This window comes from Esox lucius, chromosome 11 (assembly GCF_011004845.1).
Source record: "Esox lucius isolate fEsoLuc1 chromosome 11, fEsoLuc1.pri, whole genome shotgun sequence".
In the NCBI taxonomy this organism is placed as follows: Eukaryota; Metazoa; Chordata; class Actinopteri; order Esociformes; family Esocidae; genus Esox; species Esox lucius.
This window is the reverse complement of record NC_047579.1, coordinates 19,319,309-19,462,499: the sequence shown is the minus strand read 5'-3', so window position 1 is coordinate 19,462,499 and position 143,191 is coordinate 19,319,309. Positions and strand designations below refer to the sequence as shown.

Below are 143,191 nucleotides of genomic sequence, written 5' to 3'. Positions count from 1 at the left end.
TTGTTTTTGTGCCAACATACCTTTTGGAATTATTATAACCTTGGTTTCATCAAACCATCACACATTTTCCTACATGCTTTTTCAGCCGGGCTTGGATGTTTTCCTTTGTAAGAAAAGGCTTCTGTCTTGCCACCCCATTCCATAGCCCATTCATATGAAGAATACAGGAGATTGTTGTCACATGTAGTACACAGTCAGTACTTGCCAGAAATTCCTGCAGTTCCTTTAATGTTGCTGTAGGCCTCTTGACCAGTTTTCTTCTTGTCTTTTCATACATTTTGGAGGGACGTCCAGTTCTTGGTAATGTCTCTGTTGTGCCATATTTTCTCCACTTGATGATGACTGTCTTCACTGTGTTCCATGGTATATCTAATGCTTTGGAAATTATTTTGTACCCTTCTCCTGACTGATATATTTCAACAATGAGATCCCTCTGATGCTTTGGAAGCTGTCTGCGTACCATGGCTTTTGCTCTGAGATGCAACTAAGAAAATGTCAGGAAAATCCTACTAGAACAGCTTTATTTGTGATTAATCAGAGTCACTTTAAATGGTGGCAGGTATGTAATGACTTCTATTTAACATGAGTTTGAATGTGGTTGGTTAATTCTGAACACAGCCACATCCCCAGTTATAAGAGGGTATGCACACTTATGCAACCAGTTTATTGTAAGGTTCTTATTTTTCATTTTTCCCACTCAAAGATTTCAGTTTGAAAAAGTGGAAAAAGTTCTGACATGATTTCTCTTTGTCTCATTTTACATCACAAAGATCTGGCATTTTCAGAGGGGTGTGTAGACTTTTTATATCCACTGTAGTTCCAAGAAAGGCTTAAGCGCAGCTGAGATACTATTACTGCTGAGACACAATACTATTACTGCTGAGACACAATACCATTACTGCTGAGACACAATACTATTACTGCTGAGACACAATACTATTACTGCTGAGACACAATACCATTACTGCTGAGACACAATACTATTACTGCTGAGATACAATAATATTACTGCTGAGACACAATACTATTACTGCTGAGACACAATATTATTACTGCTGAGACACAATACTATTACTGCTGAGATACAATAATATTACTGCTGAGACACAATACTATTACTGCTGAGATATAATAATATTACTGCTGAGACACAATATTATTACTGCTGAGACACAATACTATTACGCAGTTGAGAGAAAATAGTACTTGAGCTCATGTCTGAATTTAATCTGGGCTAGTGGAGGACTGTCTTGTATCTTTCGATGTATCCCTCCTTTATTCCAACGTTAACCTTGGCCTCTCCGATTATCCATCATTGTATTTCCTGTTCCCCAACCGTAAGGAACCAGAGAATGGAAGGCCTGTAATGGAAACCATGTGAGGGTTTCGAAGTAAATCAAGTTTCCTTTGTGCAGGTATTGTCTCCTCACACCCTTGTTTAGAAGCTTGTGAGGTATTGGTTACCATACAACACACCTCCACCCATCTACCATGTCAGTACACTTGAAAAGGCTGTGTGTGTGTGTGTGTGTGCGTGCGTGTTTGGTTGTGTTTTTAAAGTGAAGGACGTAACATAAATGATAGAAGTAACTTTTATGTTCTATATCCTGATATGAACGTTCAATCGAAAACAGCTCGGGGCCACAACAGTATTTCATCTTCTTTGGATGTGACATTGTTTTAAAATCGTTAGATCATTAAAAAGTTAAAACGGGAGAAAGTAAAAGAGAAAAAACAGTGAGCGAGATAAAAGAGGTAAGAAAAAGACGGAGTGGATTACCAGAAGTAAGGGAGAGGCAGCGAGGACTGGTGAACGTGGGGAAATGACATTGTATTGTTCTGCACAACCAGTGCTTGTTTGGACAGTGAACGGACAGATATTTAGGAGGGAATCTCTGACATACAGTATCTAGCCATCCACATGGTGTGAACAAACCCCTTTCAGAGCTCAGTATTATGTGTGCTATGCTGAAGGCTTGGGTCATCTGCCATATGCCAAAATGGTACAGTGACCAAAAAAACCTGACCACCACCAGAATGAATGGTGTAGTAAAGACAAATATCTGCTGCTGTCTACCATGCTGTGCACATATTTGCCCCACGGAGAGAGGAAGAGGGAGGAAGAGAGAGGAAGAAAGAGAAAAAAAGAGCAAGAGATAGAGAGGAAACCCACTCAGTGTTGTGTCGGGCGCTTGCGTGCTAATTGTGGTTGTTAGCCATGGGGAGCATCTACTCCAAGCCCATCGGTCCTAGCTTACTTCCTGGTTGAGTGAGTGGCGTTGAGTGAGTGGCGTTGACAGACAACGGCACGTGAAAGGACGTGTGTGGGAGAACGGGTGTCCAGCGGTGTTGGCGTCAACTCTGGGACAATCAGTTGATTCAAAATGCTGTCCTTATTCAATGATTACTAATGAATGACAGAGAGACAGAGTAATAGTGAGACAGAGAGAGTACTTCATTAGAATAGTGAATAACGAAAAAATACAAGGGAATGAGAAGTTCAGTTTGTTAGCCAGAAACCCCAGCACAGAAACATTGTGCAGGAGACCATCAAAGACCTGATTTCAGATCAATTATTGGTTCCCTTCGGTTAACCTGGGGAAACCCCTAGCTGGGTGGGGAGGTTATTCTGTTGCAGTGGATCCAAGCCTGGGCATGAAAAAGGCACAGAGAGAGAAAGGTTAAAGAAGTAGAGGCTTTATCTTTCCCCACCTGGGACCAGACAGATGTTTTCCCAACTCCAGCTGTTCCAGATGTGTGTTTGCATGCGCGGGAGGGGGGCGACCACCTGTGCAGTGTGTATGTGCTTGTTTGGGAGCGTGTGTGCGTGCACTTGGAAATACTGTAGCCCACAGAACACTGTCCTCAGAACCAAGCCAGAACCTACCATAAAGAATGGAATGCAAGAAGAGAGAAGGAACCGTGTGAAATGACACAGTGCTATAGTTTGATCCATCCACAGTATCTGTAGACGTGACTGGTACAACCTTTACCAGGCCAGTTCTGAGAACGATAAAGGGGCCTAAAAACAAACCTTGTAGGTAGGCTGGGGGAGCGGCCGCAAAACAATGAAATATCTTAAGGTTGCAAACAACATGTTTGTTTTGTGTCATTTTGAATGCAAAGTGTCAAAATTGTCTGTGTTTACGACTAGAAATGGTGGGTTCAAGGACATTAGTGTTAACATGAAAGAAACATTTTCGATATCCATGCAACACTGGTATGTACAGCAATTCATTCATCAATGAACCCTCAACTTAAAAAGTATTAAGACCTGAATGCTTGGCGGTAAAATCATGTGTCACGTATTCTTCAGAAACCCTTTCGCAAAAGGGCTCTTGATGTACAGACACTTTGATCTAAAGTGAAACCAATTATTTACTGAGTATTTGAAGAAGATAGGCAGTGGCCCGATCTGCACGTCAAAGAAATAGTGAATGAGAAATCAATTTAAACTGAGGCAGTCCTAATATAGACATCCTATCAGTGGCTTGATGTAACCTCGGTAAGTCTTCTTTTATTCTTTGATGGCCTTCGTCCGACTGTTTTAAAAGTAATGGAAATCCTTCATTTATTTACCTCGGAGCAACAGCGGCGAGCGCTAAGCAGATATCGATTGAAAATAAAGCGAAGAAAGACATACTTAAAGTAAAGAAATTGGGCAGTAACATGTTTTATGTGAAACACATTATGAATAGGTGAAACCTGGGGAGACAATACAACTCTACACCGTGATGAGACCGCAGGACACGAGAGATTAAACGTCCCGCGGAAAAGGTTCAAGCCAACTTCAACAGGAGCTGCTGCACTGCTGTGCTCTACGTCAAGCAAAGGAAGAAAGGAGCGGACTTTATTCTCCAACCTTCCTGGGAGCGGGGCTAAAGCCCAGGCACAAAAGGGGGTGAAAAACAAGCCAATCAATTAATGCCCCCCTCCGTTGACATCCATTGACAAGGAGAAATGCTTTCAGGGCCTGTGTAGGTCTTAAAGCTCTGTGGGCTGCTGAGTGCTGTAGCGTCGAAGAGAGGAGTCAGGATCTACTCTCTGTCTCAGCGTGCGTGTGTGTGTGCGTGCGTGCGTGTGCGTGCATAGTGAAAACCTCGAAGTTGAATGAGCACATTCAAGGGAGCGTAGCACTCTTTAAATGCCAATGAAAATAAAGAGGGGGGAGATTGTAGGCACTCCGAAGTCACAGGGGAACAAACCAGCAGAGCGAGATAGAGGGAGCAAAAAACCCGCATTGCCAAGAGACTTAGTAAGGTTTAGCAGCCCTGCACTCCAATATATGGTGTCTGTAAATTCTCTTGTTACTTTTATTTGGGCTCCACTTTTATGGGTCGCGACAATGACAGAGACTGTTGTAAAAAAACGGGGGAAAAAAACGACTGTATGTTAATCAAAAAGACGAACTGGTAGCCAGTTTGGGAAATACATAGGGGAGACCGGGGATAGTTGTAACATTTTGGACATTTCTGTCTGTATCTTGACGCTCTTTGAAGCCAGTGCATTCAAAATTGTATACAAACTAGTTACATGTGTCTGCTATTAGATGGCGTAGCTTTTACATCTGTAGCACAAACAAAAAATGTGTGGTTTAGTCTCAAACACAATGAGTGAAATGTTACAATTCACCCCATAGCCTGTGTCAGTTGTAACATACCGTGGGGTGAAATGTAACATTATGATATACCCTGGGTTGAGTTGTAACATTCTTTTAAAAAATTATGAAAAAAAAATTATATTGAAAGGTTTTTATTTCAAAACTTTAATTACTTTTTAACATAATTGGTGTGTGTGTGAGAGTAAAGTATGTTAGTTACTGTCAGTCATAGTAGTAAGACATTTGAATATAATCCATTTGAACAAAATGAGAATTACTGAACATTAGTTTGTGTGTTTGTGCTTGTTTGTTACCGTCAGTCTAGGCATACTGAAATTCAAAGAAAACATATATATAGGCCTTTTTGCATAATTGTCGTTACAACTAACCCAGACTCTTGTTGTTACAACTAACCCAGACTCCTATAGTCATGAACTAGCTTACCTTACAGGTAACAGGTAAAACATTATCACTAACAACTTGTATGAAAGATATCTAGATAGACACACAATAAACATTATTTAGGTTTGATGAATTTAGTTACATAGCTGGCAATACTATCACAAAATTGAAGATTGAAGTAAAAAATGTATAAATCTTACCTCAAAATGTGTTTTTTCCTTTTAAAAACAAAATGGTTGTGTCTGCCACCAGGTGCCACACAGAAGATAGCAAGTCTTCCATTAGATGTAGTTGCAAGGAACTAATCTTGCAAAAGCTCCTTCTGCACCAGACAGATGCAAACTTGATGCGACCTGCATAGAGTACCAAGCCACAAGGGTTTCACAAGACAATCAAGCTTGGCTTCCCACATCAAATCGCATTGGCAGTCTCTGTGCAGTCTCTGTGCACCACAATACTTCGCTCATTTGTGGCTTGTCTAGAAAAACGTATCCAACCAAAACATTGATACCACGGACAACAGGAGTTTTTTTTCTCGTTCTCTTTTTTTACACAATGACTTCTCCCTCCCATTTGCTCCGTTCTCTATAGGACGGATGCCAGAAATACAATGGAGGTCATTTCTATAATGAGGTAATTGACATCCCGGCATGGTTGTCATTCACTTCATGTGAATCGTGTCATGTAAATGACTCGCTCATCAAATTAATCTGATGAAGTCCTCTTTACATCAGCAATTTATATATCTTGAACTCTCTGAGGACATTTCTTAGGAGGAGCAGCCATGAGAACACACGTCTTTGTTTACTTTGTTCAACCAGGCAAGGACCTCTTATTTTCTTTGCTCCTGTTTGGTGATTGCTCATCTGTAGTAGCATTTTCCACTTCACTGACCAGGTAATTTGTCTGGTGTAAACAGTCTACTGCTACCCGTCAACCCAAGGAAGGTCTCTTAAACAACCATTTTGCCCATAACAATAGCAGTTAATTTGGGGCTGCAGGGTAACCTAGCGGTTAGAGCATCTGGTAAAAAAAAATGGGTGAAAATGCGACTGTTCTGTCCCTGAGCTAGTCGTGAAATACTAATTGCTCCCAGGGTGTTGCTGGAAATCGAAAAATGCTCCAAGTCAACACAGTTGGTAAAATTAGATTTAATAAAAATGCTTTCCAAAATCTTCTGTCCAGAAGCCCATACCTTTACGGCCAATTCTTAGATTGCACTTTAAATCACAATATTCATTTGAATTCATGGACCTCAGACTGTGGTGAAGATCAATCTTGTAGCAAGAAAAACCCAATGCACACAGCCAAGGCTACGTTGAAGTGGGACGTCTGTGAATGTCCTATTGGCCCAGCCAAGCCCGAACTTGAAAACTGCAGATCTCAGATGCTCCCCATTGAATCTAACAGCACTTGAGAGCATTTACAAGATAAAAAAAAAAAAACATCCCTAATCCAGGTGTTCAAAACTGGTAGAGGTGATGCAAGGTTGTGATCACTGGCAATGGCAGTTCTACAAAGAACTGAATAATGGTAGGGAATAAATATGTACATTGAATATTGCAGGTTTTTTAAATGATTAATTAATTGAGTCTAAAATGTTTGGGATTTGTCATAGGGTGTGTGTGTAGATTGATGTGGAGAAAGCACAGAGATCTGAATACTTTCTGAAGGCACTGTGAGAACATTATTTTAAAGTTTTGGTTGGGTTGTGCATGATAGGAGGGTTTCTGATGTTCATGTTCAACATTGGCCTGCCTTGACTGTTTAACGGTCACTGCTGTTAGCTGCTTTTACAGCATTCCTCTCTTTACGTTCATCTGCAGGCTTCTTCAATGGCTGTTGTCATTGAGCTGTAAAACAAGCCAATGAATAGTCCCAGAGCTCTGCTGAACGCTCAAGGCTTTCTACCTGTTGAGATTGGGGCTTATAAGATCTGCCTCTCTTTTGGAAAGGTCAGCAGGGAGTCACAGTCTTTTAAGCTTGGCCTCGGTTTTTGTTTAAGTGTCAGGAAACAAAGGACCTTTACAGCATGGAAGAAAAAACAGAGAGAGGTGGGAGGAATGAACAAAAAAAGAAGGAAGGAAAGAATGGAATGAGGGAGGGAGGAGATTACACTTAGAATAGATTGCCCGGTCACCATTAGGGCCTTGGTTTTTCACTGACCAGGTCCTAGATGGAGCGTGTGGGGCTGAAACAACGGGGGGCCTTGAGTTATTACTATCAGACGTGTTTAATAACAACAGTGTGCTTCGGTAGCTTTCTCTAACGTTCACTGTTATTCAGACCTGGTTCTTCTTATAATGACCACCCTCTTTATGGTCTTCAGTAGCTTTCTCTAACGTTCACTGTTATTCAGACCTGGTTCTTCTTATAATGATCACCCTCTTTATGGTCTTCAGTAGCTTTCTCTAACATTCACTGTTATTCAGACCTGGTTCTTCTTATAATGATCACCCTCTTTATGGTCTTCAGTAGCTTTTTCTAACATTCACTGTTATTCAGACCTGGTTCTTCTTATAATGATCACCCTCTTTATGGTCTTCAGTAGCTTTCTCTAACATTCACTGTTATTCAGATCTGGTTCTTCTTATAATGACCACCCTCTTTATGGTCTTCAGTAGCTTTCTCTAACATTCACTGTTATTCAGACCTGGTTCTTCTTATAATGACCACCCTCTTTATGGTCTTCAACACCAACACCGTCCCATGGTAAAGTTGACTGATGATTGATCAGACCTTAAAATAATTATTGTAAAAAAATGTTTTTAAGGTCCACTGGGAAGGCATTGCTGTTTTTATCTCGTACTTTATCAGTCTAAAACATAAATGGAATGGGGATTTCACAGAAATTATAAATTGATCACATTTTATTGATAATGTGCAACTATATAATTGACTTTGGGTGTCAGAGACTAGCAAACTATATGAGTTTTTTCATTCAGAGTTAAGCTGTGTTGTTGCTAGGATATAGGAAACACTTGGTGAAGTCTTGACATTGACAGCCGTTGTTTCAAATGTGTCAACAAACACCCTGAAAAAGGTGAGCAGTCAAGTTTTCACATTGATGTTCGGAAGCCCAGTAGAACAATGTAAGGTTTGTCATAAAATTAGCTAAACATTTCACAAAAAGCATAAAATGTCAGCATTTCACTGATTTATGACATTGGTACTGCAATCAAATGGTTGTCTCTAAACATTGAACAGTTCAGTCTATGAACTGAAAACGTTGTAAAGCCTATAAAAGGTGACATTTGCAGGAAAATATAATTTCAGGGTTTAAATCGTATATTTATGATGGCTCACTGTACTTACTGTACAGGTCGGATTGATCCGGAATGTTTACGGCGTGGGCTGAATCGAACAGAAGTGAAGGGTTAAGCTGCAACACCGGAATGCATATGGGACTGGAGCATGTTTTATTAATTTGGTGATGAGCTCAGCTATTGATGGCGTTGGTGGCCCATGGGTTCAATTAAGATAATAAAGGAAGGGGAGAAGATTACGGGTGGCTACTAAAGTGAGGGCATATCTCTTTCTGACAGTTATGGTCCAAACGCAACAAATTGCAACTCGGTGCCAGGCACTATGGTCTCTTGCGGTGAGAGCCACCATATGACTCCACTCCCGATGAAACACGCCAGCGCGGCTGATCACCAGTTTGGCGGGAGAGACGACGGGAGGCGGCTGCAGCTTCAGTGGTCCTGCCGTCGTCGGTTGGACTAAGTGCTGTTACTATTTTCCCCATTCATCTAATAGGCCCCATTTAGAAAACAGCAGTCTATATGTTGCATGATGCTGTGAGTTGAGCTTCTAGCAAGCCACCGCTGAAGGCCCATGATGCCCCTGTATAAACCTCTACCATTTTCACATATAAACCTAAACTTTAGTTCTGCTTCCCTAAAAGAGGGACCCGCTCTCTAGGGGGAGGGATTTGATCCAGAATATTCACTAAACATTTAACTATATTGCACCAGAAACCTCTTACACACAGAGGATTGGGGAAACCGTTTGGATGAAGCTTTAACCAGTTCACAGTGAGACAAAGAAAGAAGGGCTGTCTGTTGAGTATGCTTTTTCTTCTCCATGGGGAGAACGAGGGAACTCTTTCTTCCAGCGAACCGGGGGTGAACGTTTATTGTGATTGATTAGCAGAGGGCCTTGACTGTTGGCTTTGCTGCACTAAGAAAACAGTGTACTGTAGATTGTCTCCACTGCACTTTCTGTGAAACTGAATAGGGAGAGCCCATAAAGTCACAGACACTGACCCAAGCACCATGAGATCCGCTGGTAACTGAGCTCTCTGATTCGCCGGTAGCATTACGATCAGCGACACAGACAGGAGTCTTTAGAAAGTGTGAGGGACTGTTTGCTTTCTTTACTTTGCTATCATGGTGGGACATGGTGGTTATGACTGCCTCGGTTGTCCACTTAGGCAGCATGTTAAGACCCCGGTCTGTGAGATATACTCAGTCCTTCTCTCATCATTCCCTTGTATAAACCAACAACCCAGGACATGGACTTCCTTACTGCAGCCTGCATGAGTCCCATCACTCAACATGATGGTTTCGGTGCTATTTGAGGGTGGGAGGCAAACCTGGTCTTAGGGCAATTTGTAGGATGTGGTATGTAAATGGGTCTTGAGTGCCTTACAATCTTAGGAAAAATAAGGTTCCAAAAATAATTATTTAGTTGTTCCCACAGGATAAACATTTTTGTTTCCATGTTGGATCCTTTTTAGGTCCAGATTAAATCATTTTGGTTCAGAACAATGAATGAGCTGCTGCATTTTGGATAAGAAACAAGGGTTTGATGGCACAAATGTGAGGTGACTTGGATTAGTAACAGTGCTGCTTCCTGTTTGAGACACGGCCGTACTGTTAAGAAGGGTGTTATTCCCCTACCAATAACAGGAAAGACCATGTACGAATACAGAAGAGCCAAGTGACTCAGGGGAAAAAGGGCCTAGAACCAAGTCCTGGTGGGAACCAGTTGCGAGGGCTTTAGATTTAATAAGGTAAAAGAGGTTAAAGACAATTCTGGTATGCACGGGATTCAATGGACTGACCGAAGAGGTGTGGAATTCATCTGTCTTTTCAAAGTGGTTGACAAAGTCATAAAAAGGCAAGATGGAGGGGGGAGGTAGAGTATTGAGCAGGTAATACTTTACTGGGGTAAGATTAAAAAAGTTGACATTGGAACGAGGAAGAAGCAAGGAGTGAGTGAACGGATGATCGTTGGAAGGTCAGTTTTTGTACTTTTCACTCTATTGCCCCGCAGTCCTGCTCTGTGAGCCTGTAGTGAGTCAGAAACCACCGAGCTGGCCTGGGAGGAAACTGGACAGTGAGTCAGTTACCACCGAGCTGGCCTGGGAGGAAACTGGACAGTGAGTCAGTTACCACCGAGCTGGCCTGGGAGGCAACTGGACAGTAAGTCAGTTACCACCGAGCTGGCCTGGGAGGAAACTGGACAGTAAGTCAGTTACCACCGAGCTGGCCTGGGAGGCAACTGGACAGTGAGTCAGTTACCACCGAGCTGGCCTGGGAGGCAACTGGACAGTGAGTCAGTTACCACCGAGCTGGCCTGGGAGGCAACTGGACAGTGAGTCAGTTACCACCGAGCTGGCCTGGGAGGCAACTGGACAGTGAGTCAGTTACCACCGAGCTGGCCTGGGAGGCAACTGGACAGTGAGTCAGTTACCACCGAGCTGGCCTGGGAGGCAGCTGGACAGTGACAGTCATAGGATGTGAAGGGGGAGGAGAGTAAGGTCGAAGAAGCAGAATCGGAAGACAAACAGGTTAATTAATTAGCGGATGAGAGAGATGATAAAATAGAAAATAAGAGACAAATAGCAGTGAGAGCAAAGATTGTGATGGTGCATGACCATCTGGGTAGCAGCTTAGTGGCTTAGATTGGAGAAGAAATAATAAAAAAGACAGAGCAGTCATCAAAGACCTGGGGGCGGGTGGGGGGGTTACACACTTCATATGACTTATATGTGCTCAGACACACAGGTGGTAGATGAGGTGTTTCCCCCATACTGTGTAAAGCTTTTTTTGAGTCCATCAGTTGTTAGAACGGAGCTATTTAAATCCAATTATCATTACCCCATCACCTTGCTCTGCTCTCTTATACCCTGCTATTATATTTCTCTGCACCCCATTCTCTTCCTGTTTTCAATCCCATGTCATAACCCAACGAGTCACCCAGAGCCAGCTCTAGCCTTTTGGGTCCCTAAGCAAAATATGACTTGGGGGCCCCCTGTCTAATGTTCCCTCCCGGTCAAGGGCCCCCCACCGGTCTGGGCCCTAAGCAACAGCTTACGTCGCATATGCCTAGAACCGGCCCTGGGGTCACTACTAACATGACTGTCTTAACTGTCATTCGTTTTTCGGGTGGGCAGAGGTGCAACAGACAGACAGGCTAAGGCTTTGATTTGTCGGTGGGTCTGAGTTGTATGTAGAAAAGCATTGTGTGCAATAGGGTGTGTGGGAGATCCAGCTCAATGGCGATTTCATGCCAGCCGACAGCAGCCCAATCATATTTTAACATGGTCCTGCTGCACAGAAGGAGAGAATGACAAGATGAATTTTGTCTTTCACCCTCAGTCTCCCTCAAGAATGCATTGGTGTTACCACAGATACCGCTGGCCACGATAAAAATAAAGCAATGTATGCACATCCATGGACCACAGAAGAAGGTCAGTTCATTTTAACTGCCTCCTTTGTCTCGCCATGACTGATACGAGCCATTCATCACAGACTCCCAGCTTCATGTCTCCTTTCTGTGTTGTCTGTGTTTGTCTGAATGTTTGCTCGTGTGTGTGTGAACAGTGATTTTAAGCAAATACATTTAGTCTATTCAGTGCATTCCTTTTTAGTGCATTAGAAAGCAAGACTTCTCTCCGAGTCATAGAGGTAAATCATTCAGACAGAAGTCTTTCTGATCACCGTAGGCTACTGTAAGTCTGTTTAATTCTCAGAGTCTGACACCATCTAGTGGTGATTAATATTAGTTCTCATAATCTGATGATTCGTTCTGTGTTCACAGTGAGCAAGTAAGGTGTATTTTAGAAATAACACTCAAACAATGACTCGAAGTAAAAACAGATTTATTTTTTACACATTTCCTTCTCTTTTTTTTCTCCTGTATTGTAGGTAGTTCATATTTTCATATTTATACACATACAATAAATGTAAGAAATTTAGAAGATACTCTTATTCAGTCGTTCACAGTAGAGTACATACATTTTTGCACCAGCCCCCCAGGTGGGAATCGAACCCCTAGTGTCATGATCCAAATACTATGCTACACAGTACAGCCCTTCTAATTCCCAACATTCTGTCACTTCAAGTCACTGAGGCGTCCCCTGCCCTGTCTCTTAGCAGCCATGAGACGCCTCATGACCACAGCGGGGGTAACTCGATATTGCTCAGTGATGGTGGACAGAATTACCACGATCGTAGCCACCCTGCTTGGGTATGGAGTCATGGTTGCACATTGTAGAACTGGGTCATGTTCATTGGGCATCAAACAGAAAAAAATATATTTTATCCGCCCCAACCTAGATGCAGGTCATACCTCATTAATGCTGTGCTCCCATGCATAGGGAGTCACTCACATTGGGAGTGAAAAGGGAAAGTGTATGTTACAGAGATCCGAGAGCTAGCTAACAAACTTACTATGCTGATATAATTTTTTTTTATATATATTTCTTTACATTGTCAAATAATAGTGAAGACATCGAAACTATGAACGAACAAACAGCCTGAAATCATGTAGCAACAAACATAACTGTTCAACAAAACAAAATACATCAATATTTTGAATTGTTCATTGTAGCCACACTTGGCTTTCTCAAAAGAATTATGATGCTGTTTAGTATCAAAAACTCCTGATTAAATACATTTTGATTACATGATGTGACAAAATATAGTGTGTACAAGTCCAAGGAGGTGAATACTTTTGAGTGCCATATGGAGAATCAGTGGCAGCCATGCATGCCCAAGCCAAAACTGGCCCACCATATTTAACAGACGCAGTGATATGCTGTTGACTTAGGTCCGTTTTATTCCCAAACTCTTGCTATCAGCTAAATGTAAATTAACCGTATTGTCTTTCCGCCTTACCAGTTGTTTGCACCTTGCAGCATAACCTATAGTTTGGATGGTAAGGCATGGTAGTGTGGATGGTAACGGAATGGTAGTGTGGATGGTAACGGATGGTAGTGTGGATGGTAACGGATGGTAACTCATGGTAGTGTGGATGGTAACGGATGGTAGCTCATGGTAGTGTGTATGGTAACGGATGGTATTGTGGATGGTAACGGATGGTAACGGATGGTAGTGTGGATGGTAACGGATGGTAGTGTGGATGGTAACGGATGGTAGTGTGGATGGTAATGTATGGTAGTGTGGATGGTAAAGGACGGTAGTGTGGATGGTAATGGACGAAAGTGTGGATAGTAACGGATGGTAGTGTGGATGGTAACGGATGGTAGTGTGGATGGTAATGCATGGTAGTGTGGATGGTAAAGGACGGTAGTGTGGATGGTAATGGACGGTAGTGTGGATGGTAACGGATGGTAGTGTGGATGGTAACGGGTGGTAGCCTAGATGGTAACAGATGGTAGTGTGGCTGGTAACGGGTGGTAGCCTAGATGGTAACAGATGGTAGTGTGGATGGTAACGGATGGTAGTGTGGATGGTAACGGATGGTAGTGTGGTTGGTAACGCATCATAATGTGGATGGTAATGGATGGTAGTGTGGATGGTAGCGGATGGAAGCCTAGATGGTAACAGATGGTAACGGATGGTAGTGTGGATGGTAACGCATGGTAGTGTGGATGGTAACGGATGGTAGTGTGGATGTTAACGGATGGTAGAGTGGATGGTAACGGATGGTAGTGTGGATGGTAACGCATGGTAGTGTGGATGGTAATGCATGGTAATGGATGGTAGTGTGGATGGTAACGGATGGTAGTGTGGATGGTAACACATGGTAGTGTGGATGGTAACGCATGGTAGTGTGGATGGTAACGGATGGTAGTGTGGATGATAACGGATGGTAGCCTAGATGGTAACAGATGGTAACAGATGGTAGTGTGGATGGTAAAGGACGGTAGTGTGGATGGTAATGGACGGTAGTGTGGATGGTAACGGATGGTAGTGTAGATGATAACAGGTGGTAGCCTAGATGGTAACAGATGGTAACAGATGGTAGTGTGGATGGTAACGGATGGTAGTGTGGATGATAACGGATGGTAGAGTGGATGGTAACGGATGGTAGTGTGGATGGTAACGGATGGTAGTGTGGATGGTAATGGACGGTAGTGTGGATAGTAACGGATGGTAGTGTGGATGGTAACGGATGGTAGTGTGGATGGTAATGCATGGTAGTGTGGATGGTAAAGGACGGTAGTGTGGATGGTAATGGACGGTAGTGTGGACGGTAACGGATGGTAGTGTGGATGGTAACGGGTGGTAGCCTAGATGGTAACAGATGGTAACGGATGGTAGTGTGGATGGTAACGCATGGTAGTGTGGATGGTAACGGATGGTAGTGTGGATGGTAACGCATGGTAGTGTGGATGGTAACGGATGGTAGTGTGGATGGTAACGGACGGTAGTGTGCATGGTAACGCATGGTAGTGTGGATGGTAACGGATGGTAGTGTGGATGGTAACGCATGGTAGTGTGGATGGTAACGGATGGTAGTGTGGATGGTAACGGACGGTAGTGTGCATGGTAATGGATGGTAGTGTGGTTGGTAACTCATGGTAGTGTGGATGGTAACGGATGGTAGCGTGGATGGTAACGGATGGTAATGCATGGTAGTGTGGATGGTAACGGATGGTAGCGTGGATGTTAACCCATGGTAGTGTGGATGGTAATGGATGGTAGTGTGGATGGTAACGGATGGTAACGCATGGTAGTGTGGATGGTAATGGATGGTAGTGTGAATGGTAGCGGATGGTTACGCATTGTAGTGTGGATGGTAACGGATGGTAGCGTGGATGGTAACGGATGGTAACGCATGGTAGTGTGGATGGTAACGGATGGTAGCGTGGATGTTAACGCATGGTAGTGTGGATGGTAATGGATGGTAGTGTGGATGGTAACGGATGGTAACGCATGGTAGTGTGGATGGTAACGGATGGTAGCGTGGATGATAACGCATGGTAGTGTGGATGGTAACGGATGGTAGTGTGGACGGTAACGCATGGTAGTGTGGATGGTAACGGATGGTAGTGTGGATGGTAATGCATGGTAGTTTGGATGGTAACAGACGGTAGTGTGGATGGTAACGGATGGTAGTGTGGATGGTAAAGGACGTTAGTGTGGATGGTAACCCATGGTAGCGTGGATGTTAACCCATGGTAGTGTGGATGGTAATGGATGGTAGTGTGGATGGTAACGGATGGTAATGCATGGTAGTGTGGATGGTAACGCATGGTAGTGTGGATGGTAAACGGATGGTAGTGTGGATGATAACGGATGGTAGAGTGGATGGTAACGGATGGTAGTGTGGATGGTAACGCATGGTAATGGATGGTAGTGTGGATGGTAACGGATGGTAGTGTGGATGGTAACGGGTGGTAGTGTGGATGTTAACGCATGGTAGTGTGCATGGTAACGGATGGTAGTGTGGTTGGTAACGCATGGTAGTGTGGGTGGTAATGTATGGTAGTGTGGATGGTAACGGATGGTAACGCATGGTAGTGTGGATGGTAACGGATGGTAGCGTGGATGTTAACCCATGGTAGTGTGGATGGTAATGGATGGTAGTGTGGATGGTAACGGATGGTAACGCATGGTAGTGTGGATGGTAACGGATGGTAGCGTGGATGTTAACCCATGGTAGTTTGGATGGTAACGGACGGTAGTGTGGATGGTAACGCATGGTAGTGTGAATGGTAACGGATGGTAACGCATTGTAGTGTGGATGGTAACGGATGGTAACGCATTGTAGTGTGGATGGTAACGGATGGTAGCGTGGATGATAACGCATGGTAGTGTGGATGGTAACGGATGGTAGTGTGGATGGTAACGCATGGTAGTTTGGATGGTAACGGACGGTAGTGTGGATGGTAAGGGATGGTAGTGTGGATGGTAATGGACGTTAGTGTGGATGGTAACGCATGGTATTGTGGATGGTAACAGATGGTTGTGTGGATGGTGACGGACGGTAGTGTGGATGGTAACGGATGGTAGTGTGGATGGTAATGGATGGTAGTGTGGATGGTAACACATGGTAGTGTGGATGATAACGCATGGTAGTGTGGATGGTAAACGGATGGTAGTGTGGATGATAACGGATGGTAGAGTGGATGGTAACGGATGGTAGTGTGGATGGTAACGCATGGTAATGGATGGTAGTGTGGATGGTAACGGATGGTAGTGTGGATGGTAACGGATGGTAGTGTGGATGGTAACGGGTGGTAGTGTGGATGTTAACGCATGGTAGTGTGCATGGTAACGGATGGTAGTGTGGTTGGTAACGCATGGTAACGCATGGTAGTGTGGATGGTAATGGATGGTAGCGTGGATGGTAAGGGACGGTAACGCATGGTAGTGTGGATGGTAACGGATGGTAGCGTGGATGTTAACGCATGGTAGTGTGGATGGTAATGGATGGTAGTGTGGATGGTAACGCATGGTAGTGTGGATGGTAACAGCTCACATCCACACCTACACATCCTGGTTTTTCTGATCCATTGGACGATTGTAGTTTTTTATTATGGTGAGCCATTATCAGTCCTTGTCGGGTAAAGTCGTTTGCATTTGCAGAGCTCCCCAGTGTTTTCCTTCTTTGGTAATGATGTACCCAACTGTTGTTTCTGGTGAGCATGAAGTTTGGCTTAGTCAAAGTAATTATTTTAGATTATTCAGCCTCATAATGGCGGCTTTGAATTTGATTCTCGCTATTCCTCATGTTGATACCAATAGCAGGCTCTAAAGGCAAAAGCAATGCCTAAAATCCAGAAGAGATATTTAAAGTATTCATATGCTAGCACAAATTATCCAACACATATTAAACAGATTATCACAATAGATTTGGTGCCCTGCGAATTATAACTGCAGTTATTTCTGATATTTTGAAACCAAAATATACACCGACATACCAAACATTTTTTTTTTTTTTTTACATTCCTCTTGTAGTTTAAACTCACTCAGGGGCACTTAAACATCTAAGTGAAGTTTAGAATGTTGACCGTTCAACACCTCTGGTGCACAAGAGGCCATACTGCCTAAGTCAGAAATCCCCCTGGGGACTTTAAGTAGCAACCACTTAGGAGTGTTAGGCTACTGATCGTGTTAACAGTGCCATAGTATCATAATACAAGTAGACTGACAGGTCTGGAATTTGAATAGATAGTATTTGACCACAGGTGTTGCCAATGAGAGCAATATTTTAAGTGTGGCATCATTTTAAGTGTCACCACCTTAAAACACGCCTATGGCATTGCTATAGCTTACCTGGGAGCAGTATATAAGCATGGGCATTACTACAGTTTCTGTGGCGATTTGTCTAGCATATGAATGTTCTGTCATAAAGTGTAGCAGTGGGGGGCACATTCCTGTCCCATGTGAACCCCATCTCTCTTGAAATGTCCACCAGAGGTAAAAACATACAACACAAACCTGTTTCAAAACATCTAGCTTTATTTTTCAAATGTAGGTGGATTAAAAAACTAAAACAAAACCAAATCCAAAACTTCAAAAAACAAACAAGATGTCATGTACAATTCTAATTACAAAACAAATATATAAAAATAAACCATATCTTTTGAAACACTACACACAGTCTTTACTGAGAGGAACTGTTGAGCTTGCTACCCAAAAGAGGGTAGCGAATCCAACATTGGGGTGAAAAGGGGCAGAGAAAACAGCCTTATGGTCAGTGCTTTCCATGCCTGGATGTTCAAGTGCACAGATACTGCATCATACAGCAACCATCCGGCAGGAATCAAGTGTTTTGTTTGGCAGCTAGGAACGTTTTATTGGCGTCAACTACACTGCAAACAAGTCACAGATTAAGGGAATGTCTTGTCCTTCCTCAAAAGAGGTGTTTGGTTAGAAGAGCCATGTGCAAAGCTCCTCCAAAAAACCCTGTTTCCTACAAGCACTTCAAAACAGAGTACATTTATAAACATGCGTAATAGTCACATTTGTGGTCCCCTACTCATTTACTAGGGTAGGTGGGCATAGTCCTGATTAAGTTACACTATGTGCAAGGGTCATGTTCAGTAGGAAACACTGACAAAACATTTTAAAACAAAAATGCTTTACAGACACGTGCAGGAATTCCTGTGTATTGCCTAATAAACAAAACCCTGCCTGGTAACTTGTGGTTGCGACCCCCTGTGACTGTATAGAAGCAAACATCCTCACTGTTACTGATTCATGTTGAGTACACCTGCATACTGTACATAGTGCAGATCTGATTCCGTAAGCAACATACTACCTCGTTAGCCCCACCCATACACACTAAACTAGTTACACAGAAGACCCTTGGAGAAAGTACTGGATATCTTTCTGCTGCCCCTCAAATTTCACTCTTGTACTTCCATAAACATACACCGGACAATAAAAAGCATGGGTGTTCATCAAACATCGATCACTCACTATGCAGCATGTAAACCAGACTGGTCAGAAACTAAAGAAAAGGTGAGCGACGGGTCAGAATATTTCCGATTTGACCTAAAATTTCATTATTGCTAACAAGACAGACATGTTTCCTCAATTCTAAATAGTTAGCCACGTTTAGATACTACACCGGGGAGACACTAGCTAGTCTCCATCCAGAGACAGCACGGAGCTGCTAGCTGGGTATTATGGGAACTGGAGATGTAAAGGGGTTGTTGAGCTGAGTCATTGACCAATCCTCCATGTAACACTGGGCATGCCCAGGGTGAGGTTCAGTCGTCCCGTGACCCAGAGAGGCATCTCTGGAATGGACAGGGTCCTCATGTGTCTCTGGGATTGCCCCGGCACTGCAGGCTCTCAAAGTGGGCCTCTCGCAGGATTCGGTTGATTTGGTGGTAAGACGCCAAATCTGTGGGGCCAGCTAGCTCTGAGGCCAGGCAGGAGCTGAGAGGGCTGCAGGGCCCGGGGACACGTGGCTGGGCCCCACCGAGGCTGTCCGAGGCACACTGGCTACTGCTGCTGCTCCCCGATGCATTGTCTGGACTGCTAATGGCACTGGTCTCGCTGTTGGACGACTGGAAGCGAAGATGAGACATGAGGAATTTGGGTATTCCCAAAGACAGCAAGAGCCACCATTGCTAACTGACGGTTTGCAAAATGAAAAAACACAAACAACAGATGAACTGTTCCAGTGACGAACCTCAGGTTTACATTTGAAATGCTTTGTTGCTGGTGCTCGAGCTTACCTCTGAGTCCCAGGCATCCCGGCCCAGCTCAGGAGAGAGGGGATTAGATCCTCTGCTTGACCTTTTTGCCTGAGGCACCAGCTGGCCATTCTCCTCATCGCCTGCACTCCGCTGGCGTTTCCTTATATGGGGTTGAATCACAAACATCAGAATGTAAGATACAATGAACATACCAGTGGCAACATTTAATCTCCAATCAGACAAGTCGCATGCAGATAAAAATAAACTCACCTGTTTTCAGTTAACATGTGACAATGAATGTCAAGTGCAGCACGTCAAGTGCGGTAATGTATTTCCCTAAATGACAAGCCTTGAATCTAGTACCGTGTCGTAGTAAATAAAGGCTGCAGTGACTACTGTACGCTACTCGCAGTTAATAAATGTTTTGGACCTAGCTAGCTGGCAAAATATAGGAATCGACAGTGTAACTTCCGAACAGGCTGATGTCACCGGTTTTATAGAATAGTTAAGGCCGTTGTTCTGACAGCTACAAGTAGCCTAGAATATCTAGCTAACAAGTTGCCCAACTCAATTGGTGTAGCAGAAAACCCAGGAAAACCAAACCCTTCCTGTGGCTGTGTAGACCTCACCCAAAAATGACAGTTCCCAGCTAGCTGTCGCAACTTAAAGTGAATTACGTGATCATGGTGCACATGCCATTTTTAGTAACACCATAACTAGATAGTTAACGTTATATTAGCTAACTTGAAGTTATCTAACTAGCTTGTTTTAGCTAGCTAACAAAAATGACAGCTAACCTTGGCTAGCAACGCTTTCCAAGGTATTTTGTTAGCATTACCCCACTAAACTTACGTTAGATGCAGTAATGCGTTAGTAAACGGACAAAATAAATCTAACTTTACCTATCTGGCTAACATTAAAATGTATACAATGTGATAAAAAGAAAACATTCCTTACATGACAGTACTGTAGAGCTTTGAAACCTAACGTTGTATCTAAGACCCAAACTGTACAGTCGCGCTTGCTAAGCTAACCTAGCTAGCTATCTTTCTCAAATCCCTGACCAAAAGAAAGGTATCCTCAGCGTAGATCACCGTCTCATAGGACAGAGTATTCTTCTAAACAATACACCATGGGGTAAAGAATAAAACGAGTATTTCCTGAAACCTAAATTTCAGTAACATTTCACCGGTATTCACGCTCCAACATCTCTGAATCTTTACTAGCAAGCTGCAACCTTCTACCTATGTCAAGTTAGCTAAGATCATCCATAAAAGTGGAATAAGCGTTTTCCTTTCAAAATAAAGGCCCTCTGTGACATCAATAGGATGACAAAGTAAATCATGCCATATTTTGACTAGACAATGGTAAACAATGTTGTATGTTGTTATCTGAATTCAAGAATATCTAATTACTATTTAATTTGAAAAAAAAATAAAAAATAAAATAAAATATATATATTGAAGTTGCAAAGTGGATATATTACATTTGCAGCTCATGTATCACGGCATATGATAGTGTACAACCAACAATTATAACGAAATGCGTCCATGGTAGACCAAACAACCTCAGAATGGTGCTCCATTTTGTTTGATATATTTCTAAAATTGTGTAGAATCTTTTTTGAATATTTTATGTAGAAAAAGCAATTAATAGCTTAGACTGAACGGTGCATAATGTGTCAAATTAATTAATTATGTATTTTTTTATTGAAAAAAATACATAGTAACCCTTTAGCATTTTTGAGGCCACATTATGGATATATTTTGCAATCTATGTTTATTTGCATCGCTAAAAATGAGGGACGTTTTTTAAATTAGAAACACCAACGTATATACACTATCGTAGCTAATCGTTATTGTGGCTAGTTTCTCGTAGCTCAACCTTTGCTTTTCCTTTCAAGTGACAGTCGCTGCTGTTTACACGGCACTGCGACTGCGCAGTACAGAAAGAACTGTGGCAAGTGACACCACATGGGGTCGCTGTGTTATAAAGTAAAGTACCGTTTATTACTATTTCCAAAAAACAGTATCTACAAATGTTTCACTGATCTAATGGATACTTTAAAATGTTATAGTTATTGTTATTATACATTTAGTTAACACAGCCATAACAATTTCTATAAAATATTAGTTACCATTGTCAAGTTGTATTAATAATGTGTATTTCATTATTTTTGTATTTTTTTTAACAGGTAATTTTTTTTAACAGATACCAAAGTGTTATATTTGGCTTGTTCGAGGTTAGAAGGGTGCCTTGTTTAATATATATTGTTTACCTTAGGCCGGCCTATCACGCCTATCACCGTACTTCTGAAGAACCCGGAAGTTGAGTAAAGGCGAACCACAGTGAAAGGTGTCCGCGAGTGCCTCAAGCGGAGCAAGAAGGTGAACAAGATTAGTAGGGATTCACGGCTGCAACAACGCTGGAATATAAAAATGGGTAACAGTGACTCTAAATTGAACTTCAGGAAAGCAGTGATACAACTGACAACAAAAACACAGGTCAGGTACTTTAATTGTTGTTTATAAAGCTGACAAATATAAACAATATAGTGTGTATATTATGAGGAAAAATAGCGACGTCAGAATGAGCGCTCTAGCTTGCGCATCATGATGGATAACGGCTTTATTGCAAATCAAAACAGGGACAGCACGGAAATACACCGACGATTTGTAATGCATATATTAAGATATCTGTATACATTCTAGTTTAGGTTTTTGCATGTCGTCTAAACATTCATATTTGATCATTGTTAGGTTATAATAAGATCCGTCCAATTGCCACCGTTTTCAATCCCTCAAATATTATTCAGCGCCATTATTTTTCTGGGATGTATCTCGTTATTTTGCGTTATATTCTCTATTATATAAACATTGTGAATCAATACATTGCCTCAACTCTCCGTCGCTGTCCACACTCTCACATCATGTAGTCGTCGGCATAACCCTTCTCTAGGCCTTTAAATTAGTGAATAATTTTGCCCTGTGGAGTATTCACTGTTTAAAGTTAATATACTCATAAAAAAAATTATAAATCAAAAATCACATATCTTATTCAATAATCAAGTTACGTGGGCGTTCTTCCGCCACCCCCAGATGCGGCAGGTGGTCTGTGATGTGCAGAGATTATGGAGCGAGACAGCCAGCTCACATTTCCCTGTTGTTGTATAGCTCTAGCTGCAATTGGGAATGGATATGTTATGTTTACATTGTCAACATGTTGTCCCATCTGCTAACTTCTGTTGAGATGACATCCAGATTGGCTATTTGCATGAATAAGAATTTAAATACATTGTTGTAAACATATCGTTGTATTATTACTGTAATTAATTTAATGTTATGCTTATTCATATATTTGTCAACACATATTGTTATAGTTGTCTAATTTGATATTTGATACAATACCCTATGAATTTCTATGGTACTATAGGCCAGGACTATTAAATTCCAGTCCTTGAGGGCCGAAACATTTCTGTCTTTATCCTCTGCTAACAAATGGGAATGATTCAGACCTGAGATGCCAGGTGAAGGCAATCAGCTAGGAGGTAGAACCAAAAACCAGAAGTGTTTCGGCCCTCCAGGACCGGATTTGAATAGCCCTGCTGTAGGCCTACATGTGCTGTTTATATACCCTTTTTAATAGGTTATTATCATTACATTGATTGAAGCAATCTCATAGAAGCCCAATGAGTGGTGGGAAATGTAGTCTAAAAGCAGATACATGCATTTCCCACAGCCAGTAGAGGCCACAGACGATGCGTTCTGGGACCAGTTCTGGGCAGACACTGCCACCACTGTACAGGATGTTTTTGCCCTGGTGCCAGCAGCAGAGATCCGAGCAGTCCGGGAAGAGTCCCCGTCCAATCTGGCAACTCTCTGCTATAAGGTAGAGTGAAATGATAATAAATGATGTCGATGATGAACCTGAAGCGAAACTGTAAAGGAATGGAAGCAAGTTGACCAGACAGGGAGATTTTCCATCTAGAATTATTTTTAGTCTTAGACAGAAGGAAAGTGTATTGCAGGTGAATTCTACATTGATACTGTTAGGACACTTTGCAGCTTTCTGTGAGTACCTGGCTGGCACATGCTGCCACTGGCAGAGGCATGAACAGCTCTCGGAGGAAAGGGAAAGAAGCAGGGCGCCCTCCCTTCCTGTCTCTTACACTGTGCTTCCTTTTAAGCTGCCTGTCAGAAACAAAACAGACAAATTACTGGGTCAGGGTTCCCTAATGGAACGCTGGGGAGGGGCTTAGATAAGCCTTTGATATTGATTAATGTCAGATGTTTGATAGCTCAGGGTTGTTTCTAGTGGGTACAAAAAGGAAGATAACAATGTTGAACTACATTCTAGAGCTTGTCCAAGTGCAAGAGTCCAAGAGTTTGCCTTTAATTTGCACCTGGTTAGGTGCTAACTGCATTTTGTTATACTGTACTCATACTGTTTAATCTAAAAGTTGGATAAATTCTGATGATCAAATTACTGGTATTTAGGCATTTGGTTGCTTTTAGTTGGATTGTTTTCTTTAAAATGCACTGGGTTTTTGATGCTGGTTGGTGGGTTGTTGATGCTGGGTTGTTGAGATATGAAAGACAGATTAAAAAGACACGAGGCTTGATTGAAAGGGGTGTGGCACTCCAATAGTTGTGTTTTTGTCGGCACTAAAAGTAATCCTGTTTAATCTTTTTTGTTTTATATGATAATTTAAAGACACAGACTAAATCAGTCATCATATTTAGATTTTTGGATATAAAACAGTGTCACGAATTCTATATTAAAATGTAATTTGCTAATACATTACGACATTTGCTCCAGCGGGTGAAAGTTGGGCTCAATCTTAAGTAAAACACCCCTACTATCTTAAGGCTACTCCCCTACTATCTAAGGCCACACCCCTACTAGTTTAGGGCCACACCCCTACTATATTAAGGCCACACCCCTACTATTTTAAGGCCACACCTCTAGAAAATAAGGAAATAATTTCATGACGAAAAAACATCACAGCTCAACGCGGGATGGATATCAACACAGCCTGAAAGTGAAAAATAAATACCCAGATGTTATTTAAATGAACCCAACTGGCTGGATGAGAAGAACCCAGCATCAGTATTCCCTGCACGTCTAAAAAAACCTTTGCGTGCTGGCCGGTATGCATGTGTACCTGTGTTCGTGTCTATGTGAGTGCACCCTGATGTTCACAACATAATGCCCATCTCCCCCCTTAGGCCGTAGAGAAACTGGTGCAGGCAGCGGAGTCAGGATGCTCCTCGGAGAAAGAGAAACAGATCGTTCTGAACTGCAGTCGAATGCTGACCCGCATCCTGCCTTACATCTTCGAGGATCAAGATTGGAGGGGCTTCTTCTGGTCCACCGTGCCGGGTGCTGGAAGAGCTGGCGTGAGTGGGCAGATGTGTGTGGGAGTCGTAAATTCAACGGGATGCTGTGTTTTAAGTTGGCTAGGGAGTTGCTACGCTTTACGCTAAAACACAGTACGGATTCCACACTTAACGCTAAGACACAGTACGGATTTCATACTTTACGCTAAGACGCATTACGGATTCCACACTTTACGCTAAGACACAGTACAGATTACACACTTTACTCTAAGACACAGTACGGTTTACACACTTTACGCTAAGACACAATATGGATTCCACACTTTACGCTAAAACAGAGTACGGATTCCACACTTTACGCTAAGACACAGTACGGATTCCACACTTTACTCTAAAACACAGTATGGATTCCACACTTAACGCTAAGACACAGTACGGATTTCATACTTTACGCTAAGACACATTACGGATTCCACACTTTACGCTAAGACACAGTACAGATTACACACTTTACTCTAAGACACAGTACGGATTACAAACTTTACGCTAAGACACAGTATGGATTGCACACTTTACGCTAAAACAGAGTACGGATTCCACACTTTACGCTAAGACACAGTACGGATTCCACACTTTACGCTAAGACACAGTACGGATTACACACTTTACTCTAAAACACAGTATGGATTCCACACTTAACGCTAAGACACAGTACGGATTTCATACTTTCCGCTAAGACACATTACGGATTCCACACTTTACGCTAAGACAGTACGGATTACACACTTTACTCTAAAACACAGTACGGATTACACACTTTACGTTAAAACACAGTACGGATTACACACTTTACTCTAAAACACAGTACGGATTACACACTTTACGTTAAAACACAGTATGGATTCCACACTTTACGCTAAGACACAGTACGGATTCCAAACTTTACGCTAAGACACAGTACGGATTACACACTTTACGCTAAGACACAGTACGGATTACACACTTTAAGCTAAAACACAGTATGGATTACACACTTTACGCTAAAACACAGTACGGATTCCAAAGCATTATTTGTGATGATTTACTAACGCAGGGGAATAATCCCACATCAGAAGATAAAGCGATTTGTTATGTGGTTTGCAATTCATGGACATTTTAAAGGGAGTTTTTAATTTAAACATAAAGATTTTTTTAAACATTTAATCCTTAGGGGCAAATCAAGACTGACATTTAATGGCCAACTTTGGGTCGAAATTGGTCATGATGACATTTGGCTACAGAAGTGTTGTTTCTTACAGATGGTCAGATCCATAGCCAAATGGGATTGTTGTGAGATTTTTTATTCAACAGCCTGATGATGCGTACTCTTAAATTGGAGGGACGTGGTTGTAGTCTCACCCTAAGCTAGTGCATCAATGCATAGAACGCCATAGCCTTATGATCTCTCAGTTTGACCGAACTTGTAATCTTTTCATCAATAATGTCCATAATAACGCACACTTCTGAGGACACATTTATAATAAAACCATAGTTGGAGATTGTATTAAGGTTTACAGTGTTCTTTGCACTTGGCACAATGCTTTTGCACTACTAAAATATTGCCCGTAATTACATTTTGAATGATAAACCCTTATTAAAAGCTAACACCCACATAACTGCTGCAAGCACCAGTGTTTTGTCCCATATTCAACAAATTCAAGCATGGTCCCAGATCTGATCGTGCTATATAGCCCATTCATTTAATTGTTTTTGGCTATACAGATTTTGATCCAGGCTAAAGAGATTGTACTAATTTCTCATTCCACAAACACTTCATGCTGGATATCAGTAAAAATGCCAGCCTGTTAATTTGTAATCTGAATCTGAATGTGAATGAGTCTGAAATGTCACTGCGGGATCCTGGCGAATATGTGGAAGGAAATTGGCTTCTGTCAGTAAACCAGAAAAAAACCCACATACATTTCAATAAGTTGTTTATTAATTCCAGCATGGTATGTTTTACCCATAGGACACCAAGTTTGTGTTCATTTGGGCATAAAAGTGAAAAGGAAAGTTATTGTTCCTTATTAGAAAAGTCTATGTCGTCCCTGACAGTTGTCACCCAGCGAGTGCCTAATTAAGGCAGTCCAGTAATTTGGCATGTTAATGAGAGAATATCAAATACCTTAGTTGAATTTTTTTACCTCTCTTGATTACAAGATTGGTTCCTTCCTCCTTGGGATGATGAGAGGAAATAACATCCTAAGTCTTCATTTGAATTGTATTTCCTCACACGGCGGAATTTTAGGATACTTTGGCAAGCATTTAATTGCAAACACTAAACTTTAGGCTGGGCAATCGTATTCTTGCATGACGACAAGCACAGTATATTAAAAAGTCAGTGTGGAAGAAGTGAAGAGTAAAAACATTATTATCCATCTGTAAGAATAAACCACCTGAGACGAACAGCCTGAATGGTAAGTTTCTGGGGTTGAAACAGACGATATTTCATGTCCTATTTGCCAAATGTTTTATATAAGCCAGAGGAAGGAGTGTCGTCCCCCCCGGAACTGGGGGGAAGCCAAAGTCATTCCGCTACGCATGAATAGCAAAGCACCTTTTAATGGTTTAAACAGATGACCAATAAGCCTGTAACCAGTGCTTAACAAACAGTACTAAGTACTCCAGCTATAAAACCAAAAAAACACAGGACAGAAGAGATAAAAAAGACATACATTTATGAATGTTGTGTACTTTATTATTATGTACCTTTTTATTCTGTTTGTGAGAGCCTATAAGACTAGACTATGTACAGCATATTAGCATGTGTTGTGTATTATTATATATTCATAGGGATCCGGGTGAATGCTGCTACTAATTAAACCCCCCCCACCCCCCCCCGCCCCCGACCCCCCGTCCTCCCTCACAGACGGATGAGATGGATGACGATGAAGGAGCTCGTCCGCTGGCTGAATCTCTCCTCCTGGCCATCGCCGACCTGCTCTTCTGTCCCGACTTCACTGTGCACAGCCACCGAAGAGGGCCAGTGAGTGATCCGGTCTGATCCGGTCAAGTAGATTGCAACATTTTGGCTTTAATTCACAGATAGTCGACCATTTTCAATAGAACTACTAGAACAGAAATTCCTAGGGCAGTGTTTGTTCGGGCGGCCGTATTGAATGTACCAATGTGCGTGCTCGGGAGTTGCCGCCGTCTGAGGGGATCTTTTGAAGAGCTTCGGGGGTCTAGAGGCTTTCGCTTCAGCCCTCCTGATGGGTTCGATGTTCTCATAGTGACGTGTGTCCCACAGGACGCGGCGGAGGACATGCAGACCATAGACAGCTGTGAGTACATCTGGGAGGCTGGGGTGGGGTTTGCCCAGTCGCCCCCGCTCAACTATATCCACGACCTCAACAGGTGAGTCACCCAGCGCTACGTGTGCCAGTGTTGATCTCGGTGTTTCCATGAACCTTGCCTCCCACAGTGAACGCCTCTTTCTTTCTTCGTGTCACCACGTCCCGGCAGGACGGAGCTGCTGAGGCTGCTGCTGACGTGTTTCTCCGAGGCCATGTACCTCCCGCCCACTTCGGATAACAACATCCTCAACCCGTGGGTCACCTTTTTCTGCTCCACGGAAAACAGGTAAGGCAGGCGCGCACACGCGAACACACGCACGCGTAAACACAACAAACTGTGTGTTTTCCACACGTAAACACATCCACAAAAACACACACCAAACCATGTGTTTTCCACACGTAAACACACCCACACGAACACACACCAAACCATGTGTTTACCACACGTAAACACACCCACACGAACACACACCAAACCATGTGTTTTCCACACGTAAACACACCCACACGAACACACACCAAACCGTGTGTTTTCCACACGTAAACACACCCACACGAACGCACCAAACCGTGTGTTTTCCACACGTAAACACACCCACACGAACACACCGAACCGTGTGTTTACCACACGTAAACACACCCACACGAACACACACCAAACCGTGTGTTTACCACACGTAAACACACCCACACGAACGCACACCAAACCATGTGTTTACCACACGTAAACACACCCACACGAACACACCAAACCGTGTGTTTACCACACGTAAACACACCCACACGAACACACCAAACCGTGTGTTTACCACACGTAAACACACCCACACTAACACACCAAACCGTGTGTTTACCACACGTAAACACACCCACACGAACGCACCAAACCGTGTGTTTTCCACACGTAAACACACCCACACGAACACACCAAACCGTGTGTTTACCACACGTAAACACACCCACACGAACACACCAAACCATGTGTTTACCACACGTAAACACACCCACACGAACACACCAAACCGTGTGTTTACCACACGTAAACACACCCACACGAACACACCAAACCGTGTGTTTACCACACGTAAACACACCCACACGAACACACCAAACCGTGTGTTTACCACACGTAAACACACCCACACGAACACACCAAACCGTGTGTTTACCACACGTAACACACCCACACGAACACACCAAACCGTGTGTTTACCACACGTAAACACACCCACACGAACACACCAAACCGTGTGTTTACCACACGTAAACACACCCACACGAACACACCAAACCGTGTGTTTACCACACGTAAACACACCCACACGAACACACCAAACCGTGTGTTTACCACACGTAAACACACCCACACGAACACACCAAACCGTGTGTTTTCCATACGTAAACACACCCACACGAACACACCAAACCGTGTGTTTACCACACGTAAACACACCCACACGAACACACCAAACCGTGTGTTTTCCATACGTAAACACACCCACACGAACACACCAAACCGTGTGTTTTCCACTTGTAAACACACCCACACGAACGCACCAAACCGTGTGTTTACCACACGTAAACACACCCACACGAACACACCAAACCGTGTGTTTACCACACGTAAACACACCCACACGAACACACCAAACCGTGTGTTTACCACACGTAAACACACCCACACGAACGCACCAAACCGTGTGTTTACCACACGTAAACACACCCACACGAACGCACCAAACCGTGTGTTTACCACACGTAAACACACCCACACGAACGCACCAAACCGTGTGTTTACCACACGTAAACACACCCACACGAACGCACCAAACCGTGTGTTTACCACACGTAAACACACCCACACGAACGCACCAAACCGTGTGTTTACCACACGTAAACACACCCACACGAACGCACCAAACCGTGTGTTTACCACACGTAAACACACCCACACGAACGCACCAAACCGTGTGTTTACCACACGTAAACACACCCACACGAACGCACCAAACCGTGTGTTTACCACACGTAAACACACCCACACGAACGCACCAAACCGTGTGTTTACCACACGTAAACACACCCACACGAACGCACCAAAACCGTGTGTTTTCCACACGTAAACACACCCACACGAACACACCAAACCGTGTGTTTACCACACGTAAACACACCCACACGAACACACCAAACCATGTGTTTACCACACGTAAACACACCCACACGAACACACCAAACCGTGTGTTTACCACACGTAAACACACCCACACGAACACACCAAACCGTGTGTTTACCACACGTAAACACACCCACACGAACACACCAAACCGTGTGTTTACCACACGTAAACACACCCACACGAACACACCAAACCGTGTGTTTACCACACGTAAACACACCCACACGAACACACCAAACCGTGTGTTTACCACACGTAAACACACCCACACGAACACACCAAACCGTGTGTTTACCACACGTAAACACACCCACACGAACACACCAAACCGTGTGTTTACCACACGTAAACACACCCACACGAACACACCAAACCGTGTGTTTACCACACGTAAACACACCCACACGAACACACCAAACCGTGTGTTTACCACACGTAAACACACCCACACGAACACACCAAACCGTGTGTTTTCCATACGTAAACACACCCACACGAACACACCAAACCGTGTGTTTTCCACTTGTAAACACACCCACACGAACGCACCAAACCGTGTGTTTACCACACGTAAACACACCCACACGAACACACCAAACCGTGTGTTTACCACACGTAAACACACCCACACGAACACACCAAACCGTGTGTTTACCACACGTAAACACACCCACACGAACGCACCAAACCGTGTGTTTACCACACGTAAACACACCCACACGAACGCACCAAACCGTGTGTTTACCACACGTAAACACACCCACACGAACACACCAAACCGTGTGTTTACCACACGTAAACACACCCACACGAACGCACCAAACCGTGTGTTTACCACACGTAAACACACCCACACGAACGCACCAAACCGTGTGTTTACCACACGTAAACACACCCACACGAACGCACCAAACCGTGTGTTTACCACACGTAAACACACCCACACGAACGCACCAAACCGTGTGTTTACCACACGTAAACACACCCACACGAACGCACCAAACCGTGTGTTTACCACACGTAAACACACCCACACGAACGCACCAAACCGTGTGTTTACCACACGTAAACACACCCACACGAACGCACCAAACCGTGTGTTTACCACACGTAAACACACCCACACGAACACACCAAACCGTGTGTTTACCACACGTAAACACACCCACACGAACACACCAAACAGTGTGTTTACCACACGTAAACACACCCACACGAACACACCAAACCGTGTGTTTACCACACGTAAACACACCCACACGAACACACCAAACCATGTGTTTTCCACACGTAAACACACCCACACGAACACACCAAACCGTGTGTTTACCACACGTAAACACACCCACACGAACACACCAAACCGTGTGTTTACCACACGTAAACACACCCACACGAACACACCAAACCGTGTGTTTACCACACGTAAACACACCCACACGAACGCACCAAACCGTGTGTTTACCACACGTAAACACACCCACACGAACACACCAAACCGTGTGTTTACCACACGTAAACACACCCACACGAACGCACCAAACCGTGTGTTTACCACACGTAAACACACCCACACGAACACACCGAACCGTGTGTTTACCACACGTTAACACACCCACACGAACGCACCAAACCGTGTGTTTACCACACGTAAACACACCCACACGAACACACCAAACCGTGTGTTTACCACACGTAAACACACCCACACGAACGCACCAAACCGTGTGTTTTCCTCTTCACAATGAGTGTGGTGATCTGGCTGTGTGCACCCCAGGCACGCCTTGCCGCTCTTCACCTCCCTGGTTAACGTGGTGTGCGCCTACGACCCGGTCGGCTACGGCATCCCGTACAACCACCTGCTCTTCTCCGACTACCGCGAGCAGCTCGTGGAGCAGGCCGTGCAGATCCTCATCGTCAGCCTGGAGCATGAGGGAGGTGGGGCTGCCCAACGACCCCCATCGCCCTCCTGCATGGAGGACCAGGATGTAAGACCGGGACCCTCGTCTACTTGGGGGGGGGGGGGGGGGGCAAGCATGTGTGTGTCTGAAAAATAACTCTTGCTGTTCCATTTTCTTTTCTCTCTCTTTCACAGTGTGTTGGCCCCGACAACCTGTTTGTCAACTACCTTTCGAGGATTCACAGGGAGGAGGTACTCTCAGTTGTTGTGTTATTTGCACATTCTGACTACTGTGTTGATAAGTTCGGTGGGATGTAGTTCGCTGTTTCACGTGTGACTGGTGTTCAGTCTGGTGTTCAGTCTGGTGTTCAGTCTCATTCATTTGAAGTGCCTGTAAAGTCAGTATGTTAGTCCATTATCATCTTCATCACCCACAAGGCATTAATCAATAACAACAGAAAAATTCAGATTCTTTTTTAGCTTTATTACCTCTATAGACAGATCAGTCGATGCCATGGGTATGCACGTTATCCTCATTAATGTTTATTAAACATCCATGTCACACATCACCGTGGCAACTGTCAAAAGCCAAACACATTACCAGCAGCAGTGAATCCACATGGAGCACAAAACGGGGCACATTATTAAGTAGTCTTTTCCCCAGATCAGAGCTGTATGAGAGAGCTTCTTTTCATATAGGTAGCTAGATTTTTAGCTAATGCAAGCAAATGTTACTTGCTTGTGTGGCTGGTAATAACTAACTAGCTAGTGCTTATTGACTTCAGTGTACATTACTAATTAGTCAGCTATGCAAAAAGACAAAGAAATATAATGATCTTGATTTGAGATCAGCACAAACAAGGTTTGATGGAAAGACAATGCAGTTCAGGTTTACAGTTAAGGCTAATCTGGCTAATCCAGTGGCTACTTTGTGAAAGACAGAAATGGTAGCTTGCTGTAAACATTTTTTAATGCTTGCCATGGCTCTCTAAAAATGTAATACATGTCTGCCTGACTCCTGGGTTTTTTGGGAAGCTGAATAGGAACACATTGCTATTGGCTCTGTGGCCCAATGCCAGTAAGAAGCAGCATGATGCAGCTGGAGATAATAAACATTGAGAATAGAATTTGATGAGCAAAACATTTTAATTGGTGAGCAAAAACAATCTACATAGATTGGGAAATGCTTGGAACCACATTTCAAAATGGCAATATATATCTATGATAAAACATAAGCTTGTATTGCCATTTGGCACGCACAGTTAGGTTTCCTAATTTAGCTGCAAGACACCAATCTATTTAAATCGTACTGTACGTCGTTCCGACTCCTGCTGGCTTTCTGTTCTACCTGATAATGAGTAGCAATCACCTGGTTCCCCAGGTTTAAAACCATCCCGATGGCATGGAGGTCCAGATTAGAATGGAGGGCTGTGAAGGTTTGCTCTTTTGACCTCTGTAGGACTACATCTTGGTGGTTGTCTTCTTGTTGTCCTGTTCACACACGTCCTTGTCAAAGGGCACGTTAACACATGCAAATGACTCTGGTTGTCACCCCCCTCTCCAGGACTATGACTTTGTGTTGAAGGGACTGGCTCGCCTGTTAGTAAACCCTCTCATGCAGACCTACCTACCCAACTCCACCAAGAAGATCCAGTTCCACCAGGAGCTGTTGGTGCTCTTCTGGAAGCTCTGTGACTTCAATAAGGTCATATATAATACTGTATTAGCGATCACATAAGGTAGGAGAGCAGGGTTATTCCTGGTCTGATGTTGTGCCTAACTATAGGAGAGGTTATGAAGCCCAAACAGATGTAGGACCCGGCCTGTAGGAGGCCACTGTGCAGGACCTCCTGACATCCACTGTGTTCACCGCAGGCACCTCTTCTTCCTGAACTAAAAAAGCCTGAATATTTGCAGTACTCACAGTATATGTGGTAGCTGCGATAAGATCTTCAGTGACAATCTATTCAGTATTCGTAATAAAACTGCCGCCATCAACACGATGGATACTGTGCGTAAACAACAGTGAGAAAAAAAAAACATGTGGCCGTTGTCTCTATTGCAGAAGTTCCTGTTCTTTGTATTGAAGAGCAGTGATGTGCTGGACATACTGGTCCCTATACTCTTCTACCTGAACGATGCCCGGGCCGATCAGTGTGAGTACAGTGTATTGACACACACACAGACACACACACACACAGACGCGGATATTTATTATCTTCCATCTGAACGATGTCACAGTCTGAGCATTGTTTGTAAGGGGGTTCAGAGATTCTATATCTGTTAATGCCTGAATATCTACTTGATGAACATAGACCTTGGCCTCACGTGGAGACGTGCGTGTGTGTGTGTGTGCCTGCTGCAGCCCGCGTTGGCCTCATGCACATTGGTGTCTTCATCCTGCTACTTCTGAGTGGAGAGCGGAACTTCGGCGTGCGTCTCAACAAGCCCTACTCGGTCCACGTGCCCATGGACATCCCGGTGTTCACGGGAACCCACGCCGACCTGCTGATAGTGGTGAGACCGCGCCGCCTAGACCACACCCAACCACAGTAACCACAGTAACCACACCCAACCACAGTAACCACAGTAACCACACCCAACCACAGTAACCACAGTAACCACAGTAACCACACCCAACCACAGTAACCACAGTAACCACACCCAACCACAGTCCTATCTCAGAGAGACAATGCGATAGTGTCTGTTTGCTGGTGTTTGCTAGTGTCTGTTTTGCGTTCTGACATATATTTTGACCTACAGTGGGGAGAACAAGTATTTGATACACTACCGATTTTGCAGGTTTTCCTACTTACAAGGCATGTAGAGGTCTGTAATTTTTATCATAGGTACACTTAAAAAATCCAGAAAATCACATTGTATGATTTTTAAGTAATTAATTTGCATTTTATTGCATGACATAAGTATTTGATCACCTACCAACCAGTAAGAATTCCGTCTCTCACAGACCTGTTCGTTTTTCTTTAAGAAGCCCTCCTGTTCTCCACTCATTACCTGTATTAACTGCACCTGTTTGAACTTGTTACCTGTATAAAAGACACCTGTCCACACACTCAATCAAACAGACTCCAACCTCTCCACAATGGCCAAGACCAGAGAGCTGTGTAAGGATATCAGGGATACAATTGTAGACCTGCACAAGGCTGGGATGGGCTACAGGACAATAGGCAAGCAGCTTGGTGAGAAGGCAACAACTGTTGGCGCAATTATTCGAAAATGGAAGAAGTTCAACATGACGGTCAATCTCCCTCGGTCTGGGGCTCCATGCAAGATCTCACTTTGTGGGGCATCAATGATCATGAGGAAGGTGAGGGATCAGCCCAGAACTACACGGCAGGACCACAGTCTCAAAGAAAACCATTAGTAACACACAATGCCGTCATGGATTAGAATCCTGCAGTGCATGCAAGGTCCCCCTGCTCAAGCCAGCGCATGTCCAGGCACGTCTGAAGTTTGCCAATGACCATCTGGATGATCCAGAGGAGGAATGGGAGAAGGTCATGGGGTCTGATGAGACAAAAATAGAGCTTTTGGTTTAAACTCCACTCGCCGTGTTTGGAGAAAGGATGAGTACAACCCCAAGAACAACAGAACCATCCCAATCGTGAAGCATGGAGGTGGAAACATCATACTTTGGGGATGCTTTTCTGCAAAGGGGACAGGACGACTGCACCGTATTGAGGGGAGGATGGATGGGGCCATGTATCGCGAGATCTTGGCCAACAACCTCCTTCCCTCAGTAAGAGCATTGAAGATGGGTCGTGGCTGGGTCTTCCAGCATGACAACGACCCGAAACACACAGCCAGGGTAACTAAGGAGTGGCTCCGTAAGACTCATCTCAAGGTCCTGGAGTGGCCTAGCCAGTCTCCAGACCTGAACCCAATAGAAAATCTTTGGAGGGAGCTGCCGAGCGACAGCCCCGAAACCTGAAGGATCTGGAGAAGGTTTGTATGGAGGAGTGGGCCCAAATCCCTGCTGCAGTGTGTGCAAACCTGGTCAAGAACTACAGGAAACATATGATCTCTATAATTGCAGACAATGGTTTCTGTACCAAATATTAAGTTCTGCTTTTCTGATGTATCAAATACTTATGTCATGCAATAAAATGCAAATTAATTACTTAAAAATCATACAATGTGATTTTCTGGATTTTAGTGTACCTATGATAAAAATGACAGACTTCTACATGCTTTGTAAGTGGGAAAACCTGCAAAATCGGCAGTGTATGAAATACTTGTTCTCCCCACTGTATATTCTGACCTAAATTCTGGCCTATATTTTGACTTGTATTTTGACTTGTATTTTGACCTATATTTTGACCTATATTTCCAGAAGAGTCTCACGGTAATGACATAATGAACCGTTTAGCCTTGAATGAGATTGCACGGACGTAGAGATCTGTATTTATGTGTGATCACCAGGTTTTCCACAAGATTATCACCAGCGGTCACCAGCGTCTACAACCTCTATTTGACTGTTTGCTCACCATTGTAGTGAATGGTGAGTGGCGCTGCTCCGGTTCTCCCTGCTGGTTAAATATGCACATGACCGTAATATTTGTAATAGCCTGAAATGTTGGAATAGTATTTTATCACAGTATTTTAATAATTGGGTTTTATTTTGCCCCTAAGGATATCTTTGATGTCAGTCATTTTATTTAGTTTTGGGAATTAAACGAAATAATTATCACCGTTCATGTGCCGCACAGGGCTCTATTGTCTCTGTGCAGTAGACACAAATACCTGTACAGAGTTTCGGTGTTGCAAAAAGGAATACGACTGTGCAAAATGCCAGGGCACATCCCCAGGTGGTGACTCCACCCTCCCTTTCCTCAGTGTCTCCCTACCTGAAGAGCATCTCCATGGTGGCCGCCAACAAGCTGCTCCACCTCCTGGAGGCATTCTCCACCCACTGGTTCCTCTTTTCCGCCTCTCAGAACCACCATCTTGTCTTCTTCCTGCTCGAGGCCTTTAACAACATCATCCAGTACCAGTTTGACGGTGAGCAAACCGGACTTCACCCGGCCTGCCGGTCTCGAATTCATTTACACGTATGCCTCTGTGGAACGTCATGGGTCTGTTTTTCCCCTTTGTAATTTGGTTTTTCGAGAAACTTCATGAGCTGATAGCTGCTTCATTGAGTATACTCAATATTACTGGGTTGTGGAAAGGGCATCTGTGAAAAGGGCGTCTGCTAAATGACCAAAATGGCAATGCCAGGAGCATCTGCTTTATGAGTCTGGTGAATTAATAGTGTGGCCGAGTTTGGTCTACAGAGGCTTAGTTTAAGGACTGAGCCTTGTCTCCTTAACTCTCCTGCCTGTTCCCCTCAATAATGTACTGTACCTTCAGCTCTTCAATCATCTGCTCTGTCACTAAATACTGACTGAACCTTTGTGTGAGTTCGATCTGTCGAATCATTATCCACACGTGTCATATCCATCAAAGCATCGTTATCGCTTCGTCTCCAATCTGCACATTTGCTTCCCCAGGCAACTGCAACCTAGTCTACGCCATTATCCGCAAACGCAACGTGTTCCACCAGCTGGCCAACCTGCAGTCGGACCCTGTCTCCATCCAGAAGGCCCTGCAGAGGAAGAAGAAGTCGCCGGACGCTATCACCGGCATCTCCCGGACCAGCTCCCAGGAAACGGTGTCCATGGAGGGCTCCCGTCCGGCCGTCCCCGCTGAGCCAGGAACACTGAAGACCAGCCTGGTCGCTATACCAGGTACCGAGCTCTCTAACTGTCATCTGGACATCGCAAGGATTCCGACTGCGTGGCCATCCTAAAGAGGTTATAGTAAACGAGGCAAACCTGGTCTATGGAAAAGCGCCCCGCATCTTCCAATCCTAAGATCTGAAATGGGCCTGGGTGTTGACCGCGTTCCTTTTTCCTAAAGAGGATCCAGAAGCCCCAAAGCAAATCGCCGTAACAACGGCACCCAAACGCCCTTGTCCGACAGTCTAAATCTAAAAGCTCTAGACAATTACATCATCTGGGCTTTTGTTAAAAAAAAAAATAATCTCAAAAAGCCCAAACCCCAGGTCGGTTGTTAGGCCACGCGTTTGATCCCATCTTGTCCCCTGCGGACACTTTAAACGGAAACAACGAACGTTCACGCAGGTTTGTCTCAGCGTCCGGTAAGGAGTGACTCACAGCGTCTTTCCTGCCTGCAGCCATCGACAAGCTGACAGAGAAGTCCCAGGTGTCTGAGGACGGAACCATGGTCACCGTGTCTAAGATGGACTCTCTGTGCGCCTCCCATCCGGGCCCCCAGACGGAGCAGAGCTCCGCGGCAGGGGCCAGCGACACGGAGTCCGTGTCGGGACGGGACAACGAGGTGATTAGACTTGGTGTGCGCGTCGCTGAGCGTGACCGCGTGACCGCGTGACCGCGTGCGATTGTCTTTGTGCGTGCGAGTCACCAGTGTTTTGTCTCTTCAGGATGTTTTCTACACCGAGGCAGAGATGGAGAGGAGGCGCATGTCCAATGCGTCGTCCACCATTTCCTGTAACTCGCAGTCGCACTGGGTCCCCACGCCAGACTGGGTGAGTAGGATTACTGTCATGTGAAAACAAGTGAAGGCCGCTCAGCCAACGCGAGCGCAAATGTTATTAAACAACATGTATTTTAAAACATGTATTGAAACAACATTTAAAAACAAATGTTATGAAACAACGATAAAAACCATATGTATTGAGACAACTATTAAAAAGAAATGTATTTAAACAACTATTAGAACCAAATGTGTTGACACAACTATTAAAAGTAGTTTAAAATATGATATGCTGTTTATTTTTCATCATCTTCATCATCTTCAGCCATTGATTTATGTCAAAAGGTTCTTGATAGTTGTTTGACACACTCACCCCCACTGATCCATTAGAAACACAGATTGTAATGGACTTGACATTCTGTACCTTTGATGGAGGCTGCATTCCTCATTAACACTCCTGTGTACTTCCTCTGTCTTCATTCAGATCTTTCTAGGAAGTGTTAGTCAGCCTATAGTATTGTAAAACAATATCAACTGAAAAGAGAGGGCTTGGTCCCTTCCTTCTCCCTCAGGTCCTGTCCTGGAAGTGTAAGCTACCTCTACAGACCATAATGCGTTTGCTGCAAGTCCTGGTCCCTCAGGTTGAGAAGATATGCATCGACAAGTAGGTCACACATCACTGGTCATATAGGTCTTCAGATGGTAACTTATGGGAAGTGGTGATGAATTATTATTTTTACCCACACTACTGACCACACCTCCGAACAAAACACAACATATTTTTTTAGAAGAAATGCCATAATGACTGATGGTTTTAATGTCTCTTTTATGTGCGTGGAGCCAAAGAGAAAAATAGACTAGTGATTTGTCATCACTGTAACAACTTTTAATTTCTCCTTTGTCTCAGGGGCTTGACAGATGAGTCTGAGATCCTGAAGTTCCTCCAGCACGGCACCCTGGTGGGACTCCTTCCTGTCCCGCATCCCATCCTCATCAGGAAGTACCAGGCCAATGCTGGCACGGCTATGTGGTTCCGCACCTACATGTGGGGAGTTGTCTACCTGCGGTGAGTAGGGCATGATGGGAGCTGAAGTCCTGTGTCTGTCATGTTTAGGATTTTGGAGGGATTTCATGTCTGTGCTCTTCTTCTGGATTGTTATCGTTTTTATGTGAACCATTCTATGATTATTTTACATTCTATGATTCATACCAGATCAGCATGTAAACCATTCTTTCTTTACAGCAATGTGGACCCGCCCATCTGGTATGATACGGACGTACGTCTCTTTGAGATCCAAAAGATGTAGACAATAGGAATGTGTTGACTGAAGAGAGGACTGCTTCCTGTGCAGTTCTCACTATTCCTCCTCTCAACCATCAACTTCGACGCGCCTCATCAACATCAACATCACGCTTGTCTCTCGCACCTCATCTTCGACGTTCCCTGGACTGTACAAACAAGATGTGGGCCGTGCTGAAAGAGGGGGCGTCGCTGTCCCTACTCTGAAAGCAGGATGTTGAGTTGAACCAGGTTCGGATTACCGCGGGGGCATAGCAGGATAGGGTTTCCGCCCTGGCCCCCACCACTGTACCACAGATGTACGAAATGTTACCAACGAAGAGTCAATATGCAATTCAAAACCCAGGAGTTGGCTGCGGGCAGGGTTGTAACATGATGGATACCATTGCTGCCATACCCATTTCCAGCACATCCTGTAGGTTTTTTCCTCCAGCCGCAGTTATTAACCAGATTTAGCTTTTCATCTAATTATACAAATCAGGTTTCCAGGGTTGGGAAGAAAACCTGCAGGACAGTTGCTCTTTGAGGACAGGGATGAGCAGCACTGGTCTGTACTGCGGTGTCTCTGAAATGTCTGATTGCTCAAGACATCAAAATGGCTGTCAAAACAATGACACAGTGTGTTAACTTGCAAGCAAACAGTTTCCCACCACCAAACACTACTTTGATGGAGAGAGAATCCATTGAAATTAGCCAAATTAATCAATTGCTTTTTTCAGTGTTATTCTATAAGCTTTAGTAAATTGAGCACTCAACAAACTTTCCCAAAAGTAAGACATATTTGAAAAAGCTTTGTTGAGTAAAATGACAAATTCAAGGTTACCTTTGCAAGGCGACCCTGAATTTGGTTCAGCTTTATGCCCCAATGTTGAACAAACTCATCCTATTGAAGCAGGCAGTTGCCTTATGTGGAAACAGCAAATTGAAAAATGTGAATAGATTTTGTTTTTGCAAGAACATTGATTGGTTGATTAATCATGTACTACACGAACATAAATACCATACCTGTATTTTTTCAAGACTTTTCCAATCTGTTAGTAGTAAGCCTTTGCAACCACTACTGAGATGGCTATTAGATATCCTCACTTGGGAAAAGCCCTTTTGAACAGGGAACACTTAAGCAAATCAAGTGATCATCTTTGCGATTTGGTTTCCAACAGTTACCCTTAAACGCCTGTGGTAAAAGAAGTGTTTGTTTGGGAATGAGCTTTCACTAGACTCCAGTAGGAATTACACATCACATAAAAGTAGTTTAACCAGCTTGCGATTGGATTGTAAGTTTACTCAGTGGTGTAGAGTTGGAACGTAATAGTGTTGAGATGGAACGTAATGGTGCAGAGATGCATTCACGGTATAAGTGTGAGGCAACCAGCAGCGATAGATAGGATTGTGAGTTTGCTAAACATTTATTCAAGAAAAGTGGAACAAACAAACAATCCTATTGCAGCTGTTTGATCTTTAGTATATTTTCCAATTGGCCGGGGAGTTAATCATTTAAAACTTTATTACAGTATAACCTTGATGAATAAGGCATCATGTAAGTTCATACATGTTTCTACATTATTTTAAATGTTATAAATGTGTAAATATTGTAATGCTTATATGTGATTTGTTTTTAATTTGTATTCAGTTCATTATTGCTTATTCATTAAAGGTATTATGAAGTGTAGCAGCGAAATCAAAATTGCGCTTCTAGGTGGACAGCTGTAAAATATTATCGGATGGCATTGCTATAACAATTGAATTGTTATTGATGAACACATCAAAGTGAGATTGTGTCATGCTGTGAATTTGCACTCCTCCAATGAGACCGTTCTGCTACTGTATGTTCTTTGTAAAGTGGCAATGTATCTTGTCAGGAATTTGCAAATGAACACTTGCCTATTCACGATAGAAATAATATATAAACTCACTTTGTGTTACTGGGTGAAAGTATATGTCAATAGCTAACATCTTTACATTTATATAGCTTTATTTTGTCCGCATATAAATTCAGCGATCAGCAGGGTCGACTGTATATATTGTGCTTAATGTTTAAAGTAGTATTTTTTCTTGACTTATATGGAATAATGATATATTATAAACAATTCCTAAAGCAACCAGCAAATAATCTCAATTCCTTCATTTGATTGCAATTGTGTAGCATTTTTGAAAACACTAACTTTTAATACAGGTCTTTCTGATAGAGAGCTTTTTTATTAGTTTACTTTTTTTGCTGTTTTCCAGTTTGTCCATAGGTGGCAGTATTCTCCCTGTGTTATTTAACAAGTTTTTACTTCCTGTTGTGAAGTGATGTCCCAAGTATAAATACTGGAGGCTACAAATGTCTTTGAAGTAATTGTCACCCAAAGACTCAGCATTCATGTAGATGGATTGAGAAAGAATTCATTAGCCACAGATCATATATTAGGATGTTTTAAGAACTCTTCAAAACATAGAATTCGCCCTACATGACCTCTTTAAACTAGATAAAGATAATGCACTATAGGCTATCCTGGAGGCTCTCATACTCCAACTTCCCAGCAGGAACTATCACAAGTTTCCTTCACAACTCCACCGTAAACAGTCCCCCCCCCCATACACCTCCATAGCAGGGGTCTCACAGGCGGCAGTTCTAAGTAGTCTATCCTTCCTACCTTACTCATCCAGGAAGCAACCCTCACCGTTAACCACGTTTTATGGTGCCCAGATAACTTCTGTCATTGGTCCAGCACCAAGTGTGCATGCTGGCTGCTAAATAACCTCAAGATGTCTTTTCAAGACATTGAGATGTTGATCCAACACGCGTCAAGACTTGAAGTGAAAATGGCCCAGAAACAAGCAAGAAGCTGAAGATAGCTGCAGTGCAGGCCTGGGAGAATATCATCCGGGATGATCGCTGACTTAAGGCAATCATTTTATACCGAGAATGTGTGACCTAGTACTTCACATGGTGTATATTATCAAACTGTCCGGATACTCACTGTAAAATGGGTGGACCATGTACAAGACGTGCTGTTCTTCTAAAGTGGTTCATGCGATATGGATGAAAATAACCCAAAATGAAGGCTGTCAGTCTGCGCTTTCACCAGATAACAGTTTTATCATTTAAAATACATAGTGCTGGAATACAGAGCCAAACATGTAAACGGGGTCACTCTCCAAATACCTTTTCAGAAAATGGATGGAAGTTAGCCGACAAATCCTTTAATCTTGTAACTGTAAAGGCTTTCTGACCTGGTTCCTCGTTAGCTACCATCATGTTGGGAGAACTGGGTTAAAGTTAAGACCTACAGAAGGGTAGTTCTCCAGGAATATTGTTGGAATTAAAACCTACAGAAGGGTAGTTCTCCAGGAAAAGTGTTGGAATTAAAACCTACAGAAGGGAAGTTCTCCAGGAACAGTATTGGAATTAAAACCTACAGAAGGGTAGTTCTCCAGGAAAAGTGTTGGAATTAAAACCTACAGAAGGGTAGTTCTCCAGGAAAAGTGTTGGAATTAAAACCTACAGAAGGGAAGTTCTCCAGGAACAGTGTTGGAATTAAAACCTACAGAAGGGTAGTTCTCTAGGAAAAGTGTTGGAATTAAAACCTACGGAAGGGAAGTTCTCCAGGAACAGTGTTGGAATTAAAACCTACAGAAGGGTAGTTCTCCAGGAAAAGTGTTGGAATTAAAACCTACAGAAGGGAAGTTCTCCAGGAACAGTGTTGGAATTAAAACCTACAGAAGGGAAGTTCTCCAGGAACAGTGTTGGAATTAAAACCTACAGAAGGACCTTCAGCATGCACTGGGACGGTTTGCAGCCGAGTGTGAAGCGGTGGGGATGAAAATCAGTACCTCCAAATCTGAGGCCATGGTCCTCAGTCGGAAAAGGGTGGCTTGCCCACTTCAGGTTGGTGGAGAGTGCCTGCCTCAAGTGGAGGAGTTTAAGTATCTAGGGGTCTTGTTCACGAGTGAGGGAAGGATGGAACGGGAGATTGACAGACGGATCGGTGCAGCTTCTGCAGTAATGCAGTCGATGTATCGGTCTGTCGTGGTGAAGAAAGAGCTGAGCCGCAAGGCGAAGCTCTCGATTTACCAGTCAATCTACGTTCCTACTCTCACCTATGGTCATGAGCTTTGGGTCATGACCGAAAGGACAAGATCCCGGATACAGGCGGCCGAAATGAGCTTTCTCCGCAGGGTGGCCGGGCGATCCCTTAGAGATAGGGTGAGAAGCTCGGTCACCCGGGAGGAGCTCAGAGTAGAGCCGCTGCTCCTCCACATCGAGAGGGGTCAGCTGAGGTGGCTTGGGCATCTTTTTCGGATGCCTCCGGAACGCCTTCCTGGGAAGGTGTTCCGGTCCCGTCCCACCGGGAAGAGACCCCGGGGAAGACCTAGGACACGCTGGAGGGACTATGTCTCCCGGCTGGCCTGGGAACGCCTCGGTGTCCCCCCGGAAGAGCTAGAGGAAGTGTCTGGGGAGAGGGAAGTCTGGGCATCCCTGCTTAGACTGCTGCCCCCGCGACCCGGCCCCGGATAAAGCGGGAGAAGATGGATGGATGGAGAAGGGTAGTTCTCCAGGAACAGTGTTGAGGAGGACAAGTGTAGAGGTTATTGCCACTGCTTAAACACATATATCCAAATACACTTCATATACATATGCACTTCATAACAGACTTAATTAGAAAAAAAGTCATACTTAACAAAACAATTGTCAGATTAAGGCCTTAGGACGTGGTTCTATCTGGCCTTTAAATGTTTTGTAAATTGTGTTTCATGGTTCTATTTTCAACCACTATCAATTGTAAATAATGTTTCATTGTTCTATTTTTAACCATTTTCAATATTTATTCATGTGACATTGTTCTGTTCACTGATTAGATGTCTGAACCTGATAACTAAGATTGCGGGAACAGCTTTAATTGCTTAGTTTGATCTGAGACTATTTTCCCCTTTTGTTGACAGAACATATTGAACAAGACTAGTGTGGCATCATTGTCATATTTATCATATAAAAGTAATTATCAACATGTCCTGTGAAAATAATCTACAATGTGGGCCTAGACACACACTAAGTTATTTAAGCCGTGGAAATGAAATGCAATTAAATAAATTGCATAAATAAGACCACTGTTTGATATATGTTGTGTAACAGAGTACCGCAAACAAGAATGACTAATCAGAAGAATGTAACATAAAATTGTACAGTCATTAAATTTGTATCGTTTTTTTAAGATACAGTTGAAGAGTTTATTGATATGGTCATATTTCAATCAAAATAACATTTTATTATAACGTTATTTCTCAGTCAATTGCTTTAATGAGGTCACAGTGCACATAGTTAAACATGGTTAAACAATAAAAAAGCAAATATAACAATAATCTATATACATTTCAGAAAGTTTTCTCCATTTGCTGGCTTATGAGGTGAGGAAGACCTCAAAGAGGCTGGCAACGGAGTGCATACGGTAAAAAATACTGAAGGGGAGTCCAATATTCACCACAGCTACCCACAGGGTTAACTCGTAGAACTCTACTCCGATGGTGTTGACAAACTGGGGACGGGCTCCAAATGCCGGCATGATCCAAAGCTGTTATCGGTTACAAAGGCAAGATTATCAGTCCAATCAGACAATGGTAACATGCCAGTTACATTCACAATCTAATTCAACATGAATGTATCAGAGGTCCGTGGCATTTGACCAATATTCCACAGCTGGTGTTTGCTATTACATATGACACAACAATGTGCCTTTTGACGTGTAATGTCGAAAGTTTACCACAAACTTGTGATGCCTTAATGCCAGTATAACCTAGTTAGCAGCGCAATAAAAACAATCAAGCTAAATTTTTTTGTCATAGACATGGTATATTTAGGGCTCAAACCAACATTGATTTTGTACTGTACACGTCTCCGATCATCTCTCAGGAACTCTTAGCTCACAAGCAAAAAGGATTTTTAAGTGATAGTAGTAGCTTCACCTTATTGGCATCAGTCTGCCTTAGACTGCTGTGGTTTAATCCAAACTCATAAATGTTTGGATAAAACAACAACACTCTAGGTCAACAATCACTTTAAAAGAGCTAAAAATACCAAGGACAGTGGAGCCTACTGAGAAGGTCACTCACCAGGACGTTGCAGAGCAGCAGGAATGCACAGATGTCCTTCAGGACTCGTCTCTTCCAGGTTAACCCGCGGTGATGAGGCGAGCTGGAGGTAGAATGAGCAGAAGGGGCGATGTGCACGCTGCGAACGGCCAGAGATGGAGACGATTTGCTGTCCACAAGCTTCGCCGGCAGCTCGTCTCTGTGGGCTTTGAGGACGTAGGGGTTGGTGAACACGGAGGCTTGGTGGCTGTTGTCGCGAAAGGGCTCGCGATGCAGGCCCTCGATGATGAAGAAGTTCTGCAGGCAGAGCTGGACTATGGTAACCAGGGAGACGGCCAGGTTGAGAGCGTTGAGGGCTCCCGTGGCCCCCGTGGCCACCACCGCCACCGCCGTGAAGTAACAGATGGTGAACTGCCCCACCGAGGCGCCGATCAGCAAGCCCACGTCCAGGCTGCGCGTGGGGTTTTTCCCCGACACGCAGTCCCTCCTGTCCAGCCGGTAGATGGCGCAGCCAGCCACCGTCGCGACAGACATGAGGGTCGTGGCGACCACGTTCACCACGTAGTGCAGCATCAGCGCCATGTTGCGGGTCCCCAGGTCCCCCTGCTCCACGTCCACCTCGTAGATGACAAAGGTGCCCAGGCCGGCTATCAGCAGGACTAGGCCAACCACGGGTCCAACCGTCATGTCGCGGAGGCGGAAGCGGAGCGCGTGGTGATGGTGCTCGTCCGCCCGGCGGCCCACGTTCCTCCACATGACGTAGGCCATGGCCGAGGCGAAGAGGCTGTACTCGATGTTGAAGGGGTACAGGTAGTAGTAGGCCTTCTCGAAGACAACACAGGACGAGTGGCTGCACATGCAGCTGTTGTCTCCGCCGGAGGCTAAGTTGGGGGGGGGGGGGGGGCTTGCTTATTTGGTTGGAATTGGCAAGGTGATAGCTTCTTTCAGGATAAGGAGAAATTATTTAAGTTTTTTTTACTCTTATTTTACAGGCGAATTAATTGAGAACACTTTCTGGCGTCGTGCCACATAGACCCGGAAGAAATGTGCGTTAAGTTACCAGTCAGATGCTCTGAAAGTTAGGCTATCTGCCTATTTTTAAAAAATTCGACTAAAATGAATGCATTTTACTTGATGGAGTAGATAGAAGATTGGATGACAAAACAACTACCTTTGAAGCTGCTGAATGAACGTGTGTTGTTTCCCTCCATCGGAGGAACAACAGTCTGGTGCATGGACTCGTCTGTTACAGCTGCCATCCACAGCATGAGGTTGGTGGACAGAGTCAACATCAGCCCGCAGCTTCAGGAGGCAAGGAGGATTTAAGAACCGATTGGAATATAATAGAGAGAAAAAAATAATTATATTGTATTTTATTCTGTTAAGCAATAAAATCGAATGTAAATAATATTTCCCAAGCAGAACAACCTGGCAACCATTATACCATTATTCTGTGGATGTTAAACTCACCGTGTTACATTCCTTTGTAGCTGTACACAGTCTTTAGCATGGAGCCAGAGGAAATATGTCTGAAAAATATCATATTTTCACATATACTTTTTTGCTGTCTTCCCATGATCAAAATATTCAAAAAAGTACTCACCTGGACGAGTATGAATATGCATTGCAAGACAGGGAACACTATTTTCACGGCAGAATCACAGTGCATGTAGCCAATAAAGTTAGCCATCTTAAACACATCCATCAGCAGGCTGCATATGCCAAAAATTACAAGTCCACCTAGAAAAAGGTATACGTGACAAACTATTATAAACAATCTTGCTCATTTAAGACAACGGGTGAATGTGAAATTATGAGTAGTACAAACGTGTGGACAGAATAGCTATTTTTTCACAAAAAACAATAGAGATCAAAAATCACTACAGAGAAAATCATTCCTATAGTGTAAATCTTTCAAATTAACCGTGAATAAAAAAATAACTCTAGAAACTTTTCTGGAACTGTCCAGCAGAACATCAGAAGAAGTGTGCCTTCTCTTACCCCTGAGCCACACTGGCCCGGCATGGCCGTCTTTGTGGAGCACAGCGCAGTCCTCCCGGGAAGTGTAAATGACATAGTACAGCATCCAGACAGTGGTGAGGATGACCATGATGATGAGGAAGATCTCCAAGTCGATGGTGCTGATCTTGACATTGTTGAAGGCACTGCCGCTGACCAGAGCACAGCCTAGGATCAAGACATTGACCGCGATGATCCCCGAGAGCAGCCAGCTGCGCCTGATGGCCCTCTCCCTCCCAGTGCTCCCCGTCTGCCCTCCCAGGGGAACGGGGGGAGGAGAGGAAGACAGGGCAGATTGGTTGGCTGTGTGAACCTCCACCACTGACATCTCGGGTTGAGTCGGCATCATGCTGGATTTGCATGAGAAAACGCCAAAGGTTAAGAACACACCTCTCATTCTGCAATGAGGGAACAAGTCTATTTCCGCAGTTACTTTGTTTTTGTTTTGTTGGTTTGGTTTTTCCAGCTTATGCTATTCAACATGTACAGCAATATGTCATGTCTCTTTTCTGATCAGAGCCTTGTGAACACCTCACTCTCCTCTCAAAATGTTCTCCCTGTGAGGAGGTGTCTCCTACCCATACCCCGCTCCCAGCCTAATGTCATCAACAATGTCAACCCGGAGCAGTGGCACGACAATATAACACTTTCTTATCGTCATTTGGAGTTCCTGTCCATTACATTTAGCTGGTTTGATTTGGGCCAGCCAAATGCAATGTGGACATAAGCGCGTTTGACAAAAGATTCTTAACAGTTGAGTTTTACGGCACACATTGGTCTATTGTTCACATGAGGTCAGCCTAACATACAGCCAACAGCAGAGTGTCTGTCAAGGTAGCTAGACAGACTGTTACTATAAAAACATAAGGCCACTCCCTAGTACCCAAACCATGGTCTGAAAACACAAAGATTTCTGTAATAAAAGAAGATAAGCAGCAAATACTGTACTGGATGACAGAATTTGTACATAATATATTTACCATTACTGTTCTGATGCACTAGTTCAAAAGTAAAGTGACAGCACATTTGTTTGCAGTCTTATTAACCTAGCTGTCTTTTTCAATATTTTGCGCAATATTAAGTAACTTTTTGAGAAAGTAAAAAAGAGAAGGTAAAAAAGAATCAAAACACCACACTAAAACTTCAATATGAAAATAAATGCACCTACAAGCAGACATCTGGCATTTGAATAGTGTTTGAGTGTAAATGCAACATGTTTTGATTCATATCATGTGTTTTAAAGGGCTATTAAAACAATGTTAAACTGTTAAACTGTTGTCATAATCAAAACAGAAGACACAACTCAAGGCAAAGTGTGGCACCTTTGAAGAATCTACAATATGAAATGTATTTTGATCTGTTGAACCCGTTTTTGGTTACAATGATTTTCTTATTTTGTCTCTACTCTTATTTTGTCTCTACTTCTTTATGATAAAGCCTCCAATGAGTTAGGAGGAATTTTCCTGTGTTTTTATCAGACAAGACAATACATCAGAATTAACTTTGCTGCCGTCAGCAGTCACATCATCAATGAAGACAAGTGAGCCAGTTCCGGTCGGAGCAATACAATCCGAAGCCTTAACACTACCTCCACCATATTTACCAGGTGTTATGTTGAGTACATTTGTATCTACACACATTCCTCTTGCTGTCTCATCTCATCTTCATCCGCTTATCCGGTATCGGATCGCGGGGGCAGCAGCTCCAGCAGGGGACCCCAAACTTCCCTTTCCCAAGCCACATTTGCCAGCTCTGACTGGGGGATCCCGAGGCGTTCCCAGGCCAATGTCGAAATATAATCTCTCCACCTAGTCCTGGGCCTACCCCGAGGTCTCCCAGCTGGACGTGCCTGGAACACCTCCCTAGGGAGATGTCCTGGGGGCATCCTTACCAGATGCCCGAACCACCTCTACTGGCTCCTTTCGATGCAAAGGAGCAGCGGCTCTACTCCGAGTTCCTCACGGATGGCTGAGCTTCTCACCCTATCCCTAAGGGAGAAGCCAGCCACCCTTCTGAGAAAATTCATTTCAGCCGCTTGTCCTCTTGCTGTTACTTTGGTAAATGTTAGTTTTTGTCTTATCAGTATACAATACAAGACATTCTGCTTCTTATCTCACTGCTCGCTCAACCAAGAAGAGTTCATTGTACAAGCTGTATGTGCTTGGAGGAGAGTACATTTTTCCCCAATGACCACAAGTGACCCATCAGGTGCCTGACCAACCACATAGAGTTGCCAGAACATGATGAGTCAAAGCAGCCCTGGCCACCATTCAAGCCATCTGACATAACACTTCTGATTTAAACCAAAAAGCTCTATTTTGATCTCATCCGCCCACAAAACATTTTTCCAATGGCCTTCTGGCTCGTCCACGTGATCTTGAGCAAAGCGCAGACGGGCAGCAAAGTTATTTTTGGAGAGGAGTGGCTTTCTCCTTGCAGCCCTGCCATGCACACCATTGTTGTTCAGTGTTCTCCTGATGGAGGACTCATGAACATTGATATTAGCCAGTGTCAGAGAGACCTTTGGTTGCTTAGAGGTTACCCTGGGTTCTTTTGCGACCTCGCGGACTATTACACGCCTCGCTCTTGGAGTGATCTTTATTGGTCGACCACTCCTGGTGAGGGTAAGAATGGTCTTCAATTTCCTCCATTTTTACACAATCTGTCTGACCACGGATTGGTAGAGTCCAACCTCTTGATTGAAAACACCCAATTCTAATTTCACCTTCAAATCAACTGACTTATCCTAGAGGTTCAAATGCTTTTGCCACTCACAGATATGTGATATTGGATCATATTCCTCAATAAATAAATCACCAAGTATAATATTTTGCCTCATTTGTTTAATTGGGGTTATCCTCATCTACTTCTAGGACTTGTGTGAAAATGTGATGAGGTTTTATGCAGCCATAGCCAAGAGTTGACAAACTTTCAAGGACCACTGTATCTGAGGCATCAGCTTAAACCCCTTAACAACCCTGGCCTACTAATTCAGTGGAATTATTTTATTTGACACTTTTTGGCAATTGATTTCTCCCAGTTTTGTGATAGCCATGCCTTACTGTAACTACTGCAGCTCAGCTGCCAACAGTTTTACAGAAATCATTTTGGGTACAGCAAAATGCTGTATGTATTTCTTTGTTTGAATTTAATGTTTGTATATTGTATATTTGACTGTATTTGTTTGTCCTGTATAGCTGTTATAACACAAATGACTTCAATAACTTAGTGTCACACCTGATGAGAATACATGTCTGCTAGATGACAAAAATAAATCTCAAGTAAATATTACACAAACAGATCTCTACCATATTGATGCTTTTTCAATTATAATGATTGTAATGTTTTACTATTAATTAATTAATATGGCTATTCATAATTGATGAGTAATGTATTTTCTACAATATACTTTTTTTTTTTTACAGTGTATAGTGTTATAACTGCCCATCAATGTGCCTACAAATTGACAAGAGGGTTTGTCTGCTAAACACACCTACAGTTCCTCACCAAACATTAGTGAGAAAATAATGCAATGCCTACTTTACCTTGACTTATCTAAGCCTATCAAGCATATAAGACAAAATGACTTAGGACAAAATTACTTAGGCCTACAGAGTAAAATTTTTGTAGCGCACACAAATGAAAACTCAAACTTAGGAAACTTGTTTGTAAATGAAATCACATTTAAGTCATCATGTTAATGTTATACAAATATCATCACCTTAATTTCTTTTTATATATATATAGTAAAATGTATAGTTATATATGCGTGTGTGTGTATATATATATATATATATATATATATATATATATATATATATATATATATATGTATATATATATTTGCAAAATATGAACGCTTTTAAATGTGCTTACCTGGTGTGAAATGTGTTTGCCAGGTGAAGAGTGCCTGAAGGGGCTGTGTTCATCATGGCTTTTATATCCACCAACCTACCTTTGTCGGTCCCAGACATAGTCATAAATGTCAAACATGACTAACAACATGATACACACTGTATGTCTTTCAAAGCCGAAGCTTTGTTATATATCCACCGAGTGGACTTGTCTTCCTGAAAACAACACGTGTGAACCAACAATGGGCTTCAGGTTGGAAAGTCGCCTGCAGTATTTCACCATAACCATTGCTTTATTTGTGCCGGATCCATACGGATCTGGATCCGGGACCTCCGGATCCGGGATTTGGCGACTCTTGCCCGTTACATATTTGGACCTGCACGTAATTTAACGGATAATGTTATCTGTCTTAATAAGTGTAAAACATTACAGTCTGACCAACAAATTGTTAAAAAATCACTAAAATATATCTAATAAAAAACCAAAACGGCCAATTGCAAAGTCACGTGATCCCAGTAGCCCACGCGGCAACTGGGCGGTCAAAGGGGCAGGTGTTAACCAGCTGTGGTGAAGCGTTAAAAGTTAGCTAATAATGAAAACGTTAGAAATAATGTTGAAAAAATAAGATGTATTTTCATTTTTTTAACTAGCGGATCAGTTGGTCCAGGGGAGGAAAGCTCAATGGCTGTTATGTGGAGTCTTTTTGACCATTAAACAGAAAGGTATGAAAACGAATTTCCATCACCTGGCAGTCTTGATGACTACGATCCGATCATTTTAATGTGATGGTGTAGTTAGTTAGGCATATTCATGGATGGGGTGCAATTCTTGAATTATTATAAGAGAAGAGTTTGGTTGTAGTTGTCCCATAGTTTAATGGGCACAGACCAGTTTTGTCAGGGATGAGAGTGATGGAAAGGTTGCCCAACCCTGTTCCTGGAGATCTACTGTCCTGTAGGTTTTCCCTCCAACTATAATTTAGCACTCTTGATTCTAATAATTAGCTGGATGAAAACCTTGATCAGGTTCGTCACAAATGGGTTTGAAGAGAAAACGTACAGGACAGTAGATCTCCAGGATACAGGGTTGGGCAGCCCTGTACAGTTAAGGCACTGTATTCATATTCATAATTTCTGCTTATTTCGCCGTAATTCCGCACGGCACTGCTGTTACAGCTCGTTCGGCCCGGCAAATTATTCCATCCAATGATTTGCAGGATCCGCATTCACGTTTTAATCCAGGACCTCTAAATTTACAAATTAAGCTCTGACCATGCACCATGGTTCATCAAATGTAGCTGGGCGCAAAAAAATAATAATTATGTCATACAATCCTCACACCTCTCGAGGCAGTGGACATGTTTAGTAAATGTCCTACTACAAGTATAGCCTTTAATTATGTAATACTTGTTACAGGCTATAATCATTCACATGTATAACACGTTATAGTACTGAGGCAGCCATATGATAATATTGAATTAATTTGTGCAAGCCAATTCCTGCCAACCTAAAATGTTTTGACATGTGAGACAAAATTAAAGTGCAGTCTTAAAATCCGATAGTTCAGATATTCAACTTTTTGCAATACGTTTTCAGAACGTTGAGGTACTATCATGGATGTTTTTTATTTGTATACATTTAATACAGGTTTCTATTTACCCAAATTGCAGAGATAAGCAGAGCAATACTCTTGCAGCTACCCAACACGTATTGTCAATTACCAGGCAATTACTTGCAAAATATCCACTCTAGGGTTGATATTTTCACTCAAGTATGAAATGGTTTGTGTATTAGATTATGTAAATGTCTTCAAGACTGTGAATAGCTAAGGATGTATGAAAATGTATCAAAATGTACGAAACAAACTGTCCTGATAATGAACTGCATAACAAATTAAATACTCTTAACATAAAGAAATCCATCAAATAACGCTGTTTCATAATGACAGACAGAATTTTTTAAAATTTAATATTAATATTTAGAATTTCAATGTGAAATATACTGTATAATGTGAAATATATCTTTCTATATAGTTTCTCATTTCTTTGTTATGGAAGTTTATTGATTAAACAATGTTAATAAAATAACAATATAAAGCATAGGGGCTTAATTAAATACGTTTGCAAGTGTTCAATTTCTTTTTAAGGTACTGCCCCAGAGAGAATTTGTAATCACCCCCTCAATATTATCTCTGCAATTTCACCATGGATTATTCACAAAGACTTGCAACCTAATTAATGATTAATGTCTAGAATATTATGCACAATGCAGAAATGTTTTGTACCAAAATTGTCTCCACATTTGTGAACATTAACTTATATAGATATATAATTAACCAATGTATTTTTCTAAATTGAGAAAACATTAAACAACCATGAGCAAGATGGTTTTATTGTAGTTTGACTGGTGCGCTTGTTTACATTATCATCTAATCAAACAAAACGTTTATATCCCTGGTAAGGCAGACAGTTATTATAAGTAAAACATTTCCACTTTTACTTTCATGTAATTGGTGTGTCATTCTGCTTAATTCCCATTTAAAGTGCATTGCACTTACAGTTTTAGAATGTGTGCTACTTCCACTTTGCAAAAATCAGCTCAGCAGAAGTAAGATGTCATTTTATTTTATTTCTTTACATCCTCAGGGAGACTCAACCAACACAACAAGAAATATCCAAGTTGACCATCGATGCCAAGCACTTAACAAACTTAATCACCTCTTCATTGTCTACCCAAGCACTTCAATTCATCAATTCATGTTTAAAACCGATCATAATTTCCTTACTTTAATTGTTAATTTACTGTAATTTTACACGCTAAGTTGATTGAGAACGCATTCTAATTCACAGCAACGATGTGGGGAGTGGAAAAAGGGGGAGGACCACCTCCAGGAGCGTCTGGTCCCCAATCCAGGGAGTGACTAGAACTGAGTCTGTTTAGCATCAGAGCTGAACCTGTAGTAGGATCCAGTGTGGTATGCTGCTGGCTGGTTTAACGTTTGGATTTAAATATTTACACCAGTATACCAATGTGAGGATATATAGTGGGATAATAGTGATGCATTTACGAAGCCAAATCAGATGTTATTGTTGGTATGGAAGTAATCTTATGTTTCCTTGTCAAACTGAGCTTCTACAAATGTTTTCACTTTCCCAGATTGTGTTCTATAAACAGAAAAAGCGTTCTTGTCCATGCTTTTATATATATATATATATATATATATATATATATATACAAAAGTGTGTTTGTATATACAGTATAACCATAAAGTTGTTTAACACTACAGCAAACATAGTACAGAGGGTTTGCAAATTACTTTATGGCCTTTTTTATGACTTCCAAGCTATTACATCATCCAGGCTTAGGCACTTTTAAAACAATTTTTATTGGGATAAATGTAAGATGCAAATAGTTTTTAAGCATGTGAAATACAAAGACGCGCTCTTCCTAATATTTATTGATTCTACAGTTCAGATATACCAACGTTTGTGAATGTGTAGTCACCTCATCTGCAAATAACCGTTTGAGTTCAAAAATTAAGGAAATGAAGGAGCAAAATGAACGTCTCCTATGACCAATACGATTCGGTTCCCGACGTTCACCAGAAGAGAGTCGTCGAACAAGACCCGTTCGTTCGAGAACGACCAATCCCTAAAAACAAAAAAAAAAATGATGATATTTACATTTCTAGCCTAACAACAACCCCTTGCCCGACTGCTGCGTCTAGTCTAGGAACATCTCAGGTTTCTCTGGATACCAAATGCTTACTCCCTCGGCTTGTGGCGCATGATTGTCACTGCAACCGCATAGGCTACAATACGATTTCAGGTCATTGGCACCGTGCTTGCAATGAAACACAGACTGAGGCTGGCAGTGACACTCCAGCCTGATGTCCCTGCCATTTAGATCGAGAAATGGGTAGACGACGACCAAGCATAATGGAGTCGAGTGTCCGTTGATACCATGAATGACAGGTATCACAAAGCGGCCCGGGATGGCTATCTGGACCTGCTGAAAGAGGCTACCAGGAAGGACTTGAACGCTCCCGACGAAGATGGCATGACACCGACTTTATGGGCGGCTTATCATGGCAACTTGGAGGCGTTACGACTTATCGTTAGCAGAGGGTAAGCTGTAGTCTGTAGTATACTTCTCAATTAAACGAAGACTCTTTCATTGTGCGGTACACGTGCAGTACTAAATTGATCCCGAGTTACAGTGGCTCCATAGCGACTCTTGCGTTTTTATTTACTATACATTGACAGTTTAGGCATGCTCATTATCAGCGTCATGTTTGACATTTGTGTTCCCTCTCCAAAAAACACTATTATATTACGTAGCCAGCTAGACCATTATGTCGTGCTCTGTATTTTTTATGATAAGATGCTTCTTGGTAATTGAAACTGCACTTATTTGGAGAAGTAGTTAATCTATTGACCAATTCAGAATGAAGAAAGCAAAAGTAGAATTTCGTTTCTGTACGTTTTTTTACCTCTTTACCAAGCCCGTCAGTTGGGATTTATTAATTTGTTTCTTACATTTGAATAAACTGTTTTAGCTGGGGAGCTTCAGTAAAAGGTCGCTCACCACTACACTGACCACACTAACAATTTAGCGGCCTACCATGATCACTTTCAAGGGTTTTAGGAGAGAATTTCCTTCTCTATTTTCAGTTTGTTTTTAATGTCACACAAAAGATCTAAATGGAATAGTTATAGCCTATTGTCTATTTGATTGAAACAGATATTTATCATGTGCTTTCTTTCTCAATACTCTGAGATGCTTGCTTGCTGACTACCAGTTGGTCAGCCATGGTGCATAACCCCAGGATACATCCTTCAACCAGTTTAATCATGGATCTTTTTGAGTAGCTTAGTATTGTTTCAGACTAATACTACCATGTTTGATCCCACTCACTGTCTTTAATATAGTTCCATGATGTCAAGTAAAACTCAACACACAGCCATTATTGTCTAAACCACTGGCAACAAAAGTGAGTACACCCCTAAGTGAAAATGTCCAAATTGGTCCCAATTAGCCATTTTCCCTCCCCAGTGTCTCATTAGTGTTACAAGGTCTCAGGTGTGAATGGTGAGCAGGTGTGATCATTTTGGTGTCATCGCTCTTACACTCCCTCATACAGGTCACTGGAAGTTCAACATGGCACCTCATGGCAAAGAACTCTCTGAGGATCAGAATTTTTTTTTTTACTCTATATAAAGATGACCTAGGCTATAAGAAGATTGCCAAGACCCTGAAACTGAGCTGCAGCACAGTGGCCAAGACAATACTGCGGTTTAACAGGACAGGTTCCACTCAGAACAGGCCTCACCATGGTCGACCAAAGAAGTTGAGTGCACGTCCTCAGCGTCATATCCAGAGGTTGTCTTTAGGAAATAGACGTATGAGTGCTGCCAGCATTGCTGCAGAGGTTGAAGGTGTGGGGGGTCAGCCTGTCAGTGCTCAGACCATATGCCGCACACTGCATCAAATTGGTCTGCATGGCTGTCGTCCCAGAAGGAAGCCTCTTCTAAAGATGATGCACAAGAAAGCCCGCAAACAGTTTGCTGAAGAAAAGCAGACTAAGGACATGGATTACAGGAACCATGTCCTGTGGTCTGATGAGACCAAGATAAACTTATTTGGTTCAGATGGTGTCAAGCGTGTGTGGCGGCAACCATGTGAGGCAGTATTCCAACATGATAACGACCCCAAACACACCTCCAAGACGACCACTGCCTTGCTAAAGAAGCTGAGGGTAAAGGTGATGGACTGACCAAGCATGTCTCCAGACCTAAATCCTGTGGGGCATCCTCAAGCGGAAGGTGGGGGAGCACAAGGTCTCTAACATCCACTAGCTCCGTGATTTCGTCATGGAGGAGTGGAAGAGGACTCCAGTGGCAACCTGTGAACCTCTGCTGAACTCCATGCCCAAGAGGGTTAAGGCAGTGCTGGAAAATAATGGTGGCCACACAAAATATTGACACTTTGGGTCCAATTTGGACATTTTCACTTAGGGGTGTACTCACTTTTGTTGCCAGCAGTTTAGACATTAATGGCTGTGTGTTGTGTTATTTTGAGGGGACAGCAAATTTACACTGTTACACAAGCTGTACACTCACTACTTTACACTGTAGGAAAGTGTAATTTCTTCAGTGTTGTCACATGAACAGATATAATCTAATATTTACAAAAATGTGAGGGGTGTACTCACTTTTGTGAGATACTGTGTGTATATATATATACAGCTTTCGTCTTATGATGAAAGGTGAACAATGTATGGTGTTCTGTCTATGAGCAAGACAGTTAACCCTATTTGCACCCAATGTCGAATGGTGGGGTTAGAAGCTAAAAATAATAAGGATCATCAATAACAATCAGTTTTTTTGTGGTATGCACCTAGCCTAATCTTCACTATTGCAGGTACTTATTGTCTTAAACTATAAACGACAAATAACCAATGAGGGCACTACTGTTTGTTACATCATTGTTTTCCATATAATCATGGAAGTGTCATAATACTCTAATAATATTATCCTAGTGACTTTCTTTAGTCTACTTCCCTTAAAATGGCATGTCAATTTTTGTGTCAGCAACTGTAAGGCACTGACCAGACAAACATTTTAATAGGGCACAGGTGGTGTGGACCATTAGTAAATGTGCCTGTATATTAGCCTAATCATTTAGCATCAGTACATAACATTCATCAGTACATAAAATATATCAGTACATAACATTCATCAGTACATAACATTCATCAGTACATAAAATATATCAGTACATAACATTCATCAGTACGTAACATACATCAGTACGTAACATACATCAGTACGTAACATTCATCAGTACATAACATACATCAGTACGTAACATTCATCAGTACATAACATACATCAGTACATAACATTCATCAGTACATAACATACATCAGTACATGTTAGAGTGATATGATGCGACAATAGACAACTCTTCATTGTATTACTTTTTTCAGAACAATATGTAAAATGTAGGCTGATGCATTTCATAGACAGGTAATGTCACATTAGTAAAAAAAAAAATCCATTCATCAGACGTGTCATTTGTTATTCAATTAAGATAATTCATGTGATACAAAATAGAACAATTAATAACTAGAATTTTGGACAGTCAGTTCTAATGGCCAGTGAGTCTGTTTTGAAAGTTTAAAAGATTAGAAAACACCAGTAAAATGGAGCACACAAGGCTCTCTTCAGTGTGTTTCTGGCTGACCTGGTTTCCCTTCCTCTCTGCAGAATCAGGCCTTTAAACAAGTCCTTAATTAGGAAAATGTTTAGGGGAATCCCTCTCAGTCTCCCTTTTCCATCTCTGCCCCTCTTCTATTTTCCTCCCCTTTCTATCCCTCTATTTTCTGTCTCTATTGTATGTCTCTATTTTCGGTCTCTATTTTCTGTCTCTATTTTTTGTCTCTATTTTCTGTCTCTAACTGAAGATCCAGAAGCTTCTTAACATATTCGGATCATGTTCAAAGCATTTATTTATTCACTAAACCCACTTTAAGCATTGAGCTCGATTATATTTCAGAACTGGCAACCATGATAAAATATCTGCACCACAGACAGGCTGGTTTTCATTGTACTGTACTTGTACTTGTTCAGTGACAATAAAGTTGAATCTAATCTAATCAAAAAGGTGAACAATGCATAATGTTCATTCAATTAAAAAACAAACCAAAAAATTTCACAGCTAAACTATGCAGAATATGTACCTATTGTGAACTACAACCCCCCACTAAATCTCACAGTTTGTCCTTGCTCTGATTTCGTTACACAGAAACAATGGATTGAGCTCCCTGTTTCAGTACTGCCTGCTACTTTTCTCATACAGGATGACGTGATCCTTGGCATGATCCTCTATGACCTGGCATGAAATCAAGTGTTTCTGTTATATGTGTATTTGGGCGTTTTGTGCTTTTTTGAAAGGATGGGACAGTGGCAAAGAGAGAATGTTCTTATACAATGAGACGGGTGCTGGAGTGGTTTATAGTGATTTGACTGCTGAAGCACCCTAGGCCACATGGGAATATTCAGATGACTGAACAGTCTACAGAGTTTGGGCATGCCAACACCCCAGTTAGACAGCGAAGCAGCTTTTTAAGAAACATACCTGTTTTGTTTGGAAAATTATTTAATTATGTAATTTATTTTAGAAACAACGGACACTCCTTTTTTCACATTTTTCTACTATACTGTGTTTTCTTAGACATTTTTAGAAACAGAATAGAAACAGTTTTAGAAACATAAACAGTACAGATTATCTTAATATGAAAAATAATATTGATGCTTTGCTTTCACTCCAAACCAAATGTGCTTCAATTAACTTCACATTAGCCTATTACATGGAAATGTGTGGAGGTAACAACCCTTGTTCTAGGAATTCCCACGGTATACAGTTATACAATATACCTTTATTGCCTTAAGAGTGTACTGTTCCTATTGTAAACACACTGATATGATAAACAGAGATTAGTACACCATAAAAAAACCACGTGCATGACATTTGGTACTTAAAGTGTCCATTCATTTTCACTCTAGGTTCTCAAAACACCTGTTACAAGACAGCGCCCATGAGATTCAGGGACATAATGGAGATAATTTCAATCTCTGACAAATTTATTGAGGCTAAACCTGCAATACAGCCTGGTGCCTGGCAGATTTATAATGGATTTTGTTATGGATAATGATACATTAGCTATACAATAGAGAAAATCAATCTGGAATTCTATGCTATTCCGGGACCACTAGCATGGAGGGTAAGTGGAGAATAGGATCAACCTGGACACCAAGAACAGTGTAATTAGAGTCTCTCATGTCAGCAGGCACCATCATGTCACATGTTATATCTATATAAATCTATATTTAAAAAAAATAAGTGGTAATTGAGTAATCCTTTTCACAAATTTAGAGTTAATGATGTATTAATGTAACATAAAAGTTGAACTATGATACATCTTCATAATAGAACCATAATAAAACTAAAGCTGATCTACTGGTTAATAAACACCATACAGTGGATATAACACCCTATATAACAGGGGTCTACACACCCCTGTTAAAATGCCAGGTTCTTGTGATGCTAATAGACTCCTACCCAAATAGACTGAGTGCTGTAATAAAATCAAAAGGTGCTTCAACAAAGTATTAGTTTAAGGATGTGCCCACTTATGCAACCAGGTTATTGTAAGGTTTTAATTTTTCCCCCTCGAAGATTTCAGTTTGTTTTTCAAATGAATTGTTCACATTATAGGTCACAAGTGGAAAACGTTCTGACATGATTTTACTGTAAAGCGCTACACACTAGAAATCCAGTTCAGGCCGGTGAGAAGGTACTAATCCTTAGACGGATTGGTCTGGTGTGGCAGGACCATACAAGTTCTCTGTCATCTGTAAAAACCCATCAATAATGTATCCCAAACATCTGCAAACAGTGTGACGCTAGCTTAGCTTCACCTGTAGTCCATCAAATATTGATCAACCCTGCTGAAGGACTACTGCTATTATAAGGATACTACTACTGAGGTCAGATCCTGTCTGTAGAAGTATTTAATGTAGGAAGTTTCAAAATCAGCTCAATTATTTGGTTTGACATTAGGCTGAAAGATGCAGTTTTGAGGGTTTATATAGCCTAGTTTCAATCAGTGCTTCTGAACAGTGTGCTAGTTCTGAATGTTTTTCTTCTCTGTGACTTTGGTGTGGTTAAGATTCTGAAATGCAACTCTTACTTTTTTTTAAACAGTGCACGGTTGCCCATAGCACTTTCATTGATTGTTAGCTATATGTGCCCGAAGTCAGTGGAAGATTTGAATGGCTGTTAGATTTCCTTGTGTCATGGACAAAATATAATTTTGGCCTAAAGACTACTTTCAAAGTGAGAAATCCAAACTTAAGTCCAGGTGTGAACTTCCTATTTAACATTAGGAATAGAGTTAATGTACCACCATTTGGAACCCTTTCTAAATTAGTTGAGCTGTTTATACAATGACTTTAAATAAAGTGGAACTTCCTGTTAATATTCAAACCTCTGAATGGATAAGTGTTACAATCTGGAGGCAAACAAGATTTTACCTTTTATGTAATACCAGGACAATTAAATCCCCTTAGAGTCCGAAATATATTGGAATACCGTGGTGATATCTTATCAATGTTTCATGGAATAATTTGGCTCACAAATCAGCCCCTCCATCCTCAGCAAATATTAGTCAAGTTAAGTAATCCGTATTATTCCGACATTGTGGAAAATCAGTTGGCATTCGTCCCAGACAGCTTTAATGTCCTGTGACTGAAGGAATTCGGCGTGACGTCATGAGCTATGCATGTACATTCTAGATGACTGTGTACTCCTGAGTCAGGTGCAACCCAACCGACCCGGGCCTCCCCCTGAAACAGGACACTGGTAGTGTGGCACTGTCAGCAAGCTGTTGGTCATATTACACGCTGACTGCAGTGGCGTAGTGCTAGTGGAGGCAGAGGTGACCCTACGGTCATAGACTGATAGTAGGGGAATGGTTTGCAGGAAGCGTGTCCGCTATGCAAAGAGATACACCTCTAAAGGTAATAAGCACAAGTCAGTTGGACACTTTGTAATTTCACAACTTGTACATCTGTCATCCATTTCATATCCGCTTAGAAATACCTTATTGTGTAAATTATATACATAGAGTCAATGAACAACCAATGGATTAGAGATCAGTGCTGAAAACACTATGGAGCAGTTTTGGGCTTCCGCGTGAGTGCGCTGCTATATTTAGGTGCACCTGGAGCAGTAACAAAAGAGTGAATGGCTGGTGAATGCGCTCTCCTCCAAGGACATAGGTACTGGCAAAATCATTGGGGTTGTGCTCTGTATGATAAGAAGCAGAAGTAGTTGACCCTTATCTTTTTCCATGTTTCAGCCAGGTAACACTTAATACAATACACTTTTCTTTCACTTCAAAGTGTGAGCAATGTGAAATGCAACCCTTTTTTGATTTGTTCATAAGGCAGCAAAATGTAAAGACTGTGCAAGGGGCTTCTGGGTTTTATCATAATCATCCTCTTGTTCTGCAGAGGCAACCCCGATAAATGTGACATATGGGGGAACACACCCCTCCACCTGGCGGCGGCCAACGGCCACCACAACTGCCTGTCCTTCCTGGTGTCATTCGGTGCCAATGTTTGGTGTCTGGACAATGACTACCACACGCCACTTGACATGGCCGCCACGAAGAACCACATGGACTGCGTTCGCTATCTGGACTCCATAGCCGCCAAGCAGTCAGCGCTAAATCCCAAACTAGTAAACAAGCTGAAGGAGCGGGCCTTCCACGAGGCGGAGAGGAGGATTAAGGAGTGCGTGAAGCTGCAACGGAAGCACCACAAGCGCATGGAGCGAAGGTTTCACAAAGAAGCTGCATTGGAGCAGTCTGTTTCGGATGCCATGAGCTTCTCCAGCTTCACCGGCAGCTCTGTGAGCCGCAAGTTGCACCAGTTCAGCCCCACCTCTGTCAGTGTGCCATACTCTCAGGTCAGTACAGTACAGACTCATCCAGTAACGATAACATAGCAGTCACCCCACCTGTGTTTTGTTAAAAAGCTGAGAAGTGTGTTCAGAGAAATGGAACATCCTCAAATTCATATAAACTGCTTTGAAAGGAAGGATTGACCATCCATTATATCAAAATCATGTTTTGAGACTTTTTACATTTACACTATTTACAAATGTTGAGGTAAAACGTTTACATTTTGGTTTTTGATCGGGTAAGACAGTTAAACAAACCTCGAACAAAGGTTTTGTGACCCCAAAAATTCTCCAAATCTAATTAATTGGAGGTGATTTAGAAAGGTTCACGCTTCAATGTCAGGTCCTGGCTGGGGTCCTCTAGGCACCTCTATGGGCTTGAGGGTTACAGCCAGGGCCTGGCTTGCTGTTTTTGTTCTCCCCAAATTAGAAGCAGTTGCACTGTGTTGCCTCTAACTGGGGACCCCATTTAAGTTGCCCTTTTAGTTTTTTAGTTGTGGTTCATTGTTTTACTTAGTGTGCTTTATTTTGAGGTGTACCTTCGCTTTTCTTTGTTGCTTTGAGTGAAGTTGCTCAAATAAGAGGAATGACTTCCCACTCCTGCTCTGCGCCTCGTGTCTTGCCTACCCTAAGCACTGTGACATTCACTGCGCGTGTCAGAGCAAAATCCAAGCCATGAAGTCCAATACCTGTGAGATAGAATTGTGTGGAGGCATAGATTTCGGGTAGGTTAAAAGACATTGCAGAACCATTGACATTTCCGAGGATCTCCATCATTGTGAAATTGAAGACGTGTGGAACCCCAGGACTAATGGAGTATTATGTGTAGATCGGTGGCAACAACAAAAACATGCAATCAATTACAAAATACGTCTGTAACACAACAACATGTTGAGAAAGTGAAAGGGTCTGAATACTTTCCAGAAGCACGCTAAGCAGTATTTGAAGCCAGTGTCGCTCTTTGTCCCTGCAGGCTACTCTTCACGCCACAACCCGTGGGAAAACCAAGATTCAGAAAAGGCTGGAGAAGAAGAAGCAAGGCGACGGGACCTTCAAGATCTACGAGGACGGCCGGAAGAGTGTGCGTTCCCTCTCAGGCCTCCAGCTGGGCAACGATGTCATGTTTGTCAAACAAGGCACCAACGTAGTCCCTCGGGACCGGGCCGGGCGCCGCGGCAACCTCCGAGACATATTCCACGGAGGCACCGACGACGACGATGCCGTCTCGCGCGCCACCAGCGAGCCGGACCTGAGTTTTCGGCCGGACTTGGAATACTCTGAAATCAGCACCGACTCGGGCCACGACTCCCTCTTCAACCGCCCCGGCCTGGGCACCATGGTGTTCCGACGGAACTACGTCAGCGGTGGCTTGTTTGGCATCGGCGAGCGCAACGAGGGGAGCCCCGGCGGAGGAACTGGACGGAGCGGCGGCGCCGACGCTCGTCTGCGCGGCGGACTGCACAGTTCGCCCAGCCTGGACGACGGGGACAGCATTGGCAGCGCGCGGAGCCTTTTGGAAAGGAACCGAGAAGATCTCCCTTGGGACGAGGTGGAGTTGGGGCTCGACGATGACTACGAGCAAGAGAGCAGCCCATTGGAGGTGTTCCTGGCCGCTCACAGCATGGCCGAGTTCCTCACTGTTTTCAGGCGCGAGAAGATTGACCTGGATGCACTCCTGCTGTGCTCGGATCGTGACCTCAAGAGCATCCACATCCCCCTAGGGCCCAGGAAGAAGATCCTGGATGCCTGCAAGAGACGTCTGGAGACCCTCGAGGACCCTGACTACATTGAGGACAGCCTGTTGTGAATGAGCAATGCTTTTGGAAGATACTGTGTAGGTACCGAATTGCCACTGTGTAATGTGGAGTTCACAGAAAGAGCAAACCTAACCTAGAGACAAGCTGTTATTACTTATGCCCTGGTTCTCTCCTAATCATAGTTAAAAGGGAATTGTAGATTTTTAGGATTTTCGTTTGGTTGATGCCTACAGTGGGATCTTTTTGTGTCCTTAAAATGTACTATGCAAGAAGAAGATGCATATATTTTATTTGACCACAGATTAAATTAGATATTAATTTAGTGCACAGGGATGAAATTGAAGCTGCTTTCCAACAATTATTGATGATCTGTTGAAATTATGATTGATTTGTGGTAGATTTGACAAATCCAAACAATATTACATTGTCCTGTCCATAATACTCTACGTTACTAGAGTAGCCTCACCCAATCTGTCGAGTACTCGTGCCAAGACTGAACTGGGCACGTTTGCTATTCAATGCAACACTTTATATGACAAAATATTGTTGGAGTCAAAAATGTGATGGAAACATATTGAACAGTTGATTTTGAAAAGAATTAGGCATATATTTTGGTTTCATCACAGCACTGGTGGGAAAAGGCTCACATTTTCTTCATGCAGACTTTTGAATACCTGAACTCCACAGATAGGACATTCCCATTGTCCTGTAGTCCACTAGATGGAGACACACTATAGATAAACGAGTAGAATGATTGTCCAACCGTCAGGGTTCCTTGAGTTTGATGAACAATCTTGCAGCTTTTGTGAACAGTAGATAAAGATGGCAGTACATCTTTTGGGACATTGAGAAGTAAACAGAATAACTGCCTAGATCTAACAAATACAGTGTATATGGCCAGCAGTGTTCTTGTATGCCATGTGACATTGTATTGAGAGCAGAACAAGGGGACTGCCCTCCAACACCTCTAAGCCCAATACATTTGCCCCTGTGGGGCATGTCCCAACAGCCCTGGTGCTTGTCCTCCTTGTGCCAGTGCATTTATCACTGAATGCCTTTACCTAAAGACATGATTTCTACATACATGTGGTTAATGTTTATATTATTTGTATTAATCTAATCAACATAGGCTGGGTTTCAGTGCAAGGTGTGATTAAGTGCAATGCACTGCAATGGTCTTTAAATTATTATTTTCACATGAGTTGGCACACACAGCATTACCATGAATAAGAGTTCCACAAATGTCAGGGAAAATGTCTTCCGAGAATGTGCATTGTCAGCTGTAAAGTGTCAGCTGCTGTACGACTTGCATTACAGTGAATCCTGGCCAAAGTCTCAAATCCATAGTTATGTATAGAGGCATACATTATTTCATCTCTATGGAGATAACAGAGTGAAATTTGGAGGGTGGGTTCAAGGCACGGCCTTTAGATGTATCTGTGCCTTACCAGTTGTCTGCTCTTAAAGCATATTTTGAAACCATTGATTGGTTTGGCCAGGGTCATTCAGCTTACATTATTACATTTTGTACCAGTACATTTGTTTACACACAGTATGTCAGGTCAGACCAGTTTTCGTTTGGTTCACTGATAAAGGAGGCCAATTTATTTTTTCGTCATTGTTACTGTTTGAGAATGGTGAATGAGTGGTTAATTTAATCAAAATGTTATTCATACTACAATAACAATATCTTGTTTGGATATACATGTGTAAAAGTCACAAACACAAATAAATCAGCTCTGCTTTTACAACAGAGCATTTGGACAATATAAAATGTTTGGACTTAATATTGGCTGTACAATTACACATAGTTATAATATCCCAATGATATAATATATTTTTGCTGAAGATCTTGGAAATGTGTTCATATTTCCGTCAATAAATCACTTGATCAGATGTATTTTATAAAGCCTTTTTGCATCCAGTGACAAATAATTTGTAGTCTTGTTAACCATATTCTTTAGGCCTTTGTTTAATTTGCTGCTGCCCATTCAATATACTGTATGTGTCATTGTTTTTATTGATTGAATTTGCAGATTTCTTTGAAACGTTTAAGGAGAATTAAACTTTTTTTGTTCATGAAGTTGTTCTGTGCCAACAGAAATTGTAAATCATGGTTATGTTTAATATAAACAGCCATGACTTATTTCTGCTTACTTACATTTTATACCTTTTAGCCATTTAGTTATCTTATCCATAGAAGCTTACAGTACGTGCATACATTTTAAAAGGGCTGGTTGAAACACCCACACAGCTTAGTATTAAGTGCATTCTAATCAATGAATCAGTTATCTGCAAAAGTCAATGCTGGAAATAATAATAATAAAAAAAGTGAATTAAATACAACAAACAGAGTTGGAGGTGGTGGAACTAGTTTAGGAGAGATAACAGCAGATCGAGTTTTGACAGCATGGATCGGGAACTGAAGTGGTGGGAGAGCCAATAGCGTTTGAGCATTGCCTGAAGGTAGGGAGTAGAAGGTCCTCCTGTTGCACCATAGGCGAGAACCATAGCCTTGAAGCAGACTTGGGCTTCAACTGGATGCCAGTGTAGAGTGCGAAGAAGCAGGATAACATTAAAAACATGGGAAGAACTAACCCTAACAGGATTACATGGAGAACTAACCTTAACACGCTGGGAGCTCCACTAAGAGTGAGTTGCAGTAATTTAAACATAACTGACAAGTGCATGGGCAATTACCTGTGCTGCTTTCTGAACGAGGTAAGGTGGTACTCGACGAATGTTGTAGACCAGGAACGTGCCGAAGTGAGTCAATGCTTAGATGTTATCAGAGAATGACGGTCACGCATCATTGAGGGTCATGCCATGGTTCTTTGCAGTCTGGGAGGAGGACACTGCAGTTGTCAACCGTGATAGACATCCTGGAGCGGACGGGCCTTCCCGCAAAAAGAAAAGCAGCTCAGTCTTGTCAAAGTTAAGCTTGAGGTGGCGGGGACACGAGACTTGGTGCATTAAGAGAAGAGGAGAGGGTCAAGAACTGAGCCTTGGGCAACACCAGTTGTAAGACGCTGTGCAGGATACACCTTCCACTTCATGTCACCTAGTAGGAGCGGGGTCGAGAGCAGTTGGGGAGCGTGAATGAGAGGGGCGGCATCGTTAGACATAGAGGGGGGTGATAGTGTAGAGGTGGAGGAGAGAGAACGATGACTGGAGCGCTGTTGTGTATTAGTTGGCAGACAGCATCTAGTAAAGATTAGATCGAGTTCATTGTCTGCTTTGTTTCGAAGGTTTGATAAGGAAAGGTTGAGGTTAAAGGAGAAAAGTAGTGGGGGGAAAAGAATAGGAAAGAAATGACTCAGAGGCAGATATAGGAAGGTTTAAGACATCCAATAATATGAGTAGTGAGCCATCATCTGCGAATCAACTAATCAGCATGTCAAGCTCATTGAGGAAGTCACCAAGCACACCTGGCAGATGATAATGTCCTTCAATGAAAAGGTCACACTGACGGCATGAAATTCGAAAGAGGAAATGGGTTGGTAAACAAGAGAGAATCTCTAATTTGAAGGAACAAGTAGCCCTGTGTAGCCTGCACTGTGACCAGATCCTCTTGGATTATGGGAAACACATAGTCAGATGATTAGAGAGCAGTCAGAGAAGCAGTATTTTATCTTCTAGTAGCCTAGGCCAACTTTATGTAGAGCAACAATTCTTCTTTTCAGATCCTCAGATATTTGCCATGAGGTGCCATGTTGAACTTCCAGTGACCAGTATGAGGGAGTGTGAGAGCGATGACACCAAAATGAACAGACCTGCTCCCCATTCACACCTGTGACCTTGTAACACTAACAAGTCACATGACACCGGGGAGGGAAAATGGCAAATTGGGCCCAATTTGGACATTTTCACTTAGGGGTGTACTCACTTTTGTTGCCAACAGTTTACACATGGCTGTGTGTTGAGTTATTTTGAGGGACCGCAAATGTACTGTCACGTAGTTATATATGGAGACGGAAGCAAATGCAGAAGTTCGAAGGTTTACCCCTTTTATTAAACCAAAAAACAACGAAGAACCTAAACTGAGTGCCGGGCACTACGATAATTCCAATGGCACAGGCGCACAGGCGCACAGGCGCACAGGCGCACAGGCGCACAGGCGCACAGGCGCACAGGCGCACAGGCGCACAGGCGCACAGGCGCACAGGCGCACAGGCGCACACAATGACCCACAAGGACAAGGAGAAAAGGGCTGAACTAAATACACTGAGAAAACGAGGAGAACAGAAACAGGTGGGGGCTAAACACAGGTGAACTGAATATACGTTGAACAGAAACAAGAACAGGAAAGACCATACAAGGACAAGACAAGGAAACACAGAAAACACGAAGTGGAATGGCCCCTTCAGGAAGGGACCATTACATGTACACTGTTATACAAGCTGTACACTTACTTTACATTGTAGCAAAGTGTAATTTCTTCAGTGTTGTCAAATGAAAAGATATATTCAAATATCTGCAAAAATGTGAGGGGTGTACACACTTTTGTGAGATACTTTAAGTTACATCAAAACATAATTCTATGTTGCTAAATATAGGTACAACAGATTTGTTTTCTTTTTTACATTGCCACTCATCCTGAAACTTCTTAATATTTTTAGATAGCTGTGGCTAATGATAGCTAAAGTGTGTAACTGCTGTTCAAAGAAAATGTAATATGTATAACAGTTTACCTTAGCCCAAAAACTTCAAGTCACAGAAGCATGTAACATCAAATTACAAAACGGTGAAATTGTCCTTTAATAAAGTGTTTTTGCCTAATAAGGAAACAGAGTAAATATATGCATTTTGTGTGTGAACCTTTCAGTTTCTGTTGATCAGGAACAGATCTAGGATCAGTTTCACATCCATCTATGATGGAGGACTTTCACCATGCATCTGACAGGCCTAAGAGTGGCCTTCTAGAAAAAGGACAGAAAAATTGGGTCAGCATGTAAGCAGAGGAAAAGAGGTCAGAGGTCATCTTCGTTTAGTGCAAGACCTGAACATACTAAAAGCAGTGGCATTTTTATATGTAAAAAATTGGTGGGGCACAAACCATTTCAAAATAGAGGATACATACCAGTAAAGCTACAAAACTCCCTCTTGCTACTGATGTGTTTATTTAACACATCAACAAACAGCGTGGCTCAACAAGCAGAGCGGGTTGCATCTACTAGGTGTTAGTACACATACTGGAGAGAGAGAGAGACCTTCTTGTGTAATTGCTCTACTTTTCTCTCACACACATGTAAAATTATCACTGTCACATTTACAAACCTAAATAAGGAATGCAACCAGAGAACAGCAATGAGCTCAACACCACTGAAGGCCACAACGAAGCGGAAAGCCAACTTTTTAGGGATAAAGATCCATTCTATGACAACACCCTTAAAAGATAAGCATGGACACATTGACACTCCTCACCATCTATATCAATAGATCCAGCACAAAAATATGACCAATGCACGGACCAGCACCACAAAGGCAGGATGATAAAATATGCTTTCACTCACCAACGCTGGGCACCATGGCAAACTTTTAGATGACTTTGGGAATTAAGTCATGTAGCTGATGAATAAGCTGGCTTTGGATGGACAACATGGCCAATGCGTTGAGTTGCGGCTGTCCCATGGTATTGCTAGTGAAGGTTTTTACCCTCTTCAAGATGGAAAGGTTCCTCTCTGACTCGGATGTCATCATAGGTGCCGTTATGATAATTTTCAGCAGAGTGACGGTCTCAGCAAAAGCCTCCTCTAGGTTGTTCTCATGGATGGATCTTAACAGAGACAGGGCCGTCTTACCAGTGTGAAGTTCAGTGTGGCGGTACAGAGTGGTCAGCTCAGACTTTCAACGCACAGTCAAGCTCAGATTTATGGAATGACAGGACAAATTGTGGGAAGAGCGAGCTGTCAACCAGCTTGGCAGAGATCAGGTGGTCACTTTGTGAAAACCTCTGCTCCACCTGGGAGATGACTGTGTCGCATGCCTCCTTCATCACCGGCGCTGTGTTGGTTACTCGTGGGCCTGGCTCGTCTGTTCCATCGTGAACGGTGGCAGGCCATTCATCAGTTTGCTTCCGCATATTCTGGACATTCTTCTTGAAAAGGGTGAGCGCACTGCTAATCCCAGATGCATCAATGCTTCGTTTTTGCTGAGTGTTGTATAAAACATCAACTTCTTGCATAAGGAAGAGAAGAAAAAAATCCAGCAGCTGCAGAAATGCTCGGCCCCAGAGTTTTTTTTTGACAGGCAGAATGCCTCACTTATGGTGGCCTCATCCCATCCTGGTTGTGTGCGTATGTCCTCCATACACAGGAGCAGCGCAGCACGGTTTTCCCAAACTGCATTGACAGTACTACCTTTAAAGTTCTATCGTACAGCGGGTGGCCTTGGAATTAGTCTCTGTGTTGCCCCAGCAAGTGCCGCAACAAGTTTTGGAGCGCCAGAACAAAAGGTGGCAAAAGCAGTTAAATCTGAAAAAGAAAATAATCAGGATGCTCATCCTTACAAAGTTGCTGCAACGTCAGGTTCAGCTGGTGAGCATAGTAGTGAACAAACTGGGCATGTGTGTACACAACCCCCGTATCTGCGAGGAATCGGTTCTGCGAACCCTCGCGGATGTGGAGCTTGGGTAAGTGACACAAATTGCGGTGAGTATTCAACCCAATCACATCCAGGAAAACAACATATCGTGCGCGTTACCGTTTATTTGCATAATCGTTATGTAATAATGGACAGTTTACTTAATATTTTCTTCATATTTGCACTTCATGAAAATTAACCGGATCGAAGCTTGGATGGCTAAAATTAGCGCGTTTTTAGAATTTCGGACTTCTTGAAAAATGTCAGCGGATACTTGAGTTCTCGAATGTGGAACAGCGGATAGCTGGGGGTTTACTGTATTTCTCTTTCATTAGCGTCTGTACCCCTCTGATGTTTCCACTCATTACAGCCGCATCATCATCATTCTGAGCGATCAGTTTTTCTCCCAGCTTCAGTGGTTCCAGCACACCATTGATGCTATTAGAGAGGCAGAGTCCAGTTTTATCTTTGACTCCCACAAACTCCAAAAACCTCTTTCACTGTATTGTCAGGCAACATCTATCACAACACAACCACCATTTGTAACTTATAGGAGACATCAGTTTTTCATCTGCCTGTATAGCAACAAATCATGTCTCGTCCACTCGCTTGGCTATCTCCTCCCTGTACACTTCATACTTACAGTCTAACAGTTTGTTTTGTGCTAGATGTCCCTTTGAAGATGGGCTGAGCGTCATAGTGCCTCTGAAGTCTCGAATCGCCCTCACACATCTTGAAAATGCATCTGAATATTCCAGGAATCAGAGAGTCCACCGACTCTTTCGTGCCCCTGCAGTGCAGTTTAACATTTTCCACACAGTTTAATACATGTTATGATCCGACTGAGAACATACCTGTTTTCCTCCACCTTTTTTGTTAAGATGCTTAATGGAGCGCCTGTATGCACTGTTAACTTGGGCTGCAACATTTACCCTTCCAAGTAAGCCCAATTTCACTGCATTGTCCAGATGACTCCCGCTGCTCTCATTTTTTGCAATCCTCTCAGAAAGATGTTTCAAATCTTTGTAACCCGTCCTCGACCAAGTACCATCTCCACCAAATAGCAGACATGGAAAACAGAAGAGTGCCTTCTTTTGTATGCTAACTGTTAGCCACTTTTTCTTCAAAAACCACTCCATGTTAAACCTGCGGTTACTTTTACCAGCAGTTTGAGAATTGACAGACAGCCAATCAGGTCTGTCTGCCCCACTTGGCATCAAATTTGTGTGATCTACATTGATCACATTAACATTCTGAGCATGCGTATTACTATTTTCACACGTACAATGTACATTGTGAGAGAGGGGCTAGCCCCACATTAACACTTAGCCTATGGCCTACTACTGCGAACTCGAATCGGCAGAACGCAGTCTGAAGCAGCAAGGCAGGGACCAATGAACATGAAATAAAGTCCTAACACAAATGTTATGCAATTTACGAAGATGCTATATTCATAGATAATAAATTATAGGATGTAATCTTCGAGAATTAAAAATAACATAATTTTGTTGCAGTTCATTCTGTTGACAACAGGTGGGGCTGTGTCCCACATGCCCCTAATGACCAGTAGCCCCTGACTAAAAGCAATTGTAGTGCAACTGAAACATCTCATATCACATCAGAAAAATAGAACAGAGAAAGATATTTTCAAATAAATCTTTAAAGCTTAAAATCCAGGAATATAACATGATTACTCAAAACATAGGAACTTAATTTAGAGGTCATTAAGTAAGATGGCACTCAGAGACAGAAGAGTGTTCTGATTAGACAGCACGCCGTAGGCAAATAGACAAGGCACAATTCATTGTAGCAAACTAGTTTGTTATCTAAGGATATTATTGTCTTTCTCCAAGTTTGCATCCAAGACTTCCTGTAATGCCTCATTTGCACTTCCTGTTTTACTTTACCAGGGTCTGTTTCCTGGACACAGATTGTCTATTCTTGCACAAAAAATATCAAGCACAATGGAGATTTCCCAAAATGTCTAATCATTCTGTTTCCAGTTCTATCTCTCAATACATTGTTATAAGCGTAGCTGGTGTATGTTTTCAGGAATTAATGGTCTGTCAGGGATGCATCCCTTCTCTGTAGTCAAAAGTAAACATTGGAGTCAGTTTCATTTAATTTCTGGGCAATTCAGGAAGTACACAAATAATCCACCTCTAGAATAAGTTTAATGAAAGCGTAGTTTAGAGTTCGGTGTTATTGTGTAGCTTTCTAGCTACTGAATAATGACCGGTTATAACCATAGCCTTGCAAGACAAACAGTTTAGATGGAGCATTGCATTGTGTCAATAGACAACTTGAGTGTCAACAGATTTCTACAACAAATGTAACATTGTTTGGTTACTTATTCTAGCTACTAAATGCAGAAAAATGAAACAACATTGGGGACTTTTTATGTTCTATTTGCATTATTTGTACAACCCTATTTCCAAAAAAGTTGGGATGCTGCGTAAAATGTAAATAAAAACTGAATGCAATGATGTGCAAATCATTTAAACACTATAATCAATAGAATATAGTACAAAGACAACATATCAAATCTTGAAACTGAGACATTTTATTGTTTCATGAAAAATATATGCCCATTTTTTATTTGATGCCAGCAACATGTTTCAAAAAAGTTGGGACAGGGGCAACAAAAGACTAGAAAAGTTATGTGATACTATAATTCAAAACCTGGTGGAATATCACACAACTAATTTGATCAATTGGCAACAGGTTGGTAACATGATTTGATATTAAAAGATCGTTTCAGAGAGGATGGGTCTGTCAGAAGTGAGGATGGGGAGGGGTTCATCACTCTGTGAAAGACTGCACAGGCAACAATTTGAGCATAATTTTTCTCTACCTAAAATAGCAATGAGTTTGGTGAGCTCATCATGAGTTTGGTGCTCTGACCGTGTATTTTTCCAAAAACAATAAAATGTCTCAGTTTCAACATTCGATATGTTGTCTTTGTACTACTTTCAATTAAATAATGGGATAAATGGTTTGCACATCAATGCATTCTGTTATACTTTCATTTTACACAGCGTCCCAACCTTTTGGGAAACAGGGTTGTACATTCTACAGTATTTCATAACCAAGTTTGGTTTTGGGCAAAATACCCCTTTAAGAACATTACAATTTTTGTTTTTATTGACTGGAATTGAAATGCATTGGGCCCTAAACTTTCTGGTCACTGCGGTTTCTTGACTTCCTCATTATTACAGTATCAATAGTGCCAACTACAATAGCATTAGAAACTCCTTGTATCTCAATGTATGCTAGTGAAGTTCTTGTCCGTATACTGTAAATACTGTACAAGGATTTGATTTCTGAAACGTTTAATTTTGGATAAAAAAAAAAAATTATTCACATTTCACCGACTGTTTTATTGATAGAAGATACAACCATTTTACTTTCATTAATCATCTATGTTTATTAGATGATAGTTTTAAATGCTATTTATTGGTATTCTGGACTTAACCATACTTGGTGCTTTATTTAAGTTATTTTGTTTACATGTGTGTCTGTACACATCTAGTCTGGAATGGAATTTCATATGCGGTTGGTTTCACAGGACACTTCTCATTAAATGTTAGCACATTCCTTTCTCCATTTTCTCACTCTTACCTTGTCCACCTACAAACCAACACAGTCCTGCCATCAACCAACCAGTGACATTTAAAAGAAAAGCCCTTTCAACATTGGAAGCTCTTTCGTGGGACCACAGAGAGATAGCATACATTTACAACATGTACCCAACAAAACGGAACCACATGCATATTACAGATGTACATTATGTGTAATATGTACACCAGTAAGCAGTGTTAGATTACTGAATAGAGGAAGGAGGGGTGAAACGAGAGAAGGCTCCTGCTGTTGCCACTGACTCATGTGGATGCAGTGAGGCGTGGTCATTCTGATCTTATCTGCTCACCGCTTTGTCTTGAGCGTGGGTGTTGGGAAAAATAGTTTCTTGAGGAAAGGGAGACAAGAGACAGGAGTGAAACGATACGGTTCACAAGGCGCGGTTCTCAGTTCTGTTCTTGACGACACACTGAGCGGTCTTGAGGTAGGGAGCTGGACAGGGAGTTACAGGGGAGAGGCTCATCGCGAGAGAGCGAGACCGACAGAATTGAACGCCTGAAAGTTTCGTTGAAGACATTGACTGACAGGCAGAGAGTGTTTTTGAGCAGGAGGTCAGTAACATTCTCTCAGGGCAAGGAAGTAGGGATTGTATGAGTATCTGCAGCCTCTACCTGTTCAACACAGGAGACCCAGACAGAGGCCCAGTGGCCCAACCCTGCCGCCTGAGGTTAAAAGGGGAGAGTGCAGGACCTATCTTGGCCCACCGTCCTCACAAAGTACATCCAGGGAGCAGCGAACATGGAGGTGCTCATTGTAAAGAATGAAGAAAACACAGCAGAGAGTCTTGTCACGACTGGAAGCAAACATGTCACCACACCCATAATAAATGTTGAGGACCTGAACCGAAACCAGGAACAAGGAGGGGACCCAGTGAGAACCGACGATAAGCCAGATGAGAACACCCGGGCCCCCGAGACCCAACCCTCCAGCTGCCTCGCCATCGCCCCAGAGGATGTACTGTGTGACTCCTGCATCGAGAGACCAAGCCGGGCCCAGAGATCCTGCCTCACCTGCCTGGTGTCCTACTGCGAGGCCCACCTCAGGCCTCACCTGGAGAACCAGAAGTTCCAGAATCACCGGCTGGTGGAGCCTTTACAGGACATTGAGTCTCGCTCCTGCCTGGAGCACCGGCTGCCTCTGGAACTCTACTGCCTGACGGACGGCTGCAGTGTGTGTGTGTGCTGTGAGTGTGTGGGACTGGAGCATCCAGGACACCGTACCGTACCTGTCGGTGAGGCGCGGCGACAGGTCGAGGTATGTGTTACAGTGGAGGCCGGTGGGTGGGGGAATTAAGAGTACTTGCTCTTGATAATGATATATCCCAGCACCCTTATTTCTTATGTCTTCACCGATACACACACAAGTTCATTTACATTTCACAGAGAGTGGATGATAATTGTACGAGTGCTCAGTTTTGGGGATATTTTTAAGATGTATTTCATTAGAGCTCCTTTTGGTGAGCTCACGGAGGGGAGGCAGGTAGCCTACCAAAAAGGGAGATTTTACACCAAATTGTGCCCGAAATACAGAACATTAGTTGACAGGAATGGCGTAAATAATAATACTGACTGAACATTGAGGAGAAAATTTGAAGTAAGCCTGCATTCATTGATTCAATTGACATGTGATGTAAGCCTGCATTCATTGATTCAATTGACCGGATATGTTTATATATATTACAGTTACATTTAGTAGCATCTGTTAGTTACAAATAAACTAGCATATACAGCTCCGGAAAAAGAGACCACTGTACCTTTTTCTTTCCTTTCTAAAAAAGTCTAAAAGGAAGGTTTTGTGTGAGGAACAGAAGGGTGGTCTCTTTATTTTTTCCGGAGCTGTATGAGTGAAATCGTTTGTTTTCAGTAAACTGCCGGGCTGTTTACTGATTGCTTGAGAAATCTGAGATGAGAGTTCCAAGTAAATAGTTTTTTTACTGTCAGTGTTGTCTTGCTATCCAGGAGAAAGAGCAGAAAGGATTAGATTGGATAGGGAGATTCCAAGGCAAAGGTTTTTATGACATTTCATGTGACATGTGATACACGTACAGCACAGTCCTTTGTGTTTACAGCTGTTCTAATTGGTTGCTCTATTTCCTTCTCTATCGGTCTCTTCCTCAAAGTTATAGTTCAAGGTAGATACATTCCCACATTGTGTGTAAATGCATGTGTGTGTTTCTGTGCATGTGTGTGTGCTATAGACAGAGCTGCAGAAGAAACAAGGGGAGATTTTGAAGACAGTCTCTTCTGTGGAGAATGCCATCGGCAAGCTACAGAACAACACTGCCTCTATAGAGGTAGGCCGATTCAATTTGCCACTCAATCTGCATTGTAATGTCTATTGCTGTAAAGGAACTTTAACATACAGTAGATACGTATTTCGTATCTACTTTTTTAAAGTTTGATTCTCTCCATCTCTCTCTTAAATATAAAATATTGTATACATCCAAATTAATTATATCTACAAATTCTTAACGAATACCACTTAGCTATGTTCAACTATACAGTTGTATCCCTTGAGGAAAGAGTTGCTTCATTGCTTTTTAACAGACACTGTGCATAAAGCATTGTTGAAAAAAAGCATATAGCGCAGTTACCTGCATCATTGGCCATTGGTTCAGATTATACTCACGGAATAGCCCACGGAGGGCGATGTACTGTGCCCGTGCCGTCACGGTTAGTTAGTAGTCAAAATTGGTTTACTTGCGGTGTAGCAACTCTTTGTGGGGACTTGGCTGGAGAGTGCGTTCCCTACCACACATAAGGATTCTGGTATAGACTCCCTGCTTGAGGGATTAACCCAATGAGAATTGCTTTAGATGTGCCTTGGAAGACACATATCTAGACATTTCTCCAGCTCGTTTCAGAGGTCATTCCACTTTTGCTACTTTGTATCTATCCCTCCTGCTAGTGTCTTTAGCTCTAATAGAACTCCAAACATGCCGCTCAAGAGACAGCTCAAAACACAGCTGTGACAAATGTATCCCCCACTCTCCCTCCTCCTTGTTCCTTCTCAGAGCTCTGTGGCGGGGGCAAGAGCTGTGATGGAGCAGCAATTCTACCTCCTGCAGGGGGCCATGGACGAGGCCCGGAGGGGGACCACGGAAGTGCTGGAGGATGAGCAGAGGCAGGCTATCAGCCAGGCTGAGGGCATCCAGGCCCACCTGGAGCAGAAGAGCCAGGAGCTGAAGAAGACCCTGGCCAGTGCGGAGAGACTCTCCAGGAACAAAACTGACGTGGACTTCCTGCAGGTGAGACTCAAGCACCCCCTTGGCTGTAGAGCTACCATCAGTTTCCCCTCCCCCAGCCTTATTATTGGGCAAAATGCTAAACTGATCTGGAGTCTGGAGGCAAATTTTACAGGGCACCAGGGATGTTTGGGTTTAATTTCATGTCAATCCAGAAAATAATCTATTATTTTATTAATATTATTTTAGATACTTTAAAAAAGGTAGGGGTTCAGAGGTTGTTTTCAGTTTTCTGAGAATGGGCAGGGCCTCAAGGTGAAGCTGGTTCCACCACTGGATTGCAAGGACAGAGGATGGTCCTGATTGGGCTGAGCAATAGCTGTCCTTCTGCAGTGGTGCGGCCGAGGGCTGAGAGACAAGACATGTAGTGTGAAGAGATTAGTCAGAAATGTAAGGTTCGAGTAAAGCCTGAAGCTAGGGAGGGGCAAGCACCCTCTGTAGGGAAGCACCGTGGCTTTGTAGAGGAGGCAAGCTTCAACTCGAAGCTAGTAAAGTGAGATGAGGAGATAACGGGATAACTTGTCTTGTCGCATGTGAAGCAGGGTTTGGGTCAATTCTATAACATTTCCAGTCAATAGGGGAAAGTACACAGAAATGTATTGGAATAAAACTAACTTAGATCTCTTCCATGGTGTTTAATGAGAACAATTTTGAATTAGTTTTGCTTTCTAAATTGAGTTGAATTTAGAAAGTTCACATGTGCAGTTGCCTGTTTGGATCATTTAGAACCATGTCCTCTGTGGATTACCCTCATAACGTTCCCCCAAAATCTGGTAAATCTTGTCTCACTCAGTGGTTTTGTACTGAGTGTGGTGTCTCTTAGGGAAGGGACAAGTGCCTGGGATATCCAACTGTTATATGTGGTAGCTGTGGTGTGCGAGGTAAGGCGGAACTGAGGCGCAGAGTTGGTGGTACAAGAACTTTTACTAAATAGGCTAAAAATTCACTGATTCCAAAACAAAAGACATGCACTGCAAAGTCACAATAAAATAAAGGCCGCCAACAAATACAAGAGGAACTTAAATTGGGACTTAACAAGGGTTTAACGAGACCCAGGGGAAACCACTTACAATGATGACACTAAACTGAGCATGGGAAACTAGAACAGAATTACATAGAAATGTAATGTCCAGCAGGCCACGTGAGCGGTCGTTACAGTAGCACTAGGCCATATAGCTCCTTACCGTGGCGTAGCTCCTTAATATTTACGTAGATCTGAATGCAATAATTAGTTATGTATAACCAAAAACAACACCATATAGCTTTTTCTTGTCAGATGTTTATATATATCTGCCTTAAAAGGACAGGTCTCCTTTTGTTGTTCCCAAATTACAACATGTTCCCTTTAATAATGCGCTATCTCATAGTACATTACTTTGCATGCTGTGATAGAGCTGCAGCGCTGGTAGGGCTCTATATGTAAAAGGTACGTTGTCAGTTGTGACCCTCCACCTCTCTTGGAACTTTGGATGCAGATTTTTCAGTAGATCCTTTACAAGTTAACAACGTTCAAAGCTTCATCTCACCCATTATTCAGCCAATTCCAGTGTATGAGTTACCATTTTGAAGTCTGTAGTTCCATGTGGGACGTTATGCCTAGATGTGGGTGCTGTCACGTTTGTGACTGTCAGTGTTCTTAGTTGTGACCTCCCAGTAAGTAGCTCCTCCTGCTGGTGAATACAGGAATATACCGAGTGGAAGAGGGGTGTTGTGGACGTCTGTCTGCCTGGGGTGTACATCGGCCTCACGGAGCGCATGGCCTCCTTCAGCCGCCTGATCACCGAGTCCACCCAGGGACTGTGTGACCAGCTCAAGGCGACCTACACGGACAAACTGAAGGACTTCTGCAAGACTGGTGAGGGCGTGCATGGTATCCAGGGTCATGTTAACTTTGCTCCAAATGTCTTGGCCAGATATACGATTAATGTAGGTTGAGTTGATTTGCTAACATACGTTTTCTGAATGTGTAATATGTTGTTTTTTTTTACTATAAACACCTCACGAAATTCAAACCATACTGACTCAACCCCAGACTTCTCACACGAAATTAAACATTATACTCAAAACCATATTATCTGGCACATGAATGAAACCTCAGAAGCCCAGCAAGAATTTAAAACTCCATTATAAAATGGTATTAATCAATCAATTAAAATAATATGGTCCAGAAATCCCCCTATGAACTGTATATGAATCATTATAGACTTTAGATTGTGTCAAGAGAGTACAGTACTGTAGTGTACAGAAAATATAAAAATACTATAAGACTCCAAGAAGGCAAAAGGGAAAAAGTATTTGTAGACAGGTATAGGATTATAGTCCTAAAAATAAATGTTTACTCTGCCCCAGCCTCACCATTCTATATCTTACCTGGGCCAGATTTTTTCACCCACTTCTCAGGCTATACTTTCTGACGGTCGGTATATCTTGAAAAATCCCACTGTATGGAATTATTCCTGGATTTCTCTCAACGTTTATAGACAACCATGTTCGCAATGGCTATTTCCTGGGCCTTAGGAATCAGGATCGGTCTACCATCATCAATTGGTGTTTTGGAATACTACAAGTCTTTTTTATAGAATGTAAAATATGAATACAAATGGTAAGTTCATGTCATTTTGCTGTACTGTCCTGTGCGTGCAAATATGTACATATTCAGAGTACAGTAAACAGGATAAAAACCTGGTCAGCACAATAGACAGATATGTTTACTGTAACTTTTTTCATTTCTGAAAGACCCGAAAATGTATCCAACAGTGAAACGGCTCAGGTTTGGCTGTGCTCTGGTTTCTTTCATTGCCAAATGTCATTAGAGATCTTTGTTCCTCTTCCTCTCCCCGAACCACCTCCTCTCATTCTTCCTCTACCTCCCTGATGTTGTCATCCATTATTCTAAAACACAGATTAGCTTTCATGTGGCCCTTTTTATTCATGCCAACATTGCTTGGTGACTAATTATGCTTGTTAGTGTTCACATCTCAACCACTGTTAGTTGAGTGTTAGAATTGTAAAGATTTTAGTTGAGTTATTGAATGACAGTGTTTTCTACACAACAACATGTTTGCGTGTAGAGTTATGCAAAAAAGCGTGAATGGAGCAGATATGTGTAAAAACAAGTGAATAGTGGTTATGGGTTGAAATAAATGGCATTGCATTATATGAAATACTATACTATTACCAGGATAAAACATGTCTTACCCCTATACTGACCTACAGACAAACCGGGCAATAAAACCACGGTCCACGCCAAGATGTCAAGGTCTTCTCCACTGCCAGATCCTGTGACACGAGATGACTTCCTCAAGTGTAAGACTAACCTTTCATTGCAGACCGGCAAATTACAATTTGATTGCCAAAGCCAGTGTTTACTAGCCTTGTTTGTAGTCCGTTACATACATTTCAGTGATTGTTCTCTGTGCTGTTTGACAATAGTTTTCTTTACAGACACTAAGGTGTGGAATGTTTGTACAGTACTTGGGCTATTATAGCTGTTAGCGTGGCATTTCAGTGAGCATGATTTGTTTGTATTGTCCCCGTCTATGACCCTATGCTGTTTGTTCCATCAATTCACTCTGTCTGACTCCACAGATGCCAGGAGCAGTCTGACCTTTGACCCAAACACTGTCCACAAGTTCCTGCGACTGACCGAAGACAACAGGAAGGTGACCAACACGGCGCCCTGGCAGCACAACTACCCGGATGCCCCCGAACGCTTCGAGAACTGGCGCCAGGTGATGACCTCGGAGAGCCTCTACCTGGGCAGACACTATTTCGAGGTGGAGCTGAGCGGGGAGGGAGCGTACGTGGGACTCACCTACAAGAGCATCGACCGGAAGGGCGCCGAGAGCGGCAGCTGCATCACCGGAAACGACTTCTCGTGGAGCCTGGGAAGGGATGGGCGGAGCTTCTTCGCCCGGCACGCCGACGTGGAGGCAGACTTGGAAGCAGCAGGCGGGTTCACCAGGCACGGCGTCTACATAGACTTTGACTCAGGCTCGTTAGCATTCTATGGCGTGGACGACTCTGCTGTGACTCTCCTGTACAGGTACGACGCTCAGTTCACAGAGCCTTTGTATCCTACCGTCTGGCTCCCGAAGAAGGACAGCGTGGTCTTATTGGTCTCTCCTAAGGACCAGTTTCCTAATGTGACCACAACCCCCACCACTCCTGTGAGGGCAATTGCTCCGGACCATCCAGAACCTTAATGACTGGATAGCTACAGTGTGTCTGCAAGATAGTTTATTTCTCTTTATGGATTGTATGGTAAGCAGTGAATGCATTTTTCTGTTCCCGGTTGGCAGGTAGCCTAGCCCTAGAGGTTAAAAAGGCGTTACCAGCTGTCGGAAGGTTTTCATATACTTTGTCGTGAGGTTAGCAGGAGGCACATTTCTGTTTCCCACAAATACACACTAAAGTATGTATTCTGTGTCCCATTAGATACATACAGTGTCATGCACTGTATTACATGAGCAGTTTCTATCAGTAAGTTATACGTTATTAATTAAATGGGACACCGTCAGGTATCACACCCATACATACACTTGAATTGACGTCACCTCTCAGTATTTGTCACATTATGACATCTATGCAAGGACTGGCTGCACCACTGAGTCATTTTGAAGTAGTACTTTTTTGTCTATCAAAAGAACAAACCATTGGCTGACTCCCCCTGATTACCGGTTGGAGTTCAAAAGGGTTATCAGGAGGAATCAGCCAATTGACTGCAACCGTGTCATCAGGAGGTGTTAGCCTATGAAGTCTTACCCAGCTGAGTACATTAAAATGGTGGACGCCACCAATGGTTATGTCCATGCTGAAATGTTTAATCCAATCTGTATAATCACAATGAACCCCGACTTCCAATGGTTTATCACTGCTACCATCTAGTGGTGAATATAGAACAGAACATGTGTTGGTATAGAATCACAGTAAAGAGTAATTGAATAACTTGTTTATTGTAACTGGCTAGAATGACTGACTGTTTGATTAGCAGATGTACTACTGTGATTGTTCTTCATTTCATTATTTAACAAGTGCATTATGTGTTCACATACTATCTTTCTTTAACACTGAGTCGATAAATAAAGAGATGACGTGTCCATGGCCATTCCTATCGTATGAACAGTGTGACAATAAAATGTATTTCTTATAATTAAACATGTTATTCATACATTCACACGTATTGGAATGTTTTTATTCATACATTCCCGAAAAACATTCCAAAACATTAAGAAATTATTCTCAGAAGAATGTACAAACAAAAGCTTGACAGCCAGATACCATGACACATGCTGGCTTCACTAGCTTGTTGGAAATAGGAAACTGATTGAAATGGTTAGGCTGACATTTTTGTGTTAAAATGCTTTTGAAGTAGAAACAATTCTTCAACTGAGTAGGTCTAAGCTAGCTTTACATGTTTGCTAACATTTCTATTGCGGTTAGTTAATTAGCTTGCTTAACATTACCATTGGTTAGACTAGCTACATTATCCTTACTGATGTATATAATATTCAAAAACAAATTGTCATCATCTTCTGGGTAAAAAGGTGAGCGGTAAAGCATTCAGAGTTTCATCATGTACTTTTGACTTGGAGGGTTATATAAAGGAACATTTCCATTGGGACCTGGTAACTTCTGACAAAACTGATACTATGTGGTTTAAGTCTCAGACTGTGAAATCTACTGAGGTCTCATTTTCATCAAACGCGGGGTTGGTAAAATACACACCTGAAGATTTCAGAGCAATGGAGTTCATGGCTTCACTCCCATAGATCCCTGGTACTTCCGGCATTACAACTGGTTGATCAAATATAGGGTTTTCAAAGCCGTGGTCTGTAAACTCACCAATCTCCTGCTTGCTTTGCCTCAGGCTGCTTAGAGAAGGAACAGAAATGGTGGGCATCGTCGGGATTTTCACAATGCCTCTACGGTAGAGGACAGCCAGGACGAGGATTCCAGCGACCAATACTATGACTCCTATCACTGCACCCACGACCACTCCTGCGTTTCCCTTCCCACCGTCACCGCTGCTGGCCCCGGAGGAGGCCTGAAATTCAGCCCCGGATATGCCCAGGTTCGAGCCTTGGTCTTGGACGTCATTGAGTATGTCACGAGCCAGGGCCTCTGCCAGCTCACCGGACTCACCATCCAGAAGCACGATCTGGATCACAGCGACGGATGCACGTGGAATCACCCCGAGGAACAACTGGGATTTGAGCACCTTGGACATGCCCAGGTGGATGGACCGATAGGAGGCCAGACTAAGGAAGAGATGCTGCAGTCTGTTCCGATAAGACTCCAGGTTGAAGCCCAACGTATACTGGACGGTGACGATGGCGCCGCACACATCGCAGCAGTGTCCAGTGGGGTACAGCGGCTTCTTACAGCTCATAGGAGCGCATTTGACTTTGCTGCAGATCCTGTCGTGATTCACAGAGTTCCCACAGTTGCAGCCTGAGGCGTCTTCACAGGTTGCAGCCCCAACACTGGGGGCAGAAGAGCCGTGAAACTGCATCTGGCCTGAATGCGACCCCAGGTACTGGCTGAACTCAGAGCTGCGGCTGAACTTCTTGCTGAGCACAGTAACACTCTGGACGGGGACGATCAGCTTGTTGGAGGTGGTGTCCACGCGGAAAGTGGTGCCATCGCGGAACACTACATCGTCGTTCTGGCAGGGAACGCTCTCTTCATGAACCGAGAACAGAAAGCGACCTTTCTCCAAGTCGTCTAAAGAAGCGGCCGCCTTCCACAGTTCAGGGTCAAACCACTGCAGAGACTCAGCATCTTTAAACTGGGTGGTGACGCCCGCTCCGCAACCAGGTTCACCGCCGCTATTGACGGTGAAGCCTCCCCCTGAGGGCAGGATGAACTCCCCATTCACCGGTAACCACATTTCCTGGATAGAGTGAACTGTCTTAACATACACTGAAATGTTCCTCTGGGCCAAGAACTTCACTATGTCATTACCGCAAGGCACTGACCCTTTGTCCCAGTTGGTCTTGTTTCCGTAGTTAGTGTCCGGGATCCACTGCTTGTACAGGGCGTCAGCTGCCCCGGACAGACTGAAGAGAAGAAATATGACAGGTGTTCTTGACATCCTGAATGCTTGTGACTGAAGTGGAGGGACTTCAGGGTAAATTGTTTTTGACAGTGTGATTGTCACATGAGAGACTGCGTGCTCAGGTTCCCAGGTTAGTTAAAGGTTAATGACATTTGTTAAACAGTTATTTTTACAGCTTGGTCATCTGCTTGGTCAAAGAGTGACTGCTGCCTTAGCAGCAATACGGTAATGCTTACAAAATAAAGAGTTTGGATTATGTCCATGAAAAAAAAGCGATTTGATTTATGTAATGGAGAAATAATGATATGTAAAATAACAATAAAAGAACATTTGTACATGTGAAAAAGTTTTCCCATGTGCTACTCGGTGAACAGTTGATCAACAGTTTGGTGTAGGTTATATTAAAATGTGTAATTTAGCAGACTTATTCAGGGCGACTTACAGTGCCTTCATCATAAGACTCTATTTTTTCCCCATATGAATAGATTGCAAAACTGTCGATAATTTTCTTGATCTTGAATATGCCCTCCACCGGGATGGGCGATGAGGGGCATATTTCTAAGTGTTATATAACAGAGACAGTGGGGAAGGAGAGAATGAGCAAGATTCAAACCCATTGTGAAAGGAACTTTTGAATATCTCGACTCAACTGGACATGGTGGGTATGCAATTAAACCATCCAAAATGATTCACATATCAGCTTCGCATTTATATGACGTTGTTTTCAAAATTCAATTTCCAATCATATTAGGTTGCTACTGGTTGTAATCAGGCAAATACGTTTACTACCTCTGCGGGGTCCTTCACGCAACCCGTTTTTGTTTACCTACACGTCACCAGGAAGAGGGCAGTGAGTTCCAACAGGTGTTTAAGATGATGAGACTGGTGAGATCTCTTTCTGTTTTACAACATTTATTAATTTTCCGCTAGGCTAGCTTTAACCGAATTAATTAGATGGCATATTACACAGGTAAATCCAGTGCGATCTAGCTAGCGTCTTTAGTACTGTAGCTAGTATATGGACCTTGTACTGCCTGTAGTACTGTAGCTAACGAGCCACATAGGTGTGCACAAATGCCTTGCAATAGGTGCACGTCGTAGTAAAACGTTTTAAACCGTAACATCTGAAAACAAGAGTTTCTTATTAAACACATTCAAGTTGTCAAATTTCTGTTTGACGTTTTTCTTTCCCTCTTTACCTTTCAAAGGATTCACAGGAGGCGGATACTCCACTCTTTGGTGACGACGACGATGATGCCACCGCCTTAAAGAGGAAATCAAAAATCAAGTATATTTTGGAAGTTGATTCACTATGGATTAGGAGTTAAAAATTAAGTTAATTTCATTCTGTGTCAGCGATTGTGATTAAAGAACAAGATGTTGTTATGCTGAATATGTGCTTAAAAACTACTGTACTGCTCTTGTCTTAGGCATCCCCTGGCAACGTTCTTTCATCTTTTCTTCCGCACCACTGCCATCATTGTATACCTACTGTGTGAAATCCTGAGCAGTAGTTTCATCTTCTATATGGTCACCATCATCCTCCTCCTTTCATGTGACTTCTGGACAGTTAAGGTGAATGGATTTCTGTGGTGATATGTGGTCTGGCACATTAAAGACATAATAGACATAGATTTTCATACTATTTTTTTTTTTATGTAACTGTAATTCTGTCTAAGGGCATTCTCCCTCCCAGAAAAATCTACACCTTTAGCTCAATCTGTGTCTGTAAGACAATATAATGGAATCGTTTAGGGAATCATGTTATCATCAGAATCACTGTGAAATATTTTTTTATATAGCAAAAACATTAAAAGCCAAAAAATAAAGAGGTGTGGGAGCTGCATGTTAGATGGTCTGGTTAACTGTCTTGCTTAAGGACAAAACAATTGTTGTTGCTTTGCTGGGTCATTGATTCACTTCTGCAACCTGATGCTCACATCTGCTGGTCAGACCCATCTTTGATTATACGTGCCTTTAGTTACACTACTGTTCTAAAGTTTGGGAAGAAAAGCAAATTTTCTTTCCATTAAAATAACATGAAATTGATCAGAAAAACAGTGTAGACATTGTTAATGTTGTAAATTACTAATGTAGCTGGAAACGACTGATTTCGAATGGAAAATCTGTCGTTTACAGTGTACAGAGGTCCATCATCAGCTGAAACTCATCAGTCTGTTCCTGTTCTGAGAAATGAAGGCTATTCAATGTTAGAAATTGTGAAGAAACTGAAGATCTTGTACAACGTTGTGTGCTACCTTCACAGCACATCGCAAACTGGCTCTAACCAAAACAGAAAGAGTGGGAGGGCCCACTATTTTGAGAACTGACTCACAGGTCCTCAACTGGCAGCTTCATAAAATAGTACCCACAAAACACCAGTCGCAATGTCAACAGTGAAGAGGAGACTCCAGGATGCTGGCCTTTTAGGCAAAGAGAGTTGCAAAGAAAAAGCTATATCTCAGACTGGCCAATAAAAAGAAAAGATTGAAATGGGCAAAAGAACATGGACACTGGACGAAGGAAAATTGTAAAATGTGGTATGGACAGACAAATCTAAGTTTTAAGTGTTAAAATCACAAAGAACATTTGTGAGATGCAGACCATGAAAAGATGCTGGTGGAGTGCTTGACACCAACTGTCAAGCATGGTCAGGGCAATGTCTTTTTCTGGGGGTGCTTTGGGGTTTGTGATGTGCGATATTTGTACAGAGTAAAAGGGATATTGAAGAAGGAAGGCGATCACTCCATATTGCAATGCCATGCCATACCCTGTGAATGGCACTTGATTGGAGACAATTTCCTCCTACAACAGGACAATGACCAAAAACACAGCTCCAAACTATGCAATAACTATTTAGGGAAGAAGCAGACAGCTGGTTTTCTGTCTTTAATGGAGTGACCAGCAGTGTCACCGGATCTCAACCTTGTTGAACTGTTGTGGGAGCAGCTTATGGTATGTAAGAAGTGCCCATCCAACCACTCCAACTTGTGGGAGGTGCTTCAGGAAGCATTGGGTGAAATCGCTTAAGGTTACCTCAAAAAATGTACAACTAGAATGCCAAAGGTCTGCAAGGGTGTAATTGCTGCAAATGGAAAGCAAAATTGGATGGACAACATTTATTATTTCAATTAACATCCTTATTTCTAACCTTGGCATTGACAAAATTCCCTATTCATTTTGCTATATTTCCTATTCAAACTCATTTAATGTATGTTTTCATGGAAAACAAGGACATTTCTAAGCGACCCCAAACATTTGAACAATAGTGTATTTTGCCTCTTTACTCTTATTGTGACTAGCTGTCACTTGCAAAGTGACAATGGGATTTTATTTCACGTTCTCAATAACCTTTATTTTGCAATACAGTAACTAGCAATGCGTTATCATTAATATGCGATTTTCTTTCTTTTTCTATGGCTGATAGCCTTGCAATTTTAGTATTTGATCAGTAATCAAACTTATTCTTTTTAGAATGTGTCTGGTAGGTTGATGGTGGGCCTCAGATGGTGGAACCAGGTGGACGATGATGGAAAATCGCACTGGGTATTTGAGTCCAGACCGGTAAGACTTCAATAAACTCTAGGGTGTGGTTATAGTTGTGTAGTAGTACCTGTGTATTATTTGATGAAAAACTGAAAAAATAAAAATAAATACTACAGTATGTGCAGGGAAACTTGGAAACCTGACCTAAAATGTTATTGAACCAAAAATAGAATTTTATATGGCAAAACTCAACAAGACTTAGGTGTAATCGACAAATACAATTATCTCCATTCTCTGTAGGCAACGAGTAAGAAAGTTGCGACCAACTCTGAATCACGGATATTCTGGCTTGGTCTGGTTGTGTGTCCAGTCCTCTGGGTAATCTTCGTGTTCAGTACTCTCTTCTCCTTCAATTTTAAGTGGCTGGTGGGTCCAATGCCTTTCCTCCCTCCATGTAAATGTAGATATTTTGTTAAATAAATATATTTTACAATTTATTTTTGGGGGGTTCCTCATGAAACGTAAATATTGAAAACACACTAAATTTTTTATCATGTCCAATTGCAGGGGGTGGTGATCATGGGTGTGGCTTTACAGTGGGCAAACCTGTATGGATATGTGAGATGCAAAGTAGGCGGGAAGACCGACTTGAGGAGGTTGGCAACCGACTACCTTGGAAGCCAATTCTTTAAACGGGTATGTACCAGGACTTATTACAAACAGAATATTTTAGCTCATGGGGGCTTATTTGGATAAACACTGTTGTTGCATTCCTTATTGGAAGTTTTGTTGCCACATCGGTCAGTGATATGATATATTTCATCCATCATTAATCTTATGTTTTCTTCTTTTCATAGGCAATGGCCAAACAGCAGGGACCATAGAGGTGGATTTGCAGAGATTGCTGTTAATATTTGAGCTTATCAAGAGTATATTGCCTTGCTTTAACTAAGTGGCATGGGCAAGGTTATAACTTCTAATTCCTGTTGAGCAGGTGGAAGACATCTCTCTATTCTGAGGGGACAGGGTTAAATTCTTACTGAATCATACACATTGTTTACTTTCAGTATGTTCCAAAAACACTACTGTTTCTTTTTATTGTTGTTTTCATTTATTTTCCAGCTAATTAATCAACTACAGCCATGTTGACAGCCTCTGATTGTAATATAAGACGTGTATATACTGGATTTTCATCAACTGAAAATAGTGTGTCAAGATGATTGTTTGAATGAATGACTAATTGCACATTTGGTTAGTTGGTCCAGCAGTCTAAACCCAAATTTCATACTCTGGAAGACCTGTACTGCAGTTTGGGTTCGACTGAAGCCCTCGGCACATTCAGTAAAAATAAAAAAATAAAATCCTATTAAAAAAAGCTAAAAAAAAAATGCCTGAAATTTACATTTTAAAAAGATTACAAAACTTACAGTAAATCTCAGTGTACCTGGGCAAAACCAGTTGAATCAGTTATACCTCGTCTTACTGAATCCTTTCTTCAGCAGCGCTCCTCAGGCTCTAGACATTATGTCGGTCAACTGTCTTAAAAATGCCTGACCGTCATTGAAACCAAATAGTAAAATAAGGCAAACATAGTTAGCTTAAAGGCAAGTCTTAACGATATGACTGAAATTATATCAACTTGGAGAGAGAAGCTTGAGGAGAACGTCAAACGGGTAATCCTTTAACGTTAGCTATGCTAGCTGTACTGTAAGGTGAACGTTCTTTTCCCAATGATTAGCTTTCACGCTAGATTCATGCTATTATTAACACGTCAGGGGATTTGTCACATTTAAGAAACAATATGGCTAGGTAATACTTCACTGTCCTGTTATATCTCATTGCTGGCAACAGTTACTGTGATTTAGTATTTTATAATATCTGATGTTTAGTTTGTCAGGCTGATCGAATTTAACGATTTTACAACTCAAATAAATTCCATGAAGTTAAAATTAAATAAAAAGTAATTTAACATGCATACATTTCTATAAAAAAGTCGGCGGTGGACTACTTGACTGGTAGTATATATGTTAATAGCAAAACATACCGATTTCCAGTGCATCTAAATAATTAGCTTGAGACGATTTTGTTCTTTAACCTCCAGAAACGGCACATACTAGGGGTGGCCCAGGGGTCTTGCTAGCTAGCTGCTTTAGTTTAGCTAGCCTGTTTTTACTGTTTGTATTGATTGCCATTGAGAAATCGAGCTGGATCTTTCCATGGAGATACATTAATATAATGTTGGCTGTTGAACGAGTTAGCAAAGTTAAAGCAAAAAGCTACTGTTTATTTTTTTTGTCAAGGATCAAGATCTGCTGACATTAGTAAGTGTCAGCCTCAGAAAAAGTGATGAGCTGACTAAAGGCATGGTAAGCGATATATGGAAGCAAATATATAAAATTTGAGACGTTTTTGATAGCAGAACTTCAAACATATGGGTGAAGTACAGAACCCAAAACAAAAAATGTATACCTAAACTTGATGGGAGATAGAAGGGCTAAAGTTTTGGTGTCACAGGTGTCCATACTCTCAGCATTTGAGGGTTGCCTGCAGTACCTGGAGAACACGGTCATTCCCATGCACGACAACACGCTCAAACTACTGCAGCTGAATGGGACAGTGAATACAACATTATTCTACTTGGATGATGCTATCAGCCACTGTCAGGCCGTTCGAGACACTGACAAGGTCATCCTTCAGGGGTGAGACTGTAGGGGGAACAAAAGCCCCATGTTTGTCTTAACCGTATTTGCCGTAATTAGACAAGTTTGCCTGCCTTAGCCCATAGCCTACTTAGTTGCTGGGCTTGTATTGGAAGTATGATGTGAGAAAACTAATCCAAACCAGCAGTTTGTTTTTGCAACCCTTTGTGAAAAGAGTGATAGTGTTCCATCCTTTTTATTGATTTTATCAGTTAAGTCTTGACTTGGGGGCAATTAGGAATTCAAGAACTGATATTTTCACCTTGCTGGCATGGGGATCTAGCAAACTTTGTTACTGGTCTAATTCTACAATGGCTACCTGCAACCCCTCTACTATCCTCCATTAGTTGGGTGGATAGGTTAATTGTATGGCCTGGACAGAGAGGAGTAAGTGAAGACCTATTACCTGACTTTCATTAACATATTTTCAAATTAAATGACATCTTTTTCTGTGTGTATATGGTTTGCGAAGGCCTGCAGAACAACTGTCTGACTATCTGGCCTGTCTTCACCGACTCAAGAAAGCAGAGGAGTACTTTATACAGGAAGACCCGGATGGCCCTGAGCTGAACATGCTTGTAACACTGTCTTAATTGTTTCTGTTACCGTCTGTCCTTCACTCAGGTTTAAGTTGAGTAAAAGCTGTCTTTATGGTGCTATGGATATGATCAAACTTAAAAAAGAGTGATAATTTGTTTATTAGTCAAATTATTACTTATTTTACATCTAAAAACAACAATAACCCATTAGCCTATCCTGTAAAGATTACATTTTTGTATCTGAACATACTGTATATTTGGATAGATTAAATATGTAGTTAAATATAGATCCAACCCAGGATCTATATTCTGTTTCTAAACAGTTTCTTCAAAGATTTTCAACTAAGAAAAGGTTTGGAATTGGAATCTGGTGACCTTCTGAACTGACAGGAATTTACTCTGACACTGCTGTTAATATTGTTGCAGAGAAACCGATTAGTGCGGTGCAAGTCACAGCTGGAGTCCAAGTTCCAAGTGCTTTTAGGGCTCTACAGCAAGCCAGTGCAGACAGTCAGAATCCTTAACATCCTGGCCAAAAATACACCGGAAGGTACTGCAGGCAGTGTTGAGGAGCTAGAGCTCATACCCCAAACTAGGCTACAGGACATCATCTCCATCTCTGCCTGGCTGAATGGTATGCCACTAACTTGTATTAGTAGGAACACTCAAGTCAACATTGACCATGTTTACATTCACACCAGTATTCCAATATCAAGCTGATTCCAGTGTTCTGAGAATGTTTAATTACACATTTTCTGCATCATTCTCTGATGTCAACCGAATAACTGGAAATATATTTTTGTGGCAAAGCGTGTCAACATTTTATTAAAACTTTTATGTTGATTTGATTGTTCAAAGTACATATAGTTGTCACTGGTAAAATCAAGGTTAATTTACTTTTCAATTCCAGTCAATTCAGGAAGCACAAAAAATGTATTTCAAATTCAAATCTTTTGAATGGACTGGAATTGAAATAGATTTGACTTCAAACCTGGTGTGAAGTCCTAGCACAGAATTCAATTGATTAGGTTAGGATTGTGTTCAGTAGGAAACTTAAAATAAACCTTTGTACTAAATTACACTTCACTCTTCTGAAATGAACCCTGGTGTTAAAGGGAGAGTGAAACAAATCTTAATGATCTCTTTGTTAATCCAGGTGAGGATGAAGCAGTGACAACTACAACAAGAGTCTCTGCCAAAATGTTAAAAACACAGTCACTGGAAAGAAACCCTAGGCATGACCATCTCTGGAAACTGGGTCCGAGAAGCTTTTTCTATAAGTCCTGCTCAAAAGCGACGTCTCTTAGGAGAAAGCCATCATTCATGAGGAATCCTCCTTCACTACACACAAATGCATCAATGGATTGTCTTGAAAAACGGGAAGGAAGAAGCCTGTTCACAAATAGGTTCAGCGTGAAGTTATTTGGTAGATTCAAAGCGCAGTGTTTGGATAGAAAGCCATCACTAGAAAGCAATCCGTCCCTATACTCTCTTGGAAAACTACAGTTGAGTAGCTCATTCAACACTGTAAATGTCTCAAAGCCATCCAGTGAACCTCAGGATATTCAAGATATAAGGCATACATCTCCAGAGCCCTTGCCATTTCCGTCTAGAGCCTCCACCTCCCATACATTCCCATACCGCAGACCAAAGCAACAAGCTCACACCTCCCATATTCTCCCATACATCCGACCCAAGCCAAGCTCAGTCTTTGGTAAGCAAACTAGGTGACATATTTTTCTATTGTCAGAGGGAGGGGCATTTGTTAGTAATTGCATTTTTTTTATTATCAATAACTGGTGTTTTGGTAAGAACATTAACCATTCCTTCAGACCTTACCAGATGAATTGATGAACTATAATAAGTCTGTGTTCAAACTTCAGACTGGAACAATGTAATTAAAAGTGTATGCAATAATTAATTTTACCTTCTAAATCTCTGTGAAATGTATTTTCTTTTTTTTTCATGTTTTAAAAGTGAAAGTAAGAAGTAAAGTATGAGTCTAAAATATAAAGAGATTTGTTTTGAATGAAGCATCATTTTCATGAATTTCATCGTCCACATGAGGAAGAAATCCCAAGTGTAACATCTTTAAATGTGCAATGGCTTCTGAGCTATTTCAGTTCTCTATTTTCAGTACATTGGCACAAATTATTATTTATTTTTTGCTTTTTCATGATGGGATATTGTGTGTAGATTGATGGCAAATACAATACATGTTATCAGTTATAAATTCAGTCTATGTATATCACAACAACATGTGGAGAATGTGAAGGGATCTGAATAATTTCCCGAAGCCACTGTTCATTAATTAGCTATCAAAAATCTCCTTTCCGAGATCATGTCTACATACGGTGGATACAAAAAGTCTACACACCCCTGTGAAAATGTCAGGTTTTTGTGATGTAAAAGAATGAGACAAAGATAAATCATGTCAGAAATGTTTCCACTTTTAATGTGACCTATAATGTGAACAATTCAATTGAAAAACAAACTGAAATCTTCATGGGGGAAAAATGAAAAATAAAACCTTAAAATAACCTGGTTGCATAAGTGTGCACACCCTCTTATAACTGGGGATGTGGCTGTGTTCAGAATTAACCAATCACATTAAAACCCATGTTAAATAGAAGTAATTACACCCCTGCTATCATTTAAAGTGACTCTGATTAATCACAAATAAAGTTAAGCAGTTCTAGAAGGATTTTCCTGACATTTTCTTAGTTGCATTTTCTTAGAATCTCCCGTATTCTTGATATGAATGGGCCATGCGGTAGGGTGGCAAGACGGAAGCCTTTTATTACAAAGAAAAACATCCAAACCTGGCTGAAGTTTGCAAAAACAATCATCAAGTCCCCCAAAAGCATGTGGGAAAATGTGTTATGGTCTAATGAAACCAAGGTTGAACTTTTTGGCCATAATTACAAAAAGTATGTTTGCTGCAAAAACAACACTGCACATCACCCAAAGAACACCATACCCACAGTGAAGCATTTAAATATTTTATTTTCCTCCCTCAAAGATTTCAGTTTGTTTTTCAATTGAATTGTTCACGTTATAGGTCACATTAAAGGTGGAGAAAGTTCTGACATGATTTATCTTTGTCTCATTCTTTTACATCACAAGAACCTGGTATTTTAACAGGGGTGTGTAGAGTTTTTATATCCACTGTAGCATTTTAAAAGCTATATAACTTCACAAGCTGCGTTGTTTGTCTTTGCATTTAGTCTTCTCTTTGCTTGTGATAGTTTGGAGTTATGGGTTATGTGGATTGTATCATTTTCTTCCTCTGCCTATGGCCCTTTAGTGATCCATCATACTGTTATTGCTTTACAGACATCAAAGCCCACTATGCTGAGGTGCGATCCCAAATGTTGGACTACTCCATGAAGGGTTTGAAAGACCACAAGAATCCCAGGAAACTTCCAGGCTCAGTGGCACAGAGCAAGCACATGAATTCTCCTTCCAGCAAGCACACGAAAATAGGTCCAGTTAAAGCATCACATTCACAAAAAATTAAGAGACCACTGCACTGCACAGAGCTGTATATTAAGATTTTAATAATTTATAACATGAGACTTACTGGTTAAGTAAAGGTTAAACGTACTCAAACATCAATTCGATGTACTTAATTCACTTTAGAAATGTAATGTAGTGGTTGTATTCTTCATGGTGTTTACCATTTGACTGTGGTCTTCTGTCACAGGGAGTGACAGGATGTTAGAAGTTGACATTGGGACCTACCTCCTCTGCATCACAGGCTTTTTGTGCCTAGCCAAGAGTGAACATACCATGGTGTCAAAGGTTTTCCCTCTGAACTATGACAGAACTTTTGAAAAGCTTATCCAGGTAAGAAGGGCATGAAAGTAAAGTGCAATCAATATAAACAAAATGATCAGTGGGTAAATGTGCTTTTGTCTAGGATATGGCTTCACGGTGACATATTGAACACATAACAGAATGCAGGGTGCATCCCATAATGAAGATTAATACAATGCAGCAGCTATATATACTTCATATTTTCATATAGTAGCTTATCATTACATACACCTTAGTGCTTGTGGATTGTTTTGTACTTGTACTTTTTTTTTCTTCAGAAAGTTCTGGACCAGCTAATCCAGAATGGTAAGAACATCCTGGCGTTGGTTACGCGAGCCTGTTCACATCATGACTACTCAGCCATCATTGTTATGTTACCTGTTGTTGACTGTCTCCAAGACTGGGAGAAAGATCTGAAAAAAATTATGAAGGTATTTTTTGTGTTTTCTAACCTCTCCTTCACAAAAATGTACTTTAACTCTAACTAGTATTTCTAACTCTAAATTAGAAATACTTAAACCATTGTCACTGTTGTGCTAGCTTTCCCTGGATCAAATATAAGAAACTGGTCCCGAAGTAGGGGTTAGAAATCCTCTGTGCTAAAGTTAATGGAGGGACATGTGTTCTGTGTCTTGATGTTTTGAGTGTCAGGGCACAAGCAGCCCCTTGATCAAAGTCTCCAAACTCGTGACCTCTATAAAGACCCTGGTCGCCAGAGCCCTGGAGGAGTTTGCTGTCTATGTTAAGGTAAGAGATTTAAAAATGTCAAAGGACTCATTTTCAGGAAATTCTAATTCCAAGGACTTTTAAATATACAACACTGTCCAGCAAGGGACCAGCTGACCGGATTGTTTATAACAGTATCATTCAGACAACTGGGTTACTTTTCCCAAAAGCATCATAGCTCTAAGATAATTTTTCATCCAATGGCATCCTTTGTTCTACCACTTTCCGGATACTGCTATAGTACTGTTGGGCAAAGTCTGGCATCTCAGTAGCCAACTATCTTTTTATAAGCTTCATATTTTTAATGCTTTAGGCCACATAATCTGGAAGCTTTTGATAAAAAAAATAAATAGAATACCAAAACATAATTTTCCATTTTCTCTTTCAGAGCAACCTGAACAAGGATACTATGCCCAAGGATGGAACTGTTCATCAATTCAACAGTAATGTAAGAAAATCGTCTTAATTCACCTAAGACTCACTCTCAAAGTTGAAACTACTGCTCGTAGTTGGAACAAAGGAATAGCTCCATGAGCAAAACAAGCATTTGTTTCTTTGTTAAAAATATTTGTTTGTGATACAATAATGTTACTACAATAGCTAACAGGCTAGTTAAAGGAGCTGTTTTTTTTTTTTCTTCTAAAAGTAAAGTACACAACTGTCTTTTAAACTGAGAACGTCTTTGGTTGAAATTGTCTACTAATTTGCTTAAACAAGCAGCTTGTAAATGGCTTGCAGGACTTAGCTTTAAATACATTGCAAATTTTTCTAGAAATTCACTAACCAAGATAAACATTTTGTAATGAGGGATATTGAAATGTTTAGCACCCGATGGTAAATGTTATTTATTTAATAGGTAAATACACACTAACATTATATTTATAAAACATCAAGTCTAATCCGAGGTTGAAGAAAATGAAATGTATAAAATATATTCTCTCTTTTATTACATTTAAACACCTGAATATGTTTAATATCAATTGTTCTCTTACAATCTCCAGACCATTCTGTTCCTGCAACGGTTGCTGGCCTTCCCACGTGCTGTTCAGTTCATCTTGAGTTCCACTGGCGTAAAGACAGGCACAGAAAATATGGAGCTGTCCAATAATGTTCAACATAACCCCCTTATGAAGCGTTAGTCTCTTTGTTCATTTTAATTTTCTCTTTAAGTAACGAGCCAGTTCATAGATGGTTATTCCAAAAATGTAGATTGCATTGTAATTATACACCAGTCCCCTACTCAATCACCAGGTGAAGATGACTCTGAAGAAAAGTCATCAGAGAGCAAACATAGTCTGGAGTCCGAGAAGAGGATCAGAGAAAAAGTACTTAGTCCTTACATTTGTAAGTGTTTTTTTAAATTTATGTTTTCACAATTACAAGATTTAATAATAACACATAAAAAGGTGCGTTATTAGTCTTAGTGGTGAAGGAAAAGAGGTTTGTAGTGCGTTTGGTGCATGTTGAAATGATTCTTTTTGGAAATATTAGGCCATTTTGGAAGGATGAATGATTAAGCTGCACAAAAAATTAAGAATTTCCAGAAACTATTTTTTAATTGTTATAATGATAATCCCAAATGTTTTGCTTAACTTTCCAATGCCTTTCTGATGCGTTGCAATCTTTCCAAACCATTTCTCCTTATGACCAAAATTGCTATTACCTGATTTGACATAGCTATATCTCCATGTGTCGTGAAATGGAGAAGAGAATCAAATAGCTTGACGGTTCATGGTGGCATTTGTAAATACATGAAATACCATGAGTGTCAATTTGACTTTGTGATCCCCACCCTGGGTGTTCATGGTGACTTGTCTATTGATTTGTTTTCATCTGAAATATTAGTGTCCATTACTGGCATGAAGTACTTGTACAGTGGGGAGAACAAGTATTTGATACACTGCCGATTTTGCAGGTTTTCCTACTTACAAAGCATGTAGAGATCTGTATTTTTATCATAGGTACACTTAAACTGTGAGAGACGGAATCTAAAACAAAAATCCAGAAAATCACATTGTATGATTTTTAAGTAATTAATTTGCATTTTATTGCATGACATAAGTATTTGATCACATACCAACCAGTAAGAATTCCGTCTCTCACAGACCTGTTAGTTTTTCTTTAAGAAGCCCTCCTGTTCTCCACTCATTACCTGTATTAACTGCACCTGTTTGAACTTGTTACCTGTATAAAAGACACCTGTCCACACACTCAATCAAACAGACTCCAACCTCTCCACAATGGCCAAGACCAGAAAGCTGTGTAAGGATATCAGGGATTACATTTTAGAACTGCACAATAATGGGATGGGCTACAGGACAATAGGCAAGCAGCTTGGTGAGAAGGCAACAACTGTTGGCGCAATTATTTGAAAATGGAAGAAGTTCAAGATGACGGTCAATCTTCCTTGGTCTGGGGCTCCATGCACAATCTCACCTCATGGGGCATCAATGATCATGAGGAAGGTGAGGGATCAGCCCAGAACTACACAGCAGGACCTGGTCAATGACCTGGTCAATGACCTGGTCAATGACCTGGTCAATGACCTGAAGAGAGCTGGGACCACAGTCTCAAAGAAAACCATTAGTTACACACTACGCCGTCATGGATTAAAATCCTGCAGCGCACGCAAGGTCCCCCTGCTCAAGGCCCGTCTGAAGTTTGCCAGTGACCATCTGGATGATCCAGAGGAGGAATGGAAGAAGGTCATGTGGTCTGATGAGACAAAAATTTAGTGTTTTGGTCTAAACTCCACTTGGCGTGTTTGGAGGAAGAAGAAGGATGAGTACAACCCCAAGAACACCATCTCAACTGTGAAGCATGGAGGTAGAAACATCATTCTTTGGGGATGCTTTTCTGCAAAGGGGACAGGACGACTGCACTGTATTGAGGGGATGATGGATGGGGCCATGTATCAAGAGATCTTGGCCAACAGCCTCCTTCACTCAGTAAGAGCATTGAAGATGGGTCGTGGCTGGGTCTTCCAGCATCACAACGACCCGAAACACACGGCCAGGCCAACTAAGGAGTGGCTCCATAAGAAGCATCTCAGACCTGAACCCAAAAGAAAACCGTATTGCCCAGCGACAGCCCCGAAACCTGAAGGATCTGGAGAAGGTCTGTATGGAGGGGTGGGCCAAAATCCCTGCTGCAGTGTGTGCAAACCTGGTCAAGAACTACAGGAAACGTATGAGCTCTGTAATTGTAAACAAAGGTTTCTGTACCAAATATTAAGTTCTGCTTTTCTGATGTATCAAATACTTATGTCATGCAATAAAATGCAAATTAATTACTTAAAAATCATACCATGTGATTTTCTTGATTTTTGTTTTAGATTCCGTCACTCACAGTTGAAGAGTACCTATGATAAAAATGACAGACCTCTACATGCTTTGTAAGTGGGAAAACCTGCAAAATCAAATACTTGTTCTTCCAACTGTATAAACCGGGTGGTTTAGAAACCAGACGCAGATTGACACCATTGGTTAACATTTTAAAATGTAATAATGTTTTGCCATCATGCCCATTGGAACATTTTATATTGTTGGTTTCATACCTGCAAGAAAATAGAATATTCTTCTACCCCAGAGGATTCATTATGATTCAGTGTCAGCCAGAAGTGTTGTTCCTTGATTGCTGTGTGAATTCCCATTAGGTTTTTGGTATATCTTCTTTAGACAGAGTGCTGGATAATCTCCAGTATTTCCTGCAGACTAAAGCCAAGATGTACGGCGTACACGCACTTGGGGCCATCTTCCTCCTTAACAACTACAACTACATCCTCAAGTCAATGAAGAAGTAGGCACTATGTTGAGTTCAATTACTTTAGTCCACCATTAATGAGAAGGTTCATATGTTTCTTGATCACCTAATGACAGAAACATGGAGGGACCTCCTGTACCTTTCCAGTAGGAAACCTTTTTTTGAAATAATTTGTAAATGTTTTCCATTGTATGGCTGAATGAACACGGCCCAGGTCATGCAATTCCAAATATTTTCCCAAGCAGTCCTAAATTATAAGCACTGCAACATTAGCAATACCTACAATGTTGCCACTAAGTCACTCAGTTAACTCTTTGTATTTTAGATCAGTGTTGTAAGTCAGTTTGTTCACAGCTCACTGGGTTGGCAGAGTAGATATGACAGAGACACCTACCTGCAGGTCATTGCTGTTTGGAGAGGTTGCAACTAGTGGCAGGAATCTGGAGGTAGAGTATGGGGAGCTGATGGAGCTACAGAAGCAGGTGTACCAACACAGGTGAGAGACAACTGGGGGGAGGAAGAATGGAGACATAGAATCAAATGTTATCTCATGTTAATCAGGATTGTTATTTGATGATGAGTCTTGAATTATGAATTCTATTCAATGCCACAACCCCGCTGCTCCTAATTATATTTGCTTTTTGATGTCTGAGTATGTTTAATTCCAGCAGTAAATGAAATGTAGAATCGTATAGTCACATTTTACTGAACACGACTGACCCGTGTGGTGAACGTGTCCTCCGTGTGTTGCAGTTGGTTGAAGGTGACAGAGTGTCTGTCTCTGCCCGTCTGTAAACCTGGTGACAAGGTGAATGTGGATGTTCTGATACTTTATATTTAAGCAACATGGCCATAATCCACAAAACCACATGTACCTTAATACTATTACAAACTGGGGACCAACATAAATGGAACACTCTACAAGCATTTTACATCATTCATTATATGAATAAGGATCCAACATTCTGCACCGTTTGTTGTACTGCAAGCAGCTCCTGGACACCAAGTACAATTCTGTATCTGTGTGTGAATGTTCAGTAACTAAGTAAAGAAAGGGGATTCTGATTAGAAGTACACTCTCCGAAATACTAATGGTAAAATAAATCAGCCAATCAACATCCACCTGGATTGCTGATTTGCTTCCTGTTTTGTTTAGAGCTAATTAAACCTTTCCTTCTCTTTCTATGTCATCATCTACTGGTTGAAGTTAAAAGAAAAAGACTGTCAGCTAATAAAGGGCAAGTTCAAGGTAAGACAAGGAAGGGTTATTTTTTATGGACCCGAAGTATCGTCATCATTGGGAGGGTCTATTTGTCAGAATAAAAATATAATATTGTACAAGAAATAATCCTAAATTCTGAAGGAATATTGTGTCCCCTGTGGACACTGTGGATAATGTCTTCTGTTCCACTGTTCTCCTAGCTGCCCTGAACCCATTTAACTGTGGAATGGTCTATCTTTGCCACAGAAAGCGACACAAAACCGTAGTCTTTTGGTAAAGCATTAATCCTTTCATGCTTTGCTTACTGGTGCCTGTCCATTTATGCTGTTTGCTTGATTTAATAGTGAATGGCCAGTTGGTTAAATTTTATTAATTCCCTTTGGCTGCCATTTTTAAGCTTTTCCTTGCATACATGTAGGTAGAACCGTGCAAGTTATCTCACTTCACTTCCATTTGAGATAGGCATACTTATACAGCGTTAGAGTAAAGAAAAGATCTAACCCTTGCTTCAGTCTTGATATGTCTGATGCTACTCATAAAATAAATATAAAAAGCTGAGAAATATATGGATAAAGCTTGTGCAAAAGGCAAAATATAAATTCTATATTAACAAGTTATCTGATTGTAAGGGGAAGGAGGACAGATTCTGGAAAACCCTAAAAAGCGTTGAAGTGTTTCGTCCACATCGATTGGAAAGCAGTTGTTTAACACTCCATACCTACTGATAATACTGTATGGTGGTGGATGTTTGATGTCATAGTACTGGATTTGGCTTCCACTGTTCCTGATTACAGACATTGCTAAACTTTAAGAAGAGCAACTGGACCCATAAAAGAGTATGGACCCATAAAATTAAGATATTCCCGTGGGTCCCTAGGAAACTGCCCCCTCTAAAGTATACCACAATAATCATCATTAATGATGTCCCTAAAAACTGAATGATTACCATCTCCTAAAACCATTTTTAAACATGCTTTATTTATGAACACAAATTGTTCATAATATTAATTAAACATATTGTAAATAAAACATGCTGCAAATACTTTATCGACATTGCAGTTAATGTTTTTTTTAATGAACTTTGACATTGCATTGACCAGAGCTTCAACGAGGGTCTGGAAAAGCTGTGTAAGATTCAGAAAACCTGGGACATCCCTGACAGAGATCTGCGTCAGACCGTCTGTCAGGCCCAGCGGGAGATGGTGTCCAAGGCCTATACAGCCTTTCTAATGAGGCGAGTCATGGCATATCACACACACAGCTTTTTACTGGAAATTACTGCTGAGTTCCAAATAGACCACTATCTCTTACTCCTTAACCACTTGTACAGATCTGAGAGAATTGGATCTATTTAATGTATGGAAGTCAATCCCTCCCTAGCTTTCCATCTGTAGCTAATGATGTTACCGACAAAACTACCTGTGAGACTAGCCTAGCTAGCCAAACTGTCTAACGTAAACCACTTGCTTGTTATAATGTTGTCTAGCATCGACAAACTTAAACAGTAGCTAGGGTGCTTTGGCGAAATATATTTGTATTTAAATGTGCTTCAATGGTTAGCTTAGTGCTTTTGTTTTATATAAATATAGTTATGACCGGGTTGCTGGCTTACCTAACGCGCTAGCAAGCTTATCACATTATACATTTTGTGACGTTGTCCAACTTCAACAATACTGACAGTTGAACACCTTTGCTAGTTTTAAAATTTCACAATTGTGACTTGCTTATCAATGAACAATCACCTGCAAAAAAGTGAAACGACAAAGGGTAAAAAATTAAAATAGCTCCTGAATTTCCAATGCTGTAAAGTCAAATTAGCTGAATTTCTATGAGTTAATGTTTGTGCAGTATATGCAATATGGCGCTTGAATATTTTGTAAAATTAACTAAATAAAATAAGCATAACATTTATTCACTCAGGTATTGGATAAAGATCTGAAATCATTCAATGACAAAAATATGCAAAATCAGAAATGTGACTAATATTTTTTATACTATTCCCCGGTTGATGGGAGCCGCATCATGACAGAAGAAACAAAACAGGTTTTGGTTTGTGGTGGCCTTGACATCCCTAAACTGTTGGGTTGAATGTGTCTCTAAAAAAGTGAGTTAACAGGGTCAGTGATGATGTCACCAGCACGCTACCGTGTCCTGGAAACAAACAGGTTTTTAATACAGGGTACATGACAGCCAGGAAACTCTGGCATTTGCATTTGGCAGACATGGAGTGAAAATAACACAGAGTGAAAATGTTACCGTGTTGCTGTCCAACCCTCAGATCTGCCAAAGTGGCTAGGAACTAGAGGTTTGGGGAATATTTGGGATCTTTGTCAGATACGATTCATGTTTCAGTCTTTTCAGCACAGTTTGTTTCCCATATGCAAAAATAATTTCATACAAAATTGCAGGACTGGTGACTTTTCTTTATTATAGTAATTTACTTGTACTTGTACACAGATGTCACAATGCTGATTACTCCAAACACCCTGAAAGGTTCCACAAGTACAGCCCAGTGCAGGTGGAGGAGATGATTGAGGGACTATTTGACATCTCAGTATGACTTAGAAAACTTGCTTAGGAGATACTGTAAGGCCTTTACACTACCTTCAAAATGTTTTTCTGTTTATTTCTGTAATGGGAATTCATTGGAGTTTTACAGTATTTATTTCGTTTCATTCCATGTATGCCTGGCCACTTTTAATAAATACATCTTGTTAAAATTTTACTGGAGAATACACATCTACATTCAGCTAAATCTAAACACTGTTTTCTTGATAGCTCTTGAAGAATGGGTGAAGACCCAATTTTAAACAAATAATTTAATCCCAGATTTCTAAATGGTTAATGTTACATGGAGAACCAAAGGAGACATACAAAATGACAGTTGCGTAGAGAATGAGAACAGTGAGATAAATACAGAAACAGATGAGGTCCACCCTGTTTGCAAATTTATATTGTCTTGCTTTTGCCTGGTCTTCTGTATGCATTTTGTCGAGAAACCTCACCACCTTTTGGAGGGGTATATCCTCCAAAAACATTAAGCCATTCTTGGCACAAATAAACACTATAGAGCATTAGAATATATACAAATAAATGTTCAATAAAAATACACATGTATTGTGTTTCATGATTAACATTTATCAATAGGCTTGTATTGTCAGGATCAACGTCTTGTGTGTTTTTTAATATCAAATGTAATCAAATGTTGTTGATGGGAAAGAAAATGTGTTATGTGCATGAGGCAGAATGCTCTTAGTTTTTCCTAATAAGCAATACAGTGATGGCATTGTTGTGGTATTCTTTCTTTCTGGTTTTATGGTCACTATCAATGTTTTCTCCATTTTGGGGGGTAAATGAGCAAATTTCTGGTCTGCTTAGTGGAAATGTAAAAAAAATGATACTTTCAGGAATACTTTAGTATTTTCATTTATAAATTCTTTAGCTTTTTTTGTTCATTAGATTAAAAGTTCACATTAAAGGCTGATGTTCATGATTTTGTACTTGGTCTGTAATACATTGACCCACCACTACAATGCATTCTAATTACCATTAAGAGAATTAAACAAGAAAGGATACCCTTGGCTTATTGACCTATTTCCAGAAAATAATCAAGTTGTTCTTTAAAATACATCACTGCCTCTAAATTTGAACAACCTTGTAAGTACTTTATAGATATGAAGCATTTGTGTAGCATACAAATAGGCTTATACTACTTTAAAATAGGCAGTATTTGACTTAACATTCAATGACAGAGTAAGACATTCTTGGCAGAATAGATTGAATCAGTTCGAAAACGTATTGATATAGTTGGGTAGTCAAAAAGGTATCAGGGATTATCTGTTTATCTGTTAAACTGGCTGTCTTGAAATTTGAAACGATTTTGACATGCAAGTTCCTATTGTTGAATATGCGTAGCAGTCAGGTTTGTTGTTATCTAAATTTGAAGAGGTGAAAAGTTCAGGGGTTAACTACTTTTCCCTTTTGAGCTAATAGCACTGGTTAGTGGATGTTCTGGCACACTGTAGGTTAATGCACACTACTGAGGTAGAGTCTACCTGTTCATGCTGTAGTGGTTTGATCTGCACTGATATGTTTCCAAACGTAGGACATTACCCATTGAGTGACACGTCCTACAAGGAGATGTACATGCCACATGCCACTGCCACACAACCACTGAGCAATAAGGACAACACATACTGCACAATGACTACAACGCTCTTCCAGATTTGCTGCACTTTTGCACAAAGCAGAGATATTTATAGTCCATATTATGGGGCGGGTTTAGCATGTAATATTTTTTATTTGTTGAATTCCATGCTTTAGCTTGGATATTATGCTGTAGTCTTGATGTTATAGGGCCATTTAAGAGTTAGTAAGGGGCGTTGTGGGCAATGCCGATTGTTTTTCATTATGTTTTGAGCCTATAGTCTACAGCTCAAACCTCATTGTTACATAACTCTTTATTATGTTGCATTTACTTGAATATTTCTTCTTTTTTTTAGCCTGCATTTTGACTCAAGTTGATCTTAGCTCAGAACTTAACCACTGGCACTAGAAACCACTGGCACAAAGTAATAACTTATGCATGACATAAGTATTTGATACATCAGAAAAGCAGAACTTAATATTTGGTACAGAAACCTTTGTTTGCATTTACAGAGATCATACGTTTCCTGTAGTTCTTGATCAGGTTTGCACACACTGCAGCAGGGATTTTGGCCCACTCCTCCATACAGACCTTCTCCAGATCCTTCAGGTTTTAGGGCTGTCGCTGGGTAATACAGACTTTCAGCTCCCTCCAAAGATTTTCTGTTGGGTTCACTCCAGGACCTTGAGAGGCTTCTTACAGAGCCACGACCCATCTTCAATGCTCTTACTGAATGAAGGAGGTTGTTGGCTTCTTAAAGAAAAACTAACAGGTCTGTGAGAGACGGAATTCTTACTGGTTGGTAGGTGATCAAATACTTATGTCATGCAATAAAATGCAAATTCATTATTTAAAAATCATACTATGTGATTTTCTGGATTTTATTTTTAGATTCCGTCTCTCACAGTTGAAGTGTACCTATGATAAAAATACAGATCTCTACATGCTTTGTAAGTAGGAAAACCTGCAAAATCGGCAGTGTATCAAATACTTGTTCTCCCCACTGTATGCCCATTTTGAATTTGATGCCAGAAACATGTTTAAAAAAAGTTCGGGTAGGGGCATTATTACTGTGTTGCATCTGCTCTACTTCTAACAACACTCTGTAAGCGTTTATGAACTGAGGAGACCAGTTGCTGTCGTTTTGAAAGTTAAATGTTTTCACATTCTTGCTTGATATAGGATTTCAGCTGCTCAACAGTTCGGGGTCTCCTTTGTCGTATTTTTCTTTTCATAATGAGCAAAATGTTTTCAATAGGTGACAAGTCTGGACTGCAGGCAGGCCAGTTTAGTACTTTGACACTTATTACAACAGCATGGCTCTGTAGTACGTGCAGAATGCGGTTTGGCATTGTCTTGCTGATATCATTATGGCCTACCCTGAAAAACATGTAGTCTGGATGGCAACATATGTTGCTCCAAAACCATATTGTTCATCATTAATGGTGCCTTCACAGATGTGCAAGTCACCCATGCCATGTGCCCTAATACACCCTCATACCATCACAGATGCTGGCTTTTGAACTGCCTGCTGGTAACAAGATGATGGTCCCTTTCTTCTTTAGCCCGGAGGATGGGGCGTCCATGATTCCCAAAAATAATTGCACATTTTAATTTGCCAGGCCACAGGACAGTTTTCCACTTTGCCTCAGTCTATCTTAAATGAGCTTGGGCCCTGAGAAGAGTTTTAACTTGCATTTTTGGATGCAGTGGTGTATTGTGTTCACAAACAATGGTTTTCACAAGTGCTCCTGAGCCCATGCAGTGATGTCCACAACAGAATTGTGTGTGTTTTTAATGCAGTGTCGCTTGAGGGCCTGGAGATCACAGCCATCCAATATTGGTTTTCGGCCTTGTCTCTTGCATACAGAGATTTCTCCAGATTCCTGAATCTTAATGATATTATGTACCTTAGATGATGAGATCCCCAAACTCTTTGTAATTTTACTTTGAGAAGCATTATTCTTAGATGGTTATACTATTTGCCTGCGTAGTCTTTCACAGAGTGGTGGACCCCTCCCGATCTTTACTTCTGAAAGACTCATCCTCTCTTGGATGCTCTTTTTATACCCAATAATGTTACTGACCTGTTGCCAATTAACCTACCTAGTTGTGAGATGTTCCACCAGGTTCTTTTGTTGCCCTTGGCCCAGCTTTTTTTAAACATGTTGCTGGCATCAAATTCAAAGTGGGCATACATTTGATATGTTGTCTTTGTACTATTTTATATTGAATATAGGCTTTGAATGATTTATATTGAATATAGGCTTTGAATGATAACCTCCCAGGGCAGGAGGTTAAGGATGTTGAGAAACATGATAAAGCTAAGAATCAGTGTAAACTTGAAGGGGGATTCGCTTTCCATTGTCCAGCGACTGGGCGTAGCTCACCACATCAGCCAAGATTATCTGAATGCTGTGCAGGACCAAGGACAGAAAAGGGTTTTCAGACCGCATTTTCAGCGACACCTGTAAAGATAAGTAGGCACCAATTTTTGTTTGTTTTTGAGTTCTTGCATCTCAATGTATAGCATTGTTTTGATTTTGAAAGATGACAAAATGTAATTAACATTACAATCTTCGCTAGATGATTTTACAACACATCTCTGAGACCACATCATTTATCATTAGTTCTGCTACTCTGGCTACTGTATGTTTCACAACAATGCACTGAACGTATGGAAAGTATATAGTGTATATCTGGCAGAGTCTACCCAAATATCCTGGTTGGTGTATTCATCCTCCTGAATTCTATGCACTATCAAATAAAAATGGAATTAGTAAATCAATTATAGAAAAGCAACCAGATAGTGACACACTGTTTATTAGGATTTGTTTAAAGACATTATACAGACACTTTACCAGCTGTTGAAATGTGTTTTCAAGTGCTGTAGTTGCTTTACAATAAGCACTCTAAGCATTGTTCCCAAAAATAGTGAAAGAGGTGTCCAACATAAAACCAGAATGATATCACTAGGAGCAATCACTAACCAATAGATGGTTGCATTCCACTGCTTCAGTAAGCCAGTCCCAGTTGTGTGCACTAGACTTGATAACGTCTCCAAAGACCAGGAATACTCCACATTCTGGAAAGGTAGATGTTTCATACTACTGAACAACATTACACCATATTTTAACTAAATGTATTTGTTCATGTCAACAGGCAATGCATTGGCAACACTTGCTGGAATTCTGCGTCTTTCTGAAATGCTGCACCACCGTTTTACCCAGTTTAACTCCCAAACCCATATCCTATTTCTGGTTAAGGCCCCACTTCATCTCAGCATCTCATCTCGGTACTACAAGAAGCATGGGCAGGTTTTGATCTCTTGGGCCGGCTGAGATTGTTTGTTTTGGCAGTGGGCGTGCTTTTTATGAAACAATTAATTTAATGTCAGAGACATTCATGTTTTTCATGGATCACAACATAACTGCTACTGCTAGCTAAAGGAATTAACTATGAACAATTCACCTGATGAGTGCATTGTACTGTATAAGGATCAATTGCACAGCTTGGAGATTTATAAATATAAAATTCTTTTTTCAACTCATTTACTCCTATCCCCTTTGTATAAGAGTTGTCAGAGCAGACAGAATAAGAGTTGAAATCAAGTCAGAAACAAATTGGTAGTTATACAGGTTCACCTCACTTCATGATGACACTGTGCTCTATAGTCCCATTGCTGTACACCAGCAAATCCTGGTTGCCAGGTTTCATTGTTGTTTCCGCTCTAAGTATGACAGTTAGGAGACAGACAGCTTAGGTTTAATCTAATAAAACCGGCACATCTTAGTTGCCCATTGAAAACCTTAGTATTATTATATTGTGTCTTGTTGGTGTCTGTATGACAACAAAAGTGTAGTCATAAATCATTGGCAGTCATGTTGGAGTGTAAACTGCACACAGTCTGGTTATGAAAAACAACAGGTTCCATTTTTCACATGCAGCACAGTCAAAGCAGTGAATAAATGTATGAAGAGGCATTTTAATTACTTTTGATAACTGCTTGTAATGAATGTTTATTTTAGTTTAATATCTACTGATACAAACAACTAGGTTTAAATCATTCTAGAGCCATTCGTGCCTGTTGTAAAAATAGTAAAATGGAGAGCAATATCTTACCTGTTAGCAATACAACAGAGAGGCATTTCATCATACTGTGGTAGGTGAGTCTCATCTCTGCACGGCCTCCTGTTGCAAAGCACAAAATCTCAATAGAAATGATTATGTGCTTTATTCAAAACTGACATTGACCATCTTATTGATCAATGCTTGCATTCTCCTATGCAGTGTAGCCAAATAAACACCTGAGTTGACCTTATAAAAGAGGGTCGGGAACATCATGTCCTAGCTGTCTTCCACAATAACACACATACACACGGAAACTGCACGTAGGTGAATACAGTCTTTGATTTCATGTTATGGGGTGGACCAGAATCCCAAAATATTGAGTTTGTAAATTAACCTCCTAGGACTCATTTCATCATCCTGTGTAAATAACCGTAACATACTTTTAATGAATACCTGCATATGGTCAGATTTACCTGCATCTGCAATCTGTTCTGTTTCAGCCGTGGAACATACGTATGCTACTGGTCCAGAGTTGAAATTGAAGTAATTCTAGTCCAGTGGAATAAAGGTAAGCACAAGACGGTTCAAAAAATAGTTTAGGTCACCAAAAACTGACAAATAATATACATTCCAGAGTTATAAAGAAGGCCTTTTTCAGGGAACAATAATTACTTACAAACCTGTATAAAAGCAGTGTTAGAACTGGCTGTGTTACTACACCCTCTTAAGCATTTTGGACAGTATTTTACTTCAGGAAGTAGTATATTATCATGGCCACCGTGCTGCAGCTCAGTTTCAGGGTCTTGGCAGTCTTCTTATAGCCTAGGCCATCTTCGTGTAGAGCAACAATTCTTTTTTTCAGATCCACAGAGAGTGCCATGTTGAACTTCTAGTGACATGTATGAGGGAGTGTGAGAGCGATGACACCAAATTTAACACACCTGCTCCACATTCACACCTGAGACCTTGTAATCTAATGAGTCACCAGGGAGGGAAAATGGCTAATTGGGTCCAATTTGGACATTTTAATTTAGGGGTGTACTCACTTTAGTTGACAGCGGTTTAGACATTAATAGCTGTGTGTTGAGTTATTTTGAGGGGACAGAAAATGTACACTGTTATACAAGCTGTACACTCACTACTTTACATTGTAACAAAGTGTCATTTCTTCAGTGTTGTCACATGAAAAGATATACTCAAATATTTACAAAAATGGGGTGTACTCACTTTTGTGAGATACTGTATACTACTCTATATGAATGAATTAAAATAGAATTGTCCTCAAGACTGCTATGAACATTGTAGCAATGAAAAGAGGCTGATAAGAGGGTACCAGGTCTCAGCCATAGTCTGAAACAGGATCATCCATCTTTATTTTATGTGCTGCTTTCTCCAAATATCGTGTGAGGTACCACATGTACAACACAGGTGGAGAAGGTCAACAGACTTTTTGACATCTTACCCTGATGCTTAGTTGGAAGGTTTTTTGGTCACGTCATATACACAAATTGTCAGATATTATTGCAGTTGTTGTCATAGGTAGATCTGTGCTGTTCATTGTCAACAACTCACAAATAAAGTCAGAGAAGAAAAAGCAACAAGGAATTACGAAAGTCAGATTGAAGCTTTTACTATCTTTATAGGAGAAAACATTTCTTTCCAAGCTACTGTGTAATTTTACAGCCCCCTTTCCATGTATACATTAGAGTTCTAATCGGTAAATGTTTAATTCCAAATTTCCTGATACAAATAATGTTAGATCTGGAAAATCACACATTTATTCAATCAATCAAATGTATTTTATAAAGCCCTATTTACATCCTGTAGTAAGTGCTTTTACAGACACCCAGCCTGAAACCACTAATCCTAACCCAATGAGTTAATGCATTTATTTCACCCGGAAACTCAACAAACGCAATGAGAGAAGAATATTAACTTTAACAACAAATGTATGATTTAGTTCCAGAATCCCAAAGGGTCGATTTTGCATGGTGAACCAAAGTAGTAATATGCCATGACAGCTGTGTAGACAATGAGGATGATGAGATAGATGCAAAGACAGATCATGTCCACTTTGTTGGCAAAGCAATGGTTTCTTGCAGCTTTGTCATCTTCTGCACTAATGTTTTTGAGAAGCTTCAAAAGCTTTTGTAGGGGTTTATTCTTCCTTTTCTTTGAGTCTTTCATTTCTATTACAGAAATGTTAGTCTCAGGTTCTACAAAATGTAAATGAGAGAAAACAAAGGGTGTTAGGAAAGCTACTTTGAAGAGAGTTTACCAAGTTACAAATTATAGAAAGTGGCGAATTGTCTGATTTAACTAAAGCTAAAGGGTCAAAAGGTTGTGCATTAATTCAACAAACAATGCTTGTTTTGTTTACTTGGGGCACCAGTATAATGGGTTGCAGAAATGCAATTATGACATCATAGACAGGTTACAGTAAGGTTTGAGGCCATATGACAACATTGTTTAAAGATATTTATCTGGGCAATAAGTGTGTATTTTCTCATAAAAAGCACTATATAAAATTAGAGTACAAATGAACATTAATGCAATTAAAATGCATTGGTTCTGTGGTCTGGACCAGTGCCTGCGACACATGCACTTCAATACAGTGCACTTGCACTTTCTCAGTTAACCTAAGTCTTCTGCACTGGGCTGTGTATTTAAGCAATAAGGACGCAAGCCAGTGTGGTTTATGTTCAACATACCAATGCTAAGAGCTGTTTTTAGAACTGAATACCAAAAAAACACACCAGAATGATATACAAAACCATGTTACCAACATAATTAGAGAGTTAAATCGTTTATAAAACGACACATGAACAGTTTATAATTCTCTGTGGGTAACTCACAAAAAAAAGTATACCTTCATCCCCATTTTCTCCATTGTCTTTAAGATTGGTATGTTTGGACTTGGAGAGGCTGCCGGGAAGGAGAGTGCCACACTTGGCCAGACGTGTCACCACCATCGACTGCAATGTGCTCAACACCAGGATGATTAAACAGAACGCAAAGTGGCATTCTATAGAGTACAATGAGAGAGAGACAAAGAAACAGAGGTGTGTTACTGGAAAGGAACATGAACCTGCCACTGCTCCATACCTGGTTATCTTCTTCCAATCACACGTTGCCATCCACCTTGACAATGGACCAAGTAATTGACCTTTAGCATTGAAAAAGGTCTCACTCGATAGATGTATTGGCAACATTTCAAGCGAGTGTTGGTGTGAGCTTAAGGCAACTTCCATTCCATTACTGTACAGCTGTTGAAACGACATGCTGTTTCATTCTCTTGTGTTACACGCTAGACACTCACCAATAATGGGGCTGCATTGGCCTCCTCCCGGCAGAAAGTTGCTCAGCAAGTTGAGGAACATGACAAAGCTCAGCATCAGTTTAACTTTGAAGCCGATGCGATTGCCCAGCGGAAGGGCGTAGCTGACCACATCAGCCAAGGTTATCAGTATACTGGGCAAGACCAGGGACAGGAACTGGTTTTCAGAGCGCATTTTCAGCGACACCTGTTAAATCGGACAAGTAGGCCAGTCAGAACAAAACATGCAGTACCTAGAAAGGGGTCTAGAAAAGTAGAGAGACTGGGATGTGTATCTCAACACAACTTGTGAAAACACGGAAATGTTGATGAAAGCACAATGCCTCTTTTGAGTGTAAATGTTTTTAATGCTTCACCTTTAAAATAAAGGAATAGGGCAGAAGGTATCTACGTATCTATCCGTATAAATGCAAAACATGTCAAAACTATTTTATAAAATCACCAAGAGCAATCACTAACCAATAGATAGTTGCGATCATTCCTTTCTCCTTGAGCATTAAGTTCCACTGCTTCAGTAAGCCAGTCCCCACTGTCTGCCGTAGTTATGTTCACATTTCCAAACTTCAGCTGCATGCCACATCCTGGAATGGTACATATATACAATCCCGTTTCCAAAAAAGTTGGGACGCTGCGTAAAATGAAAATAAAAACAGAATCCAATAATGTGCAAATCATTTAAACCTTGTATTCAACAGAAAATAGTACGAAGACAACATATCAAATGTTGAAACTGAGACATCTTTTGTTTTTTGAAAAGTATATAACCACTTTAATTTGCTTCCAGCAACTCATTTCAAAAAAGTTGGGACAGACTCAACAAAAAACTGGAAAAGTTGTGTAATGCTAAAATACTAAAGCTGGTGGAATATCACATAACTAATTAGGTCAATTGGCAACTGGTCAGTGGCATGATTGGGTATTAAAATATAATTCCAGAGAGGATGGGTCAGTCAGAAGTAGGGGAGGCAAATAGTCCAACAATTTATGAATAATGTTTGGGGATCTCATCATCTACGGTACATAATATAATTAAAAGATTCAAAGAATCCAGAGAAATCTCTGTATGCAAGGAACAAGGCCAAAAACCAATACTGAATGGCTGTGATCTTCGGGCCTAAGGCTTAAAAAAAAACACTCGGTTTCAACATTTGATATTTGGTCTTTGTACAATTTTCAATTAAATATAGGGATAAATTATTTGCACTTCATTGCATTCTGTTTTTATTAGCATTTTAGCATCCCAACTTTTCTGGAAACGGGGTTGGATTTACATCCCACTACCAAGGACCGAATTAGCCATTAGTTATGCAGAATTCAAAATGATGCATGAGAAAAAATACCTTTATGTTGCTAGAAGTCTGAAGGAGATGTCATGAAGGGAAGGCAGTTGTTTTCAGTAAACAACTGCCAAAGATCTTTGGTAAGCAAAGTTTCATTTAGCAGAATGTGAATTGCAATTATGCACCCACCATTAAGTGCCCACGCATTGATAGCGATGGCACAGTCATCTGATGTAAAAGGGTACTTGTACAAGTTGACCTGACACTGCACCAGAGTGTTCATGATGACACTGTGCTCTATTGTCCCGTTGCTGTGCACCAGCAAATCCTGGTTACCGTGCGTTGTATTTGTTTGCACCCTGGAATTAGGAGAGGTGAAGAACAAACAAAGAGAATTCTTCTGTCAGCCCCAAATAGTTTAGTACAGAGCATACAGTGGGGAGAACAAGCATTTGATACACTGCCGATTTTGCAGGTTTTCCCACTTACAAAACATGTAGAAGTCTGTCATTTTTATCATAGGTACTCTTCAACTGACAGTGATGGAATCTAAAACAAAAATCCAGAAAATCACATTGTATGATTTTTAAGTAATTAATTTGCATTTTATTGCATGACATAAGTACTTGATACATCAGAAAAGCAGAACTTAATATTTGGTACAGAAACCTTTGTTTACAATTACAGAGATCATACGTTTCCTGTAGTTCTTGACCAGGTTTGCACACACTGCAGCAGGGATTTTGGCCCACTCCTCCATACAGACCTTCTCCAGATCCTTCAGTTTCTGGGCTGTTGCTGGGCAATACTGACTTTCTGCTCCCTCCAAAGATTTTCTATTGGGTTCAGGTCTGGAGACTGGCTAGGCCACTCCAGGACCTTTAGATGCTTCTTACGGAGCCACTCCTTAGTTGCCCTGGATGTGTGTTTCGGGTCGTTGTCATGCTGGAAGACCCAGTCACAACCCATCTTCAATGCTCTTACTGAGGGAGGTTGTTAGCCAAGATCTCTTGATACATGGCCCCGTCCATCCTCCCCTCAATACGGTGCAGTCGTCCTGTCCCCTTTGCAGAAAAGCATCCCCAAAGAATGATGTTTCCACCTCCATGCTTCACGGCTGGGATGGTGTTCTTGGGGTTGTACTCATCCTTCTTCTTCCTCCAAACACGACGAATGGAGTTTAGACCAAAAAGCTCTATTTTTGTCTCATCAGACCACATGACCTTCTCCCATTCCTCCTCTGGAACATCAGATGGTCATTGGCAAACTTCAGATGGGCCTGGACATGCGCTGGCTTGAGCAGGGGGACCTTGCGTGCGCTGCAGGATTTTAATCCATGACAGCGTAGCGTGTTACTAATGGTTTTCTTTGAGACTGTGGTCCCAGCTCTCTTCAGGTCATTGACCAGGTCCTGCTGTGTAGTTCTGGGCTGATCCCTCACCTTCCTCTTGATCATTGATGCCCCACGAGCTGAGATCTTGCATGGAGCCCCAGACCGAGGGAGATTGACCGTCATCTTGAACTTCTTCCATTATCTAATAATTGCGCCAACAGTTGTTGCCTTCTAACCAAGCTGCTTGACTATTGTCTTGTAGCCCATCCCAGCCTTGTGCAGGTCTACAATTTTATCCCTGATGTCCTTACACAGCTCTCTGGTCTTGGCCATTGTGAAGAGGTTATACAGGTAATGAGTTCAAACAGGTGCAGTTAATACAGGTAATGAGTGGAGAACAGGAGGGCTTCTTAAAAAAAAAACTAACAGGTCTGTGAGAGACGGAATTCTTACTGGTTGGTAGGTGATCAAATAATTATGTCATGCAATGATTCCGTCTCTCACAGTTGAAGTGTACCTGTGATAAAAATTATAGACCTCTACATGCTTTGTAAGTAGGAAAACCTGCAAAATTGGCAGTTTCTCAAATACTTGTTCTCCCCACTGTATAAGTAGTACTGTAGTACAGTACACAGCTCTGGAAAAAATGAAGAGACCACTGCACCTTTTTCTTTCCTTTCCAAAAAAGTCGAAAGGGAATGTTTTGAGTGAGGAACAGAAGGATTAAAATTAAGAGACCACTGCAAATTAAATGCTTCTGTTCCTCACTCAAAACTTTCCTTTTCAACTTTTTTGGAAAGGAAAGAAAAAGGTGCAGTGGTCAATCAATCAAATGTATTTATGAAGCCCTTTTTACAAGAGCCGTTGACACAAAGTGCTTTTACAGAAACAGCCGGCCTTAAACCCCAAGGAGAAAACAACAGTAGTGTCTCTTAATGTTTTCCGGAGCAAACAGTTAAGTTATCTCACTGACTTCCTCTAACTGTAAAATGAAAATGCATTAAACATTATATAGAATATTGTAATGTCTTGTTTGGACTCACCCATTAGCAACATGGAGATCTGGAGTCCAGATTTTCCTGACAGGCAGAACCACTGTATCATACTGATAGACTGATGTGTCCCATGATAAGTCTGGGTCTTCCCAAGACTGTATGTAAAACATGGTATTGTTACAAAATATCACTTTTACTTGAAGCCTAACAGTTGCTTATGTTTGTATAGCTTTTTATTCATAGTAAAATAAAACTTTAAATTAAATTGCAGAGAATGAATTCTTTTTACAGCAATAATTGTTACCCATTCATACAAACATGCTATGTTGAAGATTTCCAGAAATGCTGCAAAATCCTCCTGGCTCTGACCCACAAGCAAGCAACTCTAAAGCTAGTGTGGCAATCTGGATTTTCGGGTATATTATACACTCAGCTTTGGCTTAAAACCTGCGGAAAGTGGGTCTCTCCAAGTGTTTTATTGCATTGTTTTTCTTCTTCAGGTAATGGAGTTTAGAGTTCTGATATTACAACTCTCTGAGTGTACTTACCATCATGACTTGTAGACAGCTTTTAAAGAGGAGTTTTTTAGTGTCCTATTTAGAAGAACATAATAAGCAAATTACATAACACAAATGTCAATTGGTTATCACACTGTACAAAAAAAAGGAACCAAGATAGAGAAAGGCACTTACGACAGACAGTGTTTTGTACACTATTAGAGGCACGTGGATAATTGAGGTACACTGTGGAGACTGTGGCTGACTCAAGGCTTCTTTTTCTATCAGCATGTTGGCCAGACATCGACGGGTCGTACAGGATGATGTGGTTACACGGGATGAAGTGTCTTCACTTAATGAGGAGGATGTGTTGGATGACGGGTCAACACTGGATGAAGTTGTAGTTGCATTGGTTTGGAATGAATTCGATGTAGCAGTGGATGCGTTGGATAGTTGGTTGGCTGGAGTCACTGGACTAGCGGATGTGGCTGCATTGGACGGAGGCTTGGCGGCAGATACTGTGGAACCAGAAACCGGTATTTCATTTAAGAAAAACTACACCAAAGATGCTTTTTATGAAAGAACAACAGAACAGGAAAGAGGTTTAAATAAGTGTTATAAATGAAGCAAACTCCAAATTCAGAATAAAATGTGTGCTTTGTTTTTTAACCAATAAGAAAATAAAACCAGGAAAGGCATGGTGTTTTCCTGCAGAGCAGCAAGGGCAACGTCCTCTCCTCTACCCAGTGGTCAAACCCGACATCTCTAACCAAGTTCTTGCACTCTGTCACCTTTGCATTTACCCCAGTGGCGGAACCTGCTTCCAATGAAGCCGACTCCTTGCGCCGTTGTTGTACTATAGCAACTCCTTGTGGAGGGTTTGGTGCCTGTGAGCTGCATTGTGCTTGTTGACCGGGGAATTTGTCCACCTCAGCGCACGTGTACTGGAATTAACTTTCTGGTTAAGCGGGCAGTGTGTTAAAAAGCAGAACGGCTTGGCGAGCTGTGCCTCGGAGGTAACAATTCTTTGACTGTCCTTGGGAGTTGTTGTGACGAGGCATGGCCGTAATCCAAATTTACACATGAAAAAGGGCTGTGTTGAGTCTCCAGAAGGAAATATAAAAATGAATGTTTGAATGGCTTCACAGAAGCAGACACTTAGGCCCCCAGCCATTAGGGGGTGCCTGATCCCCTATTATTACTATTATCATTGTTAGTGGGCTTTTTTTGTCTAAATGTAGTTATTTAAAATAAGGATTTGATATGTGGTTGTGGGTCAGTAGTTTTTTTGGATGTGTTGTTCACTGGCAGTAACTGAGGTAACCATGGCAGCTGACAACAACATCCTCTTCATTCACTTTAACACACTCAGACCTTGATGAAATGAGGCTTTCCCGCCCGTTGGTCTGCTTTTTGACAACATTAAGGGACACAATTATTTACAGACATTTACTGGCAAAATTGTTAGAATGTGACCATGTGCAGCTGTGACTTCAAAGTAGCCCCTTAGCTCCCCAATGGCCCTGTCAGTCTATTTCCACACCATGTGTTTGACGGGCTTGTCAGTTTTTGTTTCCGTTTACACACAGGAATTAAGTGCAACATCACATGGTCTGAGTGACCCAGAGGAGTATGGGTAGTATTCCCCTTTAATAGTGCTGCAAACAGCAGCCATGATGGTCAATATAGAATCTGAGTCCTCGACCGGTAGCTGTTGCTCTGCGGTCACACACGTGCTTGTCGTTATTCCATACCTGTAGATCAGGATTCAGACAGAATACTGATCTCAAGGCACCAACCTTGGATGACTAAAAAGCTAGAGTCAGGGAGGTCTTCGGTACTTCATTGAACAATGACATAATTTCAGGGCAGACCCAACTGGTAATTTGTCCCTAATAATCAGTATCTCTTTCTTAGTGATAAGATTCACATGTTGAAGCATACGGATTGGGAAAAGAAATACCTGTAGACAGATTTTTCAAAGGTTTTATGGACAGATGAAATGAGAGTGACTCTTGATGGACCAGATGAATGGGCCCGTGGCTGGATCACTAATGGACACAGAGCACCACTTAGAATCAGGCGCCAGCAAGGTGGAGGAGGGGTACTGGTATGGGCTGCTATCATTAAGGATGAGGGAGTTGGGTTCTTTTCGGGTTGAAGATGGACTGAAACTCAACTCCCAAACCTACTGCCAGTTTCTGGAAGATACTTTCTTCAAGCAACCGTACAGGAAGAAGTCCTTAGCATTCAAGAAGGCCATGATCTTCATGCAGGACAATGCTCCATCACATGCATCCAAGTACTCCACTGTTGGTTAGCAAGCAAGGGCCTCAAAGATGCCTGAATAATGACCTGGCCCGCTTCCTCTCCTGAATTAAATCCTATTGAGAACTTGTTGACCCTTTTTACAGTCAGGGAAGTCAATACACTTCTTTGAACAGGATTTGGGAGACTGTGGTTGCTGCTTCAGCAAAAGTTGATTGTGAACAGATCAGGAAACTGACAGACTCCATGGATGGAAGGCTCAGGGCAGTTATTGAAAGAAGGGTGGCTATATTGGTCACAAAATATTTTGAAAGGCCAAACATTTTATTTTATTGTCATTTTGTGTTACTTATTTTCTACCCTTACTGTAAAAATGTAAAAAGTTAGTTGGGAGACATTATTTTTGTTAGTAGTTGCCTAATAATTCTGCACACTCACTTTTGCCATTTTGAATTGACTGAGAGCATTGTGTTTGTTCAAAAATAAAATGTATCCTGAGGAATACGATTTGCATAATCATTGGCAACACAATCTAAATACAATCAAAATCTACATTGACAAACCATGTATCATGTTAATTTATAGAAATGTTTTTTCTTTAATGAGGTAACCTGGGTAATTCTAGCAATAGCCCTAGCAATGGATTATAGAGCTTTATAGAGATTCTTTGGTATGGGAGGTAATTTGGCTCCTTAAAGGCTATTGCAAAAGTGGTACAGTATACAGTATAATGGTATCTATAACTAAACCTGATAATCTTGCACTAGTCCATTACCACATCTATGGGAATTTTAAACACAGGTTTGCACTGTACGGGAATTAAAGGATTTCATTATTTTAGTTCATTGCATGCTAGGTACAATTGAAATTTTACATACTGCCACCCAACCACTCTAATTTTGGTTTGGGTTCAGTTGCTTTGTCAGTTTGGGTACTATCAACATTTTGGTTCTGGAATGAATACATTTAAAAAATAATATAATGATTTTAATAATTATATAAATACATATGTTCCAATTCTTGACAAGCAGCACAACCAAGCAATGTGACAAAAACTGGACAGAGCAAAACAACTTCGGAATATCTCATATTATGAAAACTGTGTGTGATAATTGATTCTCACTAGTATTTGCAAATAGATAATGAGATGTTCTTTTTTTCCTAGTTACTGTTGTTTTTGCAATTGTTTCCTGTTTCAAGTACAATAAAATGGAGCCTAATTTCTTACCTGTCACCAAGAATATAGAAAAGAGACACGTCATTATGCTGTGGTCCATAAGTCTCATCCCTGCATGTCCTGTTACAAAGCAATCAGTTGGGCATTAGTGCACGGTCTCAGTCAAAATTATTGAATTCTTCCCCCGCAATGAATATAGAAGAACTGAAAACCTACCTCGAGCTACTTAGTGATCACCAGTGTTCACGTCCTCTCTGACCAATTACACACCTGGGAGTACCCTTATAAAGGCAGCTCTAGGACACGTTGTCACAGCAGTCCGAGCCCACACACACACACACACACACACACACACACAAACTGCTTGCAAGTGAATCGGATTGTTGATTTAATACAGTATGTTGTTGGCCATAATTCCAAAGTAATTAGTTAATTTTAAAGCCATGTAATTAATACTTGTGTTTGACCAGAAGCACTATACACTCACCTGAAATTTAACCCTTTGGTCGAACATGGCTATTGTCATATTGTTGAGCATACAGACAGCATAGTACAATAATTCCACAGAGATTAAGTTGGTTTATTTAAAATGTGGTCATTCATCGGTATAGTACAATGAATTGAGGTTTCTGTGTAAAGCTCCTTCTGGCTAATGGAGAAAGGATCTCTTCACTGGTGGTTCATAAAGAAACTTGTTTAGACAGCTGGTTGTGGACTTATTGTCTGGAGAGCATTAAATTATTGAGCTTTAGTAGGTCTGTTTGTATAGGTCTTTCCTTTGAAGAGCATTTTTGGAACTGCTGAAGAGAGGTTATTGGAAGAGAATAGTGTAATGTCCTAACTAAGCTGTAATGTTTAGTTTTGGGGGAGGGTGGTTATGTAATTTCTTTTGTATTCTAGCTTAATAGGCTTTATTCTATAGAACTAATGTAATATTACATTTGGTTTGGTTATCAACCAAATATCAACTTTTAAATCAGAGCTATTCCAGTTTGTCTACACATCAATGATTTATTTGTTTGGTGACACTTCCCATTGAGTTGACACTTATTACGATGTAACTGCAATGTAAATACATATTAACAACTGTATTAACAACAATGTAATACCAGAGGAATTACATTGTAATTACAATAGAATAACTATTTATCGGTATAGGTTTTTACACTTCCAAAAAGTCCTGTGGTGTGCTATTCAGAGTCTGTAATTCCACATCATTGGAATTACACTTTTCCAGTCAGCTCTGTTGCACCATATGAATAACTACACTAAAGATGTTGTCTCTGTAGCTAATCCGAACAGTGGCTGTTACTCCTACAGCTAGATGGTGATCATCAAACATAGCTTGCCATCCACATTTTTTGGAGGTAAGAGTAAATCTGCTTAGAGATTGTGCAGATATGCCCAACATATAACACATCTCACCTAAATTTGGTAAGTTTTAAAAAATAAGGTAAGTAATGAGAATAATGTTTATCCGACAATTTCCAATGCTTTTTGCCTTGCTACAATGTTTTCTATTTTGAAAGTCCACTGGAGTCCATTGAGAACCACTTTTACCTCATGCAACCACTAGGGAGAACTAGCGAGCACAGGTCCACTATGTTTATGAAGTAGGCTCAGGCGACATTCTCTTATCTTATTGAGAAAACCACAACAAACCAGCACAATCCTTCTGTCATATTATTTATCCTGTTCAACAGGTTTGTTAAGTGTCAAACACAAATTTTTCATAACCTGTATTAATCTAACATTTTTAGATTAAATGTTAGAGCTGACCATGAAGAGTGAATATCTCTTACTGAGTGAGTGACTGACTGACTGATTGACCCTTGTTAAATAGCGTAGTGGTTAGAGATGCTGACCTGCAACCAATAGGTCCTGCATTTGAATCTCATCACAGTCAAAGCAAAGTATGCATTAGCTGCCTGCCACCTTCAGTAGTGCATTATAGTAAATCTAAAATAAAATGTGAACATTATTTTAGTGTTTAGGTTATTGTAAGGTTTTAATTTTCAATTTTCAATTGAATTGTTCACATTATAGGTCACATTAAAAGTGGAAAAAGTTCTGACATGATTTATCTTTGTCTCATTCTTTCACATCACAAAAACCTGGCACTTTAAAAGGAGTGTGTAGACTTTTTATATCCACTGTACGTAGTAAGACTCAAGGAATATGTGAAGCAAACATTTTAAAAAGAGTAGGATGGGGAGTATGAACAGAATGGTAGAAGTATTGAATATTATAGATACACAAGAGTGTAATATGCCTATGAATGGTACACAGAAAATAATATTCTAAAGTACATTGAATGTACATGAACAGACATCCGAGCATCTGGAATGTTCATGTTTGATCAATATGATGGATGGTAGATACCTTGCATCTGGCCTTGGTGACTTTTGAAGGATGACATTTTTAAAAGCTCTCCTCACGTCAGCCGTGGTTAGGGACAGAAAGCAGTCGTCCTGGTCCTCAGCACGAAACCAGGCTTGGTTGAGTGACTAGTCCTCTTCTGGCGGTGCCGGTTGAACATTTTAAGAATACCAATTTGACCATTACAAAAAGAGTTACTGCGCAAAAACTGCGATGAGATGACTGAATTGATCCTTTTCTCAAAATGTATTGTGTTACAAACATATGCAACAGTGTGATGATCCATGAAGATTCAGGCTTATTTTTTTTATGTCAGGCCCAGTGGGAGACCCACACAGCCTTTCTAAGGATGGTATAATCTAGATTGCATAAGCATTTACCACCCCTTTCACATTTTGGTATGATAAAAAGTGATTGAAATTAATTAAATTGACGTTTTATTCTGTCAACAGTATGCCACAAAATGCATGTCAATGTAAATAAAGGTCTAATATACTTTGATTAGATTAGAATTTGACCCCAATACATTTTAGAAATGTGCTGGGAGTAATGAGATCTGTGTGTATTCTTGACTAGTTCTCTACAAGCCTTGCAAATGTGGATTGTGCAATATTATTTTCATTGCACTTTCCAAAATTGTTGTTGCTCTTTGAAGGTGTTGGGGCTACACAGCATTTTTAAGTATTTGCTAACATATTTAAGTCAAAACAGTAGTTCTAGATTTGGCCTCATGCTTATGGTTTGTTTCTTGCTGAAAGATGAATTCCTCTCCCTTTGTCACATAAAAAGCAGACAGAAGCATGTTTTCCTCTAGGATTACCTGCATCCTGTTTTTAATTTGAACTCAATAAATCAAATGTATTCATAGAGCCCATTTTACATCAGGAATTGTCACAAAATGCTTTTACAAAACACCAAGCCCGCCCATTCCAAAGGCAAAAGCTAATGGATATAACACATTCACAGTTCTTTAATATTTGAACAATCAATGCGACAGGAAACTCCTAAGCAATGAGAGACACCAGTGAGCCAAATGTCCTAAACTTAATGATCAAATAACATGTGAGAAAGGAAAACGCTGACAGTGCTGTTAGCTGGTAAAACATGTTGAAATGGACAGAAATAAAAGGTGACATTCTGTATCTTTTCATCATATTTTCATATGCCTTGAGTCTATAGCAAAAATAGAGATTTTGACTTTACTGTCCCAAAACGTATAGAGGGCAGTGTACATACATTATTCAAATAATGCACATGGAAATCTATGTTGTTTAATTATCTTTTATTCTGCACTGTTCGATATTGATGTGGAAAAGGAATGTAGGAATTAAACAGGTGCTGGTGCAGTGAAAATCCTTTATTTTGGTAAGTTACGGTTACATATATGTAAAAATTCTGATGTATCCATGTTACATTATAGTCACACTACATTAAATATAATAAATCTTGTTTAAACTTATTTAGCTCAATCCCAGAAATCTAAAGGGTCGATAATACACTGAGGACCAAAGTACAAATATGAAACTGCAATTGTGTAAACAATGGAGATGATGAGCTGGGTACAGAAACAGATTAAATCCAATTTGCTGGCAAAACTACTGTGCCTCACTTTCTTCTGGTCTTCTGCGGCCATTTTATCAAGAAACTTTACCACCTTCTGGAGGGTTGTATTTTCCTCTTTTTCTGAGGCTTCAAGTTTGAGGTTGGCCTCACATTTGGAATCTAGATAAAGGCAATAAGACAAATAAAGGATAACATAATGAATATAATGTGGTATGAATTGACAATAAAACAAGATTTGATTTGTTCACAGTGATTTGTTTTCTGTAAGGGGTACCGAGTGAAACTGGTTGCCTAGCGTCAATATGACAACAGATGATGGAATTATGAAGATGTGTACCCTCATCCCCACTCTGTTCAGTGACTGTGTCTTTAAGTGGTAACTCTCCGGGCTTGGAGAGGCTGCAGGGCAGGAGAGTTCCGCACTTAGCGATCCGCGTGAGCACCATTGACTGCAATGTGCTTGAAACCAGGATGATTAAACAGAAAGCAAAGTGGTATTCTATGGAGTACAATGAGAGAGAGAGAGAGAGAGAGAGAGAGAGATGAGTGTTATATGGTGGCAGAGAGGTAGGCTACTGTACGAAACTGTCAGAACAACATGCAGATTAATTCTACTTTAGTACACAGGACACTCACGGATGATTGGGCTACACTGGCCTCCTGAAGGCAGAAGGTTTGTAAGGATGATAAGGAACATGACGAAGCTAAGAACCAGGGTAATCCTGAAGCCGGTGCGCTCGCCTCCTCCCAATGGCAGGGCGTAGCTGACTATGTCGGCCAGGAGTATCAGTATACTGGGCAGCACCAGGGACAATAACAGGTTGTTGGAGCGCATTTTCAGTGACACCTGTTAAGTCAGAAGGTTCAGCCAGACAAATATAATTCATTTTCATTTTTTATCATGTAAGCATTTGTTTGATTAAGATTTGCTAAGCATTTGTTTGATTTATTAAGAGCATTAAATTGAATGCATTTAAGAAATCTTTGATTTAAGAAATCAAAAGTAATTAAGTAAAAGTAAAATGTCAACATGAGTTGTACTATGCCTTAAACTTAAATTAATAAGAGTGCATTTTTGGTTGCAGGACAAGTGGAACCAAAAAAAACTGGAATGTGTACTGCATTCTATCTCAAAACTACTACTACTAAACAATTTTGTATTTTCTACAGATGTATAAAATCATTAGTGGATTTTTTGGCCATGGACTTACGTGGCTGAGAATGTATTTTTTATTTTATCAGAGTGAGAGGTTCCAGGAGAAATCAGAAAGCCCAAGTTACACAGCAACCAGAGGCGAAGATTTAATGGGTGTAATCAGAGTCTGCACCCAACGCTAACTTTTACTAACCAATAGATAGCTGTGTTCAGGATTGTTAGCATTGAGATTCACTGACTCTGTAATCCAGTCCCCACTGTTTGCATTAATCGGGGTCACATTCCCAAAGTTCAGGGACACGCCACATTCTGGAAAAGCAGAGATGTAAAGTTCACTTACTCAGAGACCACAGCTTATAACAAGACTAACACTGTATATAACAATAGGCAATAGGGCTGGGATTGTTGTGGGGGTTTTTAGCTTTCATCATGCAGTACATTTAAAACAGTTTATCACTGCATTTGTCGATTTCACAGTACACTACTGGACTTTACAGCGATTTAGAGGTCACATGTGTTATATTGTTTGCATAATTTTCATTTCTGCTTAAGTTAGGCAAATGTTTTTATTTACCTCAATATTTAGTTTCTCATGATTATAATGCCTGCAAATGATGGAGTAAGCCCAGTGTCTTCCTGTCTGAAAACCTAACTTTACAGAGCACCCAAAAATAACGTCTGTTACCAGAAATCTTGACAGGATCACGTGTCATGTAGAACAGTAAATTTAGCAAATAAACTGATTCCAATTACTGCAAAAACTCAACATTTAAATCATTTTTAGTGACGATGTCCGTAATTAATCATTGGCAACAGTAGTTGTGCAGACTGAATGCTCTTACCGCCAGAGGCCCACCCATTAATGGCGATGGCACAGCCATCTGATATAAAAGGGTACTTGTACAGGTTGACCTGACAATCCACCACAGTGTTCATGATGACACTATGCTCTATAGTCCCATTTCTGTACACCAGCAAATCCTGGTTTCCAGGCTCCGTCGTAGTTTCCACTCTTCATTTATGAGAGAGAGGAGAAAAAGTTGGAGGACAAACTATTCAGGGGTAATCTACTTGAACTGCCACACCTAAACATGTTTCAACTTAGAACATTTTAGTAAATTTGTTCTGTATTTGCAGTATTTCTGTAAATATTTCACTGGGTATTAAGGTCACACATACACTGACTGTAGAATCGTATAAAACAAAGAAAGAAAAACATGTTTGGGTTACTCACCCATTAATCACATGGAACTGAGGGGTCCAGATTTTGCGAACCGGCAGGACCACCGTATCATGTTCATAGACTAATGTTTCCCATGATAAATCTGGGTCTTCCCAAGACTGTAGATAAACATCGTACTGTGAAATCATTACCAAATATGTCTAAATAAAGTTCACCATAATGTCTCCCTAGATTTATTCTGTGTACTTACCAGTGTGATTTGCAGGCGACTCTGGAAGCGGAGGTTTTTTATATCCTGTTCAAATGGGAATAATTAAATATACATAATAACACAGATGTAAATACAATACGTTATCTTTTAAAGTCCACACATTTACACCTAGGGAACAGAAATGGACTTACGACGGACAGAGTTTCATACACTATTAAAGGCACACTAATATTTGAGATGCACTTTGAAGACTGTGGCTGACTCAAGGCTTCTTTTTCTATCAGCATGTTGGCCAGACATCGACGAGTCGTACAGGATGATGTGGTTACACTGGATGAAGTGTCTTCACTTAATGAAGAGGATGTGTTGGATGACGGGTCAACACTGGATGAAGTTGTATTGGTTTGGGGTACATTGTATGTAGCAGTGGATGTATTGGATAGTTGATTGGCTGGAATCATTGGACTAGCTGATGTGGCTTCATTGGATGGAGGGTCAGCTGGAGATACTGTGGAAGCAGAAACAAGCATGTATTTAATTTTAAACAATACATTGGATTTGTTTAGAACAATTCTAGCAGCAAAATACATTTTCCAATAATTCAGCAACTCAATAAATCCTATAAACTAACAAAAAAATGTAATGTTTTAAGATGGTAATATTCTTTATTCTTAGCTTCATAGTCTTGATTCTAGGCTTTGCATTTGCATGTGGAGTCTGGTGCTGCTGACTGACAACATAAGATTCAAAGAAGTGTCAATGCAGTTGAAGCAGGCCATCATGACGCGGACAATTCAAAATAAATCGACCAGAGTCATAACGTCAATCGCTGTTAGATGAAGAACAAAGAAAGCAATGTTTAGCAGTGGCAAACGACCAAGTAAACCAAGGAAGGTTGGGGCTTGGGCAAGTTTGGCCGCAACTGGAACTGGCTCTCTTGTCTTCCTTGATGATGTGAGTACTGATGGCAACAGCTGGATAAATCCTGAAGTGTACAGAAACTTGTCTGCTCTTGTCTGCTTGTACAGAACTGCCTGCTTGTAAACTGGTTGGACGGTTTCATAATGCAGCAGGACATTGACCACTAACACACTGTCATAGACAGCTGGAAGCGTTCCAGATGCAAAACATAGATTGAAGTCACCAGTTCTGAATCCAGTTGAGCATGTCTTTCACATTGGGGGGGGGGGGGGGGGGGGGGACTGATGGTAATAACATCAAGGCCGTCTATAACGGCTTCAATTTAGAAAAGTGTCCTTATTATGATTTTCAGATGTTGGTTTTCTAAGACACCTAAACAGGAATGCACTTATTGTAAGTCACTCTGGATAAGAGCGTTTACTAAATGACTAAAATGTAAGTGAGGGCACCTAGGCATGTATTTTATCACGGGGCCAAGGATTCCTAGCCACAGCCTGGCATGCAAATGATACGAAACTCAGTACTAAAAATGTTCATCTGTCCAAATAATGTTGTTACCCTAAAACAGGGGGACTATGTACAAATGGTGCTGTCATTTTGTAAATGGTTCATACTAAATGGATGTCAGAAAGAAGAATGGTAACCTAAAATGTGCCTGGGTGGCACTGCTGCCCCACAGTCTGAGGTTTAAGAAACTCTACCCAGGTTAAAACCATGTTTTATATTTGAATTGAGGATACAGAAGAAAACACAGGGATACAGGGGTTTCTGTTAAAATGATGCTTCTTGGTTAATCAAGCAACAGTACCAAATGTTGAAGCTTTAAGTTCATACTAATTTGAAATTCTATTGCACTATTTAAAATTATATATATATAAAGTGTTATCATTTGCATAGTGAATTAATCCAAAAACTGAATTTCTTTAACTATTTCAACTAAAGATGAACACAACTTTGTTTAATATGTTTTCCCTGTCCCAACGTAATGTTATCAACTATGCCTGCATTCATTTGCTTAATTCGCATAATATGCATGAATTAACCCTCTAATGGCATCTCTTGAACCTTGCCAGGCAAAGAACAAACCAACTTTGTTTCACGTTTAGGATTCCCTAACATATCTCTGTTCAACTTGTATAAACTTTTACTTAATTCATTATTGTAATTTGCATAATAAATAAATAACTATCCCTCTAATGGTATCTCAGTAAGCATTCAAGCTAGAGAGACCCAACAAACTTTGCTTCATATCTCAGCAATCCAATTAAAAATTCTTAAATGTTTATGTACTCTAGCTATACTAAGTACGGTAATGTGCATAATCATAATTCATTAAATGTTAAATGGCAGGGGTTTGACTGTGAGCGCTAGAGAGACCAAATGTAAAGAAGCTACCAAGCACAACCCATTTATTTCTGTGAATATATTTTCTAGTTTTTATTTGTGTTTTAAAATAATATGACATGTTTTTGGAAGGACATGTGCTCTCACTTTTTTAACGTGTAGAGCAGCCAAACAGTGTTTTCAAAATCAAATATCAAATTTTATTTGAATATCAATTAATTGTTTTGCATTTTTTATTTAATATCTGCTCATTGAATTAATTAAGATTACACTCTTCTAGTGCAGTTGGTGTGTGCATTAAGAAAGTTTAAATAGAGCTCAATATCTTACCTGTCACCAAGAATAGAGAAAAGAGACACGTCATTACGGTGTGATCCATGAGTTTCATCCCTGCCCTTCCTTTATCACAAAGCACACAGTCAGTTGAGTTTTGGTGCAGTCTTAGAAGATTCGTTTCCTCTAATTAAATGTAAAAGTACTGAAAATGTACCTTAAGCTATTTAGTGATCACCACTTCTGTCTCCCTAGCAAATGACACACGTGGGATGACTCTTATAAAGGCTGATCTGGAACAATTTGTCAGAGCAGTCTTCTATGATCCCACACGAACACAAACAAGAGTCTACCTATATATGAATATCATTTTCGGTTAAGTTTTTTTTTTGCCATAATCCTAAAATAATGAGTTTGTAAATTAACCTCCCAGGATTAATTTCAACATCCTGGGTAATCAACAAGCATAATAGGTTTTAATTACCACCTGTGTCTGTTCAGAAGCATAAAAAAACATCTACCTGCTATACAGCCCTTTCTTTTATTATGCTGAAACTTAATAGGAGCATGTGCTCTTATTCTATTACTGAGCATACAGACCGCATACAGACAATAACACAAAAGGGACTATGTTGGTGTGTTTAAAAATTCGCTTTGCATTGGAATAGTACAAACAATTGAGTTTACTGGAGTGCTCCTTCTGAGTAATGGAGAAAGGTTGCTATCTCTTCACTGGTGGGTCATGAAGCTGGTTTCGACAGCTGGCTGTGAACTAATTGTCAGCATATCATTTTAACCATACCACAGGCTTGATCTTGTTCTCAAAAACAGTTATTTTTTAGCCATTCTGTCGTAGCTTTGCTAGAGTGTTTATGCACATCCATGTTTGATTCAGCTTGATGTTTTTGACAGGTGACCTAATTTTGATGACATCACTTTGATGACATCAATTTGATGACATCACTTTGATGACCTCACACTGATGCCCTCACTCCATCATTGACTCATCTGTCAAGAACACATTGTTCCATTAGTTTTACCCAGATGTTGTCTGACAAACGTCAGTTACGTCTTGATATTCATTTCTGAGAGCTGAAGCTTCTTCCTTTCTGACGTCCCACGGAGGCCATTTTTGCGAAGTCTTTGAAAGTTTAATCTGTGGACTGTGACCTGGGTCTGACTGACAGCATGACAGCAGGAGTGCCTGATGGTCATTTCACATGGTGAATGCAGAGCCATAGGCACAGACGCCATTGCTCCCTTGCCCATGGTATGAAAAAATACCTTGGGGGGCCCAGGAGGTGAATGTGATGGGTTTCTACTCTCCATTCTATATCTGGGATTACAGATACAGGACTGAAGATACAGAGGTGGGCAACGTAGATAGACACTCATTTTATGCCTGTTAGCATTGGTCATTACTTCTCTAAAGGATCTGGGTGAGGTAGTTAGACCAAACTGCACCCTCTTGTAGTGAAAGATTGCTTCACAAACAGTATGAGGTTCTGGCTGCTTGGTGGAGGGTCACCTGGAGATACTTTTGGGAATATAATGTGTGGACACCCCTATTGAGCTCAGGGGTTTCAGCCACACCCACTGCTCACAAGCACATACAATCCAGCACATAGCCATAAAATCTCCATAGATGAACATTAGTAGTACAATGTGTCGTATTGGAGAGCTCAGTGAATTTAATCATGGCACTGTCATAAGATCTCACATTTGCCATAAGAGAGTCTGCAAAATTTCTGCCCTACTAGATCTGCCTCTGTTATAATTTTCAATATTGTGTATTCTGTGGTAGCATCTAGGAGCAACAACAGCCCAACAGCATGGTAGACACGCAAACTCACAGAGCAGGGCTTCCAAGTGCTGTAGGGTGTAAAATGGGTTTCCATGGCCAAGAAGCTGTACGCAAGCCTGACATCAGGAGCAGTGGAAACACGCTTCACTATCTTGAAGTCTAATGGATGAATCTGGGTGTAGTGTATGCCAAAAGAATACTATGGGCTGAAATATGCAATTATTCAAGTTTAGCAATTCAAATTCAAATATAAATGATTCAAATTCAGTTTCTGGTGGCACATATTTCAGCCCATAGAATGCTAACTACCAGAATGCATAATGCCTACTGTACAGTTTGCTGGAGGAGGGATAATGGTCTGGGGCTGTGTTTCATGCTTTGGGTTAGGCCCCTTTGTTCCAGTGAAGGAACATCTTAAAGCTACTGGATACAAAGACATTTTAGACAATTGGGTGCTTACAGATTTGTGGCAAATGTTTGTGGAAAGCCCTATCCTGTTCCAGAATGACTGTGCACAAAGCAGGGTCTATAAAAACATGGTTCAATGCAATTGGTGTGGAGGAACTTGAGTGGCTTGCACAGAGCCCTAACCTCAGCTCCATTGAACACCTGAGATTAATTGGAACGGTGACTTTCTCCTCCAACAATTAGTGCCTGATGACATAAATGCTCTTTTGGCTGAATGGGCACATTCAAAAATTGTGGCTGTTATAGCTACAGAAGTGGGGCTAACTACATATTAATGTGTGTGGTTTTGGAATGGGTTGTCCAAGCTCATATATGTGTGATGGTTGGGTGTCTACATACTTTCGACCATATAGTGTACATCATTAGCTAGTACTTTACATTAACCGAGCATTAATCTAGGAAGACTCAGAGGAAATATGCTTGGCCAAATGACCATGTTCCCAAAAATGAGAGTGCCAGACAGAAATAGAAATCCAGGCACACAATTGCGATCTTTTATTACCATATTGGTATAGTTTGAATACAAACTGAGATGTTGGACAAATCAAGTTACTGTCCAATCAAATATTCAATTTAGGGGTTGTGCTCTCACACATCCCTGCTTCACAGACATCACAGAGTGGGAGATAGCAAGACGACACAAAGAAATCCTTGAAGACAGTGTTGATAAGAGTGACCATTTTTGTATCCATATACCCGTCCCAGAGTAGTTAAAGATTCAGGGTGCAAGACAAAAAAATGATTGTGTAAAAAGCATCTTGGTATTCTTTTCCTTTCAACACTTAACTCCCTAATCTTTCCTGATGAACGAGTTGGATTCATGTCTAGCTATGTCGTAAGCAAAGATTAGCCAATTGCGAAGAGAAATACTTTGAAATAGAAATAAACTCAATAGCACTGTGCATGGGACTTTATATATACAGTGGGGAGAAGAAGTTTTTGATACACTGCCGATTTTGCAGGTTTTCCTACTTACAAAGCATGTAGAGTTGTGAGAGACGGAATCTAAAACTAAAATCCAGAAAATCACATTGTATGATTTTTCAATAATTAGTTTGCATTTTATTGCATGACATAAGTATTTGATCACCAACTCACCAGTAAGAATTCCGGCTCTCACGGACCTGATCGTTTTTCTTTAAGAAGTCCTGTTCTCCACTTATTACCTGTATTAACAGCACCTGTTTGAATTCGTTACTTGTATAAAAGACACCTGTCCACACACTCATTCAAACAGACTCCAACCTCTCCAAAGTGGCCAAGACCAGAGAGCTGTGTAAGGACATCAGGGATAAAATTGTAGACCTGCACAAGGCTGGGATTGGCTACAGGACAATAGGCAAGCAGCTTGGTGAGAAGGTAACAACTGTTGGTGCAATTATTAGAAAATGGAAGAAGTTCAAGATGACGGTCAATCTCCCTCGGTCTGGGGCTCCATGCAAGATCTCACCTCGTGGGACATCAATGATCATGAGGAAGGTGAGGGATCAGCCCAGAACTACACGGCAGGACCTGGTCAATGACCTGAAGAGAGCTGGGACCACAGTCTCAAAGAAAACCATTAGTAACACTACGCCGTCATGGATTAAAATCCTGCAGGGCACACAAGGTCCCTTTGCTCAAGCCAGTGCATGTCCAGGCCTGTCTGAAGTATTCCAATGACCATCTTGATGATCCAGAGGAGGAATGGGTGAAGGTCATGTGGTCTGATGAGACAAAAATAGAGCTTTTTGGTCTAAACTCCACTCGTCATGTTTGGAGGAAGAAGAAGGATGAGTACAACCCCAAGAACACCATCCCTACCATGAAGCATGGAGGTGGAAACATCATTCTTTGGGGATGCTTTTCTGCAAAGGGGACAGGACGACTGCACCGTATTGAGGGGAGGATGGATGGGGCCATGTATCAAGAGATCTTGGCCAACAACCTCCTTCTCTCAGTAAGAGCATTGAAGATTGGTCGTGGCTGGGTCTTCCAGCATGACAACGACCCGAAACACACAGCCAGGGCAACTAAGGAGTGGCTCCGTAAGAAGCATTTAAAGGTCCTGGAGTGGCCTAGCCAGTCTCCAGACCTGAACCCAATAGAAAATCTTTGGAGGGAGCTGTAAGTCTGTATTGCCCAGCCCCGAAAACTGAAGGATCTGGAGATCCACGCAAAATCGTTCTATTTCTGTGACATGATTTTAAAGAATAAGAAAGCAGCACACTGTAAACAGTGTCTGTTGTAACATTTAATACCAACGTCTCGACTGACAAGCTGTCTTCTACTGGATACCGGGTATGAAGTTATTGCATCCGAGCATACCAGTCTGTCGCTTTCTTATTCTTCACACTCTTTTTCAGTGGTCAAATTAATTCCCAGAATAGCCTTTGGTAAAATATAATAAGAAATACCAGGTCATCTCTCTCACAAGTATGCTTTAAATTTTCATTATTAGCAGTGTGGGATAACACGTTGAAAGGCCTTTTCTCAATGCATTGTTTTTAGCCTGAGGCTATCTTAGCCACAGGCTAATGCTTGCCCTGGGCTAGTAAAAAGAAAAACTGCATGTTTTCACTAGAGTTTGTTAACCCTTGGCTATGCTTTAATTCACACTTTTATTTCTATACCTTGGGCTAATGGACATATATAACACCAAATCATTTTATATGATATCTGATATATTTGAAAATGAAACATTCTGTGTTTTGTTCATGACCCTGTTTCACACTGTTTATTTCATTGGCGTGTCTTTAGGTCTAGCCTTGAAAAGTTTATGCTAACCCTGCTCCGGCTCAAGGCCAGCTAGCCCTGGGCTAACGTTAGTGCGAGTTCACTTTAAAATGTACAATTGTGAGCACTTGCGTAGACCCCGGCTAATTTCTTCCTTACAGCCTAGGGCTTCAGAGGCTTTTAGTTCTGAGCTATGGTGCACCTTAATTGTTTAAAATGAACACTTGGCTTTCTTACAATTAACTCATCAATGTGTGTATTTCAAAATTATTCAAACCCCTGACCAATTCTTATATTATTGAATAGTACATTGAAATGATTGATATTTAAATTGTTAAAAACAGAAACTCAAAATCAATTATTGCTAGGTGACGTTGGCTTTATGATGGAAAATAGTAGTAAGATAAATACTTGGCAAGGGTATAGTTTCTATGTGCATATTTCCAGTAGTAAACCTTTTTCTGTCCTTGCCAATTTATATGACCTTGTTTACATTCTGTCATACGGCCGGTGTTGCCTGTAAAGATTGTTCAGTGATCAAACGCTGTCAATGCCCCATTTATAGGTTATCACTACAAACTCACTGCTGTCAAGGCCCTTGTAATAAAGTGAAAGTTTTCCTCTGTGTCACAAAATGTCAGCAGAGAGAAAAACAAATAGATTCAGGAAAATTTTAGACATATTGCCTCATCAATAGAAGGGTTTAGAGACCCATTTGATTGCTAAGCCTATTCCACATCAACTAGAATCAGCCACCCAGTGACACCCAACATCCATTACACTTTCCAAAAGGAGTCCACAGAAATGTCACAAAAAATATGCCACCAAGTACGGCCACAACATTTTCAGCAGAAATTAAAGACCTAAATATTTATCCACTAATGTAGCCATACTAAATTAGTTCAGGAGTTCAATTGGATTGAGCAAATCACAATAACTGAGAAAATAACTTTTTAATGAGTGCCTCTGTCCCCAACGCTAAGGTCCCTCAGTCAAGTACTGAATTTTAAGAACAGATTCAAATTTTGGAAAGAAAGACAGTGATTGGAATTGGTAACAATAAAAAAATCTGACATTTAGTATCTATTCCAGCATGGTTAATAATTCTGCTCTGGAGGAAGTATTGAACCACCAGACAGTTCAAAGGTAGAGTCGTCCTTCTCAGCTGAGTAGCAGGACAAACCTGTTCAGAGACTGTTCATTACCACAAGACCATCTGTGATTTTAAAACAATAATAGAAAGGAATGCACTTTGGGCCTAAATGGAAATCCTTATTTTGGGCAGAAATCCAAAACTACACATTACTGAGTAACTACCTATTTTTGGTACGAGTATGATTGACATCGGAAAAAATACTTGGGTTTTTCCACCCCCCGAAAAAGAAACATGGTGAAGAAAAGTCCTAAAGGAAAACCTGCTCCTCTCGGGTTTTGTAACAATGGTGGCAGTCGTGGAGGAACCAGGCACAGGCGAAATGAGCTCGATGTAGGTTTTAATGGAAAAACAAACATGAGCATGCAAAAACAAACTTAAAGAAAACAAAGCGGCTGAATCCTTTAAACAGCACAAACCAGAAACCACTCACCAGTTACATGTACATACAGACAGTGACAACAATAATCAACAAATGTGGGGAGCATAGGCAAAACATTTAAACACATACAAAGAGATGATTGGGACCTGGTGTGAATAGTTGAAGACATGTGACACGAAGACAAGTCTGGGATGTGTTTGTGGAGTGATGGGAACTGGAGGTGTACGGGACGGTGGAACTGATCCTCACCGTACCGTGACAGGTTTCAGCAAGGCGATAACTACCAACACAAGTCCAAATAAACAGTGATGTTTTTTTAAGAATACACAATTGTTTTGCCAAGCTTTCAAAGACTTGGACTCTTATATGTAAAAAGTGTTTTTCGGCCTACATCATGAAACCAATTTCAATGAGCACCTACTAACATGTAATCTTCCTCCATTACCATAGCCATGGTTAGTGATGGTGTAGCAACCCCTGACGAGATTTTGAAAGTCACTTATATTATTGTAAGTTACGGTATTTGCGGAACACATTTAACTTACAATGAACAAATCGTTTTTAGTTTAAAATAGGACAAATGTATCTATTTTATGGCTTATGATGAACAAAACAAGCAAATACACTCACCTAAAGGATTATTAGGAACACCATACTAATACTGTGATTGATCCCCTTTCGCCTTCAGAACTGCCATAATTCTACATGGCATTGATTCAACAAGGTGCTGAAAACATTCTTTAGAAATGTTGGCCTATATTGATAGGAGAGCATCTTGCAGTTGATGGAGATTAGTGGGATGCACATCCAGGGCACGAAGCTCCCGTTCCACCACATCCCAAAGATGCTCTATTGGGTTGAGATCTGGTGACTGTGGGGGCCATTTCAGTACAGTGAACTTATTGTCATGTTCAAGAAACCAATTTGAAATGCTTTGTGACATGGTGCATTATCCTGCTGGAAGTAGCCATCAGAGGATGGGTACATGGTGGTCATAAAGGGATGGACATGGTCAGAAACAATGCTCAGGTAGGCCGTGGCATTTAAACAATGCCCAATTGGCACTAAGGGGCCTAAAGTGTGCCAAGAAAACATCCCCCACACCATTACACCACCACCACCAGCCTGCACAGTGGTAACAAGGCATGATGGATCCATGTTCTCATTCTGTTTACGCCAAATTCTGACTCTACCATCTGAATGTCTCAACAGAAATCGAGACTCATCAGACCAGGCAACATTCTTCCAGTCTTCAACTGTCCAATTTTTTTCTGCTGTTGTAGCCCATCCGCCTCAAGGTTGTGCGTGTTGTGGCTTCACAAATGCTTTGCTGCATACCTCGGTTGTAACGAGTGGTTATTTCAGTCAAAGTTGCTCTTCTATCAGCTTGAATCAGTCGGCCCATTCTCCTCTGACCTCTAGCGTCAACAAGGCATTTTTGCCCACAGGACTGCCGCATACTGGATGTTTTTCCCATTTCACACCATTCTTTGTAAACCCTAGAAATGGTTGTGTGTGAAAATCCCAGTAACTGAGCAGATTGTGAAATACTCAGACCAGCCCGTCTGGCACCAACAACCATGCCACGCTCAAAATTGCTTAAATCACCTTTCTTTCCCATTCTGACATTCAGTTTTGAGTTCAGGAGATTGTCTTGACCAGGACCACATCCCTAAATGCATTAAAGCAACTGCCATGTGATTGGTTGATTAGATAATTGCATTGATGAGAAATTGTATTGCATTAATAATCCTTTAGCTGAGTGTATATTATAAAACCGTGAAAGGCTGATGATGAACCAAATAATTCCCAAAATAACTTGTTTGTATTTTCTTATATGTTAAAATGATCAATTATTCTTTCATTTGTTGTGTTATGGGTCAAAATTGACAGTATATACTTTCCTATGAAAAAGGGAGAAAAGTAAATTTTATTTCCTAAAACAACACTTTATTTTGGTCAATTACACAACAAAATTTATGAACAAGTGTAATCTCCAGCAAGGTGTGTGTGTGAGTGTGTGTCTGTGTGTTTTAATGTATGTATGTATGTATGTATGTATGTATGTTTGTGTGTGATGGGCAGCATTGTGCCTTGCAAATGTATTTCTGACATTTGTGGCTAATGAAGCTGTCCTTCTTGTGAGGGCAGAACTGGCATTTCTTCCTCTAGTTTCCAGTAGGTTCATTTGGATGAATAGGGATGGTTGCATCCTTGGCTTGAAGCTGCATCATCACATTGGCAGAGGCAGGCGTTCAGGGTGGACATCTCTGTTGTTCAATATGAGGGCTCACCAGAGATCTTCCTAGCTCCTCCATAAACTGCCAACTTTTGTATGGCTTTCCAGAGTGTGAGAAAGCCCTATATACTGTTGTATAGCTGGGGGACAGGAGGTGTGTACATTGTGTGTGTGTTTCTGAATGTTTGGTTCAAATTTGACCCGAACACAATAGGAAGGATAATTATCATAAGTAGATTAACTATCTGGGCATGACGTCCCCAAACTTAAGTGCCCTCCATGGTCAACATTTGTACATTTACTTATGTACACCATAAAATCCTCTAAGTTCGGTGAACTAAATATTTTTGAGGAAACAGATTACCTCGAACATAATAAGTAAACTGACTTAGAACACAAAAGTAAAGGACACCAAATTATACACAAAAGTAAAGGACACCAAATTATTTTGAATGACTTCTACTTAACCTAAAGGTTATTCTTTTTAAACTTTACTTTATTTAAATATATTATTTATGCAATGTAATGTATTTGAATGTACCCTACTTTGTTGCCATGCTTTCACTGTACTAAATTTTACTGAGTACTGCAACACTGGTACTGAGTTGTAGCAACTCAAAATATTTACTTCACTTTAACTCAAATATACAGTGGGGAGAAATAGTATTTGATACACTGTCAATTTTGCAAGTTTTCCTACTTACAAAGCATGTAGAGGTCTGTCATTTGTTTAATCATAGGTACACTTCAACTGTGCGAGACGGAATCTAAAGCAAAAATCCAGAAAATCACATTGTATGATTTTTAAATAATTAATTAGCATTTTATTGCATTACATTTTATTGTATTTGATCACCTACCAACCAGTAAGAATTCCGGCTCTCACGGACCTGTTAGTTTTTCTTTTTAGAAGCCCTCCTGTTCTCCACTTATTACCTGTATTAACAGCACCTGTTTGAACTTGTTACTGGTATAAAAGACACCTGTCCACACACTCAAACTGACTCCAACCTCGCCACAATGGCCAAGACCAGAGAGCTGTGTAAGGACATCAGGGATACAATTGTAGACCTGCACAAGGCTGGGATGGGCTACAGGACAATAGGCAAGCAGCTTGGTGAGAAGGCAACAACTGTTGGCGCAATTATTAGAAAATGGAAGAAGTTCAAGATGACGGTCAATCTCCCTCGTTCTGGGGCTCCATGCAAGATCTCACCTCATGGGGCATCAATGATCATGAGGAAGGTGAGGGATCAGCCCAGAACAACACGGCAGGACCTGGTCAATGACCTGAAGAGAGCTGGGACCACAGTCTCAAAGAAAACCATTAGTAACATTGTGCTGTCATGAATTAAAATCCTGCAGCGCACACAAGGTCCCCCTGCTCAAGCCAGCACATGTCCAGGCCCGTCTGAAGTTTGCCAATGACCATCTGGATGATCCAGAGGAGGAATGGGAGAAAATCTTTGGAGGGAGCTGAAAGTCCGTATTGCCCAGCAACAGCCCCGAAACCTGAAGGATCTTGAGAAGGTCTGTATGGAGGAGTGGGCCAAAATCCCTGCTGTAGTGTGTGTAAACATGGTCAAGAACTACAGGAAACATATGATCTCTGTAATTGCAAACAAAGGTTTCTGTACCAAATATTAAGTTCTGCTTTTCTGATGTATCAAAAACGTATGTTGTGCAATAAAATGCTAATTAATTACTTAAAAATCATATCATGTGATTTTCACAGTTGAAGAGTACCTATGATAAAAATTACAGATTTCTACATGCTTTGTAAGTGGGAAAATCGGAAAATTAGCAGTGTATCAAATACTTGTTCTCCCCATTGTATCTATGACATTACTCAATACGGTTCTGGAAACTAATTACCTTGATTCTTTTTTGTACATTTAAGTCAAAACGTACTTGCTCAAAGGAATTGAGTAATATACTAAGCCACTCATACAATATAATTTCCCAATAAGCATTGCTCTTTCATTTGAACTCTAGAGTTACTGACAGACATGGTTATTGAACACATTTATTATCTCTAAGTTCACTTTATTGGCTGTTATAAAATAGCAAACTGTAAACATATCCCATAAATCCTTATTTTGAAGTCTTGCAACCCACCTACCTCATGGACTATTCATTTTAAATGTTATCAAAATACACTGCTATATTTTGACATGTTGCCAGAAAGCCCTGATTTAAGAAACTTTCAGGAAATCCCCAGATTCCCAAAAATGAAGTAACTGCTTCTGTTGCTATTTCTGGGAAACCTGTGAACTTAACCAGAATTTTGCAAAGCTACCCACAAGGATTTGGCTTGCTAAGGAATGCAAAATTCCTACTGATATCCAGCACATTGTTTGACAGGAATATTTTTTATATAATTGTTACAATCATTTCAGTAGTGGGTGCAAAATATATGTTTGACTAAATGATTGGATTACTTTAGACAAATGTATGTGTTTGATGTTTTTGTAACTAAGATGAATAAATCATTCAATGTCCATGCAAAAAAGGATAATAAAACAATTCTAAGATATTAACCTGAAGCAGAGCATGCTGGGAACATTTTAATTTGAGGAAGGAATACATTAGGGTTCACAGTGTAACTACACAGGGCAGTCTTGTTTTCTGAGACCTTTGTTTTAGACAATAGCGCTGTTGCATTACAACTGCACCTTTTTCTTTCCTTTCCAAAAAAGAAGGGAAGTTTTGAGTGATTTCTGGATTTTTTGAGTTTTGAGTGATTTCTGGATTTTTTTTTTAGATTCCGTCTCTCACAGTTGAAGTGTATCTATGATAAAATACATGCTTTGTGAGTAGGAAAGCCTGCAAAATCGGCAGTGTATCAAATACTTGTTCTCCCCAATGGATATATATGCCTTTCCAGCTGAAAAGTCCCACCAAGCAAAAATAATCACACATGGTATAATTTACTAGTGCTAGTTAGGACTATTGCATGCTCAGTAATCGCTACTTCAAACTGACTGGAATATTCACACTGAACACTTCAGTCTGTTATGGACGTTCCTGAGCTGATGTGATTTTGGATTCTACGAATGTGTAAAGGAATATCAAAACACATAGAACTACACATTGAATAGGCATTTTGATGAATACATTACCATTCACACTGTTGAAAAAATTTCCCCTCCCAATATCAGTCATCCCTGCGCCCTTGCCTGTCTGCACTCCTGACAACGTCTGGGGTCCTGGGGATCTCCTCCCAGAGGCGGGTTTAGTGATTGGGGGCTCTAGGCAGAGACTGGTTGAGGCCCCTACATCATCTTTTTTTATCTTGTTGTCCTTATCAAAGCCATACTGGCAACATTTTGAACATACAATCTTTCTTTAGTGATTAATATAACTGCCATTTCCAAAGACTCTTACATTGCTGCCCCTTTCAGTAGAGTAAATCAATTTAAAAATTATGATCTGAAGGGTACATACTGATTTATAAACTACCACTACAGGGAAGCACAAAGCATTTAGCCATTATCTTCAAGTGTACAGTAATCATGATCAGGTGCATTCATATACCTTCCTTTTCACACCTTTCCTTATCTGTCAGCTGGGAGGGCCACATACTGTGTACACCAATCAGCCATAACATTATGACCACTGACAGCTGAAGTGAATAACTTGATATCCCTGATTGATTTTTTCACAAGCCACAAAAGCGGTTTGCATCATGCAACATTTGAGAGGCACCGGAAAAGTGTACATCTTACTTGGAAAGACCCACACTTTTGATTCAAACAGTGCGGTAACCTAGCAGTATCTTTCCATTTGTTCTGGGCACAGAGGCTACATATATACCTTTTCAGTGAGCGATTAAGTACAACTACAAACTTGTTAAATGTATTAATATTTGGGAAAGCCTCAACCTATCCAATAGGTTATAAAAACCCTGTCCAGTCCCTAAACCAGACAACAATAAGAGTTAAATAACCCAAATGTCTCAGGGTAAACTTGGGCAGCAATACAAATGTTAGTAGCAGGACTAATCAAGTCTAGACGACTTTAAGGTGGAAGTTGTAAAGGAGAATTGCATCGATTGCTTTGGTCCCTGATTTGACATTGTCCAGTTAGTATCATGGGAAGTAGAGAATCATGTCATGTTTTGCTGTTAGCTTGTTAGAAGATCATAGCATATTTCTACTGGAACATTTGTTAAAATGTTGGCTACTGAACCTGCTCAGATTCATCCAAAATTGCTTAAATATAGCACCTGAACATGACCATGAAATGGAATGGCCCTTCCCTCTGCCCTTAGGGAGCTTTTCCTAGCCACTGAAATTCAAGCCTGTTGCTGTTTGCTCCTTGGGGTTTCAGGCTGGGTGTTCTGTAAAAGCACTT

General features: G+C 41.1%; 10 protein-coding genes and 1 long non-coding RNA gene across 19 annotated transcripts; 5 read left to right on the top strand and 6 right to left on the bottom strand.

Annotated features, from left to right (window-relative positions):
• Positions 1-17,816: 17,816 nt before the first annotated feature.
• On the bottom strand, positions 17,817-20,623 carry LOC117595237. 2 transcript variants are annotated; one of them, XM_034295179.1, is made up of 3 exons: positions 20,316-20,623; positions 19,398-19,518; positions 17,817-19,226 (listed from the first exon to the last, which is right to left on the bottom strand). In XM_034295179.1, coding segments are annotated over exons 1-3 (378 nt in total). In that variant the 5' UTR covers positions 20,318-20,623; the 3' UTR covers positions 17,817-18,971. The 2 variants fall into 2 exon arrangements, with proteins under 2 accessions (XP_034151070.1, XP_034151069.1); XM_034295178.1 differs by having other exon boundaries at positions 19,629-20,621.
• A 1,018-nt stretch (positions 20,624-21,641) lies between these two features.
• Positions 21,642-42,029, top strand: hid1a (HID1 domain containing a). The gene is made up of 19 exons (XM_029123068.2): positions 21,642-21,862; positions 23,097-23,246; positions 24,587-24,757; positions 27,606-27,722; positions 27,987-28,093; positions 28,202-28,318; positions 31,989-32,199; positions 32,307-32,363; positions 33,676-33,816; positions 34,177-34,267; positions 34,477-34,628; positions 36,555-36,633; positions 36,969-37,133; positions 37,625-37,861; positions 38,311-38,474; positions 38,578-38,682; positions 39,203-39,294; positions 39,538-39,696; positions 39,874-42,029. Exons 1-19 carry the CDS (start codon positions 21,797-21,799, stop codon positions 39,935-39,937), a joined length of 2,445 nt encoding a protein of 814 aa, XP_028978901.2. The 5' UTR covers positions 21,642-21,796; the 3' UTR covers positions 39,938-42,029.
• A 3,103-nt stretch (positions 42,030-45,132) lies between these two features.
• otop2 (otopetrin 2) lies at positions 45,133-52,041 on the bottom strand. Its single transcript, XM_010905615.3, has 7 exons — positions 51,895-52,041; positions 48,001-48,368; positions 47,603-47,739; positions 47,470-47,528; positions 47,171-47,301; positions 46,021-46,880; positions 45,133-45,482 (listed from the first exon to the last, which is right to left on the bottom strand). Exons 1-7 carry the CDS (start codon positions 51,996-51,998, stop codon positions 45,312-45,314), a joined length of 1,830 nt encoding a protein of 609 aa, XP_010903917.3. The 5' UTR covers positions 51,999-52,041; the 3' UTR covers positions 45,133-45,311.
• A 3,680-nt stretch (positions 52,042-55,721) lies between these two features.
• On the top strand, positions 55,722-67,057 carry ush1ga (Usher syndrome 1Ga (autosomal recessive)). Its single transcript, XM_010905626.4, has 3 exons — positions 55,722-55,999; positions 62,954-63,410; positions 64,378-67,057. The coding sequence occupies exons 1-3, from the start codon at positions 55,836-55,838 to the stop codon at positions 65,209-65,211; spliced, it is 1,455 nt and encodes a 484-aa protein (XP_010903928.2). The 5' UTR covers positions 55,722-55,835; the 3' UTR covers positions 65,212-67,057.
• Positions 67,058-75,631: 8,574 nt separating this feature from the next.
• Positions 75,632-83,802, top strand: LOC105031283 (tripartite motif-containing protein 16-like protein). Its single transcript, XM_010905616.3, has 6 exons — positions 75,632-76,636; positions 77,580-77,675; positions 78,396-78,629; positions 80,310-80,481; positions 81,843-81,932; positions 82,215-83,802. Exons 1-6 carry the CDS (start codon positions 76,121-76,123, stop codon positions 82,829-82,831), a joined length of 1,725 nt encoding a protein of 574 aa, XP_010903918.2. The 5' UTR covers positions 75,632-76,120; the 3' UTR covers positions 82,832-83,802.
• A 93-nt stretch (positions 83,803-83,895) lies between these two features.
• On the bottom strand, positions 83,896-85,764 carry amn (amnion associated transmembrane protein). Of its 2 annotated transcripts, XM_010905618.3 has the most exons (2): positions 85,607-85,689; positions 83,896-85,521 (listed from the first exon to the last, which is right to left on the bottom strand). In XM_010905618.3, exon 2 carries the CDS (start codon positions 85,516-85,518, stop codon positions 84,292-84,294), a length of 1,227 nt encoding a protein of 408 aa, XP_010903920.2. In that variant the 5' UTR covers positions 85,519-85,521; positions 85,607-85,689; the 3' UTR covers positions 83,896-84,291. The 2 variants fall into 2 exon arrangements, with proteins under 2 accessions (XP_010903920.2, XP_019906388.2); XM_020050829.3 differs by having other exon boundaries at positions 83,896-85,764.
• Positions 85,765-86,461: 697 nt separating this feature from the next.
• Positions 86,462-90,636, top strand: zgc:112148 (DUF846 domain-containing protein). 3 transcript variants are annotated; one of them, XM_020050839.2, is made up of 7 exons: positions 86,462-86,571; positions 86,895-86,974; positions 87,117-87,261; positions 89,161-89,250; positions 89,473-89,550; positions 89,740-89,868; positions 90,030-90,636. In XM_020050839.2, exons 1-7 carry the CDS (start codon positions 86,560-86,562, stop codon positions 90,054-90,056), a joined length of 561 nt encoding a protein of 186 aa, XP_019906398.1. In that variant the 5' UTR covers positions 86,462-86,559; the 3' UTR covers positions 90,057-90,636. The 3 variants fall into 3 exon arrangements, with proteins under 3 accessions (XP_019906398.1, XP_019906397.1, XP_019906396.1); XM_020050838.2 differs by having other exon boundaries at positions 89,473-89,626; XM_020050837.2 differs by having other exon boundaries at positions 86,463-86,571; positions 89,473-89,598.
• Positions 90,637-90,734: 98 nt separating this feature from the next.
• On the top strand, positions 90,735-105,412 carry LOC105031290 (exocyst complex component 7). Of its 4 annotated transcripts, none has more exons than XM_020050820.2 (19): positions 90,735-90,845; positions 91,473-91,538; positions 91,687-91,871; positions 92,344-92,449; positions 92,837-93,044; positions 93,567-94,124; positions 95,747-95,896; positions 96,117-96,259; positions 96,508-96,660; positions 96,881-96,976; positions 97,344-97,403; positions 97,957-98,089; positions 98,207-98,299; positions 100,633-100,753; positions 101,118-101,213; positions 101,471-101,525; positions 101,925-101,966; positions 103,040-103,173; positions 104,397-105,412. In XM_020050820.2, the coding sequence occupies exons 1-19, from the start codon at positions 90,792-90,794 to the stop codon at positions 104,497-104,499; spliced, it is 2,556 nt and encodes an 851-aa protein (XP_019906379.2). In that variant the 5' UTR covers positions 90,735-90,791; the 3' UTR covers positions 104,500-105,412. The 4 variants fall into 4 exon arrangements, 3 of the variants coding, with proteins under 3 accessions (XP_019906379.2, XP_010903929.2, XP_019906380.2); XM_010905627.3 differs by having other exon boundaries at positions 96,875-96,976; XR_002197381.2 differs by lacking the exons at positions 101,925-101,966; positions 103,040-103,173; positions 104,397-105,412 and having other exon boundaries at positions 96,875-96,976; positions 101,072-101,213.
• A 6,330-nt stretch (positions 105,413-111,742) lies between these two features.
• On the bottom strand, positions 111,743-117,910 carry LOC109616272 (zinc-activated ligand-gated ion channel-like). Its single transcript, XM_034295177.1, has 8 exons — positions 117,795-117,910; positions 117,651-117,695; positions 117,151-117,257; positions 114,964-115,133; positions 113,954-114,075; positions 113,477-113,681; positions 113,027-113,182; positions 111,743-112,373 (listed from the first exon to the last, which is right to left on the bottom strand). Exons 1-8 carry the CDS (start codon positions 117,888-117,890, stop codon positions 112,114-112,116), a joined length of 1,161 nt encoding a protein of 386 aa, XP_034151068.1. The 5' UTR covers positions 117,891-117,910; the 3' UTR covers positions 111,743-112,113.
• Positions 117,911-117,932: 22 nt separating this feature from the next.
• On the bottom strand, positions 117,933-121,295 carry LOC117595238. Its single transcript, XR_004576412.1, has 3 exons — positions 121,261-121,295; positions 121,096-121,164; positions 117,933-118,117 (listed from the first exon to the last, which is right to left on the bottom strand). It is a non-coding gene; the product is annotated as an uncharacterized LOC117595238 (long non-coding RNA).
• A 3,582-nt stretch (positions 121,296-124,877) lies between these two features.
• On the bottom strand, positions 124,878-130,265 carry LOC105031291 (zinc-activated ligand-gated ion channel-like). Of its 2 annotated transcripts, XM_034295176.1 has the most exons (9): positions 130,132-130,265; positions 127,728-128,044; positions 127,576-127,620; positions 127,377-127,483; positions 126,985-127,154; positions 126,336-126,451; positions 125,623-125,833; positions 125,261-125,485; positions 124,878-125,145 (listed from the first exon to the last, which is right to left on the bottom strand). In XM_034295176.1, exons 1-9 carry the CDS (start codon positions 130,187-130,189, stop codon positions 124,889-124,891), a joined length of 1,506 nt encoding a protein of 501 aa, XP_034151067.1. In that variant the 5' UTR covers positions 130,190-130,265; the 3' UTR covers positions 124,878-124,888. The 2 variants fall into 2 exon arrangements, with proteins under 2 accessions (XP_034151067.1, XP_034151066.1); XM_034295175.1 differs by lacking the exon at positions 130,132-130,265 and having other exon boundaries at positions 127,728-128,150.
• Between the last annotated feature and the right edge of the window lie 12,926 nt (positions 130,266-143,191).

Excerpts from the sequence above, each read along its gene's own strand:
- LOC105031283 (XM_010905616.3), top strand. The coding sequence starts at position 76,121 with ATGGAGGTGCTCATTGTAAAGAATGAAGAAAACACAGCAGAGAGTCTT. Across the intron at positions 76,637-77,579 it reads AGGCGCGGCGACAGGTCGAG|ACAGAGCTGCAGAAGAAACA; the intron begins GTATGTGTTACA and ends TGTGTGCTATAG. Across the intron at positions 78,630-80,309 it reads CTGACGTGGACTTCCTGCAG|GAATATACCGAGTGGAAGAG; the intron begins GTGAGACTCAAG and ends TGGTGAATACAG.
- LOC105031290 (XM_010905627.3), top strand. The coding sequence starts at position 90,792 with ATGACTGAAATTATATCAACTTGGAGAGAGAAGCTTGAGGAGAACGTC. Across the intron at positions 93,045-93,566 it reads CATCTCTGCCTGGCTGAATG|GTGAGGATGAAGCAGTGACA; the intron begins GTATGCCACTAA and ends TTGTTAATCCAG. Across the intron at positions 96,661-96,874 it reads ATCTGAAAAAAATTATGAAG|TGTCAGGGCACAAGCAGCCC; the intron begins GTATTTTTTGTG and ends TGATGTTTTGAG.
- hid1a (XM_029123068.2), top strand. The coding sequence starts at position 21,797 with ATGGGTAACAGTGACTCTAAATTGAACTTCAGGAAAGCAGTGATACAA. Across the intron at positions 36,634-36,968 it reads GCTCACCATTGTAGTGAATG|TGTCTCCCTACCTGAAGAGC; the intron begins GTGAGTGGCGCT and ends CCCTTTCCTCAG. Across the intron at positions 37,862-38,310 it reads CAGCCTGGTCGCTATACCAG|CCATCGACAAGCTGACAGAG; the intron begins GTACCGAGCTCT and ends TCCTGCCTGCAG.
- LOC105031291 (XM_034295175.1), bottom strand. The coding sequence starts at position 128,126 with ATGTATTTTGCTGCTAGAATTGTTCTAAACAAATCCAATGTATTGTTT. Across the intron at positions 127,484-127,575 it reads GTCGCCTGCAAATCACACTG|TCTTGGGAAGACCCAGATTT; the intron begins GTAAGTACACAG and ends GTTTATCTACAG. Across the intron at positions 125,834-126,335 it reads CTGAACACAGCTATCTATTG|GTGTCACTGAAAATGCGCTC; the intron begins GTTAGTAAAAGT and ends CTGACTTAACAG.
- LOC117595237 (XM_034295178.1), bottom strand. Across the intron at positions 19,227-19,397 it reads GGGATGCCTGGGACTCAGAG|TCGTCCAACAGCGAGACCAG; the intron begins GTAAGCTCGAGC and ends CTTCGCTTCCAG.
- otop2 (XM_010905615.3), bottom strand. The coding sequence starts at position 51,998 with ATGACTATGTCTGGGACCGACAAAGGTAGGTTGGTGGATATAAAAGCC. Across the intron at positions 48,369-51,894 it reads GCAAACACATTTCACACCAG|CATGATGCCGACTCAACCCG; the intron begins GTAAGCACATTT and ends ATGCAAATCCAG. Across the intron at positions 46,881-47,170 it reads TTCATTCAGCAGCTTCAAAG|CCTCCGGCGGAGACAACAGC; the intron begins GTAGTTGTTTTG and ends CCCCCAACTTAG.
- zgc:112148 (XM_020050837.2), top strand. Across the intron at positions 86,975-87,116 it reads AAGAGGAAATCAAAAATCAA|GCATCCCCTGGCAACGTTCT; the intron begins GTATATTTTGGA and ends CTCTTGTCTTAG. Across the intron at positions 89,599-89,739 it reads CCTTCAATTTTAAGTGGCTG|GGGGTGGTGATCATGGGTGT; the intron begins GTGGGTCCAATG and ends GTCCAATTGCAG.
- ush1ga (XM_010905626.4), top strand. The coding sequence starts at position 55,836 with ATGAATGACAGGTATCACAAAGCGGCCCGGGATGGCTATCTGGACCTG. Across the intron at positions 56,000-62,953 it reads CGACTTATCGTTAGCAGAGG|AGGCAACCCCGATAAATGTG; the intron begins GTAAGCTGTAGT and ends CTTGTTCTGCAG. Across the intron at positions 63,411-64,377 it reads TCAGTGTGCCATACTCTCAG|GCTACTCTTCACGCCACAAC; the intron begins GTCAGTACAGTA and ends TTGTCCCTGCAG.
- amn (XM_020050829.3), bottom strand. The coding sequence starts at position 85,722 with ATGTCAAGAACACCTGTCATATTTCTTCTCTTCAGTCTGTCCGGGGCA.
- LOC109616272 (XM_034295177.1), bottom strand. The coding sequence starts at position 117,890 with ATGCTGATAGAAAAAGAAGCCTTGAGTCAGCCACAGTCTCCACAGTGT. Across the intron at positions 117,258-117,650 it reads GCTGTCTACAAGTCATGATG|TCTTGGGAAGACCCAGACTT; the intron begins GTAAGTACACTC and ends TTTTACATACAG. Across the intron at positions 113,183-113,476 it reads CCAATGCAGCCCCATTATTG|AATGCCACTTTGCGTTCTGT; the intron begins GTGAGTGTCTAG and ends TGTACTCTATAG.